Source organism: Eschrichtius robustus, chromosome 10, assembly GCF_028021215.1.
Source record: "Eschrichtius robustus isolate mEscRob2 chromosome 10, mEscRob2.pri, whole genome shotgun sequence".
Taxonomy (NCBI): domain Eukaryota; kingdom Metazoa; phylum Chordata; class Mammalia; order Artiodactyla; family Eschrichtiidae; genus Eschrichtius; species Eschrichtius robustus.
The window spans coordinates 56836206-56960031 of NC_090833.1; the positions used below are offsets into that span (position 1 = coordinate 56836206).

General features: G+C 37.2%; 1 protein-coding gene across 1 annotated transcript; it reads left to right on the top strand.

The window, feature by feature from the left end:
• The first annotated feature begins 45255 nt into the window (after nt 1-45255).
• UHRF2 (ubiquitin like with PHD and ring finger domains 2) lies at nt 45256-120544 on the top strand. The gene is made up of 16 exons (XM_068551842.1): nt 45256-45741; nt 51431-51664; nt 59974-60233; nt 78789-79007; nt 95202-95311; nt 97585-97771; nt 101961-102084; nt 102353-102460; nt 105145-105249; nt 107935-108041; nt 111282-111444; nt 112136-112276; nt 114200-114293; nt 114598-114755; nt 118392-118490; nt 119516-120544. Exons 1-16 carry the CDS (start codon nt 45589-45591, stop codon nt 119660-119662), a joined length of 2409 nt encoding a protein of 802 aa, XP_068407943.1. The 5' UTR covers nt 45256-45588; the 3' UTR covers nt 119663-120544.
• The last annotated feature ends 3282 nt before the right edge of the window (nt 120545-123826 follow it).

Sequence of the window (123826 nt, forward strand, 5' to 3'; positions counted from 1 at the left end):
AAGAGGATCAATAATTGGGATCAGTGGATGAAAAGAAAGAAAAAAAGAAGGAGGGTCACACATGCCGAGGACTGAGGGGGTGGAGGGAGTGCAGGCATGGTGGGATTTGAGGGCCACCTGCACCTAGGCGCCTTGGGTAGGTATCGCCGGTCAGCTGGGGTGCTGTGAGCTGGGAGTGTGGCACGCTGTTCCGAGGTGGTGGTGGTTGTGGGAACAAAGGAGGAGCAAGCGCCTCGCTGAGTTCTTTGGGCCAAGCGGCTGTGGTGGTTGTTGCCATGGAGACATCGAGTAGTCAGAACAAGTCTGTTTTGGTTTGTATTGTAAATACCTGGGGGCGGAGACAAGATGGTGGAGTAGAAGGATGTGACCTCACCTCCTCTTAAGAAAACACCAAAATCACAACTAACTGCTGATCAACCATTGACAAAAAAACGCTGGAACCTACCAAAAAAGGTATCCTACATCCAAAGACAAAGAAGAAGCCAAAACGAGACAGGGGCAAACAGCAAAAGCAAGAAGAACTACAACCCTGCAACCCATGGAAAGGAAACCGCAATCATAGAAAGCTAGACAAAACAAGATGGCAGAGGCATATGTCCCAGATTAAGGAACAAGATAAAGGCCCAGAAAAACAACTAAGTGAAGTGGAGATAGGCAATCTACCTGGAAAAGAATTCAGAGTAATGATAGTAAAGATGATCCAAGATCTCAGAAAAAGAATGGAGGCACAAATTAAGAAGTTACAAGAAATGTTTAACAAAGACCTAGAAGAACTAAAGAACAAACAGAGATGAACAGTACAATAACTGAAATGAAAAATTTGCTAAAAGTAATCAATAGCAGAATTAGTGAGGCAGAAGAACAGACAAGTGAGCCAGAAGACAGAATGGTGGAAATCACTGCCATGGAACAGAACAAAGAAAATGAAAGAAAATAAATAGGGACTTCCCTGGTGGTGCAGTGGTTAAGAATCTGCCTGCCAATGCAGGGGACACAGGTTCGAGCCCTGGTCCGGGAAGGTCCCACATGCCGTGGAGCAACTAAGCCCATGCACCACAACTACTGAGCCTGCAATCTAGAGCCCACAAGCCACAATTACTGAGCTCATGTGCCACAACTACTGAAGCCCATGCACCTAGAGCACATGCTCCAGAACAAGAGAAGCCACCGCAATGAGAAGCCTGCACACTGCAACAAAGAGTAGCCCCCACTCACCGCAACTAGAGAAAGCCCGCACACAGCAACAAAGACCAAACAGAGCCAAAAATAAAATATAAATAAATTAATTAATTTTTAAAAAAGAGATTCAAATTTAAAAAAAAAGAAAAGAAAGACAGTCTAAGTGACCTCTGGGACAACATTAAACACACCAACATTCGCATTATAGAGGTCCCAGAAGGAGAAGAGAGAGAGAGAAAGGACCTGAGAAAATATTTGAAGAGATAATAGCTGAAAACTTCCTAACATGAGAAAGGAAATAGTCACTCAAATCCAGGAGGCACAGAGAGTCCCAGGCAGGATACACCTAAGGAGGAACACACTGAGACACACAGTAATCAAATTGACAAAAATTAAAGACAAAGAAAAAATAAAAAGCAACAAGAGAAAGGCAACAAATAATGTACAAGGGAACTCCCATAAGGTTATCAGCTGATTTCTCAACAGAAACTCTGCAGGCCAGAAGCGAGTGGCACAATATATTTAAAGTGGTGAAAGGGAAGAACCTACAACGAAGAATACTCTACCCAGCAAGGCTCTCGTTCAGATTTGACGGAGAAATCAAAAGCATTACAGACAAGCAAAAGCTAAGTGAATTCAGCATCACAAGGCCAGCTTTGTGACAAATTCTAAAGGAACTTCTCTAGGCTGAAAAGGCCACAACTAGCAACAAGAAGATGACGAATGGAAAGCTCACTGGTAAAGGCAAACATACAGTAGAGGTAGGAAATCATCCACACACAAATATGATATCAAAACCATCAATCATAGCTCTATTTACAATAGCCAGGACATGGAAGAAACCTAAGTGTCCATCGACAAATGAATGGATAAAGAAGATGTGGCACATGCATACAATGGAATATTACTCAGCCATAAAAAAAATGAAATTGAGTTATTTGTAGTGAGGTGGATGGACCTAGAGTCTGTCATACAGAGTGAAGTAAGTCAGAAAGAGAAAAACAAATACCATATGCTAACACATATATATGGAATCTAAGGGAAAAAAAATGGTTCTGAAGAACCTAGGGGCAGGACAGGAATAAAGACACAGACATAGAGAATGGACTTGAGGACATGGGGAGGGGGAAGGGTAAGCTGGGACAAAGTGAGAGAGTGGCATGGACATATATACACTACCAAATGTAAAATAGATAGCTAGTGGGAAGCAACTGCATAGCACAGGGAGATCAGCTCAGTGCTTTGTGACCACCTAGAGGGGTGGGATGGGGAGGTTGGGAGGGAGACGCAAGAGGAAGGAGATATGGGGATGTGTGTATGTGTATAGCTGATTCACTTTGTTATAAAGCAGAAGCTAACACACCATTGTGGAGCAATTATACTCCAATAAAGATATTTAAAAAAGAAAAAAGAAAACAGCAATTATGAGGAGAGTACAAATGCAAGATATTGGAAATGCATTTGAAATCAAAAGACTAACAACTTAAAACAATCTTATCTGTATATAGACTGCTATATCAAAACCTCATGGTAACCACAAACCAAAAATCTATAATAGATACACACACAAAAAAGAAAAAGGAATCTGAACATAACACTAAATATGGTCATCAAACCACAAGAGAAGAGAACAAAAGAGGAAGGGAAGAAAAAACACCTACAAAAACAAATCCAAAACAATTAACAAAATGGCAATAAGAATATACATATCAATAACTACCTTAAATGTAAACGGATTAAAGGCTCCAACCAAAAGATATAGACTGGCTGAATGGATACAAAAACAAGACCTGTTTATATGCTGCCTACAAGAGAGCCATTTCAGATCTAGGGATACTTACAGACTGAAAGTGAGGGGATGGAAAAAGTTATTCCATGCAAATAGAAATCAAAAGAAAGCTGGAGTAGCAATACTCATATGAGACAAAATAGATTTTAAAATAAAGACTGTTACAAGAGACAAGAATGGACACTACCTAATGATGAAGGGATCAACCCAAGAAGAAGATACAACAGTTGTAACTATACATGGACCCAACATAGGAGCAACTCAATATATAAGGCAAATACTAACAGCCATAAAAGGAGAAATTAACAGTAACACAGTAATAGTGGGGGACTTTAACATCCCACTTTCATCAATGAACAGATCATCCAGACAGAAAATTAATAAGGAAACACAGGCCTTAAATGGCACATTAGATCAGATGTACTTAATTGATATTTATAGAGCATTCCAACCAAAAGCAGCAGAATATACATTCTTCTCAGTGCACATGGAACATTTTCCAGGATTGATCACATGCTGGGCCACAAAATGAGGCTCAGTATATTTAAGAAAACTGAAATCATATCAAGCGTCTTTTCCGACCACAACGCTATGAGATTGGAAATCAACTACAAGAAAAAAAACTGTAAAAAACACCAACACGTGGAGGCTAAACAATATGCTACTAAAAAACCAATGGATCACTGAAGAAATCAAAGAGAAAATCAAAAAATACCTAGAGACAAATGAAAATGAAAGCATGATGATCCAAAACCTATGGAATGCAGCAAATGCAGTTCTAAGAGGGAAGCAGCAATATAGCAATACAATCTGACCTCAGGAAACAAGAAACATCTCAAATAAACAACCTAACCTTACACCTAAAGCAACTAGAGAAAGAAGAACAAAGAAAACCCAAAGTTAGTAGAAGGAAAGACATCCTAAAGATCAGAGCAGAAATAAATAAAATAGAGACGAAGAAAACAATTGAAAAGATCAATGAAACTAAAATCTGGTTCTTTGAAAAGATAAACAAAATTGATAAACCTTTAGCCATACTCATCAAGAAAAAAATGGAGAGGACTCAAATCAATAAAATTAGAAATAAAAAAGGAGAAGTTACAACAGACACTATAGAAATATTTACAAAGGATCATAAGAGACTACTACAAGCAACTATATGCCAATAAAATGGACAACCTGAAGAAATGGACAAATTCTTAGAAAGGTACATTCTCCCAAGACTGAACCAGGAAGAAATAGAAAATATGAACAGACCATTCACAAGTACTGAAATTGAAACTGTGATTTAAAAACTCCCAACAAACAAAAGTTCAGGACCAGGGACTTCCCTGGTGGCACAGTGGTTGAGAGTCCACCTACCAATGCAGAGGACACAGGTTCGATCCCTGGTCCAGGAGGATCCCATATGCCGTGGAGCAGCCAGGCCCGTGCATCACAACTACTGAGCCTGTGCTCTACAGCCTGCGAGCCACAACTACTGAGCCCACGCACCACAACTACTGAAGAACACGTGCCCTAGAGCCCACATGCCGCAACTACTGAAGCCTGCGCACTCCAGGGCCCACGTGTCACAACTACTGAGTCCACGTGCTGCAACTACTGAAGTCTGTGCACCTAGAGCATGTGCTCTGCAACAAGAGAAGCCACCACAATGAGAAGCCCATGCACCGCAATAAAGAGTAGCCCCCACTTGCACAACTAGAGAAAGCCCGCAAACAGCAATGAAGACCCAACACAGCCAAAAAAAAAAAAAAAAAGTCCAGGACCAGATGGCTTCAAAGGCAAATTTTATCAAACATTTAGAGAAGAGTTAACACCTATCCTTCTGAAACTATTCCAAAACATGGCAGTGGAAGGAACACTCCCAAACTCACTCTGTGAGGCCACCATCACCCTGATAGCAAAACCAGATAAAGATACCCCAAAACAACAAAAATTACAGGCCAATATCACTGAGGAACATAGATGCAAAAATCCTCAACAAAATGCTAGCAAACCAAATCCAACAATATATTAAAAGGATCATACACTACGATCAAGTGGGATTGATATCAGGGACTCAAGGTTTTTTCAATATCTGCAAATCAATCAATGTGATACACCACATCAACAAATTGAAGAATAAAATATGATCATCTCAATAGATGCAGAAAAAGCTTTTAACAAAATTCAACACCCATTTATGATTAAAAACTCTCCAGAAAGTGGGCATAGAGGGAACATCCCTCAACATAATAAAACTTATTTATGACAAACCTACAGCTAACATCATACTCAATGGTGAAAAGCTGAAAGCATTTCCTCTAAGATCAGGAACAAGACAAGGGTGTCCATTCTCACCACTTGTATTCAACATAGTTTTGGAATTCCTAGCTACAGCAATCAGAGAAGAAAAAGAAAAAAAAAGGAATCCAAATTGGAAAAGAAGCCAAACTATCACTGTTTGCAGATGACATGATACTATACATAGAAAATCCTAAAGATGCTACCAGAAAACTACTAGATCTCATCAATGAATTTGGTAAAGTTGCAGGTTACAAAATTAATACACAGAAATCTGTTGCATTTCTATACACTAACAACAAAAGATCAGAAAGGAAAATTCAAGAAACAATCCCATTTACCATTGCATCAAAAAGAAAAAAATACCTAGGAATAAACCTACCTAAGAAGGCAAATACCTGTACTCCAAAAACTAAGAGACACTGATGAAAGAAATCGAAGATGACACAAACAGATGGAAAGATATACCATGTTCTTGGATTGGAAGAATCAATATTGTCAAAATGACTATACTACCCAAGGCAATCTACAGATTCAATGCAATCCCTAACAAGTGGCATTTTTCACAAAACTAGAAAAAAAACCTTAAAATTTGTATGGAGACACAAAAGACCCCGAATAGACAAAGCAATCTTGAGAAAGAAAAATGGAGCTGGAGGAATCAGGTTCTCCTGACTTCAGACTATAATACAAAGCTACAGTCATCAAAACAGTATCATACTGGCACAAAAACAGAAATATAGATCAATGGAACAGGATAGAAAGTCCAGAGACAAACCCACACACCTATGGTCACTTAATCTATGACAAAAAAGGCAAGAATATACAATGGAGAAAAGACAGTCTCTTCAATAAGTGGTGCTGGGAAAACTGAACAGCTACATGTAAATGAATGAAATTAGAACACTCCCTAACACCATACACAAAAGTAAACTCAAAATAGATTAAAGACCTAAATGTAAGGCCAGATACTGTAAAACTCTTAGAGGAAAACATAGGCAGAACACTCTTTGACATAAATTGCAGCAAGATCTTTTTCAATCCACCTCTTAGAGTAATGGAAATAGAAACAAAAATAAACAAATGGGACCTAATTAGGCTCAAAAGCTTTTGCACAGCAAAGGAAACCATAAACAAAACGAAAAGACAACTCTCAAAATGGGAGAAAATATTTGCAAACGATGCAATCTACAAGGGATTAATCTCCAAAATATACAAATAGCTCATGCAGCTCAATATCAAAAAAACAAATAACCCAATCAAAAAAATGGGCAGAAGACCTAGACATTTTCCAAAGAAGACCAACAGATGGCCAAGAGGCACATGAAAGGATGCTCACACTGACATCACATTATTAGAGAAATACAAATCAAAACTACAATGAGGTATCACCTCACACTAGTCAGAATGGCTATCATCAAAAAGTCTACAAACAATAAATGCTGGAGAGGGTGTGGAGAAAGGGGAACTCTCCTACACTGTTGTTGGGAAGGTAAATTGGTACAACCACTATGGAGAACAGTATGGAGGTTCCTCAAAAAACTAAAAATAGAGTGCCATATGATCCAGCAATCCCACTCCTGGACATATATCCAGAGAAAATGATGGTTTGAAAGGATACATGCACCCCAATGTTCATTGCAGTGCTGTCTACAATAGCCAAGACTTGGAAGCAACCTAAACGTCCATCAACAGAGGAATGGATAAAGAAGATGTGATACATATATACAATGGAATTTACTCAGCCATTAAAAAGAATGAAATAATGCCATTTGCAGCAACATGGATGGACCTAGAGATTGTCATACTGAGTGAAGTAAGTGAGACAGAGAAAGAGAAATATCGTATGATATAGCTTATATGCGGAATCTAAAAGGAAATGATACAAATGAACGTATTTACAAAACAGAAATAGACTCACAGACTTAGAGAATGAACTTATGGTTACTAGGAGGGGAAGGGTGGAGGGAAGGGATAGTTAGGGAGTTCGGGACTGACATGTACACACTGCTATATTTTAAAAGGATAACCAACAAGGACCTACTGTATAGCACAGGGAACTCTGCTCAATATTATGTGGCAGCCTCGATGGGAGGGGAGTCTGGGGGAGAGTGGATACATGTATATGTATGGCTGAGTCGCTTTGCTGTGCACCTGAAACTATCACAGCATTGTTATTTGGCTATACTCCAATATAAAATAAAAAGTTAAAAAAAATAGATAACCAGCAAGGACCTACTGTACAGCATAGGGAACTCTGCTAAATATTCTGTAATAACCTAAATGAAAAAAGAATTCAAAAAAGAATAGATACACGTATATGTACAACTGAATCACTTTGCTGTACACCTGAAACTAACACAACATTGGTAATCAACTATACTCCAATATAAAATAAAATTTTTTTAAAAAAAGAAAATAAAAGACAAGTGTGTCAGGAGCTACTCTGAAGCTAAGCAAGGGAGAATTCTCAGCTTCTCACAACACATCATACTCTGGTCCCCAGACTCTGAAAGCCTCCAGCTCCACACCTCATTAACCTCCTCCCAATCATCTCTTAGGGAGATTCCCTGCCCTAGGCAACAGAGGCTCAGAAATGGGGGATGGGAAGGAGGGAAGAGGCTCCATTCCTGGCATGCTTAGTTGGACCCCCGAACATATTTCCCTGTAAAAATACTGCTTGTTGAATGGCCACGTCTTATAGTTCTGTTGGAACTCCACTTCAAAGCATTATAGGTTAAATATAGCTAACCACCGTGTACAACATGGTTTCTATGGAGAATGCATTCTGAGTTCCACATAACTCACTTCTACAAACAAACCACTGGAATTCTGGCATTCCAACAGGGGGACTGCCTGTGCAACTCTCAAATGAGAGAGGAAGATATATTAATGTGTTTTGGGACTGTTGGCTTCATCAGACAAGGAAAGATTGTGTGTCCTTTTTGCTTGACAGCCTTCTTATATTGCCTCCTGATCATTCTAGAGATAAAGAAATACAAGAGAACAAGTAAAATATAAGAGAACGAGTAAAAGTTGGAAGGAGGTATAATTTTAGCTTCTTTGGGCATTTTGATCATGAAAACTACTAAAGCAAATCGGATAAAAGTAAGCTCAGAAAATTAAGTTTACCTAAATTCAGATTATTAAACTGTACTTTAGCCACTTTAGTATAATTGTGGGGGGGGAGGAATTGGGGGGAAGTGGAGAAAATGACTCATGCAGTCTTCTTACTGAACCTGAAAGTCTACTAAACTCTGAAAAGATGCCATTACTAAGTGAGCTATAGCTCATTGTTTATGTGCAAGCTTAGACACCAAATCATATTTATTCTTTTTGGGGGCCCTTAGCAAAACAAGACATTAAACTTCTAGTACCTGGAAATATTTCTACATTGCAAGTTATTTTCTGGGAAAAAAAAAAACAAAACCATGATTTGAAAATAGCAAGAGACAAAACAGGCTTTTTAAAATGATTCTTCAGTAATTAACATTTTTACATATAAGAAATGTCTGGCAAATATTTAAAGAGCATTCGTAAGTGTCCGGACAGTGACTTTTTTAAAAAGTCCAATAAACCTTGATATCATTCATCTGAGCACTTCCTATGTGCTAAGGATTTTACTTCTATTATGTTCTTTAATCCTCACTAAAGTCCTGTAAGGAAGAAAGTAACTCTCCCATTTCATAAATGAGAAACTCAAGGCGGAGAGACTAAAGAACTTGCCCAAGTCTTCGAAGCCTGCAAATGGCAGAGTGGACACTTGAATCCAGGTGCATCTAACTCAAAGCCAGGCTCTCAGCTACTCTGCTGCCTCCCAAATAGCAGAAGTCCAGCTGCCACTATTAAACATTAGCCATTATTACCAAGGATTGCCCAGGGGCATCTTTATAGTGCAAGTATCATGTGCAAAACACTTCCAAAGGGTTTCTCGGTAGGAAAGAGTGCACTTGCCAGAGGAAGGTGTTTTTGAATATTATTACCAGTAACAAATCCTTAAAATTAATCTATACTTTTTGTGCAATTAACGATCTTTAAGCAAGTACCTTTTTAGAAATAGACCATGAATAATGCAATCCGCATAAAAATAAGAACAATGTCTTATAGGGATATAGGTGTCCTGCTTGGGGGAGCTGGCAAACAGAGGGGGGACAGGCAAACACAGGTGCACGCATGTGTGCACACACATGCGTCCACCTTGAGGAGTGGTTCTGTTATCACCCAAGAGAAAGAGGGAGTCATGGTATGTTCTAGTTCCATCTCTAGCCTTATACAGAGGCTTGTTAATATTGGAAGGCTCAAGCCTGGTGACCTGAACTAGTTCGTTGCATAATCCACTCTTGAGGCTGTCGCTAAACTGTGGTGGAAGTTTGGATCATTTCCCCCAGGATAGCCCATAAAGCTCTAGAGCTGTCAATCCTTTCTCCTGGCAGATGAACAATGCCTATCAGTTCTTGTGGGTGGAACTTCATTGCTCCCTCCTCCCCCCGGACATGACTGCTGGGCTTCTAAAGTTATCACCCTCCACATCTCCTAAAATGCAGTATGTCAGAAATGCAACCAGTTTGCACCCAACAGCATTCCCCACCCCAACCCCCCACCAATTCCCAATCAGAGCTCTGGATATTCATGAATCATTATGACTGCTTAATCTCAGAGAGTTTTACTCAATTCCCTCTAAATCTCTCTGGATGGGTGAACAGGGATGGGCTTAGCTGCCCACAGCAGCTGCTAGACCCAGTATCTGTGAAAGCAGGGTCTGTATCTACATCCCAACCTCCAATGACTGAATGGACCCAGAAATCTGTCCTCAGGACTCTAAATTTTCCTTCTGTAGTGTCATATTCCCCAGGCCTAGGGAGTAAAGGAAAGCAGAGCCGTTGCCTTTTTGCCAGGGCAAACAAGCAGGTGCTCTGAATCCAGCGGTTCATAACAAAATGCTCAATTTCTCCTTGTTTGGGAGGCAGAGGTTGTTCTAGCTAGGGTAGAAGCTAGATTCCAAGTGGTCAGAACTGGAACAGTGTTTGCCATGTGGCATCAGGAGGTCAGATGGGCCAGCTAAATCACAATCCAGTAGGGAAAGCTTACATTGGAAAGCAAGACAAAGAGCTAATACATAACCCAAAGGCCGCAGGTTAGGATTTCAGAACAAGGACTTGAGAATCAGACAAAATGTGGTTCAGTTTACAGGGAGGTAGAGAGCAAAGAAAGGTGTCCAAGGGCACTGCTGTAAAGAACCTTAGAGTGTTTGTAAGTGAAACCAAAAGGATATATGGGCAGCTGCACAGCAAAGTGTGCATCCTTCTACCTCCTGCCCAGTCTTCAGGTGAGTTGGAACAGGTCCTCTTTCCAGTTCCAGGCCCAGGGGTATGCATCATACTATACAAAGCTCCTTCCTCAGAGCTGCGATATCACCTTGGCTCCATCTGAATATTTTGGTCTTCTTTGACCTCTGCTTGACCACAGACTAGCTGAAATCTCAAGTCCCTTCTTTCAGAAGATCTTCTGTCCAAAAGCTTTGCAGATATGCCTCAGACAAGGTCCCAATCAACTCTCATTTAAGGCTCCACAGATCTGACTGCAGTCTGACTGGCAAACAAGATACCAATAAAACAAAAATCCCATGCCGCAGAGCAGCTAAGCCCGTGTGCCGCAACTACTGAGCTTGCACTCTAGAGCTCACGAGCCACAACTACTGAGCCCGTGTGCCACAACTACTGAAGCCCTCGTGCCTAGAGCTCATGCTCCGCAACAAAGAGAAGCCATCACAATGAGAAGCCCACGCAAAGCAACGAAGAGTAGCCCCCACTCACCGCAACTAGAGAAAGCCTGCACGCAGCAACGAAGACCCAACACAGCCAAAAAAATAATGAAATAAATAAATAAATTTATATTAAAAAAAAATCCAAAAGCCTTTTCATGGTCTTCAAAGCTTAGATCATCAATCTCAGCTTATTACCACAGCTTCCCATGCTTACCTCCTTCTAGCTTCACTAGTCTTTTTGTTCCTTGATCATTCCAAGCTCCCTTTCCACCCCTAGACCCAGGCCCTGCCCTGAGTCCTGTACTTTATACGGTCCCATCTAGCCTTCCTTCATTTATGTCCTTCCCTATAGGGCAAGGTCCACAAGACAAGGGACATGCCCACCAAGACCCAGTACCTCCCTATTAGATCACCCTATGAGATCATACTTGGGATTCCTAGGACAACAGAAGGTTCTGACCAAACAGCCTCAAGTCTGTCCCTAGAGCCTACAAGGACCTTTTCCCTATGTTCATCCTCCTGAAGGAGCCACTCCCACTGGTATGTACATCTCTAGACTCTGTGTTACACAGCATGTTATGGAATACAGTGACACAGAAAGTAATTATTGAACAAAGAAATAAAATTACTCAACATATTTGGTTAGGTCTTCCCAGAAAAGAAGAGTTAAATTAAATGCAGTGCCTTCAGCTGTGCCCTGCCTGAATGTCAACTCATTAAAGCTTTGTTAAACCAGAAAGCCAGGGAAACTCAAAGCTCAAGCTACCCCCAAGAAAACTTTCGTTCTTGCCTCTTTTGATGAAAAGCCAGGAACTTGCTCCTAGTCTTCCAATATACGCAGTGCTTCAAGGTTTGAGGATTAAACCCAGCATTTCACAAGGCCGTTGCCGAACTAATGCTGCAACACAAACTTTATCATTCACAGTCAAGACCGTCTTTTTAAAATATTTTCCAAATCAGAATGTCAATCATATTTGGATTCTGGTGCAGAGATTAGAATAATTAGTACCTGCAATCTTGAAATAATTGCTCATGGACACTGGTTTGCTGACACAAACTAAATGATAAATGTAAATTAAAATGACCAGATGCTACGTGGCTATTCAGAATGTCTATATAGAGAAGAGCAGCTGTCTTTCAAAACTTATCTCTGCTTACCTACATATTTATGTTTCCCTTTCGGTTCAACCAGTTGGAGTGTGTGGAGGGCCGTTTTCTTAATTCAGATTTATTAGAAAACAACATGAAGCAAAATTGTCTGCTAATTCTTCATTGGAGGCAAGGAAGTCCCAGGTAGGCAAAAGTGAAGGGAAAAAGGCAAGTGAGGCAAGGAAGGAGAAAAAGGTAAATATTGGTTTGGTCAACCCAATACAATCTTTTTCGTATTTACTGAGCTGGCCATACCTTTAAAAGAGACTTAACAAGTTGTTTGGTAATGTAGGATATCTCCAGAAAGGCATTTTTGGAATTACTTCATCTTGGAATCTTTGAAGGGCAAGAAATGTATTTTTCAGCTTTTTTTCCATCTCCTCTTTCCCATAGGGCATTACATCAATGCTGTTCCTGCCATGTAAAGACAAAGAGATTTTGATACTTCCTACTGGTGGGAATTGGAAGAAAAGCATTTATTAACTGATACTTGCATGGCAAATGCCAGAGGATAAATCGATGTGCTTCTGTAAAGATAACCATATCCTGCCCACCAGCCATGACTGGGACTGTCACCAGACTGGATGCATGGTGACCCACCAGCATCCACCATCATCCATCTGGTTTTGAGAGAATATAGAGGTGAACTGAAAGGGAATATGATGGGGACCGCCATCCCCACATCCTTCAAGTCCAATAGTAGCACTAATTGCTGCAATCCTGTCTCAGGTGAGGCATTGTTTCTAATTTACATTCTTGAATGGGGGTGGGAACGGTCAGTTTCTGGCACTTCCACTTGGCCTTTCTAAAAATAATGGCCCTTAATCTACATAGTGCAGGGAACCCATGTAAGAGTTCTGATATCTATTCCAGCTAATACCTATTCCATTTATATACTCAAGGACTAGGGAACTAACTACAGACTACCGGGCAGGTCTGCTGACTCACTGGTCCTACTGTGAATTGGACTTGGGCTAATACCCCATTTATCATCTGGCTACCATAACTTCCATTCTAACTAGAAGATCAGGATGGTATTTTGGGTCTCCTAATATCAGTGCTAGAGCCACCTCAGACCTCATATCTAACAGATTTGAAAAGCCTGAGTATTGCCCTTTCCTCTGGCGCAGTTACTCTGGTAAATGACCAAAGGTCCCCTTAGGGAAGGATCAGAAAAATATTTTTCATATATACTATGGTGGCATTGCCAGACTCTTCCTCAAGGGGACCTGGTCTCCCCTTCAGTAAATGGATTCTGGGTCTATAAACCAATTTAGTTCTAGAAACTGGGTGATTTTTTCATTGTAGCATTGATGTCAGCTTTCCAGCTCTCAATTTTCTATTATACAAGTCAAGCAATGCCCTGGTCAGTTCTCCATCTATCTCATCTCTAAAATCACCATAGATCCATGTAGACCAAGGCACTCTAAATGCTACTCTGATTTTGATTTCCATTGCAATAATTATGTCCATTGTGCCTCTGAGACTTGTCCTGCCACTCGTCTCTGTCATTCTGAAATCCCATCAACCTCATTGATATTAGGCAGCCTAACTTACATGCCACATATGCAGGCATGGTCTGCAGAGAACAGGCACCACCAAGCTTCCTAAAGAAACTGGCATACCTAGCACTAGTATATTTCTTACTGCCTTAGAGGTGGGAATGAGCTCTGGGTCCTTCAGGGAACATAATCAGTGATAGATTCTCAGGCTGTACATGGTAAATCCATTCTAACATTCCTGCTTCCCTAATGCATATACGTCCTTTTTGCTTAATGTAATGCCAAGTTGACTAGCAACATCACCTCACATACTCTAGGCCACTGTCATGACCAAGTTTCAAGGCGCCAACTTGACAGTGTGCTTAAACTAGCTCTAGGTCCTAGAGCATGGAATCCTTAATCATGGGAGAATACCCCCATATCAGTGAATTCTCCCCTATCCAGCCCTATATTATTCCCCCCATCTAATATCCCCAAAACCCACTCTTACACATATTCCCTTGTTTCTTGCTGATATATAGTGGCCAGATCCTGTCATTTGTTTGATAGGTAGTCTATTTCTCCCCTAAGCAGAGACTATACCTTTCCTCTCAGGCTGTGTTGAAATATAATCCTGGTTACTTGCCTGTAGCCAATAAGGTATAGTAGAGGCAGTTTTGAGGAGAACAAGTATCATCTTGTTAGGCCATTGCACAGCCTCTAGGAAAGGGGAGGCTGCTCTCCTTTGTCAAAGAAAGCAGGTAGATTCCACTGGCCCGGGAACATTCCAGGGAATTTTTTAGTTCAGGGTTCTTAGGTTTATCCACTCAAATATCCTCATTACATAGGTCTTTCTGCCCTCTAGCATATTCATGGAAGCTACAAATTTAATTTCCTTTACATCTCTACTGTCTTTATAATTATAATCTGGATCTGATTTTCAACCCATTCTACCCTGAGACCAGACTGCCAGTGACATCTCTGGTTTTCAGAGAATCCTTTAAGTTAGCAATTAGCTGCCCCGAGTCTATCATTTTCTTTTAATAAGATTTCCACTGCCACCAAAAGCAGCCACCCCACATAACAAGTCTTATAATTACCAATTTCCACATAATGATCTCACAATGCCTTGCCTTCTGCCTTGCATCTCCTCCCAATTAATCACGGGTGAAGTTTCATTAATTGTGATCCCACTGCCAGGGGTCATTATTACCCCAGTTACCACTGGGCAATAGGGTCTCAATTGCTTTTAGTCAAGTAGGCAATCCAACTCCAAAATTCCATCCTGAGAGTTTGCTTTTTATGGCTAATCCTGGAATCTATTTTCTTAGCTTCAATTCCCTAAAACACAGAGCCTGAGGCAAAGCTTTTGTGCTACTGTTTTATTGGGAGTGCAATTCCAGGGAAGCAAGAGGAAAAAAGAGAAGTCAGCCAGGGAACGAGAGAAGGCAAATACAAAGTAGAGCATTACTAAGTTGACCACAGCTTCATAAGGTATACAGTGGATTGTCCAGTGGTCATGGGACCTCTCTAGAAAAGCCATAAGAACCACTGTGTCTTGAAATCACTCGTTAGGGAGAAGAAAGGTAGGCAATTTATCTACTGATTCCTTCCTGTTTCCTACTCTATTTAGACAGGTTTGCCTCATATAGCATTAATGCCCCTGCACTTCTACCTTCCCTCTGGACATCCACTGGTTCCAGATGGATCAGACAGGCCATAGAGTTACTGTGATAAGCAGCCAAGAACAATGGAACATAATGGATCTGAGAAGACATATAACCTAGGTCTTATGTACCCATAGCACAAATAGGGGAAAATGTCATCTCACAGCTAGAGCCATTCAAAGTTATTGTTAAAACTCTCAAAGAGAAACAAAGCTGGATGCTAGTTAAAGGCAGTAAAGACAGATTTACTCAGTAACTACTGCTGTAGTTAAGGGAGTCCAGTGTAAACCAAGCTCAATTTTGATCCATGTAGAGGTGACTGGGCATTTTAAAGGGAGAATGAGGAAGTAGACAAAGAGAATACATAGGAGCTCAACAGAGTCAGGGAAGAGGGAAATTACAAAAAGTGGGTAGGCAGGTTGGTCAGTATGATTAGGCCATCTGAGTTTTCTAACTGGTTCTTATTGAAGTTAGGTACCCTCCCACAGAGACTGGGAGACAGGGGCCCTATCTTCAGATGTTGACTGAAACAGTAAATTCTTTTGGCAGATTGAGCTTTCCCAGGCAGGTACTTAAGGGGGGGCTTGAACATCCCAGGTATATGTCCTTGAGCTGTTAGAAACCATGCTTTTGTTCAAGAGTTTGTTCAGGTCTCTTAGTGTGGAAGGCAATGAATGAAATTGTTTGTGCTTAGGGTCTGCAGTCCCTATAGGCCAAGCTTAAGGCCTAATTGAAAAGAGGGCTCAAAGGAACCTAAATTTGGTCAAGGAAACAGTCTTTGTCAGTACATCCATGAACTAAGGACTATGATACATATCCCTATCTGACATCAGCCAGTTCTGTAGGCTAGAACATCCCATACTATAGATGCAAAAGCAAGTCTTATAAAGGTGGTACCTTTTACTGCAACCCTTTTGTCTTTTATTTCAACCATTTTTTAACTTCCTGAGGGATGATGACAATGCTAAATGAGAAGATGCATATAAGAAAGCATTCAATAAATGTTAGTTCCCTTACCTGTTAAACTTTACCAAGAGACCTTCTTTGCTCCCAAGGGTGATTTCCTCACCAAATGACCTCTTCAGTGGAGCCCTGGACTTTCAGACAGATGCTCATGTACATTTAGCCCCACACTTCTCTAAGAAGGTTGGGGCCTTTAACAGTTCAGGCCTGACTCACAGATGGAAGCCTCAGCCACCTTAAAATAAGACCCCTACTAGAGCCGCAGATAGTCTCTTCAGATTTCAACTCTGTCCTGACCTCTGGGCATTCTCTCCTGACATCCACTGACTCCAGCAGGCCAGCCCTGGCTCTCCAAGCTAACTCAGTGTCCTAGAGCCCTAGTTAGGAAAAAAAGTTCAGAAACCCCAGTAAGAAAATTATCTTCCTTTGCAGTTGAGTACCAAGCGTGACAAAACAGCAAGAAAACCTGATAAACATCCCCTCACCCCCGACTCTGCTCTATAAGACACTGGTTAGATACACTGCAATTAGTCAAGATTCATTAAACTCCTAAACCTCCAGAGGTGTTAATGAGATAACTCTGGTTTCCTATGGTACAGAGAGAAATGGGTATTTTGTTGTTGTTGTTGTTGTTGCTGCCGCTGTTTTAGGGGATAACAGGCATTACCTCCTATTTATTATAAATTCATGTGTTAGTATCATTGACTTATTAGAGACATAATTTTTAAAGAACAGTTTCCTTCATTTAACTGGTTGTTGGTTTATTTAAATTCAGTTTAATGGCAAAGCCACCTGCATAAAAACTGAGAGGTTGCCCCTTTGAAATTGTTTAATACAGATACACAGTCAAAAATCAGAGTTACCTCTGAATCCTAACCCAACTCTGAAAAACCCACCTGGTGTGCTTCAGAGGATCTACCCTCTACTGTTAAGATGCATTTGGACTTTTCAAACATCTAGCTTCAATTTTTTAAAAGAAATCTGAATATTAGATTGTGAAAATCTCTATCACAGAAAACCTGGACCAACAGAATTATTTTCCAAAGAGTCATTTCTCTAGTAATAATACATTGGATCAAGGAGGGAAAATAACCTAGATGGGTTATTTTGTTATCTTAACCAAATTTTGTTAGAAGACTGTTTGTGGGCAAATGAGAATCATAGAATCTCATTCTTAAGTTAAATATTTTGACTAATCACCTGCCTAACAAATGTTTGGTTGGTATTTTGCAGGTTCTTGGGACTTGCCCCAAATCAGAATCTATTAGAATAGTGTGTAAAGAATCTGCATTTTTAACAGGCTACCCAAGTCATTCTCATGGCCATTGAAGTTTGAGAACTAGCGTAGAAGGAGGTAAGCACTCTCATACACTGCTGATAAGAGGGCAAATCAATAGAACTTTGTTGGAAGGCAGTTTAGTAGAAACTCTCTCAACCAACCCTGGATTAACTACGTTATTAGATAAACTGCACTCTATTCTTTCTATAAAACACACTGCTGGCCAGGACCCATCAAGTCCTTGATACCAGTATACTAGTCTTTGATCTGCCCTTACCATTCTGAATTATCTGCTTACCAAAAGTCAGTGTTTTTTATTAAAAAAAAATACTTTTATGCCAATTATACTTGTTTTTTTTTAAGATTTATTTATTTTTATTTATTTTTGACTGCGTTGGGTCTTTAGCTGCCACGCGGGCTCTTCGTTGCAGCACACAGGCTTCTCTCTAGTTGTAGCAAGCAGGCTTCTCTCTAGTTATGACATGTGGATTTTCTCTCTCTAGTTGTGGTGCAGGCTCCAGGGTGCGTGGGCTCTATAGTTTGTGGCACGCAGGCTCTCTAGTTGAGGTGCGCGAGCTCAGTAGTTGTGGCGGGTGGGCTTAGTTGCCCAGTAGCATGTGGGATCTTAGTTCCCTGACCAGGGATCGAACTGCATCCCCCATATTGTAAGGCGTTTTCTTTACCACTGGACCACCAGGGAAGTCCCTGTACTTGTTTTATATTTATTTATTTGATCAATATTATGTAAAAGAAAAGAAGAAGAGTTCTTTCAGCAAAAACTAATTTGAATGATTTGGACAGACTCTAAAGGCACACATACAAATGTTGTCAAATTAGGAGTAAAAGAACGGAATACTACTCAGCCATAAAAAAGAATGAAATTTTGCCATTTGCAACAACATGGATGGACCTGGAGGGTATTATGCTAAGTGAAATGTCAGACAAATAAAGACAAATACTATATGATATCCCTTATATGTGAAATCTAAAAACTAAAACAAACTAGTGAATATAACAAAAAAGAAGCTGACTCATAGATATAGAGAACAAACTAGTGGTTACCAGTGGGAAAAGGGAAGGGGGGAGGGGCAATATAGGGGTAGGGGATTAAGAGGTACAAACTATTTATTATGTATAAAATAAGCTACAAGAATACATTGTACAATACAGGGAAAATGTCAATATTATATAATAACTATAAATGGAGTATAACTTTAAAAAATTGTTAATCACTATATTGTAGACCTATAACTTATATAATACTGTACGTCAGCTATGTTTCAATAAAAAAATTAAATTAAATTAAAAAGAAAATGGGGTTATGGATAATAAACACTTAAAATGAGATAAAGTTTTTTTTATACAAAATTCACTTTTCTTTACTACCAGAACTTGTTTAAAAAACTACAGTCTAATGTCTTTAATTGAAAATTGAGAAGTTTAAGCTATTTGTTAGAGAACATCTATGTCTAATTACAAAGGTTATTAAAATCAATTGAGAAAAAAAGGAAAACTACAAATCCTAAATAATTCATTGTGGAGGTCATTTATCCAAGAAACATTACATGAAACTTTAATCAAGGGTCCCATTGTCAAAACAATAACAACAACAAATTCCTTATATCTGTGAGTCTGTTTCTGTTTCGCATATAGATTCATTTGTATTATTTTTACATTCCACATATAAATGATATCATATAGTATTTGTCTTTATCTGGCTTACTTCACTAAGTATAATATTCTCCATGTTGCTGTAAATGTATTTCATTCTTTTTTATGGCTAATATTCTATTATATATATATAATAATATACACACACATTTTTTTTCTTTTTTTTGAATTTTATTTTATGTTTTTGTACAGCAGATTCTTATTAGTTATCTATTTTATACATATTAGTGTATATATGTCAATCCCAATCTCCCAATTCATACGACCACCACCACCATTTCCCCCCACCACACGCTTCCCCCCCTTGGTGTCCATACGTTTGTCCTCTACATCTGTGTCTCTACTGCTGCCTTGCAAACAGGTTCACCTGTACCATTTTTCTAGATTCCACATATATGCATTAATATACAATATTTGTTTTACTCTTTCTGACTTACTTCACTCTGTATGACAGTCTCTAGGTTCATCTACATCTCTAAAAATGACCTAATTTCGTTCCTTTTTTATGGCTAAGTAATATTCCATTGTATACATGTACCACATCTTCCTTATCCATTCGTCTGTCAATGGGCATTTAGGTTGCTTCCAAGACCTGGCTATTGTAAATAGTGCTGCAGTGAACATTGGGGTGCATGTGTCTTTTTGAATTATGGTTTTCTTTCAGTATATACCCAGTAGTGGGATTGCTGGGTCACATGGTAATTCTATATTTAGTTTTTTAAGGAACCTCCATACTGTTCTCCATAGTGGATGTATCAATTTACATTCCCAACAACATTTCAAGAAGGTTCCCTTTTCTCCACATTCTCTCCAGCATTTGTTGTTTGTAGATTTTCTGATGATGGCCATTCTGACTGGTGTGAGGTGATACCTCATTGTAGTTTTGATTTGCGTTTCTCTAATAATTAGTGATGTTGAGCAGCTTTTCATGTGCCTCTTGGCCATCTGTGTGTCTTGTTTGGAGAAATGTCTATTTAGGTCTTCTGCCCATTTTTGGATTGGGTTGTTGGTTTTTTTAGTATTGAGCTGCATGAGCTGTTTATATTTTTTGGAGATTAATCTTTTGTCCGTTGATTCATTTGCAAATATTTTCTCCCATTCTGAGGGTTGTCTTTTTGTCTTGTTTATGGTTTCCTTTGCTGTGCAAAAGCTTTGAAGTTTCATTAGGTCCCATTTGTTTATTTATCTTTTTCTTTCCACTACTCTAGGAGATGGGTCAAAAAAGATCTTGCTGTGTTTTATATCAAAGAGTGTTCTTCCTATGTTTACCTCTAAGAGTTTTATAGTGCCGGTCTTACATTTAGTCCTTTAATCCATTTTGAGTTTATTTTTGCATATGGTGTTAGGGAGTGTTCTAATTTCATTCTTTTACATGTACCTGTCCAGTTTTCCCAGCACCACTTATTGAAGAGGCTGTCTTTTCTCCATTGTATATCCTTGCCTCCTCTGTCATAGATTACTTGACCATAGGTGTGTGGGTTTATCTCTGGGCTTTCTATCCTGTTCCATTGATCTATGTTTCTATCTTTGTGCCAGTACCATATTGTCTTGATTACTGTACCTTTGTAGTGTAGTCTGAAGTCAGGGAGTCCGATTCCTCCAGCTCTGTTTTTTTTTCTCAAGATTGTTTTGGCTATTTGGGGTCTTTTGTGTCTCCATACAAATTTTAAGATCTTTTGTTCTAGTTCTGTAAAAAATGCCATTGGTAATTTGATAGGGATTGCACTGAATCTGTAGATTGCTTTGGGTAGTATAGTCATTTTCACAATATTGATTCTTCCAGTCCGAGAACATGGTATATCTCTCCATCTGTTTGTGTCATCTTTGATTTCTTTCATCAATGTCTTATAGTTTTCTGAGTACAGGTCTTTTACCTCCTTAGGTAGGTTTATTCCTAGGTATTTTATTCTTTTTGTTGTAATGGTGAATGGGATTGTTTCCTTAATTTCTCTTTCTGATCTTTCATTGTTAGTGTATAGGAATGCAAGAGATTTCTGTGCATGAATTTTGTATCCTGCTCTATACCAAATTCATTGATTAGCTCTAGTAGTTTTCTGGTAGCATCTTTAGGATTATCTGTGTATAGTATCATGTAATCATCAAACAGTGACAGTTTTACTTCTTCTTTTCCAATTTGTATTCCTTTTATTTCTTTTTCTTCTCTGATTGCTGTGACTAGGACTTCCAAAACTATGTTGAATAATACTGGCGAGAGTGGACATCCTTGTCTTGTTCCTGATCTTAGAGGAAATGCTTTCAGTTTTTCACCATTGAGAATGATGTTGGCTGTGGGTTTGTCGTATATGGCCTTTATTATGTTGAGGTATATTCCCTCTATGCCCTCTTTCTGGAGAGTTTTTTCCTAAATGGGTGTTGAATTTTGTCAAAAGATTTTCTGCATCTATTGAGATGACCATATCGTTTTTATTCTTCAATTTGTTAATATGGTGTATCACATTGATAGATTTGCATATATTGAAGAATCCTTGCATCCCTGGGATAAATCCCACTTGATGATGGTGTATGATCCTTTTAATGTGTTGTTGGATTCTGTTTGCTAGTATTTTGTTGAGGATTTCTGCATCTATATTCATCAGTGATATTGGTCAGTAATTTTCTTTTTTTGTAGTATCTCTTTCTGGTTTTGGTATCAGGGTGATGGTGGCCTTGTAGAATGAGTTTGGGCGTGTTCCTTCCTCTGCATTTTTTTGGAAGATTTTGAGAAGGATGGGTGTTAGCTCTTCTCTAAATGTTTGATAGAATTCACCTGTGAAGCCATCTGGTCCTGGACTTTTGTTTGTTGGAAGATTTTAAATCACAGTTTCAATTTCATTACTTGTGATTGGTCTAGTCATAGTTTCTATTTCTTCCTCGTTAAGTCTTGGAAGGTTGTACTTTTCTAAGAATTTATCCATTTCTTCCAGGTTGTCCATTTTATTGGCATAGAGTTGCTTGTAATAGTCTCTTATGATGATCTGTATTTCTGTGGTGTCCGTGATAACTTCTTTTTCATTTCTGACTTTATTGGTTTGAGTCCTCTTCCTCTTTTTCTTAATGAGTCTAGCTAAAGGTTTATCAATTTTGTTTATCTTCTCAAAGAACCAGCTTGTAGTTTTATTGATCCCTGCTATTGTTTTCTTTGTTTCTATTTCATTTATTTCTGCTCTGATCTTTATGATTTCTTTCCTTCTGCTAACTTTGGGTTTTGTTTGTTCTTCTTCCTCTAGTTACTTTAGGTGCAAGGTTAGATTGCTTATTTGAGATTTTTCTTGTTTCTTGAGGTAGGCTTGTATTGCTATAAACTTCCCTCTTAGAACTGCTTTTGCTGCATCCTATAGGTTTGGGATCATCGTGTTTTCATTGTCATTTGTCTCTAGGTATTTTTTGATTTCCTCTTTGATTTCTTCAGTGATCTCTTGGTTATTTAGTAACGTATTGTTTAGCCTCCATGTGTTTGTGGTTTTTATGTGTTTTTCCCTGTAATTGACTTCTAATCTCATAGCGTTGTGGTCAGAAAAGTTGCTTGATATGATTTCAATTTTCTTAAATTTACTTAGACTTGATTTGTGACCCAAGATGTGATCTATCCTGGAGAATGTTCTGTGCACACATGAGAAGGAAGTGTAATCTGCTGCTTTTGGATGGAATGTCCTATAAATATCAATTAAATCTATCTGGTCTATTGTGTCATTTAAAGGTTGTGTTCCCTGTTTAATTTTCTGTCTGGTTGATCTGTCCGTTGGTGTAAGTGAGGTGTTAAAGTCCCCCGCCATTATTGTGTTACTGTCAATTTCCTCTTTTATAGCTGTTAGCATTTGCCTTATGTATTGAGGTGCTCTTATGTTGGGTGCACAGATATTTATAATTGTTATATCTTCTTCTTGGATTGATCCCTTGATCATTATGTAGTGTCCTTCCTTGTCTCTTGTAACATTCTTTATTTTAAAGTCTATTTTATCTGATATGAGTATTGCTACTCCAGCTTTCTTTTGATTTCCTTTGCATGGAATATCTTTTTCCATCCCCTCACTTTTAGTCTGTATGTGTGCCTAGGTCTGAAGTGGGTCTCTTGTAGACAGCATATATATGGGTCTTGTTTTTGTATCCATTCAGCGAGCCTGTGTCTTTTGGTTGGACCATTTAATCCATTCACATTTGAGGTGATTATCGATTTGTATGTTCCTATTACTATTTTCTTAATTGTTTTGTGTTTGTTTTTGTAGGTCCTTTTCTTCTCTTGTGTTTCCCACTTAGAGAAGTTCCTTTAGCATTTGTTGTAGAGCTGGTTTGGTGGAGCTGAATTCTCTTAGCTTTTGCTTATCTGTAAAGCTTTCAATTTCTCTGTTCAATCTGAATGAGATCCTTGCCAGGTAGAATAATCTTGCTTGTAGGTTCTTTCCTTTCAGCACTTTAAATATATTGTGCCACTCCCTTCTGTCTTGTAGAAATTCTGCTGAGAAATCAGCTGATAACCTTATGGGAGTTCCCTTTTATGTTATTTGTCATTTTTCCCTTGTTGCTTTTAATAATTTTTCTTTGTCTTTAATTTTTGTCAATTTGATTACTATGTGTCTCAGTGTGTTTCTCGTTGGGTTTATCCTGCCTGGGACTCTTTGCGCTTCCTGGACTTGGGTGGCTATTTCCTTTCCCATGTCAGGGAATTTTTTAATATAATCTCTTCAAATATTTTCTCAGGTCCTTTCTCTCTCTCTTCTCCTTCTGGGACCCCTATAATGAGAATGTTGGTCCGTTTAATGCTCCCCAGAGGTCTCTTAGGCTGTCTTCATTTCTTTTCATTCTTTTTTCTTTATTCTGTTCCACAGCAGTGAATTCCACCATTCTGTCTTCCAGGTCACTTATCCATTCTTCTGCCTCAGTTATTCTGCTATTGATTCCTTCTAGTGTATTTTTCATGTCAGTTATTGTATTGTTCATCTCTGTTTGTTTGTTCTTTAATTCTTCTAGGTGTTTGTTCTTTAATTCTCCTAGATTTTTGTTAAACATTTCTTGCATCTTCTCGATCTTTGCCTCCATTCTTTTTCTGAGGTCCTGGATCATCTTCACTATCATTATTCTGAATTCTTTTTCTGGAAAGTTGCCTATTTCCACTTTGTTTAGTTGTTTTTCTGGGGTTTTATCTTGTTCCTTCATCTGGTACATAGTCCTCTGCCCTTTCATTTCGTCTATCTTTCTGTGAATATGGTTTTCGTTCCACAGGCTGAGGAATTGTAGTTTTTTTGCTTCTGCTCTCTGCCCTCTGGTGGATAAGGCTATCTAAGAGGCTTGTGCAAGCTTCCTGATATATATGACATCTTCTTCAGCCAATCATCTGTTGATGGGCCCTTGTGTTGTTCCCATGTATTGGCTATTGTAAATAGTGCTGCTATATCTTTTCAAATTAGAGTTTTCATCTGTTTGTATATATACCTGGGAGTGGGATTGCTGGATCATATGGCAACTGTATTTTTAGTGTTTTAAGGAACCTACTATACTATTTTCCATTGTGGCTGTACCAATTTACATTCCCACCAACAGTGTGGGTAGGTTCCCTTTTCTCCACACCCTCTATGGCATTTATTATTTTTAGACTTTTTGATGACAGCCATTCTGATAGGTATGAGGTGATATCTCATTGTGGTTTTGATTTGCATTTCTCTAATAATTAGAGGTGTTGAGCATCTCTTCATGTGCCTGTTGGCCACCTGTATGTCTTCCTTGGAGAAATACCTATTTAGGTCTTCTGCCCATTTTTTGATTGGGTCATTTGTCTTTTTCAATGTTGAGTTATATGTAGTGTTTGTATATTTTGGATATTATTCCTTTGTCAGTCACATCGTTTGCAAACATTGTTTCCCAGTCCATAGGTTGTCTTTTCATTTTGTTTGTGGTTTCCTTTCCTATGCAAAAGCTTTTAAGTTTGATTATGTCCCATTTATTTTTGTTTTTATTGCTTTTGCCTTGGGAGACTGATTGAAGAATATATTGCTATGATTTATGTCAAAGAATGTTATGCCTATGTTCTGCTCTAGGAGTATTACGGTTTCAGGTCTTACATTTAGGTCTTTAAACCAGTTTGAGTTTATTTTAGTATATGGTGCAAGGGAGTGTTCTAATTTCATTGATTGGCATATAGCTGTCCAACTTTTCCTACAACACTTGTTGAAGAGATGGTCTTTTCTCCATTGTATCGTCTTGCCTCCTTTACCATAGATTAATTGACCATAGGTGCATGGGTTTATTTCTGGACTCTCTATTCTATTCCATTGATCTACATGTCTAGGGAAGGATTATGCCTCCAGCTTTGTTCTTTTTCCTCAGGATTGCTTTGGCAATTCTGAGCCTTTTGTGGTTCCATAGAAATTTTAGGATTATTTCTTCTAGTTCTGTGAAAAATGTCATGAGTATTTTGATAGGGATTGCATTAAATCTGTAGACTGCTTTGGGTAGTATGGCCATTTTAACAATATTAATTCTTCCAATCCAAGAGCATGGGATATCTTTCCATTTCTCTGAATCATCTTCAATTTTCTTTAGCAATGTTTCATAGTTGTCAGCATATAGGTCTTTCATCTCCTAGGTTAAGTTTATTCCTAGGTATTTTTTTGATGTGACTTTAAATGGGATTTTTTTTTAACTTTCTCTTTCTGATATTTCATTATTAGCGTAAAGAAATGTAACAAATTTCTGCATTTTAATCTTGTATCCTGCTACCTTGTTGAATTCATTTATTAGTTCTAATACTTTTTGCATGGATACTTTAGGGTTCTCTATATAGAGTATCATGTCATCTACAAATAGTGACAATTACCTCTTCCCTTCCAATTTGGATACCTTTTATTTCTTTTTCTTGTCTGATTGCTGTGGCTAGGGCTTCTAATACTGTGTTGGAAAGAACTGGTGAGTGTGGGCATCCTTGACTTGTTCCTGAATTTAGCAGTAAGGCTTTCAGCTTTTCACCACTGAGTATTATGTTGGCTATGAGTTTGTCATAAATGGCTTTTATTATATTGATATATGTTCCCTCTATGCCCACTTAGGTGAGAGTTTTTATCATGAGTGTATGTTAAATTTTGTCAAAGGCTTTTTCTGCATCTATTGAGATGATCATGTGATTTTGTCTTTCCTTCTGTTAATATGTGTTGTATCACATTGATTCATTTGCATATGTTGAACCACCCTTGTGACCCTGGAATGACTCTGACTTGATCATGGTGTGTGATCCTTTTTTGTATTGTTGGATTTTGTTTGCTAATATTTTGCTAAGAATTTTTGCATCTATATTCATCAAAGATATTGACCTGCAATTTTCTTTTTTATAGTATCTTTGTCTGGTTTTGGTATCAGGGTGATGGTGGCTTCGTAGAAGGAATTTGGGACTGTTTCCTCTTCTTCAGTCTTTTGGAATAGTTTGAGAAGGATAGGTATAAGTTCTTCTTTGTATGTTTTGTAGAATTCTCCAGTGAAGCCATTCGGTCCTGAAGTTTTGTTTGCAGGGAGTTTTTTCTCTTTTTTTTTTTGTTGTTGTTAATTACAGATTCTATTTCACCTCTAGTGATCAGTCTTCAAATTATCTGTTTCTTCTTGACTCAGTTTTAGCAGGCTGTGTGTTTCCAGAAACATGTCCGTTTCTTCTAGGTTGCCCAATGTGTTGGCATATAACTGCTCATAGTATTATCCTTTGATTTTTTTGTATTTCTGTGGTATCAGTTGTTATTCCTCCTCTTTCATTTCTTATTTTGTTTATTTGGGTCCTCACCCTTGGTGAGCCTGGCTAGAGGTTTGTCGATTTTATTTATCTTTTCAAAAACCAGCTCTTAGTTTTATTGATCTTTTCTATTGGTTTTTAATCTCTATTTAATTTATCTTCTCTCTGATATTTTTATTTCCTTCCTTCTGCTGACTTTGGGTTTTGTTTGTTCTTCTATTTCTAATTCTTTTAGGTGGTAGTTTAGGTTGTTTATTTGAGATTTTTCTTGTTTCTTTTTTCTGTGTGTGAAATAGGGAGCATTTTCTTTTTTTTTTTAATTTTATTTATTTATTTTATTTATGGCTGTGTTGGGTCTTCTTTTCTGTGCGAGGGCTTTCTCTAGTTGTGGCAAGCGGGGGGCCACTCTTCATCGCGGTGCACGGGCCTCTCACTATCGCGGCCTCTCTTGTTGCGGAGCACAGGCTCCAGACGCGCAGGCTCAGTAATTGTGGCTCACAGGCCCAGTTGCTTCACAGCATGTGGGATCTTCCCAGACCAGGGCTCGAACCCGTGTCCCCTGCATTGGCAGGCAGATTCTCAACCACTGCGCCACCAGGGAAGCCCCTTTTCTTGTTTCTTGAGGAAGACCTGTATCACTATGAACTTCCCTCTTAGAACTGCTTTTGCTGCATCCCATAGATCTGGTAAGATTGTGTTTTCATTTTCATTTGTCATGAGGTATTTTCTCATTTCTTCTTTGATTTCACTATTGACCCTTTTTTTTTTAGTAGCATGTTGTTTAGTCTCCATGTGTTCATTCTTTTCCTGTTTTTCTTTCTGTGGTTGATTTCTAGTTTCATACAACTGCAGTCAGAAAAAAATGCTTGAAACAATTTCTATCCTTTAAATTTGTTGAGGCTTGTTTTGTGATCTAGTATGTGATCTATCCTAGAGAATGTTCCATGCACACTTGAAAAGAACGTGTATTCTGTTGTGTTTAGTTTTTTGGGGGGGAGGATGTAGTGTCCTGTAGATATCAATTTCATGTAACTTGTCTATTGTGTTATTTAGGACCTCTGTTTTCTTTTTTTCATTTATTTATTTATTTATTTATGGCTGCATTGGGTCTTCATTGCTGTGCACTGGCTTTCTCTAGTTGCAGCGAGTGGGGGCTACTCTTCATTGCGGTGCATGGGCTTCTCATTGCAGTGGCTTCTCTTGTTGTGGAGCATGGGTTCTAGGCACGCGGGTTGCAGTAGTTGCAGCACACAGGCTCAGTAGTTGTGGCTTGCGGGCTCTAGAGTGCAGGCTCAGTATTTGTGGTGCACGGGCTTAGTTGCTCTGCGGCATTTGGGAGCTTCCCGGACCATGGCTCGAACCCATATCCCCTGCATTGGCAGGTGGATTCTTAACACTGTGCCACCAGGGAAGTCCAGGATCTCTGTTGCCTATTGAATTTCTCTCTGAATGATTTGTTCATTGATGTCAGTGGGGTATTAAAGTCTCCTACTATTGTTCTGTTATTGTCAATTTCTCCCTTTACGTTTGTTGGTATTTGTTTTATAGATTTAGGTGCACCTATATTGAGTGCATATATGTTAACAACTGTAATATTCTCTACTTATATTGATCCCTTTATCATTATATAATGCCCTTCTCTGTCTTTCTTTATGGCCTTTGTTTTAAAGTCTATTTTGTCTGATATGAGTATTGCTACTCCTGCTTTCTTATCATTTCTATTTGCATGAAAAATCTTCTTCCATTCCCTCACTTTCAGTTTCTGTGTGTCTTTTAGACTGAAGTGAGTCTCTTGTAGGCAGTATATTGTAGGTTCTTGGTTGTTTTTTTTTTTAATCCAATCTGCCATTCTATGTCTTTTGATTGGAGCATTTAGTTCATTGACATTTAAATTAATTATTGATAGGTATGTTCTTATTGCCATTTCAATCCTTGTTTTATAGTTCTTCTTTGCTCATTTCTCCTTTTTGTTTTTCCTTTTGTGGTTTTATGGGTTTCTTTTGTAGTATGCTTGAGTTCCTTTATTTTTGGTTTTTGTGAATCTATTGCATATTTTTGATTTGTGGTTACCATGGAGTTCAAGTATGTTGTGACCCATAACTATATCTACTTGCTTTAAACTGATAGCCTTTTGAGTTCAAACACATTCTAAAAGATCTTTACTTTTATACTCCCCTTCCCCACACTTTGTGATTTTGGTGCCATATTTTATATCTTCATGCTTATCCTTTCACTGTTAATTGTAGTTATAATTGCTTTTATGACTTATTTTTATTGTATTTTAATCTATGCACTGGCTTAAGTGATCCTCAATCCTCTTATATATGTGTCTTTCCTATTATGATTTTCCCTTTCCTATAGATTCTTGCTTGTCTTCTATTTTGCGAAGACCCTTCAACATTTCTGTTACAGTAGGTTTAGTATTGCTGAATTCTTTTAGTTATTTTCTTGTCTGAGAAATTCTTTATCTCTCTTTCTATTCTAAACAATAATCTTTTGGGGTAGAGTATGTTAGGTTGCAGGTTTTCCGTTTTCAGGACTTTGAATATATCATGTTACTCCCTGCAATAGGCTTTTATTATTGCTTTATAGACTTTTGAAGTGCATTTATTTACCAGTGTCAGAGTGGGAAAAAATGAAAAGGGAATGACTTTCTCTTTTGATTTTTATAAACCATTCTATAAATGATTAAAGTGAGGCATACAGGTATATAAACATTTCCTTTGTCCCAGAAAACATCATTGAGCAGCAATAACAAAAATATCTTACCTGGATTTTCAACAAAATTAAGATATTTGCAGTAGTCATTATCTGTGGTTATAGTTGCTGGAGAAAAGGAACAGATTGTAAATTTTTCTAACTTGAATTTTGAAAAGTAAATTAAAAATGTCTTTTATATCTATAACTTTATGTGATCATGACATCATATTTTAAACCCTAATGAAAGGTTTGGATTTTCAGAATAGGGAGAATTTCTGAGAACAAGCACACCAAAACTTGCCAGCATGCAAGAGCCACTCCAGATTTGCAGACAAACCAGCCAAGCAACCACAGGCTTCTTCTCTTGCATTCACATCAGGAAAGCCAAATCAGAACAATTATTTTTCAAAACAATTTGTCTCAGTACACTCTTTTTATTCTAAAACCAATATCTATTCTTAAGATAAAACATACGTATAGATTCTGTCTCTTTTGGTTATGTATACAAAACTCTTTCTTTTCTCACTACCTATTTTTAGAAACTATTAATTTGAATTATTGAGTTCTTTGTTTTTTAAGAAAAACATTTCATCTTAACGATCTAGCTTTAGAAAGCAAAATTCTTTACTTAAGCTATTTTAGGATTTATCTGATCTATTAAAAGGAAAAAGAGCTCTGAAGATAATCTCATCTAGTTTCTTTTTCTTTTTTTTGCAAAGTAAAAAAGATCAGATCATTGTATTCTTTCTCACAGCGTTTTTTTCTACGCAGTTATTTTTTCTTATCTATTTGCCAGTGAGCTTACTAACATTTTAGATAATTGCATTTTCTAAGATTAATATTCAACATGTGGCTATAATTCATTCAACTCTTAGCAATCTGAGGTTCTACCTGGCTGAAGTAAATTTTAAATTCCTAAATTAGTTCCGGGTTTTTTTAAATAGCATTTCATCCTTTACTTAAGGTATTTTTCTATTTGTAATTAGTAGTAAATTGTAATCCTAAAAGGAAACTGAAAAGTAAGACAATTTTAAGTTCATGGGTGTAGAATTATCCCATAGACTGAATTGTGTCCCCCTCCCCCAGAATTTATCTGTTGAAGTCCTAATCCCCAATGTGACTGTATTTGGAGATAAAGCCTTTAAAGAGGTAACTAAGGTTAAATAGGTCATAAGGGTAAGATTCAAATCCAACATGATATCATTATAAGAAGAGGAGGAAACACCAGGGATGCACCAACACAGAAAAAAGACCATATGAACATACAGTGAGAAGACAGCTATCTGAAAGCCAAGGAGAGAGGCTTAGGAGAAACCAAACCTGTGGATACCTTGATCTTGGACTTCCATCTCCTAACTGTGAGAAAATAAATTTCATTTGTTTAAGCCACCCAAGTTTGTGGTATTTTCTTATGGCAACCCTAGCAAACTATACAACATCTGAGGCATTTAAATCACCAAGTATTTTTAAGCCACAGATAAATGCCTACAAATGATAATTTAAAAAAAAAAAAACACAGGAATCTTCCAAACAGTGTAACAGAAAAATAATAAACTGGTTCTATACACAATAGCAAATAGAATGACCATGTTTTAAGGACTACATCATGGACTTCCCTAGTGGCACAGTAGCTAAGAATCCACCTGCCAGTGCAGGGGATATGGGTTCGAGCCACGATCCAGGAAGATCCCACATGCCACGGAGCAACTAAGCCCACGAGTCACAACTACTGAGCCCGCACACCACAACTACTGAAGCCTGTGCGCCCAGAGCCTGTGCTCCACAACAAGAGAAGCCACCACAATGAGAAGCCCACGCGCCGCAACGAAGGGTAGCCCCTGCTTGCCGCAACTAGAGAAAGCCTGTGCACAGCAACGAAGACCCAATGCAACCAAAAGTAAATAAATAAATTTATTTATTAAAAAAAAAATGACTACATCATGGTTGAATTGATTGCTCCAAAACTGAGCCACATTCAGAGTTACCAACTTAATCACCATATATGTATTGGGACTCAGCCCAGAAAAGATACAGGGAAATCATACTTCCTCTGTGCACCACTACTACCTCTCTTATTGTCCTGATTGGACTTCCTGCTTCAAAGGAGACATTCAGGGCACCTGTTCTATTTCTACTTAGATTCCCAAACTAGAGGACATATAAAAACCCTCAAGCAATATTTTAAGAGTTGCTTTGCTAAAGTTACTGAATCCAAAATCTGACAAGGCCATGACCCTGTCTCAATTACATTCACTCTCCTTGAGTTTCTTTTGACCTTTTTGACAATTATAATTCATTTAGCATATATGCTGACCTTGGATAAAGTTGCTGAAGATATGCACCAATTTCAACCACATTCATTTCTAATCCATTATTTTTTTTCCCCACCAATCTATGAATAATTCAGGATAATTGAAATCCTCAAGGAATATATTTTGAGTATAACCCTACTTTTAAAAATTTGTGCCTTGCTTCAATTTGTCCCCATAATTTCATGATATCAGGAAGCTAAATGCAAATGCATTTTGGCTCTTAACTTTCACTTTTTAAAATTATATGCATGGGGTATTTCAACACATGAAAAAAATAATCCAACAGCTCGTATTCTTTCCTATCTTCTCATTCACATGTCATTCCAGTCACTTTATCAAAGATCCTACACCACACTGTGAACCAAGTGTCTGCTTGCTCTCCCCCACCTTTCCCACTGCTGCCTCACCTCAGGTGGTCTCTCATCCCCTCCTGCATTTGTCCATGCTATAGCAGCTTCTCTGTTGTCACATAACTCCTAACCACCACCTCCACAGTGAGGTTTGGTTCACTTCACTACTGGTGGCCTTGTGAATTCTAGGATCACCATCCTCCCTCTCTACACCCTGTTGTTCCAGTTACATTGGCCCCATGGAGAGGTGAGGTGGTAAGGCTGCTCTTCTGTTTACTGCCTTGTCTCTTAATTCCCTCCCCACTGTCCCCAAAGCACCACTAACATAAGGCTGCAGAATGGGTACTATGCTTTTCTGAAAAATTGTGGGAAAGACAGAGTGTATTACAATATAGGAAAAAACATAGAACTGGATGCTATATGAACAGAAATAAAGGTCCCCTTGGACCAGCACCTTAGTTCCTAGACTTGTTTCCACTACCCTCCTTCATAGTTCACTTTTACCCTCCTTTTCCCTTCACAGTGTGGTGCTAACCCTACTTCAGAAATATTCTAGTCCCTAACACAGGAGTAACATACTACTCATAAGCTCTGTGCCTTGTATCTCACCTCCACCTAGAGCAATTCATCTGAAGCTGGACGTTTCCCCAAATCTGCATTGTTATATCTAGGATAATAGTCCTTGGGAATCTTCAGCAGAATTTTGGGACTCAAAGCATACACCTTTTCATGAAACCTTTGCTATTTTAGAGGACAGTTATGCCTCCTCACTCCTCCTATGGAAATCTAGTAGAAAACACACATGCACACACATACACATTCATGTGCACACATAGGTGCACCACATGTGTGCAAAGAGCATATGCACACACGGTCACACACATGCATATATATTCACATACATGTGTGTATGTACCATACCTTTCCCAAAAAACAGAACAACCAATCTCTTATCAATATTCTTAAGTCAGGAACCTGTAGAACACTTAAGAAGATTTTATTTGTTTGTGTGTGTGTGTGTGTTTGGTTTGTTTTTGTTTTTGTTTTTTTTAATTAATTAATTAATTTATTTTTGGCTGTGTTGGGTCTTTGTTGCTGTGCGCAGGCTTTCTCTAGTTGCGGTGAGCAGGGTCTACTCTTCGTTGCAGTGCACGGGTTTCTCATTGCAGTGGCTTCTCTTGTTTCAGAGTACGGGCTCTAGGCACACCGGCTTCAGTAGTTGTGGCTCATGGGCTTCAGTAGTTGTGGCTCGTGGGCTCTAGAGTACAGGCTCAGTAGTTGTGGTGCACGGGCTTAGCTGCTGCGCAGCATGTGGGATCTTCCCAGACCAGGGCTCGAACCCGTGTCCCCCGCATTGGCAGGCGGATTCTTATGCACTGCACCACCAGGGAAGCTCTATGTGTGTGTGTTTATAAGAAGCTTTTAAATTTAGCTTTTCTTTACTTTTCACCAGATCAAATTCTCATACTGGGCTTTCTCCCTAATTAATCTCTGAAAGAGGAGGAAGAAGAGCAGAAAGCTTTTTAATTTCTCTATACAGATCAACCTGAGGCCAGGGATAAGATTTACATTTTCATTTATGCCACCAACAGATAGAATTTTAAAATCCACTTTTTCTAAGAAGGAAATCTATATAATTATGTGTATGTATATTATAATACACATATGGTAAAGTGAATACATCATAAGTGTATAGTTCACTAAATTTTTACATATCTAAACCCTGCTGTGGCCCCTACCCACATCAAAATATAGAATATTATCATCACCCAGAAGTTTTGCTTGTACTCTTCCCAGTCAACACCAGCAATTCCTTTACTCCCCAGAGGTTTGACTTCTAAAAGTATGGATTAAATTTGCATCTTCTTGAACTTTATATAAAGGGAATCATATAGTATGTGCTTTTTGTGCCTGGCTTAACTTAATCAATAATTTTGTGATTCATTCATATTGTGGCTATATTAGTAGTTCATTCTTTTTTTATTGCTGTACAGTATTCTATTGTATGTATACACTACAATTTGTTCATCCATTCTCCTATTTATAGACTTTTAGGCAATTTACAATTTGGAGCTATTATAACTAAAGCTACTATGACATTCTTGTACACATTTTATTGAACATACGCACTAATTTCTATGCCCAGGTTTCAAATTTGGTTTAATCAATTTGCACTCTCACCAGCAATGTACAAAAGTCCAGCTGCTCTATATTCTTGCTAACACTCAATATTTTCAGTCTTTTTATCTTGAGTCCATTCTACCAAGACTTGTGATAAGTTTTAAGAAACTAAATATTGTTGTGATATTCTTAAAAGCAACTTTTTTTTTTCAAAGCAAGGAACATGACTTTTTTTTTTTTAAATGGGAATTATTTATTTATTTATTTATTTATGGCTGTGTTGGGTCTTCGTTTCTGTGTGAGGGCTTTCTCTAGTTGCGGCAAGTGGGGGCCACTCTTCATCGTGGTGCGCGGGCCTCTCACTATCGCGGCCTCTCTTGTTGCGGAGCACAGGCTCCAGACGCGCAGGCTCAGTAATTGTGGCTCACGGGCCTAGTTGCTCCGCGGCATGTGGGATCTTCCCAGACCAGGGCTTGAACCCGTGTCCCCTGCATTGGCAGGCAGATTCTCAACCACTGCACCACCAGGGAAGCCCAGCAACTTTTATTTTTATGGGTAAAAACCAAAAAAACAATAATTTCTAAAATCTTTCAGATTGTATCATGATATATTCTGTGGGGTCACTCAAGAAATTATTATATATAATTTTGCCTTATCAGGGATTAGATAAAATGATACTGGATCATAAATTTCAGGTAGATCAAAGTTTACCAGCATCAACTGGTCATGTGACAAAAACATTCAGCCTGTACCAGCACATATATGAAGCGCACTTATAGCAATAATCTGTGGTAGACTGAAATATTGGAAGATTGTGAGAAGTAGAGTAACAAAGTTACTAAAGTCATAAAAGATTATCAATGGTAATCTATTATGACTAGGACTGGTAGGAGTTATGTTTTAGATTAATTACAAAAATGGCCATAATTATTTCCCTCTCTATCCCTTTGCAATGAATCTTTGCAGCTCCTCCTTTTAAGAATAGGAGTCAATTTTCCCTCTCCTTGAGTTTCGGCTGGTTTTATGACTTGTTTTGGTCAATAAAACCTGGTGAATTGACCCTGTACCAATTCCAAGTCTAGGCCTCAGGAGGCCTTGTTGGCTTATACTGGCTCTTGTAGAACCCTGCACATCCACAATGTGAACAAGCCCAGGCTAGACCTATGTGGTGCAGTGACAGATCATCTCAGGTGACGCCATTCTAGATCCAGCCAGCCATCATCTGAGAGAAGAATTATTCAGCTGGGCCTAGCCCAAATTGTTACCACATAGAATAATGAGTTAAATAAATGGCTGTTGTTTTAAGCCTCTAAGTTTTGAGATGGTTCGTTAGGCAGCAAAACCTAAGAAATACAAGAAGTATATCTCAAGTACTTGATGGAGAAGGAATTCTTAATTATTATTAGGAGAAATTCACATTTAAATTGCTTCTGAGTCCTGCCAACAGCTGCTGCTGGTAGTGGTAGTCAACATTCACTGAATGGTATGTTAAGTACTTACATGTGATATCTCATTTATTCTTACCACAAATCTACTAGGTACCTAATCAATTACAGTTGAGGAAATTGATGTTTGCCTCACATAGTTTACTCCAAAGCTGACTCCAAAGCTGACGCTCTCAACCACTGCATCACCAGCTAAGAGCGAGAAGCTTACACTGACCCAATACTACCTTTCCTGCTCATCTCAATTTACAGGTAGTAAATTGATAGCCAAGAAAAGCTATGATTTGCCCAACGCAGTTCCTTCTAACTCCCAGTCTAATATAGTCTTTTGTTAAAATTCTTTGTAGTCTATAAATTATATTAATGCTTATGATAAAAACTTGTGTTAGTTTGTAAGAGAAAATATGTAGGCTAAATATTCTAGAAAAATTCTCTTTCAACAACCTAGAAGGGATAATAAAATTTCTTCACTGTATGGAAACCTTATAAAATGTAATTTTAATAGTACAGTTTTGGAAGGAGTGCATTAGATGTACCTGGTTTATTCACATTGTATAAATAACATTTTAGGTACCAGGGAGAAAATGAGAAAATGGGACTGTATTTTTGTAAATATTTCTCGCAATTGTGTTGTAATTTTTTTTGGCTTTACAAAGTTATATTTTAGGTTTTTAATTTGGGGTCTGGGAGTGAGCAGAGAGAAGGCAGACAGTAGATCTTTTTTCAGTTTTGGAAATCCTCTGGGATTTCAAAAGAGGATCGAAATCTGCCTCAAGGGCCTCACAAACATGATTTGCTTTTTGAACTAATAAAACACCAAATTAATTTAGCTACATGTAAATTTGCCAAGCAGAAGTTAGCACTTCATAATTTATCTCCATCTTGAGCTGACAGAACCCCTATTGGAAAGAGTTCCCTCAGGCTCATAAATCCAAAGCCATAAAATGCTTTTTAAAATAACACCAATTCTTCCCATCCCAAATTCTTTATTATCGCAAATCACTAACAAGATCATTTGAAAACCAGAATAAATTCTATTGACTGAATGCGCTCAGATGTTGTGACGAAAACAGAGGAAAGTAACCATTATTGAGTGCCTGTGCAATAAAACTTTGTCTCATTTGGTTCTTGTGGCACTATAAGAGGTATTATTATACCCTTTTCAGGTACAGAAATCAAAGCTCAGAGAAATTAAATAAGTCACCCAATGCCATAATGCTGGTAATGAGAAGAACCCAGATTCAAATTCAGGTCTATCTAATTCTAGAGCCCATGTTCTTTCCGTCATGCTACATAACTTCATTAAATCTGCATTAAACAAACTAATTACTAAATGGATATGGATCAGTTATACAGTATTTCTCACTCATGTAAATCTGCAAAATAATGTCAACATGTGTTTTTAACTGGAAAATGAGGAGGGGGGGCGTACCTTTCTATAGAAAGTATTTTAATGTCAGTAACCTTTCTCCTTCACAGGCAATAATCCTTACAGCAAACTAAATATTATATTAGTGAGATTGAAACTATTTTTTCCTCTAAAATAGTCTAGGAAAAAAATCTATTTTTTATCTCAATTTTCTTGTCCTTTTTCATAAATAGTAATAGTTTTGAGGGTGTTCAATACCTTAGAACTTAGGAATTTAGATCATTAGAAAATGTACAGCAAAGTTTTTTCTATGCAGAAATTATAACTATCTGTATAAAAGAAGACATGATTTATCTGCCTCCCTGCAAAGAGGAAGTGGGAGGGCATGAAGAAATGATCTCAGGTGAGGTGGGGTAGAATGATGAAGAGAAGTGTCTTTGCCTTTAGAGGCCCTGCATATTATGCAAACTTGTTTCTCATTCCAAGTAGACACCTGAATACTAGTTCCTCCCTCCCTCCCTTCCATCTTTCAACAACCACTTGTTAAGTATATCTAGGTACCAAGCACTGTTTGTGTTGGAAACAAAGATTAAGAGATTAAGTCTCTGTTCCCTAGGGAATCAAAATTTTAATGGGGAAGACAATCATGCAAACAAATAATTACAGCTCTGAGTTAGATGTTAGACATATGAACTAAGTATGGGAATACAGAGGAAGTCTTTCCTTCAGCTGGGAGGTATCAGGAAAGGTATCCTCAAGGAAGTGGCATTTGCAGGAAATCCTAACATATGAATTAAAATTTTCTAGGCAGAGAAGACATGGTAGGAAAGAGCCAGTCTAAGTTCAAAAGAGGGTGGCTAGAAGGGTCTAAAGGTAGGTGTTTACTGACCTTTACCCTCAAGAATAAAAGACGAAAAGTGGAGTCCAGTGAGGCTTTTCATAAATCAAAATTTAGTAAATCTGTCAATTTTATTCAGTGTTCCTAAAATTTCTAAAATTTCTTCTTAATGCAGAGAAGCATGATAAGGATGGGGTTGGGGATGAGTTATAACCTAAAATAACTTTCAGGGAACACAATATATCTAAAGTGTCATAAATTTTATATTAGAGCTGGGGTCAGCAAACTATGGCCCATAGGCCAAATTCTGTACTCTGCCATCTATTTTTATAAATAAAGTTTTATCAGAACACAGGTACACCACTCATTTACATATTGAGTAGAGCTGCTTTTGTACTACAACTGCAGAATAACTAGCTGCAACAGAAATTGTCTGCCCACAAAAATCTAACATTTACCATCTGAGCCTTTAAGAAACTTTGTACTAGAGCTATATATCAACATGAGTAAGTGTCAGAAAAATAATACTGAGTTTAAAAAGTAAGTTTCAGTGTTATAAAGAATCATGTTATACAAAGCTTAAAAAGACCCCAAATTTACTACTGTTTAGAGATACATGTATTAAAAGTATAAAGACAGGCATGACAATAATAAATAAGACAATGTTTATCTCTTTGGAAAAGGGAGAGAAAGAGGAATGTAAACAGAGAGGGGTTTTAACAATTTGAAATGTTTTATTTCTAAAGCAAGGTGGTGAATACAAGTGTCTATTATATTATTCTCTATACCTTTTTTTGTATGACTGATGCATTTCATAACTTGAAAACTCTTGGTTGTACAAAAAAAAAAAAAAAGGAAAAATTAGATGGAGGAGTTATGTTGCAGATTCTACTGCCCCCAGATGGCTGCAACATCTTCCATCCCATATACTCTTACAATGTGGCTTTGACACCACTCCCATCTAGAGGCGGGGTCTCTACCCCCTCCCCCTGAAACTGAGTGGGCTTTTGTGAATGTTTTGGTCAAAAGAATATGGTAAAAGTGACACTATGTGACTTTCAAACTAGGCCATAACAAGTGATACAGCTTACACTTTGCTCACTGGAATTCTCACTGTTAAAATCTTCAACTACCATGTAAGCAGCCTGACTGCTTTGAGGCAGCCATGCTGTGAGAAAGTCCAATCCAGCCCAGAGAGAGAGACCACAGGGAGAAGTCCTGAGACTTCTCACGGAGAGATGCCTAGCTAGTTCCCTACTGTTCTAGTCCCCATTCTTCCAGTTCTAACTGCATCTGACTGCAGCAGCATGACATATTCTGATCCAGAACTCCAGCTTTCCAACTAAGCCATTTCAGAATTCCTGTCCCACAGAAACTGAGAGACAGTAAAATGACTGCTATTTTAAACCTCTAAAATTTGTTTTGCAGAGCAAGTTGTAAATGGAAGTTGAACACTAAATTGACCCCATCATCAGGAAGTTAAACTCTAACAGCCTTCAGTGGAGAAATCTGAGCAAAATTGATCCAAAAACCCTCAGAAAGGTTGAACAATAAGAAGGACCAATCTCAGAAGGCATGGGACTGAAAACAGGAATAAACTGCAGGTGTTTAATGAGAATCCCAGATCCCCAGTCCTATTTGAACCATCAGGTATTCCACAGAACCAGAGCACTCACTGCAAGAAGGATGAGGATTATTCTCTGGACAAAGTGGATGGGGAGGCCTCCAGAGAAACAAAAGACGGATAGCTGAAGGGTAAAGAACACTGGCTAAAGAGGAAGGACATGGGAAATTTAAGCTCTAACCCTGTCACTCATTGATTACATGTCCTTGTCCAAATCATTTTCTCCTTTGTTACAGAGCTTAGACAGGAATGATCTATGAAGTAGATTTCCACAATAAAAATCTGTGATTCAATTAAAAAGAGAACACCCTTTAAAATATGGCTAGTTTAAGTAATGAATCACAATATGAAGTGCTTTTTAGTCAATGGAAATTCTAGTTCACTTCTTGTAACATGTAGTTCTTTTAGAAATAGCATTAGAAACTATAATAGAAAACCTCCAGTTAAGGTACTTTTAATGTTTTGTTTTTCCCCACAAGGGACCAATTAAAAGAGTGTGGGGGCTTCCCTGGTGGTGCAGTGGTTGAGGATCTGCCTGCCAATGCGGGGGACATGGGTTCGAGCCCTGGTCTGGGAAGATCCCACATGCCGCGGAGCAACTAGGCCCGTGAGCCACAACTACTGAGCCTGCGTGTCTGGAGCCTGTGCTCCGCAACAAGAGAGGCCGCGATAGTGAGAGGCCCGCGCACCGTGATGAAGAGTGGCCCCCACTTGCCGCAACTAGAGAAAGCTCTCACACAGAAACGAAGACCCAACACAGCCATAAATAAATAAATAAATTAATTAAAAAAAAAAAAAAAGCACCTGCATTTAAAAAAAAAAAAAAAAAAAGAGTGTGGGCCTGTGGAAAACTGTATGGAGGTTTCTCAAAAAACTAAAAATACAACTATCATATGACCCAGCCATTCCACTCCTGGGTATTAAAAAAACCCCACTAATTCAAAAAGATACATGCACCCCAACAATGTTCATAGCAACATTATTTACAATTGCCAAGATATGGAAGCAATCTAAATGTCCATCAACAGATAAATGGATAAAGAAGATGTGAGATATAAATACACACACACACACATATGCACACAGTGGAATATTACTCAGCCATAAAAAAGAATGAAATTTTGCCATTTGCAACAACATGGAGGAACTTGGAGGGTATTATGCTAAGTGAAATAAGTCAGACAGAGAAAGACAAATACTGTATGATATCACTTATATGTGGAATCTAAAAAATAAAACAAACTAGTGAATATAACAAAAAAGTAACAGACTCACAGATATAGAGAACAAACTAGTGGTTACCACTGGGGAGAGGGTAGGGAGGAGGGGCAAAATAGGGGTAGGGGATTAAGAGGTACAAACTACTATGTATAAAATAAATAAGCTACAAGATTATATTGTACAGCACAGGGAATATAGCCAACAGTTTATAATAACTATGAATGGAATAGAACCTTTAAAAATTGTGAATCACTATATTGTATACCTGAAACTTATATAATATTGTACATCAACTATACTTCAATTAAAAGAAAAAAGGGGGAAAAAAAGAGGCTGTGAGCCAAGGTATAGGGAACTGAAGGAATATGTATGAATCTAGGACTGTAAAAATGTTACAGTCCCTAGACCCAAAGAAATAAAAGAAGGGGGCTTCCCTGGTGGTGCAGTGGTTGAGAATCTGACTGCCAGTGCAGGGGACACAGGTTCGAGCCCTGGTCCGGGAAGATCCCACTTACTGCGGAGCAACTAAGCCCATGTGCCACAACTACTGAGCCTGTGCTCTAGAGCCTGCGAGCTACAACTACTGAGCCCACATGCTGCAACTACTGAAGCCCGTGCGCCTAGAGCCCGTGCTCTGCAACAAGAGAAACCAACACAATGAGAAGCCCACACCGCAACGAAGAGTAGCCCCCACTCGCTGCAACTAGAGAGCCCGCGTGCAGCAACGAAGACCCAACACAGCCAAAAGTAAATTTTAAAAAAAATAAAATAAAAGAAGGGAGAGGTTACCAGAACATGGAAAAGTGAGTCATGCAGAGCAGGTCACTTTTGGAGGAGTAGTGACTTCCCAGGAAGGCGAGGTGACCTTTCAGGAAGAAAGCCAGGGGAATAAATATACTGACCTCCCTCTCTTCCCATCGTGCAGTTTCCTGTCTGTGCTTCCTCCGCACTGGCCAAACTCAGTTGGAAGCCTGAGAGCACTGACCCCATTGATGTACTCTCTGCCCTTGAACTCCAGGACAGCCAGCCGGTAGAGAGTGGCCCTGGAGGAGCAAAAGGAAGGTAATCATCAAAGATGTGCGGATGAAAAGGTGGTAATCAGAACTTTAGAGACCAGATTGAAATTCACTTTACATATATATGTGTGTGTGTGTTGACTTTGAGACATTAGTTAAGAAAATGAGATATTCTGAGGGGTGATAAGATTCTAGAATATTTAGTTCTACGATCAATCTTTTATCTTTCTGTTTTGCCTCTTTTAACTTGAACGAATACTGAATCATGACAGATGGCATAAACTTTAGTATTTGCTTCTCATCCATGTAAATAATTCCTCTTTTCTTTCTTTGCTCACATCCAAGTTGTTTCAGCTACACATCTGGTAATAAGGCATGGTATGTCAGAACTCTCTGATATTATGGTTTTTGTCAGAGAACTTCTATCTTGTTTTTAAAACCGGGCAGCTTCCTAAGCAGACAACAGCATTGCAGGGGAAGAGAAAACCTTAGTTACAACATGCACTATGTGGAGAAACACAGAAGGATGTATTTTGTTACATATAAAAGCACTCTTTGCAGTTATTTATAGCCTAAGTAACATACTATTCACAAAAGCTCATGTTTCCAGATGTAATTAATTTGGTCTGCACAGGACAAATGTATCTTTTCTGAGTCTCACAGCTCTAAGCCCTGTTCTGTCAATCATTTGGGATCTACACTGACTAGATTAACACAAATCCTATACTGTCCCAGTAGATACCCAATGTTGACAGTAGTTTCCCTCCATCCTCCCCCCCCCACCACCACCAAGGGTTCTCCATGGAAGACCCACCACATTAAGAAGGGCAAATTGTCTTATGGGAATGAGTACAGGAGATCTTGACTAGTTCCTCTTTCAGAACTTTTCTACTTCCCTGCAAAACTTTAGACCGCATTTCCAACTGTCACTTAGATATCTCCATGTAGGTATATTTTGGACGCATTTCAAATGCTACACAGTGCAAAGGGAACTCACTGAATTTTCCCAGTTTGCTTCCTCTTCTAGTTAAGAGCATCACCATCTACCAAAACCATCATTTAAGTCTCCCAAACTGGAAACTTGGGAATTATTCTTAGCATTCCATTTTCCTCATTACTCATATCCACACATTCTACAAGTCTGATAGGCTTGATTTTCTAGAATACTCTAGAAGCTACCCTTTCTTCTCTCACCCATTGCCACAAATTTCACCAAAACTGACACAATTGCCTCTTCAATAAGCTTTCTGACAGCATCTCCCCCTCCTCTCCTTGTCCCTTAGTTTTTCCCTAAGGCATCCTTCCACATTCCTTCTTCTGTCTTTCCAAAGGCATATTTAATCACAACAGTGGACTCCTTTAAAAACCTTAGTTTCTCCCTGGGGCCCACAAAATCTACTGCTTTGAATGCTAATATTCACACTGTGTTCTTTTCCATTTAGTCAACCTTTCTCTTATATGCAACCTCTTCTGACCTGTAAAAATGCATACCTCCTGTCTTTGCTTAAGCACTCTCTCCTCTTTGGGCATTCTGTACTTAACTAAATCCTCTCCATAATAATAGCACAAAAATAATTTATTGTGTACCAGCAAGGGATAGGCACTATGCTAAACTCTCTACACTCATTAGATGTTATAAGCACCATTTTACATTGAGGAAATTGAAGTAAATAATTCGTCCAAGATCACATTTTAAGAAAACAGCAAAACTGGGTTTACAATTCAGGTCTATCTCAATCCGCGAACTGAACACTTAAATGTTGCCTTCATTACAATATACCATTTAACTCAGGTCAAGTTGTACCCCTATCTTTAAGCTCACAGATCATTCTAGTCCCCCTTCACTCATCTCTAATTGTTGTTTTAACCAACAACAGACTATTTAGTACTAAATTATTCTTCAATATTTTCATTTTTTCTAAATCTTATCTGAATTGGATTGTAAATTCTTTGTGAGCGGAGAATTAAAAAAAAAAATCTTAACATGCCTCCGCAATGGCATAGCATATCCTATAATAGCAAATAGCTATCTCTTATTGGGGCAGCTTATAAGCATGTTTAATATTTACACATGTAATGAATACTCAGTATTTGCTTTACTTAAATCAGGAGCAGACAAGATGAATTATATTTAGAGGATACAGTGAATGTAAAATTTTCAACAAGAGCAGAGACCGAAGTGTGTATCTGTATTCCATTTTTTTCTGTCCCTCCCATGTTGGGCCATCTTTTTTTATCATACTACTGGACTTCTCCGTACTTGCAGTTATCTTAAGTGGTTATTACAAAAATGCTGCTCTAACTTTAAGGTAATAATTTCCACCAGCTTGAATAGTCACGTTATGGATTTTGGCCAATAATAAGTCAAAATCTTATATATATAATTTTTTCTACCTTCATATGCTCTCTCCCTTCTTATTTGAAATAAGCCCACTGTTCGGTGTGTTAGGTAACCCTGCTTTGGGCCTGTTTCGGAGAATTTATTCCTGGTAGGCTCTCTGGAATTCCTTCTTCGGGGGTGTGTAATTTTGCATCTTTTAAAAGCATTTTCCATGACCCCGCAATCCCTTAGGCCAAATGCTCACTAACCCGGAAGGTCCACAAACGGAAACCGCGAGAGGCCCTCCGGGCGACGGCACCAACGCCTCCGTGGCCCGAGGTCCGGTTGCGAGCTCAGCGGGCCCGTAGAGCGCGATCCCAGCCGGCCCCGCAGCCTGCAGGCCTAGGGCCGCCACCTCGGCCCAGCGGCGGGAAACCCCAGGAAGCTGGTTTCCGCGCGAAGGCAGCATTCGGGCGGGCGGGAAACGAGTTCGCGAAGCAGAAGGATCCCCAAGGCCTTTCCTGGGTGGCCGGCCCCACCAGGCCGCGTGGCTGGCGGTGTCTGGCTAAGCGCGGTGAAGCGAGTTCATTTCCTTACACGCTTTCTCACAAATCTAGGCCGCGCCCGCGCGCACGCACACCGCTTTTCATGATCATACAAGTGCACGTCAGAGTTTCTCATCTTTGGTGTGTTTTTGAGACCACAGAACCGAATCGGCTAAGCCTGAGGAGTCGCTCGCGCTCTGGGTCGCGAAACCGAGACCAAGGGTGCAACCCATGTGGGCGGCTTTCTAACCGCCAGACACCCGAAGACTAGAGGGCGTGTCCAGGGCCCAGGTGCACGCTGAGGCGCAAGTAACGGCTCTCGGCGGCCCCGCCCCTCCGCCCCGCCCTCCCAGCACCCGCCCATTTTAGTTCCCTCAGGTCTATAGCCACTTCCCTGGTCGCTTCCTCTTTAAGGCGGAGCCCGGGGTAGATCTCGCGAGACCCGGGTTGGCGCCGTGACCTCCATGTGGGAGCTAGAGCTCTATAAGTAAACACTCCGCGCGGTGCAGACAAGGCTGTTTCCTATTTGTGAGGCGGGGGCTGTGAAAGCAGCCGCGCTTCCGACTGGTTCCGGTTTCCTTCCCTCCTCAGCTCTCTTAGGTGGGCTCGCGGTCTAGCATTCGCCGCCGCCTGTCGGGCCCGGCGTCTGGTCGGTCTTCCTCGCTTGTGCGCGCGCTCGCCCGCCGGCCGCGGAGAACCAGAGCAGCCGGAGAAGCGGCGCGGGCCGGGCGGGGCGCGGCGCCCGGAGCGCAGGGGGAGACAAAGCGAAGCCGGCCCCTTCTCCCGGCGCCGAGATGTGGATCCAGGTTCGCACCATCGACGGCTCCCAGACGCGCACCATTGAGGACGTGTCTCGGAAAGCCACAATTGAGGAGCTGCGCGAACGGGTGTGGGCGCTGTTCGACGTGCGGCCCGAGTGCCAGCGCCTCTTCTACCGGGGCAAACAGGTGAGGCGCGCCCACCGCACCCCTCTGGAAGCCCAGCAAGGGCAGCGGGGCGCCACGGGGATGCGTGGGCTGGGCGGGCCGGAGGGCTTGGTGCACCGCGCGCGCAGAGCGCACCTAGCTCCACTTCGGGTGGGCAACCCGCGAGGCTCAGAGTGAGGCCCTGGGCCCGCCTACAGGGCGCAGCGGGGTCCTGGTCGACCCCGTTGCAGGTGCGCTCGGCGGGGGCGCCCCGAGCGCCGAGACCTCATCGCCCTTACCAAGCGGGTCACCAGCCGCAGGCACAGCCCGCCAGAGCGCCTGGGTTCCCTCGCTTCCCGCGCTTGGTGGGGTCCGGGGCCCCTGGAGGGCGGGGAGGGCAGCGGGCTCCGGCGGCCATGCCGAAGCGCGGGTGGGGAGGGTCGGAGGCCCCCGCTCCCGGCCGCGCTGACCCGGCTCACGGTTCGTATCGCTTCCGTATCTCTGCCGGGCTCCGGGCTCCCAAATAGGAGGGGAAACATACATTGCTCCTTCTGGGGCATAAGACCCGAAGTCTGTCTCCTCACTGTGGAAGGGATTTGTATATACTGAAGATTCGAAGGGTTTACAGAACTTCTGGCCCTCGCTTCCCTCACCTCTTTTCCTATAATCAAATCTGTCGTGGGGCAGATTAGAGACCTGGGCTGAAGAAGCTGTTGATGTAACCCGGGACAGGTTTAAACTGCCAAGTGTTTGCCAAGGGGGTTGTTCGCAGAGTGAAAAGCAGTGTAAAAGATTCGTTTTGCTCTTATTTTTCACCTTCTAATAGACCCCTCACTCAGGCTTTTAACACAGCAATTGGAGCATAGCCAGCGGTACATACTTGAAGGCTGAAAGTGTTTTTTGGCGGTGAGGGTGTCTGTGGGCGTCGCTGGTAGTTGAACAGTTTAGCCTTGGTCTGGCCCATTGAAGAAGATTTTTCCTACTCACATGGCCTGTACCTAGAGACCCAGACCCATCCTATTTTATTGCCTTTTTCTTTTTTAAAAAACGTTAATCCACTAAAGAAGTTGGCATCCTCCAGTTGGTAGATCATAGTTTGGCTCCAATCCTGTGGTTTGAAATAAGTGTAACTCTCTTTGATTTGGTAGAAGTAGCCGTTTTCCTACAGCCAAAGGGTTTGAAAGGAATATTTTTCTCCCCTTCCTAGGCTTACCCTTTGAAAACTGCCTAGAAATTTCAGAGTAACAAGATTACACTCTGAGAAAGAGCCAGGGGTTTTTTTGTTTTCAAGTAAACGATAGCGTCTTTGATATGTGTTAGTAGCCAGTTTTATATTGATCTTCTAGTGTTAGACTTGTAAAAATAGCTGTTCAATTTAGTTGTAAACTTTGCTTTAGAAATAAATGTATGTGTATTAAACACTATGTAGCTTTATATTGCGATGCCTCCAGTGGCTGACACCTTTTTATCTTTTGGTCAAAAGTGAAAAGCATGTAATCAAGTTTATTGAATTTTATTTTCTAGCTAGGATCAATAGTACATGAATTCCTGGGATACTTTGGTGACTTCACCAGAGATAGAAATGAAGCATGAAAATGTATTCCTGGGCGACACCCCTTACAGTCTAATTATCAAATACGATAAAAAGAAAATGTGCACCTGGCTGTCTTTAGGAAAAGGTAGGGATTGGGATAAATTCAAGGCAACAGGGTACATTTTCAGGAAACCAGGAGGCTATTCCAGGTTCAGGGAAAAACTTGAGGATAACAACATTATGTACCTCCTAGCCCAGGACAGTTGATAACTCCCTACTTTGATTTCACTATAGGGATAAACCAGTAGGAATTAGGAATGGACCTTGGGTGCTGTACTTAGTTGGAGACAGAAGGAAGACATCGCTGAAGCTGTGTTTGTTCCTTATGAGCTGACAGGTAGCCATGGCAGTGATTATTATCTCTATTCTCCTTTCCTCTTTGGTGTCTACAGTCCTTGGACAGGATAGTGTGTCCTACTGTTGGATTGGTGTCACAGGGCTGCCCTTATCCTGTAAAATGCCTTTGTGCTTATTAGAAAAAGGCCACCCCTTCCTCAAGATGCCTTACTGCCACATAGTGAAAAATGTCATAAATAAAATCAAATTTACAGTGTCCATGATGTAAATGGTCTCCCCCCTCCCCCCACCTTTGTATGTTAGGTCTGCCGCTTTTAATCCTTGGAAAACATCAGAATCACCTGTGGATATTTATTATAGATGCTCAGCTCACCCCAGAATTGCAAGTGGTTGAATTTAACAAGACCCCATGGGAGACTCTGATGAGCACCAGAGTTTGAAAATGAATGCTGAAGGATAGTCAGCCTCATACTAGTTTCTTACTGTTCAAAGTATGGTCCCTGGATCAGCAGGACCAACAGCATTAGCTTCACCTGGGAACCTCACACCAGACCTACTGAAGTAGAATCTGTATTTTAACAAGGTCCCCAGGTGGTCTGTATGCAAATGAAGCTTGAGAAGCTCTGTAATTATGTGATTCTCTCTACTTTAGAGAGTCAGAATGGAGAGCAGCAATTCAGGGCTGTAAGTTCCAGTTAAAGTAGGGTAACCTCATTTGGATATTCTTCTCTGGGAAGTTGAGTTTGCACCCTGGGGGTTGGGGGTTTTTTTTAAGGAAGAGTTATATTGGTGGATCTCTAAATCTTTTTGAGAATCCAGAGTTTTTCCTACTTCGAAAGGATTCTCTACCTTCTTCTCTTTCCTTCCCTGTACCACTGTAGGGACTCTTAGAATAGATTGTAGATGTGGGGCATGAACCAGAACTGAAGAAAAACTGAGTAGTTGCCTTTTGTCCCTGGACTCAGTTTTCACATGGAGTACAAAGTAAAAGTGTTTGCCTACTTAAAGGAGAGAGAGTGTGTGTGTGTGTGTGTGTGTGTGTGTGTGTGTTATAGTGTATATGCTGTGAAAGTGTAATGCCCTCCACCTGCATCCCTTATCATTAGCCCCTTGGGAATGACTTCTCTGCCTTCTCAGCCACTGCCAATTCGTGTTTGCTTCCTAGTTTTCCCTTGCATCACTGTTGCCGTTCTTACTGTTACCTGGAATTTCTTCCTTCAACCCAATTCAAGGAAAAAATTCTAGGACTAGTCCTGCCTCTCTAATATTGTAAATTCTGCAACCTCATCTTCTAGGATGGCAGTTATCAAACATTTTCTGCTGTGAGACATTGATGGACTATAGTTAAATGCATGAAACTCATAGGTGTTTGTAATTTCCAAATTACCCAGTCCTTTTCTCCCCCACTCAGCATACTTTAAGTGCAGGTAATTTTCAATCTATACTTTCATTAAATTTGGGAGAACTTTAGTACTTATTCTTATTTTTTTAGCTGTGCAGCTTGCAAGATCTTGGTTCCCTGACCAGGGATCAAACTTGCGCCCTCGGCAGTGAAAGCGCAAGGACCACTGGACCGCCAGGGAATTTCCAGTACTTTTAAAATAACATTCCAACAGTCTTCGCAACTCTTCACAATAGCCTAACTCTGTGGAACTTTCTGTGCGGTGAATAGTAATCACTGTTTCAGGAAAACTGGGAGGGTACCTATGAATTAGGAAGCCCTATATAATCTGGGTAAAAGTCGCTATCCTAGCGAGCGTGAGTAATTGAGGAAAAGTGGTTACTTGTTATTGTGGGCCTAATTTCTATTACAGGGCTTCATGTCTTCATATGCTTAGTGCTTCACTATGACTTAAGATACTACTTTTCCTTTCAAACCAAGTCTCACTTTAAGCAGCTTATATTTACTCTGATCACTTCCTAGAAACTAGTCAGAGGGGTTGGTTATAAGAATGCCCCCAAGGTCCCTCTCACTGACACCTCAAATTTCAGTGGAAAAGTGTTTATGGAAATACTTTGGATTTCCAATTATTTCATCACCTTAACAGCTATCTTCATTTTGGGGCATGCCCTACCACTTAATGTGCATGTTCTGTGCTGTTAGTTTTTTCCCTACTTTGAACATGACATTTTTTTGTAGTTGTCATAATGTGCAACAGCTGTATGTTTAATCAAAGTTGTGCTTTTTCAGTTGTTAACAGAATTGGTGTGTTCTTACTTGGGGGTGGGGGGGAGGGAAGGGGATGCTGTTGGAGAAAGTCAAAATGAAGGTGTGAATGTGTAGTTTTTTGCTCCTTGAGGTTTTCCCAGGAGTTCTTGTTTTTTTAATCAGATAAGCCATGTTAACATCCTGTCCCTATAAGGGCTTATCTACTTACTGACTTGGAAGACTCCTTAGACTTATTTGAAATAAGCATGTTAACTAATCTGTGAGATAATGTCTCATTTAATTCCCCCACTGGAAAATTTGAATTTCTCAATCCCTTATTCTGTTTAACGGTGTGAACACTTGTAGTGTGCAGGATTGTGCGAAGTGTACTCTTGGACCACTTGAATTAAAGTTACCTTACCTAGTACATTAGTAAGTTTGTCATTCAAGGACAGATTCTCATTCTTTTCTCTTTGGTTGACTTCTCACATATGGCTTTATTGTGTTAGAGCTGTGAATGGTGACAGGTATTAACATACAAAGAGGGAAGAATGACTAGGGATTAAATTGGTAATGTTTTTGGGGAAATGGTAGTTCTGAACTTAAAGGAGTTTAGAGAAATGGCCAACTGACTTTCATAAAGAAACAAAATGGAGACTTAGTTTCCTAGGGCTTCCGTAACAAAGTACCAAACCCTAGGTGGGTTAAGACAACAAATTTATTGTCCAGCAGTTCTGGAAGCTGTAAGCCAGAACTCAGGTTGTCAGCAGGGCCATGCTATCTCTGGCTGTAAGGAAGAATCCTTCCTTGCTTCCTTTAGCTTCTTGATGTTTGCTAACAATCCTTGGTGTTCTTGGCTTGTAAATGTGTCACTCCAGTCACGTGGCTATTTTCTCCCCATGTGTCTGTCCAAATTTAAACTTTTCATAAGGACACCAATCACAATGGATTAGGGCCCACCCTTATCATCTAGTTTTAACTTGATTACATCTGTAAAGATCCTATTTCCAAATAAATAAGGTCGCATTCTGAGTTACTTGGGATTAGGACTTCACCGTATTTGGGAGGGGTTGGGGGTGGGGCTGGTGGACGCCATTCAGTCCTTTATAGAGACCTTGCCAAAATATGGGTAAGTTGCAAGATAATTTATTCACTAGTCATCCTGGAATACTTTTCATAATACAACTTGATCACCTTTACAGAGAACTTTGAGCAAGTTGGAGTAGCATAAGCAAGAATTGTAATTATTCCTGCTTGAATTTTTTTTCCGCTTGATTTTTTAAAATTACTCTTCAGAAAGATAAAATGGTTAAACGTCTTTATGAACACAAGGTCATAAAACAGTTCACTTTCAAAATTCACCTTTCTTGTAGATTCATTAAAATACACAAAACTTGTTGAAGTTTAGAGTTTTTCTGCCTAGGTGATGAGGTCACAGCAGCAGTGATACATTTTTGGTTTCAGTGGCTATCAGATTTCCCTATGGTTGATATAGAATGGTTCTTAAGAATTTATTGAGGTCCTGAGAAGGTGCTGTCATCAGAGGCCATAGGAATGGCTTCACAATCACTAAATTGCAGTGCTCTGTATTTTATTTTAATAATTTAGCTAGGACATTTGAGTAACTAAGGATGTAGAAAGATTGAGTCTTGAGAGAAGCATTTTAATCTTTTTCTATCCTTTTTTTCTAGTTAGAAAATGGATATACTTTATTTGATTATGATGTTGGACTGAATGATATAATTCAGCTGCTAGTTCGTCCAGACCCTGACCTTCCTAGCACATCTAAACAGACTGATGTACAGGCCAAACCCTGTTCTAAGAGTCCACCTAAAGTAAAGAAAACCCCAAGGGTGGGACCTTCCGGTCAGCCGTCTACATCAACTCATGATTTTCTTATTGATCCTGGCATTGGACTATACAAGGTATGTTGTCTTCCTCAGACTTCTGATTAATTGTGAGAATATAGATATGTTCTCTTCAGGGTGTTGTGAACAAGAAAACATTGATTGCTGTTTGAGAGTAAAGATTGGGCTGTTAATGTTTTAACTTTTAAAAGTAATCTTGAAATACTAGTGAAAGATATATAGACAAATGTATAAAATGTATATGTACAGTGCAGAGAATAATAAAGCAAACACCTGTGTAATTCCACCAAGGTTAAGTAGTTCCTTTTTAAAGCCTCCTGTGTGCCCCTACCAGAACACATCTCCCTGTCCCTAAGAGGTAAACTACTTGTTCTCACTTGTATGGTCGTTTTATTTTTCTTCAGTGTTAACTACTTATGTATGTATCTCTAAACAATGTTTTGTTTTGCCTGTATTTGAACTTTTTCTTTTTTGCACATAGATATTTTATTTTTCACTATTATGTTATTGCGTTTTATTAACATGCCACAATACATTTATCTAATCCATGATTAATAGGTATTTGGGCTGTTTCCAGTTCTAGCTGTTATAAACTGTGCTGTTTTGAACCAACTATGTGTATCCTGGTATACATGTTGAAGAATTTCTTCAGGAATTTTTACCTAGAAATAAAAGTGCTGGTGGAATTTCGATGCATATTTTATCTGTAGATCAGCTTGGGGAATTGACATCTTTACAATGTTGAGTCCTTCATTCACGAATGATAGATGTCTCCATTAATTTAGATCTTTGACATCTTTCTCAATTACTTTTCTGTTTACATATCTTTGACTTATTTCTAGCAGCTTTGTTTTTGATGCTGTTACAAATGGTTGCCTTTTAAAATTGCGATTTGTTTGGTATGTAGAAATGCAATTGATTTATTTATTGACCTTTGTTATCCAGCAACTTCTTCAAATTCTAGTAAATTTTGTAGGAATAATTGACAGTTTTGCTCCATCTTTTTCTATCCATATATTTTTTCTTAATTCTTACTGGTTGGGATAAACTGGGACCCAAACTTAATTTTTCAGAGCTTTTTCAAGGCTAAAAATTAAAGATTGGTAGACAAAATGAATTAAGAAAATGCAAATAGAGATCTATGGAAAAATGCAAACAGATCCATAAAAATGGAAAGAATCAAAACTGGCAAAGAGTTGTATCAAAGTACCTGGCCTGGCTACACTGATGAATTGCTTTAAACCCACAAAGATATCTAAATTGACCCACAAATGTGAAAAAAGGAAAGCTTTCATTTGTTCTATAAATTTAGTGTAATACTGATACTTAAAACATGATAAAAAGCACACTAGTATCACTACATATTGATGTAAAACCTAAGTTATGTTTTGCAAATAAAATTATAACTGTATATAAGAAGAACATACCTTGACTAATTGTGGTTTGTCAGGAAGTGGGATAGTTCATTGTTAAGAAATATTTTAATATTTCATATTAATAAACCAAAGAAAACAAATGATCTAATCTGTTTTCTGCATCTAAATAAAAATTTGAATTCATTTCTGATTTTTTTAAAAAATCCTTGGTAAGAGGAACAGATGGAATAGATGAATATTTTAAACCACACCCAGCATCATGCTTAATGGTGGGGAAAAGCCACAAACATTCCCATTAAAGACAGGAGCCTGACAAAGAAGCCCGTTAATGCTATTGTTTAACATCTTTCTAGAAGTGCTAGATAATACAGATAAGCAGAAAACAAAGTGTTGTAAATACTGGAGAAGGCAGTCTTTACTTAGAAATACCTGGAAAGCTGAGAAAATACCTTAGAGCATTATGAGCCATCAGCAGAGTGGCTGTTTACCAGTAGCTTTCCTTACTATGATCATTTAGTGAAAGAAAAAAGTATAGTAACAAAACAAAAGTCTGGGAATAAACTTACATGATATGCACAAAACTTACATAAATTAGTGCCTTATGTAGTGCTCACAGTTCAGATTGAATTGTTAATATTGAAAGCCCACTTGCCAAATTGTTGTCTACGTCACTCATTGATTTCATCACTCTTTCAGTTACCAAAACTTTCTACTTGATATTTTTTCATATTATTTAAAAAATAAACTTGTTAGTTTAGAACAGTTTCAGATTTACAGCATAATTGGGAAGATACTACAGAGTTTCCATATATCCCACACCTGGTTTGCCCTGTTGACATCTTACATTAGTGTGTGGCAGGTTTGTTATAATTAATGAACCATATCTCCTTAGCTTGTACCTAATGTCTTTTATGTTCCAGAATCCCATCTAGGACACCATATTACATTTACATTAGTATTATACTAAGATAGTTGTCACATCTCCTTAAGCTCCACTTGGCTGTGGCAGTTTCTCAGACTTTGTATTTGATGATCTTGACAGTTTTGAGGAGTATTGGTCAGGTATTTTGTAAAATGCCATGTTAGGATTCATTTGTTTTCCTCATCATTAGACTGGATTTACATATTTTGGGAGGAAGAGCACAGAGGCGAAGTGCTATTTTCATCACATATCTAGGGCACTGTACTGTCGACATTCTATTTGGTGATTATAATTTAGGTTTTACATCAATAGTAACTTACTACTGTTGATGTGAACCATAATCACCCGGCCAAGGTGTAGTGTGTGTCACATTTCTTCACTGTCAGTTTATTTTCCCCCACCCCCCTTTACATACTGTATTTTTTTGAGATGAAGTCATTCTATGCAGCCCAAACTGCATATAGTCAGATTATCTACAAAAATTATTGGGAATTCTTTTATGCAGGAGACTTGTCTCCATTTCTTCAGTCATTTATTGACATCAGTATGGATATTTTTTCTCCTGTGTCCCTTCCATATACCCCCATTATTCTGGGTTTCTTTGATTTTCGTTAAAGCGCTTTCTTTCTGGCACTGGCACTAGCCCTAGCGCTTTTCTTTCGGGCTCATCTTGTAAGTTTCCTGCCCCAGTCCTGCAGTCAACCATTTCTCCAAGGAGCCTTGGTTCCTGTAATTGGAGAATGGTATTGGAAACTAAGATCTGGGCTCTAGGTGCTCCTTGCTACTGGGGTGTTCTTGTTTTTAGGGCCCTCAGCTGACAGAGCAAGGAAATACATGTAGTATGTATAATAACTCCTGTATATCCATGTATCTATAAATATGTAACCATCTGTGTCCATATTAAGCTTACATTATTACATTTTAACTTTTAAGGGCAACAGTTTAGAAGCTGCTACTTTTGACTTGATTTGTTTTGGGCCATGTAGGTATGAATTTGTTTTCATAGGAGGACCAGCTTATGAATCTGCAGATCTGAGATTAATCAAGGTTAAGTAGTTAAGGTCGATTTAAATTCTCTGTTTAGCACACTTCTCAATACCCAGTTGTGTCCCCTCCCCCAAACTAATTCAGACAAACATCATGAGAAACTACTTCTCTTAGCAGATCTTTGCTTTTTATTTGCAGTGTTAGCACTTTGGCTGTCACCTATTTCTAGTACTTGGTTTTGTTTTGATTTTTAAACATCTCTTATATTTCATATTAATATATAGCATAGATGTTAAGGACTTGAGCTTTGTTGTCAGACTTGGTTTCAAATTTCAATTCAGCCACTTTCTGAGTTTGACAAATTTGGCAAGTAAGTACATTGTCTCCCTTTCCTCATTTAGAAATACACTTGGAACCTGGCATGTAAACTCTCAAAAGGCTACTGTTATTTGTAAAGTAATATGTTTAGTCAAAGCTGCACTTAACCTTCCTCTTTAGTTGAAGAGGCTAACACAAACTTACTTGCTTTTTTGGATGAACCTCGGTAATTGTCATAGATACTTGAAATTTTGACTAGTGACTTTTTCATATAGAAGGGCTTATTTCTGGATAATCCATTCATTGAATATTTAGATATTTCGTGTATATTTGTACTAGGTACTAGAAATGAGGGGTAAACAGATGATATTGCCCTCTGCCTTCATAATTATATTAGATATTCTTTTGGGCTAGCCTGAAAATGCTCAGAGGCTTCTACTTTTGACTTATTTTGAGTTTGCTTTGAATTTTGTCTTTTCCTTAGAGCGAGTCTCTGAATAGTGGGTATATCAAACTTTCATTAAATTGTGTCTGAATCATTTAAAAATTGGGAGGTTTTTTTTTTCCTCTTCATGAATTCTTGCCTATGTAATTTTTGCTTTATAAAGATTTTTCTTTATGGATGAGCAAACAGATTTGGAGGCTTTCCCTTCCTTTTGCCTAAGAATATTTTTGGACCTCATGATAAGCAGGCACAAAACGTGGATTTTCAAAGTAGTGTACTCAAAACAGACATAGGTAAACATTTAAACTTTAAGATGGAATTTTAATCTGAAGTTGTTATCCAATATCAGTCTTGTTTTGCCCTATTTGATAACTTTGAGTGATATTTGGTCAATTTCAGATAGCTTCTCACATGTTGTAAAAAACCAGATATCACTATCATGTTTAGAAAGTCTGTGGAAGATTGTGCAGAGGCTGGGTCCATCCATTCCCATTGTACAACACATTGAACCACACTCTAGGAAGCAATTTATTTTCTGAAACCAGGTGGACCTCTGATGCCTAAATTGGTTTTAATTCTGGTTTTTAGATGTGGAAGCTTTGTATGACTCACATCAGATCTTACTGTTGAAATGACTCATTCTGGCTTAAATAATAACTGTTTAGCATGATGATAGTAAGCTTTTAGGGTTTAGCTAAGTGTGTGGCACTGTTAAAACTTTTTACATGTCTATGCTTATTGTAGCAAATAAAGAGGAAAATTATCAGTAATTACTAAGTAAAAATCATGGATTTCTTATATTTCCTGTCTTTTGTCTATAGTGCAGTGCTGCTTTATTTAACCTTGTTGATCATGAAATGTAATAGACAACAAATAAGAGTAGAACTTAACAAGATATTATGAAGTCAGTGTCCATAAATACCACTCAAATTAAGAAATAGAACAGCAGTACGCCAGGAGCTTCTCATGTGCCCCTCTTTATTAAACTCCCTCCTCCCTAGTTGTAACTACTACGCAAACTTCTATGGTAGTCATTTCTTTACTTTTTATTAGCTTTAACCTTTTATTTATTTATTTATTTTTAAAAATAAATTTATTTATTTATTTTTGCCTGTGTTGGGTCTTCGTTTCTGTGCGAGGGCTTTCTCTAGTTGCCGCGAGCGGGGGCCTCTCTTCATCGCGGTGCGTGGGCCTCTCACTGTCGCGGCCTCTCTTGTTGCAGAGCACAGGCTCCAGACGTGCAGGCTCAGTAGTTGTGGCTCACGGGCCTAGTTGCTCCGCGGCATGTGGGATCTTCCCAGACCAGGGCTCGAACCCGTTTCCCCTGCATTGGCAGGCAGATTCTCAACCACTGCGCCACCATGGAAGCCCACTTTAACCTTTTATTACACTTAACCTCTAATAACCTTTAACCTATGTATGCATCCCTAATTTTCCTCTTTCTGAACTTTATATAAATGGAACCATATTGTGTTTTGATTTGTAACTCTGAAGAAACACGGTATAATGAGAGAATCATGTTCAGAGTTAGAGAAACCTTTATCAACTTAGCTCCCATTTCTAGCTGTGTATCTTCTGAGGGCAAGTGTATTTCACTTCTGAACCTAATTGGAAAATAAGAATGACGTTGCATTGTAATTTTTAAAGGAGGTAACGTATATAACGTTAAATGGCTAATGTATTTACTAAATAAGCATGGTATGGTAATAAGACCATACTATGAGTTTTAATAAGTTTTAACATAGGACATATGTTGATACTTAGTGGAAGGAGAGTTATTTCATTTGTTCCTACTATATGCTTGCTAGGTTGGCACATCATACAGATTTGTCACCTAATCTCAATATTACTGCAAAGTATGTTACTTTATAAAAGAAGCTGAGGCTGGGACAGGTTAAGTAACTTGTTCAAGGTTACATCTAGTAAGTGATAAGCAAGGGCTTAAACACACAAGCTCTGCAGATAAACCTCAGTTTTCCACAGAACATACAAAGTGCTACAGCTAGCTATGGTAATTTCTCTAGTATTTGCTCTTGGTACTGTTTTATTTTTTAATGATTTTTCCTTGCCTCCCATACTTGGGGTTTTTTTGTTTGTTTGAGTTTTTATCAAATACTTGGACATGAAAGACTCTTCTCTAAATGTGGCTACGGGCATATCTTGGAGATAATACGGGTTTGGCTCCAGACGACCGCAAAAAAGAATATCGCAGTAAAGAAGTCAAACAAGTTTTTTGTTTTCCAGTGCATACAAAAATTACATTTACGCTATACTATAGCCTATTAAGTGTACAACAGCATAATTTCTTTTAAAAATGTACATACCTTACTTTTAAAATGCTTTATTTAAAAATAACCATCTAAGCCTTCAGCAAGTCGTGATCTTCTTTTTTTGCTGGTGGAGGGTCTTGCGTCCGTGTTGATGGCCACTGGCTGATCAGGGTGGTGGTGGCTGTGGCAGTTTCTTAAATCAGACAGCAACTTTGTCAACTTTGTCACATAGATTGACTCTTCCTTTCACAAACAACTTTGTCACATAGATTGACTCTTCCTTTCACAAACAAGTTTTCTGTAGCATACAAGGCTGTTGCATAGCATTTTACTCACAGTAGAACGTCTTTCAAAATTGGAGTTGAGTCCTCTCAAACCCCGCCACTGCTTTATCAACTAAGTTTATATAGTATTCTAAATCCTTTGCTGTTTCAACAATCTTTGCAGCATCTTCAGCAGGAGTAGCTTCCATCTCAAGAAACTACTTTCTTTGCTCATCCATAAGAAGCAACTCCTTATCCATTCAAGTTTTACCATGAAATTATAGCAATTCACCAACATCTTCAGGATCCACTTCTAATTCTAGTTCTCTTGCTATTTCCATCACATTGAAGTCCTGAACCCCTCAAAGTCATCCATGAGGGTTGGAATCAATGTATTCTAAATCCTATTAATGTTGATATTTTGACCTCTTCCCATGAATCACAAATGTCCTAATGGCATCGAGAATGGTCAGTTCTTTCCAGAATGTTTTCGGTCAACTTTGCTGAGATCCATCAGAGGAATCACTATGGTAGCTATAGCCTTACAAAATGTATAGTAATGAATAGTAGCAAAAACATAAGCTTTAAGGTCAAGGTGTCTTCAAATCCTAGTTTTACATTTTATTAACTTTCATTTGGAGCAAGTTAACTTGTCAGAGCCTTTGTTTCCTTACCCTGTAAAATATGATTTATTAATTATTAAGGTTAGTTAGACAAGCCTAACTAAAGGAGCCTTGCATAATACCTGGTATGTGGGTATTAACTTTAGTACATACTCACCCGCATCCCTACCCCATGTGATACCATCTGTCAGAATTCTCTTGGATAACTTAAGTGGTCTTAGACCCTCAGGAAGAGCTAGCTTGATTAGGTAATGATCTTGTATTAGTAATGTCTTTTTTTTTTTTCTTTTTAAAGACTTTTTAAAAAGTTGAAGGGATGTCTCTTGGTTGTTGCTCCTGAAAGGGCTTTGACCTTTAGACCAATTCCCTCAGCTTTTTTAGGACAGGATTTTTTTTTTTTTTTTAAACGCGATTCCTTAGGTAACTCTAAATTTCTCTGGTATACCTGTCTTCTAATACCCTGTTTTCCTTTTGTTAGATTGTATGGTTTAGTTCTGGATCATCCACTAGAGTTGACTACATACATTTTGCATCTTTATAGCTCTGTTCTCTTTATATTTTCTTTGTTCTTCGAGGTACTAAAATAATGCATTTGCTAGTGACTTGCTGTTGGTGGAACTTATCTCCATTTTGTATAGGTAGGTTCACTAGATTCTTTCCTTTGTACATGTGCGTAAGGTAAGTCCCTCGTTTTCGAGTTTTACTTTCTGTTTAATACTGTGTTTTCTGGTTGGACTGACTGTAAATTATCTGTAGGATTCTGAAGAAATTAATGGAACAAATTAATATCACAGTCATAATACTTCAAAGTTCTGGCTTTTTGTTAGTGACATTCTTAATGAATGACATGCCAGAATGACTCTTGGGTACACAAGAATTATATTTTAAAGGTCTAATATAGATATGGGTAAGGAATAGTTAAAGAAAATACCTATTTCATTGAAGAATATTGGGAGGAAAGTTAATTTTCATATCAGGAAATAACAGATTTGACAGTATAATCCAAAAAGAATAGTTTCGTTCTAGTCTTTGAAATTACTTTAAACATGAATATCTGCAAATATTAACTATGATAACCCTCAGAATAACTTGAGTTATATTAATGTTTTTGAAGCAGTAGATGAAATTACGCTTCATTAACTAATTTTAAACTTTTTTTTAGGTAAATGAATTGGTGGATGCCAGAGATGTTGCCCTTGGTGCTTGGTTTGAAGCACGTATACATAGTGTTACTAGAGCTTCTGATGGACACTCACGTGGCAAAACGCCACTGAAGAATGGCAGTTCTTATAAAAGGACTAATGGAAATATAAATCATAATTCCAAAGAGAACACAAATAAATTGGACCATGTACCCTCTACGTCTAATTCAGACTCTGTTGCTGCTGATGAAGACGTTATTTATCGTATCGAGTATGATGAGTAAGTGCTCATGCTATTGAGGACTTCATTCATGTTTTTGTTTGTAGAAGCAAAATCTTTCATCTCAAGATTGTTTTCAAATAATAGTCTTTCAGAAGAAATCATCTAGGGGTCATGTTCAGTCTAGTACCATTTGTTTTTATTTTTGTTTGTTTAGTGGTTGTAATATAATAAGAGCTCCTCAACATTTAGCATCTGGCTCCTAAGTGGTTTGTTGTTTTGGGTATCCTAATACCTGGCTTAATTCAACATGTAAGGGTTTCTCTTTGTCTGGTCCTCTATTAGGGTTTTTGCTATGTATTTTAATAATATTCTAGAAAGTATATAATAGTGTGTAATGTAATAACATTCATTCATTTATTTATTTATTTTGGCCATGCCGTGGGGCATGTGGGATCCTAGTTCCCCAACCAGGGATCGAACCCATGCCCCCTGCAGTGGAAGTGCGGAGTCTCAACCATCAGACGGTCAGGGAAGTCCCTGTAATAGCCTTTAGAATGAGGTTGAAATATTTTCTAAAAGCTAATATTGGGATAATTCACATAAAATTTATACATTTAAAGGGTACAATTCACTGTCTTTAATATATTCATAGCATTGTGCATTATCACACACTACTCTTAGAACATTTTTATTTTCCCCCAAAAAACTATATGCCCGGCAATCACTTCCCAATCCCTCTCTCCCAACAAAAAATTTTTTTTTGAATTTTATTTTATTTATTTTTTTATACAGCACGTTCTTATTAGTCATCCATTTTATACAACAAAATGTTTTTAAATGTTCATGTGATAACAGTATTAAGAACTTGCTTTGACGGCTTAGACTTTAACACTGAATTATTTTCCTTACCTATTTTCAAAATCCTAGTATAAAAGTTACTATGGGGAAAGATTTAGTGTTTATTCAACACTAAGTGATCTTTGTCTTCATTCAAGTGACATTTTAATATGTATAGAAAGTATGAAACCAAGTCTTTATCAGGTGTGAGTTCAAGATCCTAAAATGGTTTTGATTTTTCTTAACAAAAATGGTATAAAAGACTGGTGTCAACTCAGATTTCCAGGATACCTGGAAAGGGGTCAAAAGTAGATCCCTTTCATCTTTTCTGATACTTCTTATGGTTGTAGTTAACTTGCCAACATGGCTTATTTCAAATGTGCAATCATACTGTTTTTTACCATAGTAGATGATAATAGAACCAACAACTAAAATGAGTATTAAGATCTGGGATTGGCCAGAACTGGCAATATTGGTAAATCGAGCCTGGGATAGAAAGGGATTGGAGTTGATGTGTTAATAGTAACCAGTGTCTGGGTTTATGAATACCATGGCAAAGAAGCAAGAGTGGAGGATTTAAGCTATCTGTATATCGGCTGTTAACAAGTAGAGTTCTTGATTTGCTTCAAGTTTTTATTCTATTTCTTGGAGAAAAGAAGAAATAACTCAGAAACCTGCTACCTGGGACCTGATTCTGGCCAATAAAGGTTATTATTTGGCCAAAAAAAAAAAAAATTGTATAGAATGGCACAGTGTAGAAATAGGGTAAGAAGCTTTAAACACTAAGTGAACTAAGGCTTATTAAATTTTTTACAGTTTTAGGGGCTCTTGGTTGGTTTTGGAATAAGACTTTCCAAGGGATAGACCTGAGTTTGGTACAATGTTAGAACATAAATCACAATATCTTAGCGTTTATTTGGTTTTTTTTTTTTTAAGTAAATCATTTTTTTTTAAATTAATTTATTTATTTTGGCTGTGCTGGGTCTTCGTTTCTGTGCGAGGGCTTTCTCTAGTTGCGGCAAGTAGGGGCCACTCTTCATCACGGTGCGCGGGCCTCTCGCTATCGCAGCCTCTCTTGTTGCAGAGCACAGGCTCCAGACGCGCAGGCTCAGTAGTTGTGGCTCACGGGCCTAGTTGCTCCACGGCATGTGGGATCTTCCGAGACCAGGGCTCGAACCCTTGTCCCCTGCATTGGCAGGCAGATTCTCAACCACTGTGCCACCAGGGAAGCCCTGGTTATTTTTTAATGAAGAAGTTTGTGTTGATTAGAATGAATATTAGTCTAAACCCAACATGCATGAGAAGACTAAAATTATCTGTCCAAAATAATTTTACATGATGGAATTGTTTCAGTGCTGGCAACTTAAAGATATGGTAGCTGAACTTTCTTTGAGACATAAGATATCAGAAGCTTAGTAAATGTCATTCATATCTTCAAAAAGAGAAAAGGACTATACAGAGTAAAGTATGAAATAAATAAAATAGATGAGTTTCTGGATAAAAGTCTCAGATAACAAAAAGCTGGTATAAGCATCTAGAAAAAATCATGATCCCATATGGATGTGATAAAGAGTCCTGTTAAAGTTTCATTCGTCACGGTTATCAGAAAAGTTAAAAGCTATAGTCAAGTTCGTGTTAATTTCAATAACTTATTAAACAAGTTCTTATGTTCTTGGACGGAGGATGCATTGAAGACAGATTGTGGAGTATGTGGCTTAGCAGTAGTAATAGATTCTTATTGAGTAGTAAGCTCCAACTTAACTTAGTCAATAGAATGTAGCTATCAAATAGTTACGCTGTAGGATGTTTTATTAGAAGTAAGATATCTAGAACAAGACTGGTGGTGCTACCGTTTTTCTGGGCTGGTTATTCTCTACTTGCAATATTGTTTTCCATCTTCGTGCTTTAAGAATAATACCAACAGGACCTGGTGCATCTTTAGAGTAGAAGTCAAAATGTAAAATCAACATGAAGAATAGCTAAAAGAACTAAGTATTTACATTGAAAAGACAGGGATCAAGATAGTTTTCATATTTTAAAAGCTCTGGGTGAAAGTTCTGTACAACATAGAAGGTACGTTTCAGGATAACATAAACTTCCTACCAGTCAAATCTCTAAAGATAGAGAATGGTCTGCACTGAGAAGGAGACAAAAACAAGTGTTGGCTATCTTCAACCTTAGACAGGGGGAATTACTAGAAATGTTACATTGCAAAGGGAAATAAAGTTAGAGGTCATTAATCCAATCACTCTAATTTTTACTTCCAAAACAGTATTTGTGAGACAGTTTTTTTGTAGTTAATAGACTTTAAGTACATATAGGCTGCCATCCCATTCCATTTATGATTCTAATTTAGTACTGACGTTTCTCTCAATGAATTAACTTCATTTTTCTCATAGATTAAGTTGAAAGTAATCTGCTTAATTGTCTCCAAACTCTGAGTGCAGCAGTGCGTTTTGAACAGCCTGTCATTTAGCCAGTGCAGAGAGGTATTGTACATGGGGCCAAGGAACCTGTCCGAGGAATTCTTCTGGGATATGCAGTGTTTGTCAGTTTAAAATGGCACTGTTCAAAAGTTACTTTTATAGTGACCTACAGGTCGTAGTATATTAACCAGACCAAATGAATTCTCAGTCTTTGAAATGAATTTCATTAAAAGCATTGCTGTCTCAGAACAATATAAGTAGGTATACTACTCTGCATCTTCAATCCCCACTCCAGTCAGAGCAGAGTTAAAAACAATTTTTAATCTGTGAGGAGTGATACGTATTACAGATCTATGATGTTACTTATTAGGTAGATAGATGTGTTCCACAAAACAACACTCCCAAAAGCCAAATCTAGTAGTTGATACTGTTCTAGAATCTCAGTGAAATCATTTGTTTGCTAATCTTACTCCATTTTTCCTCTCAAAATTATAGATACAAATATTCTAAGTGCATAAAAAGCAGGTTATGTTAAGAGATTTGTTTGAAATGTTTTAAGGTTTAAGAGTTTTACTGTTTTCAGGGGTCCCTTTTCTATAGATTCCTTGATGAACATAGACTGAATTGAGAGCTTCCTACTGCAAATAATATAAAGCAGAATTGTGGAGTTAACATCAAAGTGCCTGCTACAAAGAACATATATGTGGGTTTGTTCTGTTTTGTTTTTTCATGATGGCTATTCTATACTATTCATCTGTCATCACCCTTGCCTTAGCAAGGGCTTTGTGTTTTTAGAATTAAACCAATCCAGTAAGTACTTTGGGAGAAAGGGCTAGTAGTACAAATATTAAATCTAGACTTTAGAGATTTAGATTCCAACGGATTCTTAAATCTTCTGTAAAGTTTTAACTTCTTAAAAGCAGCTTTATTAAGGTATAATTCACATAGCATTCAATTCTCCCATTTCAAGTGTAAAATTCAGTGTTTTTTTAGTATATTAACAGGACTGTGCAACAGTCACCACAATCTAATTTAGAACATTTTGGTCTTCCACAAACCCCGTACCCATTAGCAGTCACTCCCTGTTTCCCTACCCCCACCAGCCCTTCCCCCAACCCCTCTCAGCCATAGGCAATCGGGAATCTTCTGACTCTGGATTTGCCTATTCTGGACATTGCATATAAGTGGAATCCTATAACATGTGGTCTTTTGTGACTGGCTTTTTTCACTTAGCATAATGTTTCAAGGTTCATCCATGTTGGAGCTTATATCAGTACCATATTCCTTTATTGTCAAATAATGCTCCATATTACCACTGTTTATTTATCCATTTATCAGTTTATGGACACTGGTGTTTTCTACTTTTTGCTGCTAGGAACCTTCATGTACTATTTTTTTGTGTAGGCATTTGTTTTAGTTTTTTGGCATGTATGTGGCAGCGAGATTGCTGGGTTGTATGGCAGTTATGTTTAACCTTGGGAAGAACTGCCAGACTTGTTTCCAAAGTGGCTGCACCATTTTACATTCCCATGAGTTGTGTATGAGGGTTCCAATTTCTCCACATCCTCACCAAAACTTTTTTTGATTAGAGCCATCCTATAGTATAGGAGGTACAATTAACCTACAACATTATGTTAGCTACAGGTGTACAGCATAGTGATTCAGTATTTGTACATCACAAAATGACCACACCCCTAAAGTGTGTTTATTGGAGAATGACTACGCCTGCTTGAAACTTTTGTTTTTAGTGGTATTTTGGGCAGAAAACAAAAGGGAAGGGGATTCAGAAGTGAGCAAATGTCAAGGTAATATAGGCAATTATAAACCCATGGAGTGGTTAAATGGTGAATTAAAGAAAAAGAACATCAAATTTTCCCTTATTTCATAGTAAGCTTGTACTGTATATTTCCATAGCTTTCTAAAAGTTGTCTTTATTCCCATTAGTTAGTTACTCTCTGTAGTTATTTAAGGTTTAAAAATGTTAAGGGTCCTGAACATCTAAATTCACAAATCTGTGACTGCAGTCTTCTGAGAGTAGAGATCCTGAAGCTAATTGTGATGATGAGCCATGATCTTGACTGATAGGGAAGTAGACTGGGAAAGGGGCAATCATTACCTTCGTGTTTCTGGTAGGTTAATATGTCTATAGCATAGCTTACAGCTATTTAATCACATTAACTCTTATATGCCAGACTCTGAGCTAACTTCTTACATGAATGCTCATGTAATCTTTAGAATAACTATAATGTTAGTTACATTAACTCCCATATGAAGAGACCAAGGCTTACTTACATAACTTGCCAGAGGTAACATCTGTTAAATTGTCTGACTCCAGAGCTTAAGGGTTAACCAATATGCATTATTGCCACTCTGCCTTAAACAGGGTACATGTAATTGGTAATAGCCTACATAACTTCAAAGGTCAACGATTTTGTATGACCTAAAGACTTGCTTTAGACTTGGCCTGGGTTTTAAAGCAGACAGCACTTATACAACTTTGAGTTAAACCCTGGGTATGTAAGCAACTGAGGCCACACTACTGAATTTAATCTTTACTCATCATTTGGCTGCTTTATCTACAGATAAAGGCTTAAATCCTTACCCTGCTTTTGTATTAAGAAACATCTGTTCTTAGTGGATTTGGTTTAGATTCCTCTTAATTAGCAGTTCTCAACCCTAGCTACACATTAGTTGTCTAAGGAGCTTTAAAAATATCAGTGCCTAGGACCCACCCCCAGAACTTCTTGTATGATTGATCTTTGGGACCTCAGGGGATTGCTGTCTCAAAAGTTCCTCTGTGATTCTAATGTGTAGCCATGGTTGAGAACCACTGCCTTAGACTAGTGGTTCTCAAAGTATAGTCCTGTCCAGGAACATCAACATTACTTGTTAGAAATCTAAGTTCTTGTACTTACTTCGGATGTAATGAATCGCTCTCTGGAGGTGGCCCTGCAGTCTGTGTTTTAATAAGTCCTCTGGGTGGTTAATGTGTATACTCAAGTTTAAGAACCACTCACTGATTGCCTTTTGTACAGCCTTATCAGTTGCTACTAAGAACCAATATGGGGGAAAGGGGTTGATATGACAATTTAAACATAGTAAATATATTAAAGGCTGGAGATGATATACAATACCTGAGGAATCTGAGTATTCATCTTTATTTTAGTACCTGTATAGGTGGCTTATGGCTTGTTGATTTTTCCATTTGTTTCCATATACATAAAGGATTAGTTAAGTCTTTTTCTAAAAGAAATTATATTTCATTCCAGCTAAATGATCTGTATCATGTAAATGAGGGACCATTTTCCACTAATGCAGTCTTTATCTGTACCTTGGCTAACATAGAAAGCAGTGACCATCATGTGTTTGTGGAGAATTTATCTTTTATGTTGTATTGGTACATTCTTTTTTTTCCTTTTTAACCAACTGAAATAGTCTGTTTTGAGTTTTGTGGCAATTTTAGTATATCATCATTCACATAATGTTTCTTTTGACTTGATGATAATTTCTCTGAATTCCCCAAACTTGCACTTCCTCTTAAGAACTCAAACCCCAACCCAGACCATACAAAAGGAAAGGTTAACATGGGAGCAGTATTTGCAGAATTAGCTCCAGAACCACTGTTTAAAAAGTATTCTTTATTTCTTCTGTCTGCTCCATCAACTGTTAAGTATTGGTAAATTCTTGAGTGGGGGAGAATACTCTGTAGTAGTTGAATATTTGTTCTGAGATCTAGTTCTGGCTTTCCTGTTGAATTAGACTCTTAAATGCATCAGTCAATAGTTCTAAGACAAGCTTTCTGAATTGGGCTTAGGGTTAAACTAGATCTCAGAATCTCCCCATATACCTTCTTCTAAGGATTCAACAGGTACATTTACAGGTCAGTTAAAAAGGTGAATACTAGTCTTGTCAGTGACTTGGTTTTTTAAATTGCTTTATTAAATTCAGTGTTCTAATTTAGAGACCTTGATTTATAAATTGGAGCTGATTTCTATAAAGAGAAATGTAAGCTAGAAAGCACATAGTAGTTTGAACAAGGAAGTATATATATATATAAAGAGGGAAAATGCTTATGAAAGTTATTTTATTTATGTGTCATATCTTAGTGAATTGTCTATGGCTAGGCAAAGTTGAAATCTTTAAACATGAGAGAGAGTTTTCATAGTGACATGAAAACTACTTATATAATCTTTCATGCTCCATAGTGTTCACATTTCAAATAGAAATCAGTTTACCTCAGAAACAAAAACTCTTTTTGTTTTGACTTTTTAGTAGATTATTCTGAAGTACCCTTTTTAAAGCATGGTTCAATAATTCTCTTGTTAAAACAACACTATGTGCCAGGCACTATACAAGTACTTTTCCTGGATTATCTCATGTAATCCTCATTAAACAATCAATGAAGTGGATACTTTTCTAAGTGTAAAGAGGGAATAACTGAGATTTAGAGAAGTTAATATACCTAGTATTGAATAGGTGATAAGTGGTAGACTGAGATTCAGAAGAGCACGTACTTAGAACCACTGTACCATACTACCTCTCATTTTGAGAGAAGCATGCTTATAAAATACCTTAATGTATAAATAAGTATATATAAAATATTATAAAGCAGTTATGTTTGCATAATTAAAAAAATTTCTGTCATTCTCTCCAGTTATGTCACAGAACAGAAACCTTAAATCAATAAACACCTGTGTGTCTTTTTCTGTAAGGAAAATGCATAGCTCGCTAGTATTCAAAGGATTTTTAAACCAAAGAGGTTAAACTGCTGCTTTTAACAGCGTGTCAATGTTCTACCATGGGATTGAGATCAAATGGAAATGTCATAGCATCACTTAGAACTTGGAGGGTAACTTACGCTAGGCTACAATTAAAAGCTCTTCTGGCGAACGTCTTAGGATAATGTTGTCATTGCTGCCAGCATTCTTTTAAGATTTTTTGAGCTATTCTAAGCCTGTGGTGCATGCTTTTGAGTATTCTTAATTATGGCTACTGCAAATAGAAGTCACTGAACCAATTTCGAAAAAAATCAAGTGGTATTTTTAGATAAAAGTTGCTGTTCTATAAAGTAACAAAACTGATTTTCTTGAATGTATTGATGTGATCTATTTCTAAAGGAATCCCAAAAATGTTTTAATGATGTCTGGGTTTTCATGGGAGAAAAGGAATAAGATTTTTAAAAATCAGATCAGAGTGTCATGTTGATCTTGAGTAGGGAGCTATAAATGAGAGGTTTAGTTTCAGAACCCTGGTGCAGTGACCAGTCTCCCCCATTGTTTTTTGGTTGTTACTGACATGTTTGCCAAAGACTTAGAATATTTCCTCTTTCTATGACTTGCAGTGTTCTGAATGGATGATAATCAAAAGGAGGGCAGAAGAAGTTAGATCTTTGACTTTATTGTTGCTCTTCTCTTGTGTTAAAAGATCACTTGGTGCTTAGAAAAATGATTACAGGTATCAGTTAAAATGACTACAGATATCAGTTGATTTCACCTTTTCAAATTTATACATCATTCCTTTACATTAGTGTTTCTCAAAACGATGGTCAGCAACACTGCGGATTCACCCAGGTACGGTATTTATAATGCAGATTCCTGAGGGATACCAAATCCCACCCCCACTCCCTGCATTGGGTGGGCCTGGAGTAGAGCCCAGGAATCTGCTTTTCAGAAAGGCAGCCAGGAGCCTATTAAGTATACAGAGCATTGGTTCTCTTATAGGCTTTATAGTTTTAGTCATTAGAATCAGAATTTGCTTTGAATTCTAGGTCTTTGGTTGAGTTTTTTGCTTTGTTTTCTTTGAACTTGTTCAGCTTTAATTTCCTCATCTGTAAATACCTACTTGACCATGTTCTGTTTTTTCCCCCAATAACCTTGAAAAGTATCCAGTAATAATAGTGAAATTTTCTGCTTTTCATTTATTAATAAAGCCAGGTTATTTTGGTAAGTACTCTTAAATAATTTATCTTTGGCATAGGTATCTTTTAACCTGATTACATTGTTTCCACTATTAAAACAGTTATACACCATTGTTAACATGTTGTACAAGTGAGATTTATTTCCATGTAATATGTAAAGTCCTACTGTAAGCAGTTTTAAGTAAGTTATTTTTGTCTGTGAGTAAGCTTTACATTTAAGGTGTGAAACTGAGTAATGTTATCTATTAGATTAAGAAATGCTTTCTTTTTGCATGTAGTATGACATTAAAGATTTGCTAAAGTAGAACATGCCTCCAGGTAAATGTTGTCCTTATTTAAGCATTTTAACACCAGGAAGCCATGTTTTGAAGGAAGGTTTCAGTGATAGTACTTTGCTTAATACAGTTTGAGTCTTCTAAAATGATTAGTTAGCTTACAAGTCACCTAAGGAAATGCACTTTTACTATTTTATAACAAACCTGTTTTAAAAATTGTGCTTAATCAATTTCCCTGAAATTTAATTCCCCAGGTTTTACTCAATGATTTGTTAATTGAAAACACAATTGGTTTTTGCTAAAATGTCACATAGTTCAGGATAATCAAAAGCATGTACTCTGAAGGATATCTCTAAAAGACATCTAAAGAGTATTTGGAGCAATGAAAATGTTACTGGGAAAATAAGCTTAAGGATATTTAAGGCTTATCTGAGAATATAGACTTTATAACACCAAAGTGTTTCTAAATTCTCAAAGATGCAGAGTAGCTAACTAGAATAATCTTATACCTGTAGTGGGGTAATACCTTGACTTCAGGTTCTAAGAACAGAAGGTCATGTAGAATAAGAGAAAAAAAGGACCCTAGTCTTATCCTTCCATAGCTGTATGTTGGCTCTTGGCACAGTGTAGTCAGCTTCGGTATGTTCCTTCCTCTCTGCTTCAGGTCTTTGGGGATATCTTGAGCCCTGTTTTAGAAGTTTTTCAAGCTTCCAACACTTCCCAAAATGTTTCATACAGTCTCCTGCAGTTTTCGCCAGTGCAAATGCTGGAAGAAGTCAGCGCTTGGACCAGTTTGTAGACTTTGCAGTGGTTATCTTCAGCCATACATTAGACTTCATGGGAGGCAGGGAATGCTGTGTTGGAGGCTGCCTATACTTAAAAAGACTTTCTCTTGCGTACTTGTATAAGTAACAGTGGAGCTAACTACAAGTTTCTTCGTTTTAAGAAATCCAAAAACGTTATCTTTAAAACGCCTTTTTCTTACTATCTCTGTATAGAATTCTTTGTTGCCACTTAACTACCCTAAAACACAGTGGTCACAGTTTATTACATTTTATTAAGAGCTTTAGTTATACAAAAGATTTTTCTATTTAATTAGTTGCATGTTTCCAAACATCTGTAGGCCTGGTATATCCCAAACACACTAAAGTTTGAATGTGGTATCTGCTTCTCAATGAAAACTTGCTATTTTATAGTGTAAGTTCTGTGATAGAAATATGCACAACTAGCATTTAGAGTACCTAAAGTTCTGAGATTATAAGGTAGAGAAGATACTTCTGTATTCCTGAAGGAGAACCACAGGATACCAAGGTTAAGGAGGTACAAAATACGGGGTTACCTGAGGGTAGATTAGTATGGCTGGAGTGTAGGAGATATATGGTGAGTAGTAAGAAATGAAACTAAAGGTGAATAAAGATTTCAGGTTAAACATGGCAGATTAAGTTGCATGTTTGTCTCCACTCCTTCTTACACCCTCCTAGAAGACAGTAAAAGAATAAATGCATAAACCCCCGAGGACAAAAAAATGTGATAGAAGTAAGACACAGAAGAGAAAGCAACAAAATTTTGGAAGGTAAGAAGCTAATGGGTAAATGATGCCTAACTTAGGCCAGAAAAAGCTGAAACCTAAGGATAAGCCAACAACAAGCAAGTAAATTGACATCGAAGAACCTTTGGAAAGTTCAGACCTTGGATTTACCAGGTACTTTGGACGTAGGCATATGGAATAAAACTGAGAAGAAGAGGATTGGTTTATTTATATGAAAGAGCATTTTAATCACTTCTACCCCCACTCAAGGCTTAAATCAAGAAAGAGGAAAACATGGTATTCAGGAAATAGGATTCAACACAGGAAGTAATGAAAGGAGATCCCAGCATGACAGCTGTGGAACAGGTCTAAGCCCGAAGAGCAAGTTTTCCAGATTAGAATAGGACAGAGGTCTCTAGAAGATGTTTTGCAACCCAGAACACTAGTAGAGTACCTGAAATGTCTGAACGTAGAAGAGTTTTAACAACTGTGGCAGAATGGGGATAATTAATATGTACATGGAAAATTAAGCAAGTAGCAACCAAAAAGAAGAATTAAGTACTCAACAGAAAACAAAGTTGTGAAAGAAAGGATTTATAATTAAAGCATACTTCATTAGTTAGCTATGAACACTTACTTAGTCAACATGTAAAAAAAAATATTGTAAAAAATACTGATTTTTACAAACAACTTGGTTTGTATAACGTGCTTAAGAGCAAGAGATTTTGTCAATCCTTGCAAGATTATAAGTCCTAGAGCCAGGTGATCAGAGTTTGAGTCATGTCTCTGCTTCTTACTCCTGTCCAAGTAAGTTAACTTCTGTGCCACATCTGTAAAATGGGGATAGAATAGTGCCTACCTCTATCCTAAGAGGTAAATATGTTAACACTTAGAGCAGTGCCTTGTGTTAGTAATTATAAGGAAGAAGAGATGGAGGCAAATGAGCTGTACATCAAGGATGGGTAGAATAACAGTTTGAAGTAAAAAGCAATGTGTAAGCATGTTACTTTAAAATATGGTGGAAAATAAAAGAAGTAGCTAAAAGTTAAACAGTTGCATCAGGGGAATAGAAATCAGTGTGGTGGACTGGGGCAGGAGGCTGCTTGTCCTCATTGTAAGCCTTGAGTGTTAACTTAGAGTTTTGTACTCTTGTGGGAAAACTTCAAAAAGTGGGAAGAGCCTTTTGTTTGGATTTTAACTTGAAGCACAGAGCATTTTATTTTTTATTGTAGAAATCTTTAAACTTATGCAGAGGTTGAGAGAAAGAACTCATCACCTAGCTTCAATCATTATGAACTCCTGGCCAATCTTGTTTAATCCGTACCAGCATCCCCAAGCACCACCACTGGATTATTTTGAAGCAAGTCCCAAACCTTAAGTCTTTTCAACCAGAAATAGCCTCAGCAGCTGTGGTGGGCACAGTGCTCAGATCTTCAAGACAGAACTTGCTGACCTGCAAGGAATGAATGCAGTTAACTGATAACTTTTAGCCACAGCACTTTTGATATCTGTGACAGTGTTTGAGCCAAAGCCACACTCTTTCTTGGCATCCTCCAGCTGGTGACTAAGTGTGGCAGCAGTTCTAGGGCCTGGCAATTATGCCCAACATTGCTCCAGACCTCACGATTGGATTGGCGAAGATTTTGTTTGTATCACACTCTCATGTTTCTCCTACTCAACCCTCTTTTCTTCTCCTTTCAAAGTGAAAGACAGCACCGTGGTCTAAGGGCTATTGCTTCCTAGTCCTACTCTTTCTCCCTATTTTTCATAGGTTCATCCTGATCTTGACATCTTAGCTATTTTCTCAGTTGAATACTCTAAAAGGATCCTTTTTAAAGTGTGCAGAAGACAGCTAACATCAGGCCAGAGATTTACTACTCTTTACTACTCTTTAAAAGGTCTGTGTGTGGTTGACCTTTGGCTGGTGTTGGGGAACTTAACTTTCAGGAGGATTCCCATCATTCCTTGATTAAAATGGTTCACTCTGCATAAACTCTGCAAAAAAAAATATGATTTATACCAAACACCTTCTGGGAGTCTGGAATTTTGGTATGTGCTAGACATTAAGTGCTTATGTGATGAATCCCTAATAAAAATCTTGAGCATTCTTCACTGTACACCCCTGGTAGTAACATTACACACATGTTGTCGTAATTTGTTGCTGGACATATTAAGCACATTTTGTGTGACTACTGGGAGCGGGCTCCTTGAGCTTGCACCTGGTTTCCTCTAGACTTGGTTCCATGTGCCTTTTCCCTTTGCTGAATTTGCTTTGTATCTTTTCATTGTAGTAAATCATAGCCATGGGAAGAACTATGTGCTCTGTGAGAATGAGTCACTGATCCTGGGGTGGGGACCCTAAAGCATTAAAAAAAAAAAACCACATGAAATTTACAATAATTGTTAAAATCAAATAACCAGTCAATGTTCAGACTGACTTATTTTTTTAAAATATACTTGGGATTTACAGATAAGGATCAAAATTAAGATCCACCCATTGCATGTAGTTGATAGGTTAAGTCTCAACCTACAGGTTTCCCCTATTCTTTCTTCCTTGCTATTATTTGTACAAGACAAGTGACAGTTTATTCAGTTTTCCCACAGTCTGAACTTTACTGATTACATTTCTGTAGTGGTATTTAACATGTTCCTCTGTTAATGTTAGTTTCCTGAAAGTTTATACAGTCTTCCCTTGGTATCCATGGGGGATTGGTTCCAGGACCTCCACGCATACCAAAATCCATGGATGCTCAAGTCCCTTATGTAAAATGACATATTTGCATGTAATCTGTGCATATCCTCTTGTATACTTTAAATCACGTCAGATTACTTATAATACCTAATACAATGTAAATGCTATATACATAGTTGCTTGAGCCTGGCAAATTGAACTGCTATTTGGAACTTTCTGGAATTTTTTTTCTGAGTATTTTCAATCAGTGGTTGGTTGACTCTGGATGCAGAACCCATGAGTATGGAGGGACGACTGTACTTAGAGGTTTGATTGGTTTTAAATTTCATTATTTGATAAGACTAGTTTAGAGATGGTATTTATTTACCTATTACATGGCGTTGGGAGGCACGTAATACCTGCTTTCTTTTTTTGTGGTGAGATTTGGGTGTTGTCAGCCTGATACATCCATTGTGAAATTTGCTGCCAGCTTTTAATAGTTTTAGTAGCCATTAATCTTTACCTACAGCCACTATTTTATGAAATGTAGTAAAAATAGTGATACCTCATTCTCTCCTTCATTTATTAGCTATAATTTTTTCATAAGGAGCTTTCTTCAACAAGCAGTTGGTTCATATACAAAAAGTAGGATAAACTATTGATTCTTGAACTTTTTCAGTGTTCAGAATGAATAAATTCCCTAGCATCCTCCAGAGGTTGGTGAGTGAGATTTTTACTAAGTCTCATTATGAACTAATGGATTTTAATACTTGTTTTACTCTAACTCAGTTCTTTTTGGTGCCCAGATTGTCTCATCTCTGGCCTGTGGGGCTCCTTCAAGTTGAACCTGACATAATGAGGGTTTCTTTGCATTCAGGTACAATAGGATGTCCCAAGCTATTCTATTTCCTGCCCAGGCCTGGATTCAGCCATTTCTTTAAGGAGCCCTAGTTCTTTTTGTAAGAGCGTATAGTCGGCTGTTCATTGATACCTGTTTTGATCATGTTTCTAGGTCTTAACACTGGAAACAGCTAGGAAATGTTTGTATTGATATTTCCAATTAATTTTAGAGTTGAGGGGTTATCATTTTAATATCCTTAATCTCTTACCTTTTCTCTTACCTTGAAAATCATGGTTTCTATTAATGTCACCACTGACTTGTTTTATTCTACTCATATGATGGTTTCAGACTAACAGTACTAATATTGCAAACAATATGATTAGTGAAAAGTTGGTATGTTTTTTACTTTGTCCTTAGTAAATAGGTATAACCCCACTAGGAATGTATAGTTAGTATATTTTCAAGTCACATGTAATGGTATTTCTCAGTAGTTAAGCCACTCTTTTCATTTTGCTTTTGGTTTTTAGGGATTTCTCACATTTTGTAAATTGTTTTTATAATCAAGTGAAACATTAAACGATCCTATAGGTAAAACTTCAAAACAAGTACATTAAGAAAAAGTGTCCATCTTGGTTCCTTCTACCCTATTTCTTACCTCTTTTTGTAGTAACTAAATGAGTTTTTGTTTATCCTTCTGTCTCAAAATATATGTATGTATGTGTGATTACTTGTATACTCACAAATACATACACACTTATATATGTACATGTACAAGTATGTATTTCCACACACACTCATTAGGTAGAAAGTACACGTAGATACTGTTTGCATCTTGGTCTTTTTTTTAGTTAATGTCTCTCCATAGCAGATGTCATATTCCTTTTTACAGGAGAATAATATTCCAATATATAATTGTATCATATAGTAAGTAGTTTCCTATTATGGACATTTGATTATTTCTAGTCCTGCTGTTACAGATAGTGCAGCTATAAATAGCCTTGTGTATGTGTCTTTTCCTGGGGTTTTTTGTTACTTATGTTTGGGATAGATTCCTAGAAGTGGAATTCCTGGATCAAAAGGTAAATATATAGGCAATTTTGCTGTGTATTGCCAAATTCCCCTCTACAAGGAGACAGTACCACTTTGTATTCCCATCAGCAATGTAAGAATGCCTGTTTTCCCATAGCCTATGAACAAATTGTTATCAGGCGTCACAAAATGTTTTAAGCAGATCTGTGTTTTAGAATCTTTGGCAAAAGTATAATGGAGTCTAAGGTGTAATCCTAAAGACAGGGAGATGTGTTGTCCTTGACAGTAGTCTCAGAGAAATGCAGGCCTTCACTAACGGTGCAGAGTTACATTAAAGAAGTGTTAACAGTATATAGCATAAGGAGGACTTAGTAACTGGATGGAGGAATTGGGGATGACTCCAATTTCTGGGAGTATGAAAATTTAGAGAATATTGACCATCAGCAGATTATGGGATAGGGGAATTTCTTGAATTTGAGGTGCTCCTGAGACATACGTGTTAGAGATGTAGTTGGATATGAATCTGAAGAGAGAATTTTGGGTTAGAACAGAGCTTCTGAGTCATCACTCTATGTGATGTTAAGATATGTGTAGACGAAGATGCCCAAGAAAAGAAAAATAGTGATATTTGAGTCTGGGCGTGTTTTTGACTTTGGTAAAAGTAGTTTTTGGGTCCCTTCTATATCTTTTTATACAGCAACTGACTTATCATCTCTGGGTAGCATTAGGAAAAGTATACTTCACTTTCATGACTTTTACACACTTACTGTATACATAAAGATGATGTATTCATATGCTCTACTTCTATAATTCTGTTCTGAAATCATACTTAGTTTCAGGGCAAACAGCTTAAATTCCTTTGCTCTGATGTAGGCAATGATTTATTTTAACTCATCTCCAATAAGCATTTTAAAAGTTTGTTACAAATATTTCCGTTCTTGGTATCTAATTTTGGCAATCATAGGTAAATGGAGAGCTTTTTACCAGTGAAATACGCTTTTTTACTTTGTTAATCATACAGGAATATATGATAATGTCATGATGTAAAAATCACAATACAGCTGAGAAAAGGATCTCATCTAAAAGAATAGTTTTCTATCCTTTATGGCCTTAAGAATATTTAGTCAGGAAACAAATTCACAACTTTAGAATTAGAAAAGCCCTAAAATATCTAGCTACAAGTCTTCTCCATTTTAGTTCTCAAAACAGCCATATGAGGTAGTTACCATTAGGTGCGTTTTACACATGAGAGGTAGTCATGTGTAAACTAAACACATGTAAAACAGCAAAGTTTAGTAACTTTCCCAAGGATACACGGTAGTAGGAAGCTAAAATGGAATTTAAACCCAGGCAGGTTGAAAATAGAACATATTTTGAGTGAAGAGACCAGTATGATAAAGGATTCAAAACCTTACGTAAGTTGAAGGAAATTCACTTGAAATGTTTTATACTTAGAAGATAGAGGAGGGCAGGGTGACAGGCTTAGACTGTCAAGGATTAGGTCTTTTCGTGGAGAGAGTATATAGATTTCTTCATGGCACTTAAGCTATGGAACTCATTCTGTGTTTATCTTTGATCCAGTATCAAGTATATTCTCTTTCCTGTGTCAGAGCTATGTGAAGACAGAATGGTTTTTCTTAGGGTTAAAGCTGGCCTCTCATCACTTACCATCCGAGCAGAGGTTGCATGGTTATTTGGGAGGCTTGTGGTAAAGGGGAATTTATAGTACTGAGAGGGTAAATGGACCAGATTGTTTCTGAGGCCCCTTGCTAATCCTGAGATTTTTCTTTCCCCAATTAACTAAAATTTGAAGAAACTTGATTAAATTGAGTGATTAAAATTCTACCCGGGGTTAATATCCATTTATTATAAATGAGTTAGGTATACTGTGAGGGTCCTAGGCCTGCATAGTACTTGTTTGATTTGGAAGAGCCAAGGCTAGCTGCTAGAGCTGCTTCCAACTTCAGGCCCACTTAAATTTTGAGTAGGCCACTCAGTTGGTTAAGGGTTAATGGTCTCTTCCCTTAGTTTTCTACATTGTTAATGCTGTCACAGAATGGTATGATATTTAACTGTTCTTGTGTTTCTGCAGCACAGTAGCTTATCAAACTTGAGTATGCTTGAGAATTTCTGAGAAGATTTGTGAAAATAGATCACTGGGCCTCACTCCCGGCGTTTCTGAGTCAGATCAGAAGTGGAGCCTAAGAGTCTGCATTTATAGCATGTTCACAGATGGAACCACCGGTTTGAGAACCACTGCTACAGTAGCTTGGCCTTTCCCAGTAGATTGAGTTTTCCAAGAGCAGGAACCAGATATTACTCATTTCTTTGTCCCTCTACTAGCAAGCAATACATAAAAGGCAACAGATCTTAATTTTATAGAAGCCATTGTGGACTGTTACATTGCTGTTTTTGGCCTATGGATACCAGATGTTAGGCCAAAAAGTGAGGAACCTTGTAAAGCTTTAAGTTTGGGTCAGGTTTAGGTTTGTTAAGCTTACATTTAGAAATTCAAGTAAGATCAAGATTCTGCTAGATTTCTTTCACATGGTTCTACTTTCTGATACATACAAAATTCCAGGATTTTTTTGCTCTTGTTTTTTTGTTTTTTCATTTTGCCATTACTAGGCAGCTAGCTACATGTAAGAACTGAAATCTTATCTTTCTCCTTCTGGAAAAATGGAGGCCATTGAAAATGTACTAGATTTATATTCTTATTATGCGTAAAGCAAATGGCAGAACTTGATGAACTGGTTCCAAGTTCAGGAGGAGGTCAGCATCTAGTCTTATTAAAGTAATTTTTAAACATGGGTTAAGAAAATGTGGAAAAGAAGAACTTGGGTTTTTTACTTACCCCTACTCTTTATTCCCTATCACCACAACCACCCCCAAGCTAGCAAAGAATGACTTACTAAGATTTTAGCAAGACTTGTTTATTCTGGCAGTTAAAATCAGGAATAAATATCATTTACTTTAAGTGCCATTAAGAATAATATGATTAGGTTTTTATACATGTTGCATATAATTTTAGTCTTCCTTGGTGATAATCATAAGCAGTGTTTTGTGATTCTTTTTTCTCTCTTCTCAGATATCCGGAAAGTGGTACTGTAGAAATAAATGTAAAGGATCTTCGACCACGAGCTAGAACCACTTTGAAATGGAACGAACTAAATGTCGGTGATGTGGTAATGGTTAATTACAATGTAGAAAGTCCTAGTAATAGAGGATTTTGGTTTGATGCAGAAATTACCACACTGAAGACAATCTCCAGGACCAAAAAAGAACTTCGTGTGACTGTTTTCTTGGGGTAAGAGTCTCTTCACTGATGCCATTTAATTACTGAATTAAGGAGTGTAATTTTTAGGTATTAAGCACACATTCTTTAGTAAAGAAAAAAAAAAAAAAAAAAGGAATCGATGAAAGATGGAAATTTCCATACTAGAGGAAAACGTTTTAATAAATTCTTGAGAATTTCTTTATTAAGAATGGCCCTTAAATCTCCATTGCTACTTTAAGGCTGGAGGTATTATTTGAAAGCACCTTGGAAATAATTGAATATCTTATTAGAGAAATTCTTGCCTACCACATAGGATTCTCCTAGGTTAAACCAATAATATACAAAAGCATTTCAGTAGCTATGGTTGCTATGAGAATCTATGTTGATATAACACCAGTGAATGTCTACCTAGGCAGCTGTCTGCTGGACTTGCAAGACTAGCAAAAATTTTCTTTTATAGTAATTTTCTTTAATTTAAGAACTTAAAACAAGCTTAATGAAGAGAATTCAAAATGTAAACTATCACCCAAGATTTCATATTACTCAGATATTTCCATTGTTAATTCTTTAAGAAATACTTTTAGATGTTTCCTTCAAGTGATAAAGTACTATGCATTGTTTCAAAGCTACCTTTTTACACTTGGGGAAATAGTATCAACATCGTTTTGTGTTCAGTTCTTCTGAATAAAGTGTATTGGATAAATAGTCACTAATTTACTTTTTTTAAAAGCCTGTTAAAAGTATTTCCAGTTCTTTATTACGATGTTTAAGTAAACAACTTTGTGTATATGTTTTTGTGCATTTATTTTCTTTAGAATGAATTATTAGAAGTACGTTTGTTGTGTTGGGGATACTAGAAAGACCCTGACAGTTTTCTTTTACTTAAGGGAAGCAGCCAAACTAACATTCTTGTCAAGTTCTGGTTAACTGATTATATATATTATGTATTATATATATAATGGACATATATTATCATATCTGTTATAACACGGAGGTGACAAATCTAAGATCAAGCATCTGCTTATGATTAATAATATAAAGCAGGGGTTGGTAAACTATGGCCCACTGGCTACCTGTTTTATGAAAATAAAGTTTTATTGGAACACAGTGATCCCCATTTATGTATTAGCCATGGCTGGTTTTTTGTGTGTGTGCTCAACAGCATTGTTGAGTGGTTGCACATGAGGCTTACAGAATCTTGAACTACTTACTCTCTGACCCTTCATGGAAAAAGTTTGCTGACTCCTAAGATAAAGAAAAAGAATGTTGTGAGCTTATCTTTTAGAAAACAGTTTCAGAAATTTGTACAAACACAAGTGTGATTCTATTGCCAGGCTAAGGACGTAACAATTAACAGAGTTCTAAGCAACTTGAAATTCTGATATGGATACATATCATGAAGGAAAGGAGAAAGCATCTACATAAATTAGTTATCTAGGGATTCTTATAATGTTCTTGAGTGTAGGAAGTGGAAAGAAGCATGTATACACAATGGGAAGAGATAACAGTACTCATAACATTGAGCTAAAAAAGCTTGCTATTTAAAACATGTTTTCCTGAGTAATTCTGAGGTACAGTTAGAGTGGAGCACTCTGGCTTTAGGGACTAGAACTAAGATTGAGTGGAAATTATAGATAGGCAAATATTGGCTCATGAGAAAATGATTATATGATGGCTATCCCAAAGTAAAACACACTGTCCTATAAAGGATTATGTTTGCTGTCATTTAGGTTTTTACTAGACATGTTAGGGATACAAGAGTCAAAAAGGAGTCACTGTGGCTTGTGGATGGGAATTTTTTTTCATTGTTAGAAATCTTTTCCCTTCACTGGAAAGAGTGGATAAATAACCAGAGGGAAAGTATAAATATATTCTGCTGTTGATAGTTTGGGGCTGTTACAAGCAGTGCTGCCATGACATTATACCTCTGTCCTGGTGCTTATGTGCGTTAGTTTCTGTAGGATGTGTCTTGTCTAGAAGTAGAATTGCTGGGTTGTAGAAGTTGTGCATCTTTAACTTTAATAGATAGGACCAAATATTTAAGTGGTTGTACCAGATTGCACTTCCACAGTAGTATGAGAGTTCCCATTGCTCTGCATTCTTAACCACACTTACTTTTGTCAGGCTTGAGTTTTTGCTAGTCAGGTGGGTATATAATAGTATTCCATTGTGGTTTTGATTTACATGTCCCTGACTATTAATGAGATTGAGAACCGTTATGTTTATTGGCAATTTGGATATCTCTTGTAAGGATCCTGTTTCAAATATTAGTGTGTGTTGTTGTAGCTAATTAGGTAGTCTGTCTCACTGATTTTTAGGAGTTCTAGAGAACCCTAAAGTAGAGTAGAGACTTGACCATTTCAGTTATATGTGGAGAAAATGTCTACTCCAATTCTGTGGCTTATCTTTTTTCCCTATGTTTGAGTAGTAGTCTTAATTTTAAGGGGTTGAATTTATCAAAAATTTCCCCTAATGCATATACTTTCTGTGTCTTGCTTTAAGAAACCTACTGGGGGTTGGTCAGGGTTGGGGATAGGTGGGGGTGGTCAAAAGGTACAAACTTCCAGTTACATGAGATATAAGTTCTAGGGATGTAATGTACAGCATGGCAACTATAGTTAACAATACTGTATTGTATATTTGAAAGCTGCTTAGAGAGTAGATCTTTAAAGCTCTCATCACAAGGGAAAAAAATATTGTAACTGTGAGGTGATGGATGTTAACTAAACTTTTTGTGGTAATCATTGTCAATATATACATATATCAAATCATTATGTTGTATACCTTGAACTTATACAATGGTATGTCAGTTACATCTCAATAAAACATAGAGTGAGGTGGAGGGGAGAAACTTTTCCCTACTCAGAAAACATAAAGATATTCTCCATTATTACCTTATAAAAGCTTAATATTTACCTTTCTTTAGATCTTTAATCCACTTGAAGTAGGTCTTTTTGTACAGTGTGAGGTAAGGGTTAGACTTAATACATATGAATAATCATTTTTCCTGGCATCATTTATTGAAAAGCCCATTTTCCCCTCATTGATCTTCAATATCACCTCGTCACATATCTTTATATTTGATGCATCCATCTGGTCTCTATTCTGTATCATTGGTCTGTTTTGAGTGTCCTTATATAAGTTCCACACTTTCATAATATGACAGAGCAGGTCTTCCTACCTTGTGCTTCAATAGTTCTTCTCTGGTCTTAGCTCTGTGTACTTTCATTCGAGTTTTCCAATCATTTTGGTAATTTCTACATAAAAACCATTGGGAATTTGATAGGTACTACATTAAATCTAATCCATGGGTGTGATTTCTTTCCATTTACTTAGGTCTTTATTATGATTTTGTCATGTTTTTATTAGGTGGAACCATATGAAATGTTTTTATAGATTCAAAATGTTTGAATGTTGGCCATTATATGGTTCAGCCTGATATAATTCTCTCCAGAGGTCTGACCTTATGTGTCTGTTATCCTTATTTAACCTCAGATACCACTTGTTATTATAAATCCTTTTTAAATTTCATTTTTCTCTTTGTTACTGGTATATAAGTAACCTTTGATTTTGGATCCATTAGCCTTACTAGAGTTAATAGTTTTAATTCACATGTAGATTGTTTCAGAATTTTTATAATTGTAATCTGTGAATTATGACATTTTTGTGTTGTATTTTTCCTTCGATTGCTAACTTTTGTCTTCATTCACCAGTTGCCTGTTAGTACATTGCTGAAAGGAGGTGGTGAGAGCAGGCATCTTTTTTTTCTCCTGATATCTCTTTGAAAATTTTACCAATAATTATAATGTTTGATGGGTATTTTGTAGGTATGCTTTCCTGGATTTGGTTTGACAATATTTTGTATAGTATTTTTGCATTTAGGTTAATGAGTGAAATTTGTATATTAACTTTCCTATCTTAGCTATCCTTTCCAAATTACGTTGGTTTTATAAAATTATCGTGTGCTATAATATTTTTCTATTTTATGGTAGAGTTTTGTGTCCTTTTCTTGAATGTTAAAACTTCTCAGTAAAGTCCTTTGGGGCTGAGTTTTCTTTGTGGGAAGGTTTTTTGATTTCTGTAATGATAATAGAACTATTCAGATTTTCTATTCTTGAAATAGGATTTAATTTTCTAGGAACCTATTTTAATTTTAGTTTATTGTCATAAGTTTGGATAGCCTCATCTTTTAACGTGTATAGTCTTTGTTAATGTTGTTCCCTTTTTCATTCCTGAATTTAGTTTGTGATTTAATCTCACCAAAGGTTTATCAGTTTTACTATACATTTACAAAGAACTAACCTTCATCTTTGATACTCTCTATTGTATTGAAAGTGCAAAGGAAGAAGCAAATAGAGGACATGATTTGTAATCTGCCTCGGAGATTTGATAAGGGAACTGGGAGTTAAAGTTCATGCTTGTTCCTAATTTTTAGCTTGTGAGTAGCAAAAAGTGAATATGCTTAAACTGTCTAATTCTAGTTAACAAATTCTATTTGATTAACAATGTTGTGTTAGTTTCAGGTGTACAGCAAAGTGATTCAGTTATACATATACAAGTATCTATTCTTTTTAAAATTCTTTTCCCATTTAAGTTATTGCAGATTATTGAGCAGAGTGCCCTGTGCTATACAGTAGGTCCTTGCTGGTTATCTATTTTAAATATAGCAGCATGTACATGTCAATCCCAAACTCCCAATCTATCCGTCCCTCCACCCTTCCCCCCTGGGAAGTTCATTCTCTAAGTCTGTGAGACTATTTCTGTTTTGTAAATAAGTTCATTTGTATCATGTTTTTTTAGATTCCACATATAAGTGATATCATTTGATATTTGTCTTACTTCACTTAGTATGATAATCTCCAGGTCCATGCATGTTACTGCAAATGGCATTATTTCATGCTTTTTAATGGCTGAGTAATATTCCATTGTATATATGTACCACATCTTCTTTATCCATTCCTCTGTCAATGGACATTTAGGTTGCTTCCATGTTTTGGCTATTGTAAACAGCACTGTAATGAACATTGGGGTGCATGCATCCTTTTGGACCATGGTTTTCTCCAGATATATGTCCAGGAGTGGGATTGCTGGATCATATGGTAGGTCTATTTTCAGTTTTTTAAGGAACCTCCATACTGTTCTCCATTGGTACAGTGGCTGTACCAATTTACATTCCCACCAACAGTGTGGGGTGCTCCACACCCTCTCCAGCATTTATTGTTTGTAAAGTTTTTGATGTTGGCCGTTCTGACTGGTGTGAGGTGATACCTCATTGTAGTTTTGATTTGCATTTCTCTAATAATTAACAATATTGAGCATCTTTTCATGTGCCTCTTGGCCATCTGTATGTCTTTGGAGAAATGTCTGTTCAGATCTTCTGCCCATTTTTTGATTGGGTTGTTTGTTTTTTGATATTGAGCTGCATGAGCTGCTTGTAAATTTTGTAGAGTAATCCCTTGGCCGTCACATTGTTTGCAAATATTTTCTCCCATTCTGGGGGTTGTCTTTTCATCTTGTTTATGGTTTCTTGGCTGTGCAAAAGGTTTTGAGTTTAGTTATGTCCCATTTGTTTATTTTTGCTTTTATTTCCATTACTCTAGGAGACGGATTGAAAAAGATCTTGCTGGAATTTATGACAAAGAGTGTTCTGCCTATGTTTTCCTCGAGTTTTATAGTATCTGGTCTTACACTTAGGTCTTTAATCCATTTTGCGTTTATTTTTGTGTATAGTGTTAAAGAATGTTCTAATTTCATGTTTTTACATGTAGCTGACCAGTTTTCCCAGCACCATTTACTGAAGAGACTGTCTTTTCTCCATTGTATGTTCTTGCCCCCTTTGTCATAGATTAATTGACCGTAGGTGCATGAGTTTGTTTCTGGGCTTTCTGTCCTGTTCCATTGATCTATATTTCTGTTTTTGTGCCAGTGCCATTACTGTTTTGATGACTATAGCTATGCAGTATAGTCTGAAGTCAGGGAGCCTGATTCCTCCAGCTCCATTTTTCTTTCTCAAGATTGCTTTGGCTATTCGGGGTCTTTTGTATCTCCATACAGATTTTAAGATTTTTTTGTTCTAGTCCTGTGGAAATGCCATTGGTAATTTGATAGAGATTGCATTGAATCTGTAGATTGCCTTGGGTAGTATAGTCATTTTGACAATATTGATTCTTCCCATCCAAGAACATGGTATATCTCTCCATCTGTTTGTCATCTTCTATTTCTTTCATCAGCATCTTACAGTTTTCGGAGTACAGGTCTTTTGCCTCCTTAGGTAGGTTTATTCCTAGGTATTTTATTCTTTTTGATGCGATGGTAAATGGGATTTTTTTTTGAATTTCTCTTTCTGATCTTTTGTTGTTAGTGTATAGAAATGCAACAGATTTCTGTATATTAATTTTGTAAACTGCAACTACTTTACCAGATTCATTGATGAGCTCTAGTCATTTTCTGGTAGCACCTTTAGGATTTTCTATGTATAGTATCATGTCATCTGCACACAGTGACAGTTTTACTTCTTTTCCAATTTGGATTTCTTTTATTTCCTTTTCTTTTCTGATTGTTGTGGCTAGGACTTCCAAAACTATGTTGAATAAAAGTGGTGAGAGTAGGCATCCTTGTCTCGTTCCTGATCTTAGAGGAAATGCTTTCAGCTTTTCACTGAGTACTATGTTAGCTGTAGGTTTGTCATAAATGGGCTTTATTATGTTGAGGTATGTTCCCTCTATGCCCACTTTCTGGAGAGTTTTTATCATAAATGTGTGTTGGATTTTGTCAAAAGCTTTTTCTGCATCTATTTAGATGATCATATGGTTTTTATTCAATTTGTTGATGTGGTGTATCACATTAATTGATTTGCAGATACTGAAAAATCCTTGCATTCTTGGGATAAATCCCACTTGATCATGGCGTATACTAGACATTTACAAAAAAACTAACGTTCAGCTTTGATCCTCTCTATTGTACTGAAGGTGCAAAGGAAAAAACAGAGGACATGATTTGTAATCTGCCTTGGAGATTTGATAAGGGAACTTGGAGTTAAAGTTTATGCTTGTATCTAATTTTTAATTTGTGAGTACCAAAAAGTGAATATGCTTAAACTATCTAATTCTAGTTAACAAAATTCTATTTTTAACTTGCCATTTTCTGTTTCTATTTTAGCTTTGAAGAAAATTCAAAACAGAAGTCTAGGGTTTAAATCAGTTTTTCAAATCTTTGGTCACTTACTCTTGTATATTTAATAGTATATGAAATTATACTAGATTAGATATTCCTAAGTAGAATTTGAATCCTATAGCAAAAAAAAAATTTTTAACCTTACTAAAACTATGGATGTACTTACTGTATTCTGTGTCATTTTTTAGGGTTTTATTTACTAAATTTTATCCATACTTGTTTATCATGACATCTCTAGTGATCTTATTATTGAATGTACCATTCTTACAGACTATGAACTTGATGTCCATATCAAGTTATAAATCAAAGCTCACTGTATTCCAACCATATTGGCCTCCTTGTGTTGCTTAATCATATAAACACGCTCCTGTTTCAGAGCTTTTGCACATGCTGTTTCCTCTGACTGGTCTGCTCCACACAGATATTCATTTGGCTTACTTTGTCTTTTGTTTTATTTCTTTATTCAAATATCACTTCGAAAGACAACTTTCTTGATCACGCTATGTAAAATCATACATACAGACAGATACCAGGCATAGGTGTGTGTATATATGATTGAATTCTCCCTTAGTCTAACTTATTTTTCTTTATGATACTGATTATCACCTGACATTTATTATTTTCTCTTGCCCTACTTGTATTAGTTTCCTGTTATTGCTGTAACAAATTACCACAGGCTTAGTGGCTTAAATAATAGAACTTACTATTTTACAGTTCTGTAGGTCAGAAGTCTTATGAGTTTCACTGGGCTAAAAGCGGTGTCGGCAGGGATGTGTTCCTTTTTGGAGACTGAAGGAAAATTGACTTCCTTGCCTTTTTCAGATTTTAGGGGCCTCCCAGTTCCTTGGCCTGTGGCCTGCTTCTCCATGTTTAAAGCCAACAAAATTGTATCTTTGACTGTTCATTTGTAGTCATATCTTCCTCAGGCTCTTTCTTCCTTTTTCTACTTTTCAAGGCCCCCTGTGATTACATTGGGCCTATCTAGATAATCCTATTTAAAGGTCATTAACAAAGTCCCTTTTGCCATATAAAGTAACATATTCACAGGTTCCTGGGCTTAGGACATAGATGTCTTCGGGGACTATTATTCTGCCAAGCATACCACTGGAATGTTAATGCTTTGATTTTGTTGTTGTTGTTGTTTGCTCCTGTGTGTCAGGCCCTGTTCTAAGCACTAGTTAAAATAAATGTTCAGTAAATACAGTATTTCATAGAATCTGAAATAAACGGTTTTCCATATTTTAACATCTCTGAAATTATGATGTATCTTAAAATTGCTATTGGACTGACTAAAGTTGGGTTCTTTCAGATATTTGAGTTTATTTCTGCTGGTCACCTTGGAGTACCATCTATAGAACTTGAAGTTAAATTTTCTGCTTGAGCTTTTTTAAACCACACAGGTAGTATGAATTCATATCTGTCAGGGGATACTTTTTCTCCTTATACCCAGGGGTAATATTGAAACAGGCATCTTTGTTTTCTGTATGTGCAAGGTGGTTTATTTGCCATTTTTCTTTAACATGAGAGAAGCCATTTGTTGTCCTAGCTTTGAGGGTCCTTCTTAGACAGCTCATCTCAGGCTTTTTTCTTGCTTGAGGTTTCATAAAATAAAATGTCTTATAGTTGTTGGCTTTCATTTGGTGTCCCATCTTTATTTGAGGGTTCTTCTTATACTGACCCATTGCAGGCCAGTTTCTTTTTTGGTAGTATATAAAATAATGCATTTTTACAATTGTTCGTTTATTAGATTTCAATGAAATAAATAGGGTGTTTCCTGAAGGAATGAATTGACTATTTACCTGTTTTGGTTGTGATCTGTGCCTTGCTTCATTAGTTTAGTCAAGAGGAAATGGATGTAGTAAGCCTTCAACTTAAAATGATAAATGACTGGAAAAGTGATTTTAGTTTTAAGCTGTCTGATTTTATGACTTTATTGAAGCACATAGAAGGTTTCTCTTTCCAGGTAGGGTGGAATAGCTGGCAGCAGATCAGCATTCTTACCTAAAACAACTAGAATAGCCAGATCAAGTACAGTTGTCATCTGAAAGGCAGCAGAGAGGTAAGGAGAACGACCAGGGGTATGACTCTGGAAAGGGAAGAACCTTAGAAAGCAGTTAGCTTTTTTTTTTTTTTTTTTTTTTTTTTTAATTTATTTTTTTTTATTTCTGGCTGCATTGGGTCTTCGTTGCTGTGCGCAGGCCTTCTCTAGCTGCAGCGAGCGGGGGCCACTCTTCGTTGCAGTGCGCAGGCTTCTCATTGCGGTAGCCTCTCTCGTTGCAGAGCACAGGCTCTAGGTGCTCGGGCTTCAGTAGTTGTGGTGCCTGGGCTTCAGCAGTTGTGGTTTGCAGGCTCTAGAGCACAGACTCAGTAGTTGTGGCGCACGGACTTAGTTGCTCCACAGCATGTGGGATCTTCCTGGACCAGGGCTCAAACCCGTGTCTCCTGCATTGGCAGGCGGATTCTTAACCACTGCGCCACCAGGGAAGCCTGACAGCTTTTGTAGTTGCTTTTTGCCCTGGGGACTATGCTAATTATGGATACAGGGCAAACCTCACTGAACAACTGGCGGCAGTATGGAGACAAGAAATCAGAGCTGTTGGCAGATATGTGGGATGCCTCAAGCATATGACCTGTGTTCTCTTAGGACTTTTGCCAGTTACTGGGTTTTCCTAGGCAGGAGGCTAAAAACATAAGTAAAAAACAAAGTGGAGTTTTTAGCAGTCTTAGAAGGCAAACATGAATTTGGGGATCCCTGGTGGAGTGGTCCCACAGAATATACAACAGGCTCTTAGTTGAAAACTGTAGATGGTTAAGGCAGACAGGTAGACTAAATCTTACCAAAGCTGAAGAACCAGCCTTGCCTCAGCAGAGTTGCTAATTAAAATGTTAAACCACTGTAGTATCTCTCCAGCAGAAGGAAGATTGGACCTTCTTAATGGTAAGATAATGACTGAAGCCTCTAATGTGGTTTTTTTTTTAATGCTTTTCTTTTTTTTTTTAATTTATTTATTTTATTCTTTTATTTTTGGCTGCATTGGGTCTTCGTTGCTGTGCGCGGGCTTTCTCTAGTTGCGGAGAGCGGGGGCTACTCTTCGTTGTGGTGCGCAGGCTTCTCATTGTGGTGGCTTCTCTTGTTGTGGAGCGTGGGCTCTAGAGCACAGCCTCAGTAATTGTGGCACACGGGCTCAGTAGTTGTGGTTCACGGGCTCTAGAGCGCAGGCTCAGTAGTTGTGGCACACGGGCTTAGTTGCTCCGCGGCATGTGGCATCTTCCCAGACCAGGGCTTGAACCCATGTCCCCTGCATTGGCAGGTGGATTCTTAACCAGTGTGCCATCAGGGAAGCCCACCTCTAATGTTTTATATATACTATCTACCATGGAATCAAAAATACTGTGCTACCAAAAGACAGGGCCACATAATCAAAAACCAGAAGAAGATAAACCAAGAACAGAAATGGAGTCATAAGTGATCTTGATCAAGTTATCAGGCAGGAACTTTAATTATAATTAATATGCTTAAGAAAATAGTTGAAAAGATAGAGAATTTCAACTGAGAATTAGAATCTATAAAATAATCATATGGAGAACAAGAAGTGAAAAGTACAGTTTCCACAACTAAGACTTCCTTAGGTTGGTTTATCAGCAGATAAGACACAGCAGAAGATAGGATAAACTCAAAGGCAAGTCAGTGAAAAATATCCAACTAAAACATTGAAAATATAATGGAAAATAATACAGAAAAGACTGTTGTATATGTGGGACTTTGTGAAGAGGTGTGTTTACATCTATTTGTAGTTCCCCAAAAGAGAGTAGGGTGAAAACTATTTGAAAATGTAATAGCTAGAATTTTCCAAAACTGATAAAAGACGTCAGTCGAAGATTGAAGTTTTGCAGTTCCTAAGCAGGATAAATAAAAAGAAAACAGTGGCATATTGCAATAAGGCTGCTGAAAACTAAAGATAGAGTCAAAGGGAAGACGGCTGAGTTTTAACCAGGAGTAGTGTAAGCTAGAAGACAGTGGAATGGCATCTGAAAACACTGACTTTAAAAGTTCTCAACTTAGAAATACATTCTTTATGAAAATACACTACAAAAATGAAACCAAAATAAAGACATCAGACCACACCTGAGAGAATTCAGTACCAACAGACTTGCACTAAAAGAAATACTAAAGGGAGTTCTTTAAGCAGAAGGAAGATGATCTCAGATAGAAAGAAGGAAATAATTATGAACAGAGGAAGGGTAACTATGTGAGTACAAATAGACTACTGAAAAAATAAGTTTAAAATATGTGTAGAATAAAATCATGATAACCATGTGAAAGATGGGATTAGTAAATGAAGCTTTGAGATTCTGACATGATCAGGAAAGTACTGAAAGTAAAACGTAAAGCAGATTGATTTTTCAGGTTTGCATGGTGCATTCTCTAAGAACCACTAAAAATTAATAAAATATTAGCAAATTAAGAGTGGAAATAGAATAATACAAAAGAAGGCAATCAAGAAGAGTAAGACAAAAAGGTAGATAAAGTAGAAGACATGGTAAAATGGTAGCAACAAATATATCATCAATTATATTAACTATATATGAACTAAATATTATAAAGACAAAGATCAACAGACTAGATTAAAATAAAAACAAAACTCTTATGCTGCTTATAAGAAAATCTCCTTAAATATGAAATCACAGAAGTTGAAAATATAAGGATGGATGGGATTCTAGGAAGATGGCAACAGCATAGATTTTAATCTTCCTAGATATCCTTATAAAAACAAATAGAACGAAAAGATCTAATCCAAAAATTAAGGGCAGTATCTACAAACATTTAGGGTGATGTGGTATCTCCCACAAACACCAAGATAGCTGCTGAGATAAACAACTGAAAGCTACAAGACCTGTGCGGTATCGGTAACTATACAAGAGGAAGAAGAGGGTAACAGGATATATGATTGACTCAAGAACTCCAGAATAATAAGAAGTTACCTCAGCAAGCTATCTCACCTGAGAGTAGCAGCTATGGTGGCCATCTTTTAAGATGACCCCCAATAATTCCTGCCTCCTGGTACTCAACACCTTGCAGAGTTCCCTCCCACATTTTATTAGGATTGCTCTTTGTGACCAGTAGAATATGGCAGAAGTGATGGTATACCACTTCTGAGATTGGGTTATGAAAACATGGAAGCTTCCATTTTGGGCTCTCTCACGTCACTTCCTCTGGTGGAAGCCAGCTGTTATGTTGTGAGAATTCAGACAGCCCGTTGGTCTTCCCCCAGTTGAGCCTTTATATGAGACTGTAGGTCTGGTCAACAGCTTGACTGAAACCTCAAGAAAGATCATGAGCCAGAACTACCCAGCTAAGCTGCTTCCAAATTGCTGATCCACAGAAACTGAGGTAATTTTTGTTTTAAACTGCTAGTTTTGTGGTGACCTGTTATGTAATAATAGTTAACTAATACAGTAGCTGAAGCCAGAAATGGGTATGCACCCCAGTTTGGATGAGTATACACAGTTTGCAGTAAGGTCTGAAGAGATTAGAGCTCTATGAACTCTCAAAATTAGTCAGCTAAAGTTCCATTCCAGGACAAAGTCCCATATTGAGAATAAACTACTAGGAATGCAGTCCAAATTGAGTAGGACAGGAACAGTAAGGACAAAGGAAAAAAGGGTCCAGTTAAAAAATAGGGAAGGGGAATAGAGCCAGGAGATACCAAAAGGAAGTTTCTGTAGTGTCATTTTTTTTAATTAATTTTTGAGGCAAAATTTACTTAAAGTAATATGTACCATATTGCAATATGTACCATATAAAGCCACCACTGTAATCAAGATATAGAACCTTTTCATTACCGCCCCCCCAAAAGTCCCTGTGGGCTCCATCAGAGTCACAATTACTACCACAACCCTCAACCTTGGCCTCAAACTACTGATCTGCTTTCTATCAGATTAGATTTTAGCTGCCATAGTTTTGAATGCTTCTCCAAAAAACAACAACAACAAAACTGAGTTATATGGAGCTCTGTGGCTGTGATCTAGCAAACCTAATTGAAGTTATACCCTCTAAAGGGTCAAGAAAATTTTATAAAAACAAGCAAAAGAAAAGCATTGATGTCAAATCCATACAAAATTAGAAGAAAAAGAAAAAATAAGGAACCAGGATAGGACCCTTACAAGGAAAACATCCCAGAAAGACATCCATGAGTCAAGAAAAGGTAAGCCAAGAATTTTAAGTCTAGCCAAAGTGGCCTTCAGTATAAAGGCTGGAGACAAACTATCATTAACTTATAAGAACTAGGGGAGGAATTGTTCTCATGAACCCTTCCTGGGAAATCTTGTAGAGAACTAGTTTCAGACCATCAAGATGACTGTAGGCAATTTGACATAGAGTAGTAATAAACATTAAAAATATTTCTGCATCTAGAACTGGGACTAGAGGGAGGTACATAAGGGAGAAAGTGTAGTACGTAATGGTTTTATGGTCTGACACTGTAGATATAACTAAGACATGGCAGAAATATACAAAGAAATTTTAAAGTATTTTCTGTAATCATAATGACAACTGGTGAAAATGTCATATGTAATGTGGGGTAAAGCAAAGAAGTACTTGTAGCATTCTAATTTAGGTATCCCTGGTGTCTTTGAGAACTAGGATTTTCTGATTGTGGGGGAAAGGAGAAAGAGAAATAATTGCTTTGTCAAAAGCAGACTTATCCTTTAGTCCTGAATTTGAACAGAAAGTGTTTGCATGAACTCATGAGGTATCTTGTACATGTATTAATGTGTATGTCTAAATTTTGTAGCTTGGTCTAGAAATAGTGATCAATCCAGTTTTAGAAAGCTTTTCCAGTGCCTAAATTGTGGTCTTGAAATAACCATTTCCACCTAAAAGAAACTAGGCTTCCTTGGAGATAAGACTACAGACTGGGGGGGGGGGGGGGGGCAGGGGTCGGAAGCTGGGGCAAATTGAGAGTAACATCTACATATATACTCTACCGAATGTAAAATAGATAGCTAGTGGAAAGCAGCAGCATAGCACAGGGAGATCAGCTCGGTGCTTTGCGATGACCTAGAGAGGTGGGATAGGGAGGGTGGGAGGGAGGGGATATGGGGATATATGTATGCATATGGCTGATTCACTTTGTTGTACAACAGAAACTAACACAGTATTGTAAAGCAATTATACTCCAATAGAGATCTATTAAAAAAAAAAAAAAAGACTACAGGGTGGGGGCAGAAAATGTACAAGATGAACTGAGAACAAACATCTTGTCTTGCACATAACAAGGAAGCCCACAAAGACTGCTAAATTCTTGTCAGAAAGATTTGAGAATCAACTGGAAGATCCCATTGGCCAAAGATGAGATGATTTGAACATCAATAAGGAAAATAACTAGCATGGATTGAAACACCTCAAATACATGAACTCCTAGTTATATAGAAACTCATTGGTCACCTACATAGAATGTTTGAGAACTGTGTTTTTTAAACTGCTAAAGAAAGCATTTCATCTATATTTGTTATACGAGCTATACCACTGAGTCACCAAGTAATTGATGAGCTCAGGTTTCTCTTTATGGAATTATTCCAGCAAATAAGTAAAAAGGGAATGAAAGAACTAGAATATCAACATTTTCCAATCCCCAGTGAATTAATCTAGGCATTGAGCATCTATGGCTGCTGTAGGAAAAGACAACTAAGTAATTAGGTGCTTACTGATGAAAATAGACCTATAGACAGTTTTACCCAAAAAATGAACCTGGATTTGTGTAAACATTTAGAGCAAGGGTCAGCAGTTTTGTTCTGTAAAGGGACAGATAGTAAATAGTTTAACCTTTGGCCGCCAGATGGTCTCTGTCACAATTCAACTCTGCTGTTGTAGCGTGAAACCAGCCATGGAGAATACATAAACTAATAGGCATAGTTATGTTCCATTAAAACTTTATTTTTAAAAACAGGCATCAAACCAAGGGTTTTCAGCCTTTACTCCAGATCCAACTACTGATTTACTGGAAATATAAATGACAGAAAAAACTAAAGTACACTTTGGGAATGCAGGTATCAAAATTGAGACCATGGGAAACTCTATAGGACAAATGGTGGGGCTTCTTCAACAAATTATAAGGAAAAATATTAGGAATTTAGTTTTTGAAACACAAAACTATATCATATACTTAGGGAGGCAGACAGGTGAGAAGATTGAAGAAAATTAAGGTAAATATAACTCGTGGAAGGGAGTGAAGAGGTTGTGACTGGGAGGGAGGACATGAAGTGCTGAGGTAGTTGACAGTCCTATCTCTTGTCATAGTTGATTACAAGGATGTGTACCTTATAATTGGCTAAACCATACATTTATCTATACATTTTCTGCATTTGACATTAAAAGTTTTAAAAGGTGAAATGATTGAAAAAGTCACCAAGCAAATGGTAACCAAAAAAACCAAAGGTACACTTTTGATACAAAATGCATTACTAGAGATACAAAGACATTTCATAAGATTTAAGGATCCTTAATCTGTATGTACCCAATAATATATCTTCAGAAATACAGAGCAAAAGTTGATAGATTAAAAGGAGAATTATACAAATCCACAATCACAGCAAGAAACTTTGAAGAAGTATATGCAAACAGCTATAAATGTGTCTATGAAAAATATGGCTTAGTATTTGAAAGACTTTTCTTTGTAATAAGAGGTCATCTATTTACCCAGAAACTTGCCATATTTATTGGAAATATGTTTAAATCTTTCATTTTAATTGGGAGTATCATTTTACCTAGTCTTTAAGTTAAATTAAACTTACAAGATAGCTATCTTCTCACCAGATGATCTGAGTCTTGAATTTTTTTTTCCTAATATTAAAAGTGACACAACTTCAAATATTAATTAATCGCTGGACTTTTCCTACTGCTGGAAACAATAACTCAGTGATTAGAATAGCTATAATCCCCATTTGTAAATAGGTAGTGTTCAGCGAGTTTCCAAACTGACTTTTATTTACTATTTGTGTATGATTTAGATTTTGCTGGCAGAGGTTAACCTTTCTTCCTTTTTTAAACAGGGGTTCTGAAGGAAAATTAAATGACTGTCAGATAAGATTCATAAATGAAATCTTCAAGATCGAGAAACCTGGAGCCCATCCTCTTTCATTGGCAGATGGAAAGTTTTTAAGTATGGATTTTTCTTATGGGCTGAGACTGCATTTATTGTTCATGATCGCCATTTTAACTGGCCAGGGAATAACTTTTGAGAAAGTATAAAATTGTAGACCATACAAATTTATTTTCAAGACAACCATTTTGATATAAGATCTATTTTGGTTTAATGGATTTTTCTCAAATGATAAAATTTGTTTTCAAAAAGTATTTTCTCATCTTGGCATTTTATTGCCATTTTCTTGCTGTTTCGTTTATTATATAGAGTCTGTCCAGATTAAAAACCCACTTTGGTAATGTTGTGGCCATTTAAGATTAATTTTGAATAGTGAGACTTATTTTTATACTAGTAGAGCCTGAGAAGAATAATGCTGGTTGAGCCCTGAATTTCTGGGAGGTAGTGAATGAGGTTTATGTCATCGTTAGGATGTTAGAATGTAGCCTTATCTCTTCCTTGTATATATTTTACTTAATATCATATAGCTAGTTGGTAACAGAGGTAGACTAGATTCTAAGTCTTTTCATTCATGGTTCAATCACTATCTTTCCAAATAGGTTACAGTGTCTCATACTCTGTCAATTCTGATTTTTTTTCTGGAGAACAATTCATTGACTTTATGCTGTGTGTCAATGTCTAGTATATTCTGGGTAAAGAAATATTCAAGATTAAATAGTTCTGCCTAACCTCTTCTTACCACAGTTGTGCAAGATTAGAACAAGACAAGACCTTTAACAGATCAATAAATAAATTTCCATGTTACTGGTCTAAGCCATACTCATTTTTTGAGGCTGCAATGCTAATACATCTACGTGAATTAAGAACCTTAAGGCATACTGTGTATGACTGTTTCTATGGTTTATGACTGTATGGTTATATTCTAGGAATAAAGGTAAACTTGATGAGTAAACTTATTTAATGTGACTTACTTGCTCTCAGTAAAACACAATAGAAAAACAAGATTGACTAGGTTTTTCTTGTGTTTTCTCTCTCAGTATATCTGCATATATATGTTGTTCTCTCCTCTGTCTAATGCTAATCATGTTATAGCTACAGCTTTGAACTTCTGTGTAAAGAAACCATTTCAGAGCCACAGCCAGATTGCCATTGACCAGATCACTCTCCAAACCAAAAATCTAAACATACCTTTGGCATTTTAGGTCTGTGAAATTTCCATTACTTATATATGTTGTCACAGCTACCTTAGTGGAAGTGAAACAAAATTGTAACCTTCCATTCATTAGCAAGAATAGGCAGTGTGATCAGTCAGAAAGTTAGTACTGAAATCAGTGGCAGTTTTCTTTCCCCCTCTCTTATTTGTCAGGTACTTGTTCCCTGTTTCTCATATTGAACAATCAGCTCTGATACGGTAAACTCCTCGCGAATTTATTGTGTGCATTTGTAAGAAATTCAGAGTATAGAACTATATAAGTTATAGAACTCCCAAGAGGTAATCACTCTAACAATATATGTAATTCTAGACATCTTTCTGTATCTATATAATTCATCTTTGTGTATCTATACAGTTAATTTTGTGTAAAAAATTTATTCTGCAATTTCCTTTTTGAATTTAACATATTTGGCTATGTCTGTATTATAGTTCTTATAAACTTACCTCATTTTACACAAAATCGATCCAACTGTTACTCTTTTGACATTTAAATTTAACTTTTGGTATTAGCATTACTATAAGATTTCTGTGTATGTATGTATATTTTATAATTTCAAGTGAATATTTTGGCAGAAGGTGTTTGGGTTTAGATGGGGGAGGCTGGCAGGATGGGGGAAGTCGGGGGGCAATAAGTGGAACCTGTTAGTTGCCAGAGTTCTGAACCAATTGACAAGTAAGATAAAAAAATAAAATAAACTGTTAGATACTGTTACTAATAAAGAGTGTATTGGGGGCATAGCAAAACCAAAATGGGTTTGCTAACTTCTAACAGCCGTACCCCTCCTAGTTCAGTCCACCCAAGGAAAGGTTTGGATCTGCAGAATAGGTGTTACTAATAGTTTCGTTTACTAAGTAGTTAGATCCAAACAACTTTGTTCAAGTATTGTATTTTGCTTGAAATTTTAATATATCTTACGGTGCCCCGTGAGTTCACTGCATTGCCCCTAAGCATCTCGATGCACATTTGGGGAACTTTAAAGTACTACACTGGATTATTCCTTATGGTTCTTTTCTCTTTGTTAAAAAAGCTGCATGTTATTCTCATGGGTTTTTCTTTATAAGATTCATAGAGATAAAAATGATTTTAAGACTAGGCTCGCTATAATTTTGTTCTTAATAGGGAAAAATGACCCTGAATGTGACTTTTGTGGTGGAGACCCAAATAAGAAATGCCGTTCTTGCTCCTGTCGTATATGTGGTGGAAAACAGGAACCCAACATGCAAGTTCTATGTGATGAATGTAACATGGCCTATCATATTTACTGCCTGAATCCTCCTTTGGAAAAGGTCCCTGAAGAGGAATACTGGTATGATTATCAGGGGATTTTTGTTGCTACTGTGTTAAGAATTGCATGTGAAATGTGTCTTTGAAACACCAAAAGTAGATTTCTAAAGATACGTAGTGTATATACATTTTTGATAGGTAAGAGGTAGATTTATTGAGAGAGACACACATTCTGTAGGCAGAATGCGGTCCATCTCAGAAGGCGAGAGCGGCCTACGTAGTGTATATTAAAGGGCTTAAAATTGTATAACTAATGGTTATTTGGCATTGATACCTTTATTCAGTTATAGCAACAGCTTCTGACCCAGTCTCTCGCTCCATTTTTTAATCTCTCCAGTCCCTTCTCCAATATGAGTCCTGTGTTCTTTCAGAAATGCAAATTTGATAGTTACTCCTTTGCTTCAGAGGCTTTATGTTACTGTACAGGGCCCTGCACAGTGTTTTTTAGTTGATTTCTCCCACTGTATCCCTTGCCACTTTGCTCTTTTATTTCCCCAAATAACGCTATACCCTAGCCAGATTAAATATCTTTCAGCTTCTTAAATAAGTCATGTTCTTTATCTTCTCTGGGTTTACACTTGATGCATTTTCTTCTTGGAAACATTTTCCTCTTTGCGTAACTTCAGGATGATACTCATCCTTCAGGTTTTCACTTAAGTATGACTTCAACTGGGAAGCCTTTGTAGATGGTTCCCTCTACCCCTCAGTTATTTTAGATGTGCCTATTAAATGTTTTATAATGTTACTTAACAGTTAAGTGCTTCATACATGCAAGACACTAATAAAGTGCTTAGTATGGATTATCATACTTAATCGTATGAGGTTAATAGTAGAACCAGGCACCAAGGTGAAATATACTTGCCAGAATCTATACTTGTACTGAGTAGTGTTAGCTACAAACAGAAAGGATTAGAAAAGAGACTGGGGGAAAATGTTCCCAGTTAAAGTTATAATACGCTTCTTAAGATGTCATATTAGGAAGTTTTTTCTTTTTAGACTACGGTTCATGTTGTTAGCATGGAAGATTAAGTTAGAGGGATGACAGACTGTACTCAGAAATACTAACATCACCATTATGTAGCTGATATCATTGTGAAGAATAGATTGTTCTCCATTCCTTTGGTCTCTCCCCACCTGTTGGGAAGGTTGTTGTATTACAGCAGAGGCTGTAGGGGTGGGGGAAGAAAAAAAAGGATACAACTTCTTCCTTTAACCCTCTGCCACTACTTTGCATGGTCACACCCTGCATTTTACCATCACCAGTAATTATATTTCCTCTGAAGTCTCATGTGCTTCTTCCTCTTTGTTTCTGCGGACGATGTGTTCTTGCTTCACTAAATGCGAACCTTTCTTCCTGCTCTCACAGTTTCGTATCCTTTTGCATTTTGAGGAACTTCACTCTTGCAGTTAATTGCACTCCCGAATTGCCATTACTGGGTTATTCTCATTAGTATCCTAGAATCTCTTGTTTTCACAACACATGCACATACACACTTTCCTAGGTCCCATTTCTCCCACCTTTGTATTGTGGGAGAAAGCTGCCCACTCCCTTGCTTCTCAGAGCTGTCTCCACTGATTATTTCCATTTGCTCTCCTCCTGTCCATACCCCAGCACTCCAGTCTGACCTTCCCTCTCACTACTCAACTATATCTGCTTATATTAGGCTTACACATTTTATGTTGCCAAACCCAAGAGTCACTTCTGAGTCCTCTCCTTACTGTCCTGTTTACCTGCTAACTCTGTTTTTGTAGTTTGTATGATATCATCTATTCTCATTTTCCTCCAGCCTCACCGGCCTTTCCTTGGTCTCTTGTTGGTTTTCTCTCATCTACCACATTTCAGAGTTTCCCAAAGCACTACCCATGTTTTCTCTCTTCATCCTTGCTCCCTAGATGACCTCATGTAATCATGAGACTTTAAATACCAAGCAAACAGCTTGGAATTTATATTTTCAGATCCAGTCTTCCCTGAGCTTTATATTCCCTATATTCAACTGCCTGCTTCGCTAGTATCACAAAACTAGTGAGTCCAAATAGAGATCTTGATTTCCACAAACGTGTCCCCTAAAATCCCGCTCCTCACCTAATTTTCAGTAGGTAATACGATCATCTCATCCACTTGTTGAGGGCCAAAAAGCTAAACTTAATTTTGATTCTCTCTTCTCCCCACTCACATCCAATAACACATGAGCAAATCTTACAGTTCTCCATAATGTTTCTCTACTCTCACCACCCAGTTCAAACCACTATCTCTACCCTGAACTGTATAGTAAATGCCTAACTAGTCTTGCTTTCACATTGTCTACCAGCTGTCCTTCTCGCCAGAGCAGCAGAATGATCTAAGTCCTGAATCAGGTTACTCACCTGTTTAAAACCCCCTAATGTCTTCCTGTTGCGTTTAGGATAAAATCTCAACCCTTGCCATCTATGACCTGCCCCCTGACTACTTTTATGTTCTTCAGAACGTACCATTCCTTACTATGCTTCAGGACCTTTACATTTAACGCCTCTTTGCCTGGAATGTCTTACCTGGCCTCTTGATAGGAATCTCAGCTGGAATCCCACCTCAGAACCTTTAACTATTGTATCTAAAGACACATAACATTTCTAATCACTATTACCACCCACATAACCCTGATGTATTTCCTTTATAGCATTTACCACTTTCTGAAATTGTTTCATTTTATGTACTAGTAGTTTTCCTTAACTGTTTACAAATATTTTGATCACAAACATTTATCCCTACCCAGTGCCAAAATAGTGCCTGAGTTCTTAACAAACTTGATGAAAAGATGGATCCCAGGGATGACTATAATTAGAAGACTGTCTTAGATTACTCTATGGAGTATTTCTACATTCATATCGAGGTCCTTCACTTTACCTGTAATTCCTTAACCTTAAATCTTCTTTTCCACTTCTCCAAATTATGTTGTCTGGATATTTAACCTCTGAGCTCATTTTCTCATCAGAGATAATATCTGCTTTCAACATAAGATCTTTGATAAAATTATAGGGTTAGCACATCAGGTAAAATACCATCTTTCGTACCACAAATTAATTTTTGGAAGCCTTCCTGATTTCCAAATTAGTAGGGATTTTACGTGATAGTATTTATTGCCGTATCATACATAATTTTACCTTGAATTTGTTTCTGTATCTCACTGCCCGACTAATTTTCTCAGGGACCGAATTGTTTACATGTGTCATAATTAGGCAGGCAAAATTAACTAGTGGGTACAGGTGTCATCTTCTTTACTCTGTAGGCCACATGGCATAGATCATTATAAAATGGGAAGTATAGAAAAAGAAATCTAAGACTAATGGGGGAGTGGCCAGTTGATCTTTGGATATACTCAAAGTTTCCATATCTTGGTGACTCAAGAATAGTCCCATCTCATTCTATAGACATACTTCTGCTTTGCTTTTTAGAAATGATATAAGGCAGATTATAATGGTGTACAAGTTACAGTAGAATGACCAACTACAGATAGGCTAAAGGACAAACAAGTATAGAGAATTGAAATTGAGCTAGAGATAAGGCTAATATAAGCAAGCATCCTTGAATCCAGTGTACTTGTTATAATAAACTATACTTTTTTGTGTGGGGGGAACATTTTATTTGCAGCAATGTTCTCTAATTAGAAAAGTCATAAAATATCTACAAAAAGCTTTCTGGAGGTAATATGTGATTTTAGCAAGGTGACAGGACATCCGTTCAGCACGCAAATATCAATCACATTTCATTATGCCTGCAATTAGACTATACATTTTTGAATCTGAGAATTCTAATAACCAATTTAGATGGGGAGATATATCAGTTGCATGGATCATTGTTCAGTCTAGAATCATCCATTCTTACCACTTTTGCTTTAATGATAAAAACTTCAAATGAATAATTTCTACTCTGAGGATTAGTGATAAGATCAGAGTTTATGGTGCCATTTAAATTGGACAGCCTTGTTTGGCTTTTGCATTGCATTTGAGAATTTGATAATAAAATCTTTTAAGTTCTCTAAAAGAATGACAAGTTTTTTTCGGTGAGCTTAATCATGTAAATATTTTGAAAAGCTTAATACTGAAATGCCAACTGAAACTCTGTAATATACACCAAGTATTACATCTTAAAACTTGTTCTAACCTAGAAAGGCCATTATTCTGTTATTGGCTTTAATATAATATTATCAAAATTCCTTTTCCTCTTTTTTCTTAAGGTATTGTCCTTCCTGTAAAACTGATTCTAGTGAAGTTGTAAAGGCTGGTGAAAGACTCAAGATGAGTAAAAAGAAAGCAAAGATGCCATCAGCTAGTACTGAAAGCCGAAGAGACTGGGGCAGGGTAAAGAAGGAAGTCTCTTTTTCTTCCTAGTTACAATGTTTATAACTGTGACGCAAGTTACAATGTTTCAGTTCCAATAGTAGTAATGGTATAAATGATGTTAAGAATCTGAAATGTTAACAAACAACTATATTGATTAATCATATAAATTGTTAAATATTAATCATATAAATTGTTAGGTTTTTATTTTATCCACATTTTATGGGAATTAAGGGCCTTCTTTAAGATTTAACATAACTGATTTCTCAGTTTGTTCGGTACCTTGTAGGGAATGGCCTGTGTTGGTCGCACTAGAGAATGTACTATTGTTCCTTCTAATCATTATGGACCTATTCCTGGAATTCCTGTTGGATCGACTTGGAGATTTAGAGTTCAGGTATGTTTTAAATTGGCTTAGTTGAAAGGGTAAAATTGGGTATAGTTCAAATTGTAGCAGTGTCAGTGTCGATTGATTCTAAATGGACTAACCTAGGTAGTATCACAGGGCATTCAGTTGTTAGAATGAAAGATTTCCTATAGGATGGGTAGACTCTTGCTCATAGCTTAGCAGACAGAGGAGCACACATCATGGAATTAGGCTTCCTCTAAGCCTTTGAATCACTTCGTTTTACTATTCTGTTATAGTTATGGTAGTTAAAGTTATTAAGTGTTCTGAAGAACTTTTCTTGCCAAGAATTTAATATTTGAAATAGATCTTTAAGTCATGCAGTAAGTTCTCATTTAATGTCATTGATCTGCAAGGAAGCTCACTTAGGGTGTTTTCTTTGGGGATTATCCTCTTGAATGAATGTTAAGATATTGGTTGGAGGAAATGTCAGATAATCCAAGGATTAAATTACTTCTCTTTTCCTCTTAAAGAAAACTCTTGTATTTTTCTAATTTCTTCTTTAGAAAAGTAATTTTTTCATTATGGAAAATTTAATGTGGAAAAAAAAATCTCTTAGGGAAAGAGCAGTTTCCAGTTAGACAGGATTCTGAACTTTAAGAGTCGAATAGCACTGGTGCTTAGACCACTGATAAAATTTTAAGATTAAAATAATGTTATACATAGCATGGAAAGTTAAATACTAGAGTATGATTTATATTTTAAAAACCTACCCTCTTTTTTCACCATTTTCTGTTTCTAAGAGGCAATCACTTTAAAGTTACTTTTTCTGAATTTACCTCCTTATTTATAAATAACATGTTTGTACAGCTTTTGTCTTTATATTTTGGTTTTATTAATCTCTTTCTATGGAAGACAAGAATTTAGTTTAACACACTGTGTCCTCTCATCCTTGCAATGGTTATATCATAATTTTGAATAAATCAATTTTCAAGGCTTATATTATGACTTTGAATCTATAAATACAGTAAAAAAAAAAAAAAACTGAGTTCAGGCATACCTCATTGCATTGCGCTTTGCTTCATTGTACTTCACAAATACCGTGTTTTTTACAAATTGAAGCTTTTTGGCAACCCTGTGTCAAGCAAGTCGATAGGCGCCATTTTTCCGACAGCATTATTTTTTAATTAAGGTGTGTACGTTTTTTAGACATAATGCTGTCATACACTTAAGACTACAGTATAGTGTAAATATGACTTTTATATGTACTGGGAAACCAGAAAATTTGTGTGACTCGCTTTATTGCAATATTTACTTTATTGTAGTGGTCTGGAACCAAACCTGAAATATCTCTGAGGTATGCCTGTACAATAATAAATAAGATTTATTTTTTATGCTATGTATTATTTATAATATTTATATATGAAATAAAAATTATAATAAAATACACTTAGTGTATTTTTAATTGCCTTGTTCTTTGTTTGCTTCTTTTTTTTGTATGCCTGTCATTCATTCTCAGATTGTAAAAGCCTCATTAATATGGTCTAAGATGACTGAGGTCATTGGCCTAAGCATTTAGGAGGATAGATTTGCAGTTTAGGAAGTAGGGAAGATTCAGCATGATTTATTATCGGGGTTGGTGAGGTTGGGAATCAAATGGTCCTATGCTCTAAAGTACCTAGTGTTTCCAAGGCCTAAATCCAGGTTCTGTTGCTCTTATCAGCTTCTCATCTAATGTGCCTCTTTACCTAGCCCACTATACAGGCTTGGATTTACTCTGCTAAGAACAGTTGTGTGATAAACAAATGAATTAGAATACTTCTCTTAAGAAGTTTGAGGTACACAAAGAAGTGACACTTAAGTTTAAGTGAGCCAGAATTGAAGATACATGGGGAAAAGTAGTAGGCCATTGAAATAGAAGAATTGCATGAATAAACTGAAAATGGGTAGTATGTTTATCATTGAGTAGTTGGGCTCAGATGTATAGGCTCCAAAATGGAGAAGCTGAAGATAAGGCTGGGAAGGTAGCTAGGCGCCCGGTTGAGAGAGGATAATATGTAATAATTAACTTGGGCTTAATATACTATTAAGACTGTTTAATACATGTTAAGCAGTTGAAAATTAAAAGCAGATATGTTCTTAAAAGGATCATTCTGTTTGTGATAGGTAGAATGAGTTTGAAGGAACAAAACTGCTGGAGGCAGTGAAAAAGGGTATGTTTTAAGTATTCACACTCAAACTAGGCTTATATCAGTGAAAGTAGAAAAAGATGGTTTTGAGAGATTTAGGCGATCAAATCAACAATATTTGTGACCAGATGGGTTTGAAGAATACAGAAGAATGAGGCTGAAATGACTCTTGCCTTTTTGACTTGGCTAGGGAACAGTGCCATAATGAAAGATGAGAAATGAGAAAAAAAGAGATCTAGAGCACTTATAGTAAATTATTTTTTGCCCAAATTGAGCTGGAATTACCAATAGACATAGGATAATGATTATTTAATAGTTATTTTGAAACTCACAATTCTAGGCCTGAGCAGTTTTAAGAGTCATCAATTCAGTACCTGAAGGATATATAGTTGGGGAGAAGTAGTCTGTGAGCAAAGCTTAGAAATTCTGTGTGATATTCAGTTCTTAGTTGAAGCTTTTAGGATACAATAACATGTGTGAAACCATTTTGTAAATGTAACTTAACGAACTGTTCAAAGGTATTTTGAGTCTCTCTTGATGTTATAGGTGAGCGAAGCGGGTGTCCATAGACCCCATGTTGGTGGAATTCATGGTCGAAGTAATGATGGCGCTTACTCTCTTGTCCTGGCTGGTGGATTTGCGGATGAAGTAGTAAGTCATGATACAAGCTTGTTCTTTAGAACCTGTCTTGATCATTCAGTAAAATACAGAAGCTTTGTCCAGGATAAATCCCATCTCTTTTAGCATTGTTTTTATGTTGAAGTGGTCAGTTCTTTACCAGTTAAAAAGTAAATCAATTGGCAGTCCTTAATCTTTGTGTGTACTGATTATTGCAGTGAAAATAGTCACATTTTCTTTAGAGCTCATTTTTAATTTTGGGCTCATTTACATTTTTAATAATTGTAGATTGACATGTAGCGTTAGAAATAATACAGAGATGTCTTTGCCCTTTATTCAGGTTCAGCCATTGGTAACATCTTGCAAAACTATAGTTTAATATCAACCAGGATACTGACATTGATACATTCAGGACACTGAACATTTCCCTTACCACAAGGATCCCTCATGTTGCCCTTTTTTAGCCACCATACTATACCTGTTCCCCCAAACCCCCTTAACCCCAGACAACCACCAATCTGTTCTCTGTTTCTATAATTTTGTCACTTCAAAAATTTTTATAAATGGAATCGTATAGTGTATAACTTTTGGGATTGGGTTTTTTTCACTCAGCATAATCCTCAAATTGTGGCATGTGTCAATAGTTCATTCCTTTTTATTGCTGAGTAGTGTTCCATGGATATAGGTGTACCACAGTACAACCATTCACCCATTGAAGAACATCTTGGTTATTTCCAGCAAATAATGCTGCATTTAAAATTGTGACAGGTTTTTTTGTAAACAAGAGTGTTCATTTCTTTGGGATAAATGCCCAGAAGTGTAATTGCTGGGTTGTATGGTAGTTGCATGATTAGTTCTTTAAGAAACTGACAAAAAAAGAAAAAAAAGATGGAAAAAAAGAAACTGCTGAAGTATTTTCCAGAGTGACTGTACTACTTCTTGTTCTTATCAGCAGTGTATGAGTGATTCAGTTTCTCTGCATCCTCACCAGCATTGTGTTGTTGCTTTCTTTTAGCCATTCTGATAGGTATGTAGTTATAGCTCATTGTATTTTTAATTGACATTTCCCTAATGGCTAACTAAGAGTGTTGGACATGATTTATTTATTTGTTATGTGTATATCCTCTTGGGTGGTGTAGCTCTTCAGGTCTTTTGCCCATTTTCTAATTGGGTTGTGGGTTTTGTTTGTTTTTACTGTTCATTGGATGTGTAGTTTGGAGGTATTTTCTCCCAGTCTGTTTCATCTGCGTGCTTTCATGGTATAATGATGAATTCAAGTATAGATGAGTTAATGACATAGAATTTAACTATTTTTACATGATTATTTGCTGCTTGAAGAATAATCAGAAATGTTTTTGTTCTTATGTTTCAAACACTGTTGAACTTATGTTGTCCCTATTAAGCTCTCTCCTACCTAGTTCACACTACTTTTTCCTTTATAGCACTACCACAGTTATAACTTTAAAAGTCGACAGGGTTATAAATATGAGCATTGTGAAGTCAATCCAGATACCATTTGGAAGACTGTATCTGATCAATTTAAGAAGTATTCTGGACTATTTTAGATGTACTTATTTATTAGAATTCCTTCAAATGGAGTATACACTGAAGATGAAATTCCTTAACACCTTATTCTTTAAAATATAGACCTCAATTTTGGGTCAACAAAGTGAATTGAATGAAGGTTTTAGGACATATAGAAACACTTAAAACCATGAGATTTTAGTTATGACTTTTAATCAAAGGAAAAACTAGATGCAAAATAATTGACCTTTATTACAAGCAAGAATTAAGTAGAGAAAACTTCATTATCTTAAGTTCAGTCTGAACTAGTTAAAATAATCTTGCATTGAAGAAGAACCACTATTGAGATAGTATTAGTAGAATTAATTTACATACTGATAGTTACTTTCCTCGGTTTAAGTACTGAATCAGGCAAAAACAATAGCGATATAAATTTGTAGCTACTATAAAAATACTCGTGGAGCTAGTTTTTAATATCTTCTTTGGGCGTGTTTTTTTCACATTTAGTAGATGCTATACAACTTTTAGTATCCAAATTCTTTTCTAAGTTTCTTCTTAATGGTAGGTAATTGTTTTATGCCAATATAATTTGAGTAAACCCATAGACTGTAAAATGTGGGGAACTTACAATGCTGTTACGATTTTTAAGTTTGAAATTTAGCAGCAAACTTGGATATGGTGATTCACTTTGTTATAAAGCAGAAACTAACATACCATTGTAAAGCAATTATACTCCAATAAAGATGTTAAAAAAAAAAAAAAACAGTAAGCCTTGGATATGGTATAGATTGCTGTTGGGAAATCAGTTTTGGAGTATTTATTAAAATGGTGCCCTGTAAAGAACCTACAAATTAATATTGATAAGTTGATTTTAATAACATTGAATTAAATTAAACAATATTCCCAACCCATAAGACCTTATTTTGTAACATTCTATAAATTATTTGTATAAGAATAGCTATGTTTGGAGGTGTTGGAAGCCATAACCTTAAAATGAAATCTTTAGATCAAGTGATAACAGCTTGAAGGTATATTACACACAAGATTGCATTTGAATTTTGCCTTACTTTGGTAGATACCTTGAGAGAACATGTCAACTTATAACATCCGAACCGAAAGTTCTGACTCTGAAACAAGAATTGGTGAATTATACCTGGCTTTAGGTGTTTTAATGCCAAAAATGTTTTCCTGCAGGACCGAGGTGATGAATTCACATACACTGGGAGTGGTGGTAAAAATCTTGCTGGTAATAAAAGAATTGGTGCACCATCGGCTGATCAAACATTAACAAACATGAACAGGTACTCTATATTGTTAGTTTGTAAAGACTGTTTAGAATTTGGGCTTTGTGTAAAAGTTGGATTATAGGACTATAATTTATAACTTACACTGTAGAGGAGAATCTTAAATTGTGAGTTAATATAGCTAAAATACAAATCCTATTACCTGATTAGTATATAATTACTTATAAGCTTCCTAACTTATTTCTTAGTATCATTTTTTTAAATGACATAATTCCCAGTCTTAATACATGTGCTTTGCATTTGGAAACATGTTGAAACCTTTAAAGGAAAAAGAACCTATATAATTTAATGAAATTGAGGACAAGGTGGCTTATCTACTACCACACAGGTCAAAGTTATGTTCTACTAAACACAGATTTATCTTTTAAAGTGACAGACTTCTTTTTAGAGGAGACTAATGTGAAATAGGGTTATGTTTGGGAGCCACATTTATGTGCATAAGTGAAACATCAGATAACTTAATCAGAACTACACAAGGTGCTTTTAGGATTTATGATAAAATGTCTTTTAACTGTTAAAAAAGAGAATGTTTAGGTACAAAAGAGCCACCTTGTGCTGACTTTATTCTATAGAAATATTCATGATATTCCAGCTTCCATGGGAATAGAAAATTTAATAACTTCAAAATGTTTTATTTCGTAAATGGCATGCTAATACCAATAATTAAGTAACCCAAACCATCAGATATCAATGACCACATTATAACTTGTCATACTGATAATTTTGTGATCATGAAGTTGAAATTTTTTGTATCCTATTATTAAGGGTATTTTGTGGAATATTGAGTAAAAGTGAGTATTTTTCGCTTTCCTGAGTCTAAATCACTCAGTTTTAAGTAGTGTGTCCTTAATTTCTGATTACCATGTGAAGTAAAGAATATACTTTATGATTTCAAGACTTTGTTGCATACCAAGTTACATAGAATCTGTTTTTATGTCTTCCTTCTATATTATTTCTGACAGTAGGATTATTTTATTGAACCAGCAGAGGAGACAGGTCAGATTTGCTGGTGAAAACATTGCTGAGGTAGGAGTCCAGCCCCTACGCAGTCTTTTTCTAACAAGAAAGCAACTCTTTAGGAAGAATGATCTTAAAAGGAATTACAAATATTTCGATGTGTATTGTCAATGAAAATGTATCTTGAATTTGCAAAAGGGCTTTTTCATGTTGTCAAATCTGAAAATTATACTTTCCCTTTAATAATAAGATTATTTGGCTTGAATGAAACTTCCTTTGTAACTACCTGCACTTGTAATGTACATGATAGATTCCTGTCAAGCTTTTGAAGAATCTAATAAATATACCCTGTTTATCATATGTCACAATCTCAGAAAATAATTGACAAGTAGTAAAAATGTATATATTAATAAGGAAGGTAGTGAAAATGAAATAGAAGCTCAAAACAATTTAGGATTGACTTACCACAGAGACTCTAACATTCCTTCAGGTAATTTATACATTAAGCTGTGAGTACACCTTGTGATTGTAAAGGCCTCTTAGGCAAAGGTACCTATATGTTTTATAAACACGAAAGCTGAGGTGAAAGCTCTGACCCATAGTATACTCTTTCCTGACGTGTATATGGTCTAATTCCTTTTTTGTTTCTCTACTAAGAGGTAGTTTGATACCTGCTTTTTGCTTTTGAGAAGTTTGTTCCTGTTTCTTCTCAGCTCTTCCACTTTATGAAACTGAAGAGGGCAGCAGGTAACCTGGCCATCCTTTATCAGGGCGGTTAGAGGCAATCGATTGAGCTGTGGATAGAGTAATGGAAAAGCCTTGTTGTTTTGCCTAGTTTCATCCTCTTAGACTCTTTACACAAACTTGAACAGACTGCATACTTATGTGAAACTAGAAGTGAGTTAATAATTCCAGTTAATGGTGCAGTCATTATGATGGAAGGTACCTGTGAGCACCAAAGCATTCCACTCATTAATGTGAAGATAGTACATATCTCTTTCTTAGCTCTTTAAGAGGATGAAGTATATGTATCTCAATAGGTATTCCATAAATAATACCAGCCCTAGAATTGATGGCTACATTTGCTTCTACCTCAGAGTTTTAATGCATCTCCCATTTGAGATAAAAAAGATAACTTGGTGACCTTTAACTCTTTGACCACGTCTATTAAAAAAATTTTTTAACAAAACACTTAAGTTCATTTACTTTAACTATGATAGAAAGATTATAGTAGATTAGTCATTTAGTCTTAAGGTCTTTTGTTTGTTTGGGGTTTTTTTTGTTTGTTTGTTTTTGAGCTTGCATAAAAAGAACTATACCCTGAAAAAGCATGTTGTATCATATCTGATTTTACCAGATTTGAGGGGAGGGTATCTTTTTTTTAACCTTAAATGTTCTTAGTGGATTCTTTTCACTTAGGATATAGGTGTCTTAGAGGAAAAATACTAACTTTAAATACATTCTAGTTTGTCTTTTGGGGAGCAGGACTAAGTTTCCCCAAGGAAGGTCTTCTAACGTCTGTTAACCTTACTGATTAATTACTACTAGGTGAGTACACATACTAAGGAAGCTTCAGCTAAATCCAGTGCTGTTTCCAGCTCAGTGTTCCTCCTTGTTCATGTGTCGTCAGTAAAATGTAGTGATCTTGAGCAGCCAAAAATCTTTATTGTCATGATTTAGCACAGGTATTTGAATGCTTCAGTTTTATTTAAACTTACCTTTTTACTGGAAGTCTTTAAAGGATATTCTCATATTAAACTTGTTCTTATTATCTTCTAAACTTAAGGAATCTCTATTGTCTGGAATGTGGAAAGTAGACCTAGGAAGGTCATTCATACCTTGCTGACAAATTTATTTTTCTGGATTTCTTTCTACATTTTTCCAGCAATTTACCTCATTCCCTTATCAAAAATAACTATTACAACAATCACTTGCTTTAGTTTTCCAACTTTCTCCCTTCCCTCAACAAACGTTATTTAAAGCAAATTCCATGTATTTCTAGTTGTTTTCTATTATACGTGGCACAGATGTTATTACTTTCAGAAGAACCCTACAGGCTATCTGAGAACCAATCCCCTGGCTTGGGGGTGACATCAGAAAACTGATTTGTCTTCTCTGCTGGTGGGGGAAAGCATAATCCTATTATCTGGAATAATATGGAAAGAATCATAGAATCTTAACCATCAGGTAAGGCATAATTCACCTTTTAATTGAGCTAATGATGCGATTATATACTTGAAGAAAGATTACTTGGTATAAAGACTTTGTTTTATTTTTTAGGGCATTGGCCCTAAACTGTGATGCTCCATTGGATGATAAAATTGGAGCAGAGTCTCGGAATTGGAGAGCTGGTAAGCCAGTCAGAGTGATACGCAGTTTTAAAGGGAGGAAGATCAGCAAATATGCTCCTGAAGAAGGCAACAGATATGATGGCATTTATAAGGTGCTCTATCTGGCATGACATCTTGTTAGTCATTCTTCCTGGGCTTTCAAGACAGGGTTGCCACAGGGAACTGCTCTACTGTGGGTGGGCTAAAGGAAACAACAGACCGTCTTAGTTGGTCTTTCTACTTTTTCTGGAAATACAACGTGTACAAAACGAGCTCTTAATTTTGACACTTGTCTTTTAAGGCTTATCCAAAGTCCCTAAAGGCAGCGTTATATTTTGGGTTAAGTTTTTTTACAAGTATATATTCTCTTATGATAAAACTGTTCAAATAACTTGGCCGTTGTAGACATTGATTCTTATATCTTCCAGAATGATTCTAATTGTAATAGATTTTTCGAAGCGGAGCACATCGTAATTTTGAAAATAGGTTGCATTCTTTGTTTTAAAAATGAAGACATCTACTGCCACCATTTTTATCTACTATTAAGCAAAATTCTATTAATTAATGAGCATAATCTTGCTGCTACTTCAAATTTATAGCAATCTATACTTAAGGGAATTATCATAATTAGGAAATAAGGTCAAAACGATATTTAAGTGCATATTTTTTACTTACTATTACAGCAGAGCAAGTATCTTTCAAAGTTGCATTTAGTTCTGCCAAGTTTACTTAAAACGCTATTATGACATTATGAATAAGTCTAAACTTTACATTTCAAACTAGTACTGAAATATTATGATTTAGGTGGTGAAATACTGGCCAGAGATTTCATCAAGCCATGGATTCTTGGTTTGGCGCTATCTTTTAAGGAGAGATGATGTTGAACCTGCTCCTTGGACCTCAGAAGGAATAGAACGGTCAAGGAGACTATGTCTGCGTTTGCAGGTTAGATTACATTTGTCTAGGCTACTTGTATTTTCATAAAAACGTATGCCTCTGTACTATCTATGTGCCTTAACACTGGATATAACCCACAGCAGTTGGTCAGTGGACTGTAAGGGGTGAGGAATGAGATCATGCAAGTATATGGAAGGAAAAGAAGTAAAAAAGTAGCATCCTAGGTGTCAAACTGCCCTAAGACCAAGAATTGTGCTTGGGGAAAGCTGGGCTTGACGATGAAATGTAAAGTGCAGTTGACCCTTGAACACCATGGGTTTGAACTACATCGGTCCAGTTATACACGGATTTTTTTCAATAGCAAATATTTCAGTACATATCTGTGGTTGGTTGAATCTGCAGATGCAGAGGGCCAACTATAAGTTACACAGGAATTTTCAACTTGAGAGGATTGGCCCCGCCCTAACCCCCTGTGTTGTTCAAGGGTCAGCTGTATTTCCAATTCAATCTGGACTTGAAGTATGAGGGAAAGGGATACCTAAAATTTAGATATAAGACGCCTTGAGAAGGGAAGTTTATCCTAGAGGGCACAGGGGGTGTGTCTCTGGTAGGGGAAGGGGGGAGGTGGCTTATAAGAGTGGTCTGCTTTCTACCCTTCTCACTTTTCCTCACCCCTTTTCTCTCTTCCCCCTCAAAGCTGCTTCCTTGTCCTGTCACCACCTTTAGTGCTTTGCCTTTTTTTTTTCCCTTTGCCCATGCTCAGCTGTTAACCCATATAAGACTTTGTTGGTTTTTTGTGCATAATGGATGGTATGGCTACATTTCCCCTCCACTGCCTATACACCCTAGACTTTGTCCCTGACACTGACTTCAGAGCATGGTTTGAGTTCATCCTCCATCATTCCCCATCGCTGTGCTTCTCGTAAAGACTACCAGCTTTGTCATTTCCCCTGGCTCTGCCCACACTGCATGTGTAGGGGCTGAACTATGGGCAAGTGTCTGACCACCCAGGCAGGTGAGTGTGTCTCTTCTAGTGCAAGTCTGTTTCTGTTTTTGTTTTCTTTTTAAACTCATAGAATTGTTTAAATGAGACCCATCAGCTGCTAAAATAACTGCCAAAATAATTCCTTTTATAACTAAATATTTTTAAAACCTATTGTTAAATCCATTTTCAAAGGATTTTTTTTTCAAGTCTACTGTTCAGCAGAGCAGTGTTCTAGATAGGTTAAATTTGAAACAGTTGAGCAGAACAAAGCATATAAGCCAGTCAGCTATGATGAGTTAATATCATTGATGAGGGCTGTATAACATATTGAGCTTTAAATATGAGTGTTATCACAAAGCATGTCCAAAAGAAAGCATAGCCAATAAAACACAAGGGTAATAGGGTAGAATTTATTCCTTAAAGTCTAACCTTTTGGTTGATAAAGAATTCAGTGATTTAGTGGCTTTAGGTCTTCTAAAAGCTCTCCCGCCCCACCCCACCCCTGCCTCTTAATTTGGCGAGATAGAAATTTGGCCCTTCATGGGGTATTTTGTTTTTAAGATTGGCTCCATAACTTAGTGTAACCCCAACTATATGAGTATCATCTATTGTGCTCTTTGGTTGATCTTCACTTACCTTCATATCTAATTCTACTTTCCTTTCTTCCTCAAACTTTTTAAGCCCCCTAGTCACAACTCCTAAAAAGTTCTTTCTTCTTTTTGATCTGAAACTAAGATCATCACATTATTAAATGGAATATCTTTAACAGTCAAAGCTACATGGTTTTACACTGAATTGGGGATTTTTAATAGTCTTCTGTCCTTTGAATTCTGTTTCTTTAAACGTCTGTGTCCTTTATATAAATCTTTTCAATTTAGGGAAAGTATAGATTCCTCCCCATTCCCCTTTTTAAATTTCTGACAAGGATCTAGAACCCCTCTTCTCTATGAAGCTTAAATCTACATTGTACTTTTTTCCCTCGTCAGTATCCAGTAGGTTACCCTTCAGATAAGGAAGGGAAGAAGACTAAAGGACAGTCAAAGAAGGCCAGTGGAGCCTCAAAAAGGCCATCTACAGATGGTAGGTAATGATTGCAGGACATAAATCTGAATAACATAGTTTCTAATAAAGAGAAAACTCATAAGAAATTAAAAGAAAAATGAAGGGATTTTTTTTTTGGTGGGGGTGGGGTGGGGTGAGCTTTTTGTATATCTTAATAGTGTCAGAGCCTAAACAAAGTATCCTAAACTATATGGGAAAGTTAAATGCTGCTCTACCCTGGTTATCTTCATGCTAAACGTAATTGGTGCCAGTTTACTCTTTCGTTTCATAGTTCTGCTTAGAACCACTTGTAGTGTGCTGATGTATTTTTAAATAAATCTAGATGATTGTCCAAGTGCCTCCAAAGTACTGAAAGCATCAGATTCAGGAGAAGCAGTTGAGGCTTTCCAACTAACCCCTCAACAACAACATCTAATCAGAGAAGATCATCAAAACCAGAAGCTATGGGATGAAGTTCTTGCATCTCTTGTGGAAGGACCAGTATGTAAATATTTTTTTAATAAGTTTCTAATATTAACAAATGATGAAAAATATTTTCCCTATGAATTATCATTTTCACAAGTGAGTTAAAACTTGATCCTTTTATCCAATCTTCTCACCCAGTACGGCCACCTTTCAGAAATGAGGCAGCACTTGATGCTTTTAAATTGATTTTAGTCCTCTTAGATGTTGGTTTTTTGACCTCTCTGTGCTTGAACTTGATAATTTATGGTGAGTTGCTGTTCATAGGAAGAATTTTCAGTTGTGGAACACATTCAGTTTAATCTGAAACTCATCAGGAAAGTTTTGTTACAGCTCAAAGTTACCTGATAGAACAAGTCTTAAGCAATTCAGCATAATTTTCAATGCCCGCATGTTCAACCTAGGAGTAAAATAAACCAGCATTTATTTAAGTATTTCATGTTTTGGATTTTTTTTCCATTTTTTTTTTTTTTGGTAATGATAAAATTTTAAAATGAAAAGGAATTTCAAGGTTAACTGACATCTGGGTTTTGTGTTAAGCTGTGTTTTGCAATGAAGCTTTCTTATCAAATCCCAAAAGGTAGGGGTTTCAAATGTAAATTGTTCATTCTTTGCTCACTGTTCTTATTGTCTCTAATTTTGCTTATAAATTTAATTCTTCTGTTTTCTTAGATATTAGCCCCTTGTCATGTGTAATATCGTTACTCTTCTGCTTTCTTTCCTTCAAAAAGAAAAGCTGCTGTTGTGGGTGAGCTCTAGTATCCTCTCTTGAAATTCCACTTTGTCATTTTTTAGTAATTTCTTCCTTCCAATGTTTTCTTCATTTTTCTGAGCACATTGGCCAGAACTTCTTGTGTGTCTGAAATGGGGTTAATGCATATCTATATGCCCCTTTTATGTGGATTTAGAGGGAACTCTCATAGTTTTTGTGTTGCTTTTTGTTTGACAAATAGTCATCATTATGGAAACATCTTCCTGATACAGTTTGTAGACTTAGAAATGAATGAGGTTTATCAGATACCCTTTGGATTGATACTGGAGGTTTTTTTTTTCTTTGTTTCGTCTATAAATGTGATATTTTGCGTTGTCCTTGGGTAGAATGAGACTTACATGTTTGGAGGACAGAGAAAAGTGAGTTAGCTCTGTGAGAAGTGTTACTTGCTTTTTAGCCAAGAGAGAACCAGGCATATGGAGAGTCTGACTCTGGTACGTCAGATTCCTTTTCACTTAGAGCAAGTAAGAAACAGCAAGCAGTTGTTGGTCATGGTCTGATTATTTTCTGGTTGGAGAGGATACAGCTGGTTAGTGATAACTCAGGTGAGTTCCAGCTGTGAGTGGGCAGAAGACAAAGTAGCAGATACAGGTGAAGGATAATGCCACCTGAGTGCACATGGAAGTTCTCTTTGGCACGTCTGTTGTCTGGGTTGGACATGTGTATTAGGCTTCAATCTGTGGCTTTTCATATATCCTGTTTATCATTTTTAACAAATTATTGAAGTGGTCAAATCCTGCAAGACTCGGTAGGTATGTGCAAATCAAGTGTACTTTTCAACCTCTTCTTTCAATTTAACTTTTATGTGAAAGTCACCAATTGACAGTTCTCAAACAAACAAAAACAATAAAAATCCTGCCCCTGGTGGCAGGGTCTTACATACCTATAACTAGGTCAGGTGACTGTGACCTTGCTGCTAGTGGTTACTCTGAACATTTATGTACTATTGCCCTGCGTAGGTTTCATGCCCATTCTTTTCAGATAAACCAGGAACACATTTAGTAAGCCAGAAAAATCAGGTTTTGGCCAGCAGTGACTTTTAAATAAATGCATATATTATATATGTATGCTTATATCCAAACACCTTCCCAAGGCCCTATATGATCTGGCATCCATCCCTACCTACCTCTGCATTCTCCTCTTGCTGCTCTCTCAGGCCCAAACTGCTTTAGCCACAGTGACATCTGTGCTATTTAAACACACTCAACCTGTTCCTGTTCCTAGGCCTTTACACATATACTATCTCTCTGACTAGAATTCTCCTCTCTGTATCTTCATGTGGCTCGTTCCTTCATATCTTGTAAGTCTCTGCAAAATACTACACTCCTCAGAGAGGCCTTCCCTGGCTATCCTTTCTAAAATAGACCCTCCTTACTCTGTTGCTTTAATTTGCCTTGTTTCGTCAGATACTACTATATGAAGTTGAGTTTTTAAAAATCTGCTCTCCTAAAGGAATATAAAGTTCCATGAGAGCAGAGACTTGGCCTTTTTATTACTGCTGTGTAGATGAGTGCCTGGTACATTGTAGGAACTCAAAATGTTGATACTAAGTATGCTCATATTACAGGCACTGTGGAGATACTGGGGAAATATCAGTCATTAACAAAGTAGTTTGTCAGAGAGAAGGTACCTGGTATTAAAGTTAAGTTTTTTCCACATCTCCCTCTAACTGGTATATTCTTCTAGTGTGTTGAATAACACTTCATTGATAATTCACTTGAGCTTTATAATCCATGCTTAAAAATAAGTTATTATATACACTACCAAATGTAAAATAGATAACTAGTGGGAAGCAGCCGCATAGCACAGGGAGATCAGCTCGGTGCTTTGTGACCACCTAGAGGGGTGGGATGGGGAGGGTGGGAGGGAGGGAGATGCAAGAGGGAAGAGAAATGGGAACATATTGTATATGTATAACTGATTCACTTTGTTATAAAGCAGAAGCTAACACACCATTGTAAGGCAATTATACTTCAATAAAGATGTTTTAAAAATAAATAAATAAATAAGTTATTATCAAGACATAACTATGAAATGGAATCTTTGGGGTTTTTTTTTTTACTTGAAATTCCTGTAGATTCTACTTTTATTATTAACATAAAGAACAAACATAAAATATACTCCCCTACTACCAAAAAATAACTGAGTTGAGGATTATCCTGGTGACTATTCAAAAAACTACTTTTCCTTCTAGGTTAAACAAACAGCTTAGGTAAGATGGAACCCAGTAATGGCTTTTGAAGATTATAGACTACCCATCTGATCATGTTTGCTTTAGAAAGCTCGACCTTCTGTAATTTAGTCCCAATTTGAGTAAACAGTAGCACCAGGAAAATACGGGATTTGGGGATTGGGGCAAAATATCACAGAAAATTATTCTAGGTAAATAAATATGTTGATTCTTTGGGGTCTTAGATACTAGAGTATTATTGCCAAGTGCTTTTATCTTTTTTAGCATAAAAAATAAGTATTGACGGTTTTTAAGAGAAGAAGATTGAATATATAGAGATATATTAGAATACCATGGAGCTTTTTGAAAATAGATCTGTATGTAATGACCTGAGACAAGCTGTTCATGATTTTTTTAAGTGAAAAATAGTAATCTCTGGAATATGAAGTTTACTTTTTGAAGCCATATGTCCTGACTTTGCAACCTTTGCAACTCAATCCTAAGATTTAAAAACTAATATGTCTATCTTATGGATGGGATTTCTGCAGTTTCCTATTACGCATTTGCTTGTTAGTTACAATCACTACTTGATTTTTTTCTTAATAGAAAACATACTAAATGGGATTGACACTTTTTTCCCCAATTATTTGCAATTCTTTTAATATATTATGAAATGCTAACCTTTTTTTCTTCTCCTTGGGTACCATTCTAGAATTTTCTGAAAAAATTGGAACAATCTTTTATGTGTGTCTGCTGCCAGGAGCTAGTTTACCAGCCTGTGACAACAGATTGCCTCCACAATGTCTGTAAAGTAAGTAGAACTCCTTTCTCATTTTCCCTTGTTAGGTCAGAAGGCACACTGACCTCCAAACCTCTTTTCAGCATGCGAACAAGCATTTTTTTCATGAAGCAGAATAGATAAGGAAATTTGCTGGTTAGGAAACGTTTAATTACATCTTGGTGGTGAATCCATGTTTTAATTCTGTAGTAATTCAAATCTGTATAGTCTCAACATTCTATCATGTTTGAAATTATTGAGGAGGGGTTGAAATAGAGAAGAAAGTAATGTGTTGTTGCTATTTTCTGTTACAGCTTACGTATGTTTCATATATTATAGTGCAAACTGAAATAATTTCGTGTACTTGAGGGAACCTAGAACAGATTCTGTCTGGCAGCATGCCCAGAGGAGTTGAATATTGTCTTATCAGTGTGGTGTAAAGGGAATTTGAATTTCAGTCAAACCAAGGTTGGAATCTTGTTCTACTGATTGGTGGTTATGTGCCCTGACCTAACTTCTGAACTTTAGTTTCTTTTGTAAAATGGAAACCGACCTTCCACTAAGTGTTTGTATGTGACCTTGAGTCAGTTAAGTAGAGCTAAATATATTTTTGGAAAGCACATTATACATTGACTTCATAAAGTAGATACGTAATTTAGTTTTAAGCAGGGGATTCCTGAGTTGTTTTTCTTTTGTGCTCTATCAGGAAAGATCAGGATTAAAATCCAACCTAGAAGGTGACGCTAGTGGAAACATGCAGAATTCTAACATTCATTTTTACTGGATGAGGAAATTAATGTATACAAAAGTGGTCATTTACCTGAAGTCTCACAGTATGTGTCAGAGGTGGAACTAAAGCCACATCTGTAGGTTAATTTTCATAGTGCAGATTCAGGCCTTGACAGTTGTTCATGTTTTATGTTTCTCTTGTTGCCAAACAGTAAGTTTCTAGTTCTGTTTAAAAGCCTAAGTTGTTGAGTACTTTCTATGTGCTTTACCCTCAGGTGAAATTAGGTGTTTTTTTATTTTGTTTCATTTTGGTTTTGGTTTTGCCTTAGGATTGCTTACAGCGCTCCTTTAAGGCTCAAGTGTTCTCCTGCCCTGCTTGCCGGCACGATCTTGGCCAGAATTACATCATGATTCCCAATGAGGTTCTGCAGACTCTACTTGACCTTTTCTTCCCTGGCTACAGCAAAGGACGATGATCTGTCTACTTCTACTGTGTTGCTCCCTGTGGCTTTTTGGACAATAAAGAATCTAAAATGGTTGGGGTGGGGGTGGGGGGTGGAAGCAATGGTGGACCATATCTCTCACGTTCTGAAGCAGCTAATCCTCTTTCCTACGTAGCCATCATCTTGTGTGTGTAGTAAGAGGCCCATTTCTCAACTGTCTTTTAAATATCAAAAGGTAGTTCTTGTCAGTTTAACAACTAGTTTTAATGAGTAAAAAGTCAAAGCCTCAGCTCTAGTTGATATCCAAGTTATGATTTATTTTGCAACTACCTCAGGACAGAAAAGATTTATGGGGATTTTTTAAATCATTGAATAATTAGTTAAATGAAATTTTAGCTACACACTGCCTCCCAAATATTAGTTGTGCCTGGTTCATGTAATTTGATTTTCAGAAAAGGAAGTGACACTTGAGATTGTTGGAATGAACGCAGCTTCTGTAGTGTGCATAATACATTTTTAATGTCTTCTTCCATTACAGTGTGTGTTTTGCAGGACAGGTTCATTTTTTTAGCCAATTTTGTGAGCTCCATTGTGCTTTTTTCTGGTGTTTTATGCAAGCTGACTACTAATGAAAACAATATGAATGCATTGTTGCTGCATTAGTGTAATGTGGTGTGGTTTTGCACTTAAAAGAGGTATTCAGATGATCTAGTTGTAAATGTTCATGTGAAAAGCCTCTTCTGTACTAATCAAACTGCTTTTAGTGAGTCTCACCAGTGGTTTTACATCTGCAGAGCATTGAGGACTGGGCTGACTTTTTGAGAGGATTGAAATTGCTTCATATTGTGATCCTAAATTTTATATTCACTATATTCCCTAAAGTATACCTTAATAAATATTTTATGACCAGAAAAATAGCTCATCTTGTTTCACTTTTTTACATTTGTCTGGCTTATATTTGTAGGTGTTTTTAAGAATCAGTCATTTCCAGAGTATTTCATTGTGTGTTTTTACTGAAACATTTTGCACAATTTTTTACTCTTGATTTTTGGTATTGAGAACTAGTATGAAATCTTAAGCACCTAAGGGACAGATTTCACCCTGGGTTTGATCTTTTGGGTTTTTTTTTAACTAAATGGGGAAAAAGTTTCAAATTAAGAACCTAGTGACTATTCTTTTATCTATAACAACCAAGTCTTAGGTTCAATTTAAGCATAATCAGTGCTACTTATTTCACAAACCTGAGAATATTCTAAAACAGTTCTAGTTTCTGAAACTAAATTTTCATAAAACTTTTAATATTATCGAATCAGTTTTCCTACCCTGAATTCAGAGCCATAAATAGAGCCAATATTTATTGAATATTTGTTTTGCATTTGCTCACGTGTATTTATTTAATTCTACTGACAGTCCTAATAGGCAGGATTTCTTATCCCCTTCTTATGGATGAATATCAAAGGCACAGAAAGGTTAAGAAACTGGCCAAAGTTCATAGGGCAAGGAAGTGCCAGAGCTGTGCTGTAAACAGGCTGAGTCCAGACCTGGCAATCTACTTCTGGGCTCTGTAGACTCTCACATTTGAATATAAGCCAGACTGGTTTCAGTGCTTTTCCTGCATTCAGTTAAGCTCAAAATCAGCTCTGGGAAACACAGCACCGTGATTGGAGCTACTGTCACTTAGGGCTAGTTTTAAACATTAGAATCATTTTTATTTTGAAGAATCAAATTTAAATTAGATTGAAAATGAATCATTAAATTGCATCATCTAGTATTTTATTTCCTCTGGCATTGGCCATATCGCTGCATGAAGGGTGGGGAATACCTTCCAGTTTCAGCTACTTGAATTTGTTCTACCACTTTTTAGGGAAATAAGGGATTCCCACATTTATGCTGTATGTTGTTTTAACTTTGCTATAAAATGATAGATTATGAAAAAAAAGCTGATTACAGCTTAACATGTTCAGAAGTGTCAAGAATGTCCCAAAGCTAAGCAATTTTATATTACTCTTAAACTTTTTTCTAAAGACTTCCAAGTTTTTTTACATAAGTATTTCAGTTTGTATCTAGAAGATACAGACTTTCAGAAAGCATAACCACAATATGTTGTCACATGTGTAAAAAAAATTTGTTAACTAATTATATCATCAAATCTAGTAAATATTTGTTCAAATTTCCATTGTCTCAAATGTCATACATGGATATTTAAGTTTGTTTGAATCAGGATCCAAATAAGGACTTTACATTGTTACTAATTGCTATCTTGTAAGTATCTTTAATCTGTGTATATCCCCTTAATCCTTTTTTTTTTTTCCTTTGCCTTTTACAATTTGCATTTTGAAATGTTCTGGAGCCTTTCAAACAGAATAGATTTTGCCAATTATAACCATGTGGTATAGTTTAACCTGTTTCTCTTTATTTTCTGTAAATTGGTAGTTAGAATTCAAGACTGACCAAATTCAGGCTTGAACTGGGTGGCGGGGGGTGGAGGGCGGGAAGACTTCCTCATAAGTGGTGTGGTCATCCTTCAGGAGGGTGGTACATAATGAATGTCTCGTTGTCTCTTGGGCTTAAGTTTGAAAGCTGAGGGTTTTACTGGATTCTGTTACATTTAGTAAGTTATACTGATTGCTGAGCACTCAGCCACTTTCATAAGGGTAGGAGTTTTCTTTTTTCTAGTTAGAGTAGGCAGATCCTCTAGTTTTAGAACTCACTTCTAAATAATACGGTTCATTCAGCAAATATGTGCATGCCAGTATGTTTAAGGGTATTAGGTAATCTTTTGGAAGCTGGCAATCAAAAACACCCTTAGCTGTCTTACAACCCTGCTGTGACAGTTTGGCTAACATAAAGGGGCCCTGCCTATATAAAGCTTAAAGCTTTGGATCTCAGTATAGATCCCACTTACAAGAGCTGGCTGGGGATCTGCTCTGACTTGCCCACCGTCTATTTCTCTTTGCGCACCAGGGACAAAACCTTTCCCCATTCTTCTCCAGGACACCCTGAAGATAGAGCTCATTACTGTCTACCTGTCTGATTTGTCTGTCTTAATTTGAGGAAATTGAACTTGATGGCGCACTCACCACCAGCTCACAGTGAGAAGAGTTATCCTTGCTTGTCCACTGACTAGTGCTGACTAGTCCCCACACCAGACCTTTAACTCTCTGAAAGAACTGTTATTTAGTAACCTGGGTTAATCAGACACTACACAGGAAAAAAAAAAAAAAAAAGATTAAATACCAGTCACTGGACACAGGAATCAAGAGCCAGCTAGAGGGACCAAGCAGGCCGACCAAATGATATATTGAAAAAAATGAATGAAAGAATAAGAGTTTTACAACTATATCCTCAAGTATGAAATTGCATTGTATTGATAGAGTAAGAACAAGTGCTGTGCAAAGAGTAATTTGAGATTAAAATTCTTTGAAATAAACATGACTGTGAAAACAAAATGCAACAGACAAAACAGAATGGACACTGCCAGAATTTTAATGTATTGCTGAGTAATCCATTATATGAGTATCCTGCAATCTGTCTATGCACCTCCTGATGTATAGGTTGTTTCCAGGATTTCACTATTATAAGGCAAGCTGCTGCGAAACTTTGTCTTTCGAAAATAGTTTGACATTTCTTATAAAATTAATTATGTGCTTAACATACAACCCATCAATTTCATTAATATTTATTCAGGAAGAATGAAGACCTATTTCTAAAGCAGTTTATACCATTTTACACTGCCAGCAGTGTATGAGAGTTCAGGTTGCCACAATCTAACACTTCATTTTGTTCTTTCATTATAACCATTCTGGACAGAGAGGGCATGTAGTCTCTGTAGGAGACAAGAGTGGGTTGAAAATTTAGTGACCAGAACGACTGTAGTAGTCATTTGTACTTTTCACCAGGTATTTCTGGCTCAAGTGCACGTGTTAGGATTATACATCCCAACCTCCTTGTGCTTGGCCAGGGCCATGTGACCAGCTGGTCAGTTAGTTGTAACAAATGCTATGTGTCACTTCTGAGCAGAGCATTTCATTGCCCTCCAGAGTTTTCTTTCCCCTTCCATGGAGACCAGTAGCATCTAAATAGAGCTTTTCTATCAGAGTGGGGTCCCCAGCCAACTTGTGATGTACATGCAACGTGAGTGTGAAGTAAATTTTAAGAGCATAAGGTTTTTGAGTTGCTAACACATGACCCAGGCTT

Excerpts from the sequence above, each read along its gene's own strand:
- UHRF2 (XM_068551842.1), top strand. The coding sequence starts at position 45,589 with ATGTGGATCCAGGTTCGCACCATCGACGGCTCCCAGACGCGCACCATT. Across the intron at positions 114,756-118,391 it reads CATCTCTTGTGGAAGGACCA|AATTTTCTGAAAAAATTGGA; the intron begins GTATGTAAATAT and ends GTACCATTCTAG. Across the intron at positions 118,491-119,515 it reads GCCTCCACAATGTCTGTAAA|GATTGCTTACAGCGCTCCTT; the intron begins GTAAGTAGAACT and ends GTTTTGCCTTAG.